The sequence below is a fragment of the Lissotriton vulgaris genome, chromosome 7 (genome assembly GCF_964263255.1).
Source record: "Lissotriton vulgaris chromosome 7, aLisVul1.2, whole genome shotgun sequence".
Taxonomy (NCBI): Eukaryota; Metazoa; Chordata; class Amphibia; order Caudata; family Salamandridae; genus Lissotriton; species Lissotriton vulgaris.
In genome coordinates, this window is record NC_141695.1 from 1,739,277,896 (window position 1) to 1,739,422,074 (window position 144,179).

Below are 144,179 nucleotides of genomic sequence, written 5' to 3' on the forward strand. Positions count from 1 at the left end.
GCCCTTGGGCGACTGCTGTCAGTTTTCCAATGGCCTACCTGTTTGCAGGTATGGCAATACGGTTTCTTTTGGGTATTGGAAGGATTCTGGGACCCACCCCCTTCTGAGGATTTTTGGGGCCCTGTGGTTTGATCTGTAGATTTATTCCCACCCTTCTCTTGAGGCTTGGTTGATTCCTTCTTTTGGTCACCACCTTGGTTCTTAGGCCTAATCATGGTTCTGACCCATTTGTCTGCCCTCTTACCCAATTCTTGTGGAGAGGTCAGATCAGAGTCTAACAGGTGCTGGTGTAATAACTGGCTCTGACAATTATTTAAGATTTGCTCTCTCCCAATTAGATTATACAATCCTGTGTAATCAGTAACTTTACTTCCCAGTAACCAGCCTTCAAAAGCCTTAGTGGCACAATCAACAAAGTCAGCCCAATCCTGAGACTGAATTTTCTGGGTGTCTCTGAACAGCAACCTGTACTGCTCAGTTGTTAAGCCAAACCCATCAATCAGTGTATTCTTCAGGACTTGGTAATTGTAGCATCCTCAGCTCTAGTAGTGAGAAGCTTATCTCTACCTTTACCTTCAAAGGAGAGCCACAATATAGCTGCCCACTTACTCTGGGGGATGCACTGTACAGTGCAGGCCCTCTCCAGAGCAGTCATCCATTTGTGGATGTCATCCCCTACCTTATAGGGGGGCACTATTTTACTCAGGTGTCTAGTATCAAAACTCCTGTCTTTATCTCTAGGGATAATGCTGCCACCAGTGAGGTCTGCCCCACTCAATTTCTGCTCTCTGGCAAAGGTAAGTCTTTCTTTAGCAAGGGCAAGTTCTTCCCTCTCAATCCTCAGATTGACTTCTCTCATCTTAGCTTCATGCTCTCTTCTCTGAGGGGATGTCATCCCTCTCTGAGAAGATGCCTGAGAGATATGGGTGTGAATAGGGTTACAACCCTGTTTCAGTTTCCTGGAGGTACACAATTGTCTCATCTCCTGGAAGCTGAGGGCTGCATATCTTGAAATGACCTGTGGAGGGTCAATATCACCAAGGGGAGCCACTGTGTTCTCTCCTGTGATAGACATGCTTTCTGGTGAGGTGTAAGTGGCGCACTTACCTACACTATGGGTTTACCTACTGATCCCTTGCTAAGAGTTGTAGTCAGGGTGTGCTACTCCCTTTCTACTACAACAGCTGGTTCAGTAGAACTCAGAGTATTTCTAAGCTTGTTATATGTACCTATGGTACTTTATGTGAACTTTCAAATGAGATCTCAAGATTATACTTGGTAAAAACACCAGCAAGCTCAAATCCCAACCGCTGCACACCAATGTGAGAAGTTGGCCTGATATATGATGCTCACTAGTTCCAGTGATCACCTTGTATCAGTCCAAACAACCCTTATGGTGATTGGTTGTAAAGTCAACCTTATAGACCAGCTATCCTAATGGTAGCATGGACAAAGCAGTCTTAGGCTAAACTCTTTTGGCATGTGAAGCCAGCTGTTTTACCACATATAACCCCTTGAGTACCAAGTGAAAGGACACCACACAGGTTGTTATGAAAATAAACAATATATTTATTAACTAACATGCACCTCTGAACTCTTTATGAGATCACAGGGCTAAGCACATGACAATCTCTTAGGAAAAATATGTTTAAGTTGCACAAATTACAATGGTGCCCTAGGGGCACAACAAACCATATACTAAGTAAGTGGAGTGTGAAAGTCGATAGAAGGAATGGAGCTGTCCAGAGGCTGTAGGATCGCTGGGACCACGCTACACTAACTTGAGGTAAGTAATAGGAGGCCCACGGAACGCGTGTGCAGAGTGTGAAGTCACACACGAGATGCGTAACAACGTCTATGGACAGTTCAGTTTAAGAAAAAGGTGAGTACGGACGTTCCTGACTAGGTAGGACTAAAACGACAATGGAACTGGACACTAGGAGAGTCAAGCTACCCTGGAGCACCGAAATGCTCTTGTTACCTCACCCACGGGCTGCGGGTGCATAGGTGTCAAAGTGTGTTGGGTTTCCACGTCGAAGTCTATGGAGCCTTGAAGAAAGATGCTGCAGGCGACCAGGAGGAAGATGTCTGGTGCAATCCAAGGGTGGATCGGAGGTGTTGAAGACCTGAAAGCAGAGGGGACAATGTTCAAAGCCACTAGCCAGTGACTGGAGTGGCACCAGGAGTGGAACCAGATGTCATCGTCGCGATCAGGTGAAGAGCGGACCCTTATCTCTGTAGCCACGTGGACCAGGAGGTGTCTTCAACGACCAGGATGGAGGCACGAGCTGTTCCACGCAGGCTCTCGCTGTCGGCGGTGTTGGATCCGGATTTGGAATCAACAGGCCTTGGCAAAAGCAACCCACGCGGTCAGTGGAAACGGCGTCTGGAGTGGACCAGTAGGGTCCGGGGTGCTCCTCTTGTGGAAGGGAGCAAGGGCCAGTCTGGAGCAACCAGACCAGCAGTGAAGATTTCAAGGTTCGTTGCCTAGGAGGCCACAAGCCAGCCGGCAAGTGACCAGACAACGCGTCGAGCAGCAAGTAAGCAGAAGGGCCCCACGCAGATCTCGTGAAGGCTGGAGGGCTGATCTTCGGTGCAGGAGCTGCTCAGGGCTGGGGCTTCTCAATTCCCAAAGCACTTCATCGAGGTTACCTCAGAAGTTGTGCTGGAAGCGAAGTGCAGTTTCTTTCAAGATGGCCGGTCCCACGTGTCTCGTCGCACCCACGGATCTCAGCTGTGCTGCAGATGTAGGTAGAGGTCGGAGAGGTCTGGGAATCCGGGTCTCGTTGGGCTCTGAAGTCTGGATCCTCGAGGGAAGACGACAAAGTGAAGCCGCCGGACGCTTGATGGTGCCTGCAGTTGCAGGGTGGACACTCCTTGCCCACAAGGGAGATTCTTCAGTCTTCTGTGGAGCAGAACGTCGAAGTCCAGAGTTTCTTCTTGTAAAGTTGTTCAGGATAATCTAATCTGGAATGGGACCAGCTCCTACCTTTATCCGGCTAAAGGGGGCTGTTCTACGACTAGGTCCCTCCTCTGGGTGGGACCAGGAAGGGGGGTGGTTACACCCCCTATCCTTTGTCCGGTCTTGCGCCAGGGCTGGGGCTGGAGAGCCCCAGGAACTGGTTTAGACCGGTGTATGCACAGGGACACCTTGTGTGCCCCAGGCATGTCTCATTCCTTTCAGCCCTGTCCTACCCAATACACAAAATCCTGTCTGGGGTGGTGCTAGCACCTCCCAAGGCAGGAAACCCTTTGTCCAAGCCTCCCTCGCTGGAAGAACTCCCAGCAGCAGGAGGTCAGACTTGTGTCTGTGGTGGCAGCATCCATTTTGTGATGCTGAGGCTCGAGTTAACTTTAACCGGGGTTCACAGTTACATACATTTTGTGTCCCTCTAGAAGGGTGGCATGCTACCCCTGTCACCAGAATTGGCGAGGGGGTAGTATTCCAATTCGTATGACACCTTACTCGACATGTTTTGATAATGCTATACCAAAGTTAGCAATAACCGCGAGGATTATAATGCACTTAAGAGTATATGGTATAGCGCTATCATGGAAACAGCTAAAGGACTTGGTTCCGAAAGCTGCAGACAGGCTCAGCTCATGCTAGAGCACCATCTCACATAATTCCAAGCACTCTGCCTTCAGGATTGATAAGCCCCTGGTAGGCCCTGAGTGCACCTATGCCCTGGGTACCTAAGGTACACTGTACAGGGGCTGATAAGGTGACTCAGTATCCAATTAGATATGTACCTAAGGTACATGGAGTCCATTTTACAGAGAGAGCAGGAAGCCTGGGGTCCTGAATAGCAGGATCCCAGGCCAACTAGGTCGAAAACCAGCAAAAACACCAGGCAAAAAGTTGGGGGCAACCATAGTCAGATATCCACCTTCCTACACTGTTGTCAACCAGTGCTCTGTCTAGAGACATCACCATGTTTCGCTTTTTCGTATACTTAATAAAGACGGACTTATACTGCCTACCTGTGTCCATATTTCATAGGGCCTCATTACGATGGGACTTGGAAAGCCTTCGACCGCCACATTACAATGCAGGCGGTCGAAAGTAAAACCGGCTGGGTATTCCGGTTAGATTCCGACTGGCTCAAGGAGCCCGTTGGCCAGACGAGGTCTTACCGGAATCCCTAAAAACGGCATTTCCACCATCTGGATTATGGTATTGGTTTCCAACAGGGTTTCCATGTCTGGCTTTCAGACATGGAAAGCCTGTCGGAAAGTGACTGTGGGGGGCTCTGTCACTGCCCCCTTCTCCCTGAGGCCTCCGGTTGGGGGCCGAGGGGGCACCTATGGTAGCCGTCCTGTTAATCCCTGCACCATGCAGGTGCCTGCCGCATTATGCAGGGATTAACAGAAACTTAAATTTCTCTAAGGGAGCTTGCGCTACGGCTGGTTTACAGCCGCAGAACAAGCTCCCATAAAGAAATGGGAGTATGTGACTGCACCATGTGCGGTCCCATTGTAATAGCAGTGTCGAGACCGCCAACCAGAGATCGTCGGTCCTGACACCCCAATGGTGTCCGTCCGCCCGACATCGCAATAAGGCCCATAGTGATCACAGTGCCTAATTTGTAAAAGAATGACTGCCGGTGCCCTATCTTTGCCTAGAATCTCACGGCTGCGGCTATTAATTGTCGAGATGCTGAATATCAATCCTGCATAGGCTTGACTCCACATTGCGCCCTGCTTTCTCGATTTGTGACGTTTTTTCCATCTTTTTCCTTTCCACTCTGGGCATCTTTCCCTCTCTTTCTCTCGCCCAAAAATGAGTGCTGTTGGGCCCTACCAGCAACCACCAGCTCAAATTAAGCACTGCAGGTTACCCATTGATTTCTGGGGCATTCGTCTAATTAGTTCTATGGAAGCAAAACCAAACGACAGCACCCAGGGTGCGTAAGGCTGTCACGCAAAAGGCCAACACTGCAAACAGGACCCATAATGACCTGGAGGTAGGTGGTCACCATGGACAAGGGTCTTCAATACTGAGGTCACCCTGGCTTTCCGCAAGGTTCCGCCTCAGCGGGTAGTGTCTGGGGTCGCACCCTTGGTGCCCTGGGCAGCGGAAACCTATTGTTAAGTCTAGTATTTGCTACCTGAACCACTTGAGCTACAATGCCCACCGCAGCAGAAGCTACTCAGTGGCAGAGACTGTGCAAGTCATGTGCCAGAAGAACTCTTCCCCCACCACACACACCTCGCTTTAGCCCTGCTTCGCCCTGTGTGCTGGGGCGGCCTGGAGGGATGGGTGTGCGCGGCCTCAGATGCCCCAGTCTAGCCATGGGATTATTAGGGAGTCGTGGAAGCCTGGCAGAACTGAGGGTGGAGGCGCAGTGGATGTATACGTGCCCAGTGTCGCCGGCCTGAATCTTGTCAAACAGAAACTTCTTTTCATCCAGATTATGGCAAATGGTGGAATTCAACTTGGCGGGAAATACTTTGAATGCTTTATTTGGGAGAACTAATTTTCAAAATCACACAAGTTGCTTCATCCAGGCCTTAATTGAATAAGAAGTCGTTATTTCGAGAATTAAATGACCAGAGGACTTACCAGTTGAATATTGTTGGGAATTGCTGTGAGAATCAGAGACATTGGATCTAGGAACTGAATAGAGGCCACCGAACCACTGATTGACTTTAGTTTTTGTGAGCCCTGATGATGGTGGAGTGGTGTGGCTCACTGGTTAGAGGCGGCAGACTGGGAAGCAGAGGACGGCCCGGGACCAGGGTTCAATTCCTGACGCGGCAGGGTCCTGGGCCAGGGTCAGCGGACCGATAATTCTCACCTCGGTGCCTACTCTAACCAGGGATCACACTCGGCAAATCTGGGCATTAGCTTGCCTCATCTCCACAACGGCCCCCCACATACGCCGGGGATGCCTGGTTTCACCTTGGAGATACCCAGTATGGACCATCTCACAGGGATAGCCAGGACGGGTTCCCCAGCGGTCTACAGCGCGGAGATACCCCATGTGGATTCATGCGCTTTACAAGACATCATTACATTACATTACATGTCCATTATGGACAAAACGCCGTTGGCTGTTTAAAGTCATCAACAAAAAATTTCTGATTTGGATGATATTGGGTTATTCAATCTATATTCAATTGGACATTTGTGCTATTGTAACAAATCCTTTGTTGCTGATATCGGATGAATTTGCTATAATAAAACTTTGGAATACAGCATTGAACTTAAGACCCCTTTTATGAAGACGACGCTTCTTCCATCAATCTCTATATGTTTGGATCATTTGGGGCCTGAACGGTAGACCCCGGGAGAAGAGCGAACGGACTACTAACAGCTTTGTTACTAGTATATTGATTTTCACCCTGTGCTTGTAGAGCCACCCTTACCGTTTCATATATTAGAGACACACACCACATGGTCTGTGCAGAGTGCAGAAGATCCCAGCTGGCCAGCCCCTCCAGCCTCCCCGAGGAGCCCCCTGGCAGTCACCCCCTCCCCAGCCGCATCTGTTAAGGAACATCTGTGCTCTCTAGTCCCACACACCAGGGTTGAGTTCACCCCAGAGCCGCTGGCACCATCCATCCAGCGGGGAAAGAGTTAAACCTCCTCCCAGCCCCACCTGTGCTCAGACACCACCTAGAGCTGGGCACACCCTCCCTGGGCCAGAGGGAGGGCGGCACGGGCGCAGAGTGACTCCAGACAGCGCCAGGGGGACCTCGAAGCAGAGGCAGCCGGGCACTCAGGGCAGAGAGAAGCGGACCCCGCAGGGCTTCACCCACCGCCCCTCCCAGGAGCCACCATGAGAGGATCTGCCCTGGCACTGCTGTGGGCGCTCTCCGCTGGCACGCTGGCCCTTCGGGACATCGAGACGACACCCGGTGAGTGCTCCTCAAAAGAGTGACGTCAAAGAGGAGAGAGCCCACTCTGGGACCAGGGGCTCGGGGGGAGGGGGTGAAGGCCGGTAGGGCAGCTAGGCAGGGGCTGCCCCTCACACGACCCTTCAGAGGCAGGGGCCAGAGGTGGTCACTTGCACGTGTCCAGCTGCGAGTGCGGCCGATCTCAGGTGCGAGGCCGGCTCAATTCATGGCATCACTTCTTCCTTTGAGCCCACGCCTCAACTCTACTCTAACTGCCAATGACCTCTCTCCTGATATGACATGTAGTGCCTAGTGCTGCCTCGGTAGAGATCTCTACACACAGATCTGCCCGTGCACCTCACTCTTCTCCAAAGCAGCGCTCCACCCCTGACACTCACTGGCCTCTTCCAATGCACCGTGTTTCCTACCTGCAGCACTCACGTGTGAGATGTACACACTGCTCTGCCGAACAATCCCCCTAGGACCACCCCTCCCGCTCCGAGGACAACCCCGAGCCGCTCCAAAGCGCCTCCGCCTGTAGCGCTTCGGTTATCCAAGAGCCCAGCACAGCTCTGCTAATGCGCCCCTTCCTGCCCCGCCAGTCCAGGACTGGACCACACAAAAACACCGGCCTCCAAGCACCTCAATATTAACCGACAGACACCCCTCGCCCCAAAGAAATTCAGGTATAGGGCACTGCTATAAAGACCCCCACCAGTGCACATCTACCTATGCACACAGCACCCGCTGCTTGTCAGTACAGGGACACACCTGACTCCACCAGGGCACCTCAACCTAAGCACACAGCACCTGATGCTAGTGCAGGGACACACCTGGCTCCACCAGTGCACATCTACCTATGCACACAGCACCCGCTGCTTGTCAGTACAGGGACACACCAGGCTCCACCAGGGCACCTCACCCTAAGCACACAGAACTTGCTGCTAGTACAGGGACACACCAGGCTCCACCAGGGCACCTCAACCTAAGCACACAGAACCTGCTGCTAGTACAGGGACACACCAGGCTCCACCAGGGCACCTCAACCTAAGCACACAAAACCTGCTGCTAGTGCAGGGACACGCCTGGCTCCATAGGTGCAACTCAACCCTTGCATACAGCACCTGCTGCTAGTATAGCGACACACCTGCCAACACAGGTGCACCTCAACCTATGCACACAGAACCTGCTGCTAGGGCAGGGGCACACCTGGCTCCACCAGGGCATCGCAACCCAAGCACACAAAACCTGCTGCTAGTGCAGGGACACACCTGGCTCCACAGGTGCAACTCAACCCTTGCATACAGCACCTGCTGCTAGTATAGCGACACACCTGCCAACACAGGTGCACCTCAACCTATGCACACAGCACCTGCTGCTAGGGCAGGGGCACACCTGGCTCCACCAGGGCATCGCAACCCAAGCACACAAAACCTGCTGCTAGTGCAGGGACACACCTGGCTCCACAGGTGCACCTCAACCTATGCACACAGCACCTGCTGCTAGTACAGCGACACACCTGGCTCCACAGGTGCACCTCAACCTAAGCACACAGCACCTGCTGCTAGTACAGGGACACACCTGGCTCCACCAGGGCTCCTCAACCTAAGCACACAGCACCTGCTGCTTGTGCAGGGACACACCTGGCTCCACCAGGGCACCTCAACTTAAGCACACAGCTCCTGCTGCTAGTACAGGGACATACCTGGCTTCACCAGGGCACTCAACCTAAGCACACATCACATGCTGCTAGTACAGGGACACATCTGGCTCCACCAGTGCACCTCAACCTAAGCACAAAGCACCTACTGCTAGTAAAGGGACACACCTGGCTCGACCAGGGCACCTCAACCTAAGCACACAGCACCTGCTGCTAGTATAGGGACACACCTGTCTCCACAGGTGCACCTCAACCTATGCACACAGCACCTGCTGCTAGTACAGGGACACACCTGGCGCCACAGGTGCACCTCGACCTAAGCACACAGCACCTGCTGCTAGTACAGGGGCACACCTGGCTCCACCGGTGCACCTCGACCTAAGCACACAGCACCTGCTGCTAGTACAGGGACACGCCTGGCTCCACCAGTGCACCTCAACCTAAGCACAAAGCACCTACTGCTAGTAAAGGGACACACCTGGCTCCACCAGGGCACCTCAACCTAAGCGCACAGCACCTGCTGCTAGGGCAGGGACACACCTGGCTCCACCAGTGCACCTAAGCCTAAGCACACAGCACCTGCTGCTAGTACAGGGGCACACCTGGCTCCACCAGTGCACCTCATCCTAAGCACACAGCACCTGCTGCTAGTGCAGGGGCACACCTGGCTCCACCGGTGCACCTCAAGCTAAGCACACAGCACCTGCTGCTAGTGCAGGGACACACCTGGCTTCACCAGGGTACCTCAACCTAAGCACACAGCACCTGCTGCTTGTGTAGGGACACACCTGGCTCCACCAGGGCCCCTCAACCTACGCACACAGCACCCGCTGCTAGTCAGTGCAGGGGCACACCTGGCTCCACAGGTGCACCTTAACCTAAGCACACAGCACCTGCTGCTAATACAGGGGCACACCTGGCTCCACCAGTGCACCTCAACCTAAGCACACAGCACCTGCTGCTAGTGTAGGGACACACCTGGCTCCACCAGGGCACCTCAACCTAAGCACACAGAACCGGCTGCTAGTACAGGGACACACCTGGCTTCACCGGTGCACCTCAACCTCAGCGCACAGAACCTGCTGCTAGTACAGGGACACACCTGGCTCCACCAGGGCACCTCAACCTAAGCACACAGCACCTGCTGCTAGTGCAGGGACACACCTGGCCCCACCGGTGCACCTCAACCTAAGCACACAGCACCTGCTGCTAATGCAGGGACACATCTGGCTCCACCGGTGCACCGTAACCTAAGCACACAGCTCCTGCTGCTAGTACGGGCACACCTGGCTCAATCGCTGCACCTCAATCTAATCACACGGCGCTTGCTGCTAGTACAGGGCCACACCAGGCGCCACCTGTGCACCTCAACCTAAGCACACAGAACCTGCTGCTAGTACAGGGGCACACGAGGCTCCACCGGTGCACCTCAACCTAAGCACACAGCACCTGCTGCTAGTACAGGGGCACACCTGGCTCCACCGGTGCACCTCAACCTCAGTACACAGCTCCTGCTGCTAGTCGGTACAGGGGCACATCAGGCTCCACCATTGGTCCTCAATCCAGCCCTGCAGCCCCGCTGCAACTTCAGTTTGGGGACCGCCAAATGGCTCCCCGAAACATCTCCCCATTCACCTGCAGCACCCCCTTTGCTCCTGTACGTGTATACTCCGCCACCCAACGCCTGGCAGTGCCCCTCGTGCCAGCTTTAAACGCCTCCATTGTGCCCGGACAAGTTCACAAGACGCTGTTCTAGGTGCAGAAATGAAGCACTTTGATGTGAATGCGCGGAGCTCCCTTCCTCTGGGAGAAGCCTTTGTTCTCCTCTATCCTCCTCTTTGAGGCTTTGTGCGGCTGTGGGTGTGGACTGCGGGCACGGCCCGCCTTGGTCGTCTGAAGCATTTTACAGAAATCCAGGCCAGCCGCTGAAAGGAGCGAGGCTTGGTCCGGGCCCCTGAGTCAATGCTGCCTGCAACAAGGCCAGCCGACGAAAGGACCGGGCCCCTGGGGAGCCGGCCTGCCCGGAGGCGCTGTGGGGCCCTCAACCAGCAAGCAAGGGGACGGGACAATGGAAGAGACAGACGTTACTGATGAAACAAGAGACCGCTCAGGGTGGCTAATGGAGGTCGGAGACTAGTTTTAGGTCATTATTTGTTCTTCGCTCGGTGATCACACTCTGAAAGGACAGCAATTATAAACAAGAATGCCAGTGCGTAGCCAGTGCGTCATGGGCCTTGTGCGAGGAACGCACTGCCCCCTGGCCGCTCCTCGAATTATGAAATACAGCAACGATCAGGGTTCCATGGGGCCCTCGGGCCTCTGTGCCCGGTGCCACTGCACCGAAGGCAGCCACGCACCCAGGGTGACTTCTGACCTTGCAAATACGGCTTGGTGCCAGAGCAATTACAGCCACGATGGGGGTTAGAAGACGGCGAAGGCGATAGATGCAGAAATAGATAGAACAATGAAGGAAATAGCACCTTTTAATGATAGTTTTACAGTTTTACAGTTGTGGCCAAAGGACGTTGCAGTGCATCAGAGAACACCACAGGGGTCCTATTCCACAAGACTGCGTTTTAAATATCGATTCACAGCAGTAGTGTAGTCAGAATATCAACGACCACAATATTATAGATTTAAGAAGATACAGGTCAGATGAGCAGGTGTGAAAGCTCCCGAGGTGTGAGCACTCGGATGAAGAGACGGGTCTTCAGTTTATTGGAATGATTATAGATTGGATTTATTACGCAGATGTGGAGGGAGAGCTTTCCAAGGGGTGGAGGCTCGTAGGTGCAGAAACCTCCCCCGAGACCACTTCAATCATTGAGGAAGCAGAGACAGACCGCAGGCGTCTGGTCCATAGAGACAGTCTGGGACTGAGCCTGACACTGATATGTGCACCAAGAATAGGATTCTGAGTAGGTCTTGGTGTAGTAGGAGCCAGTGCAGTGTTCTAAGCGCTACAGCCGGGAGGCGGACAACAACACTGCCTGCTCCTTGTAGCATGATTAACCTTCTGGTTGTAAACCCCATAGACGGTATTATAGTATTTCATATGTGATGTGGCTTCTGCTTTCACCAGGGCAATCCGGGGTTAGGATTGAAGAAAAGGTACCTTGGGGGTGCAGAGTTGGGCATGGGAGGTGCCTGGTCTTGTGGGGTCAGACTCTCTTAGAAGGCCAGAGGATGGTGCATGGACCGGCTGGGCACGCTACAGTGCCACGTAAAGCCTTCGGCAGTGACAGATGCACCAGTAGGACCTGTACTCACCTTCACCGCCCGTACCGTAGGAAGAGAGGGTAGGTGCAAGTATTCAAAGGAGCAGTAATTACATACAGTGTCACAGCAGAGCCCACCAATCACAGCCCAGTTAATGCAGCACATTAGTGTAGGTCTGTTGGTGCACAAGCTGGGGTTCTTAGAGAAGGGAGCCAACAAATTATTGTCCTCAGCCGTCATATCAATCGAGGCCTCCAATGGATCCCCAAATAGTATAGAGCCCGCGAAGGGAAGCTCCATCACAGTAGCCTTCTGAGCAACACCGCCTTTCAAAGCTAAAGCCACAACTGCCACTGAGCAGCCACAGAGGTCCCAGCCGCCGCCGTACTAAGGGAATCATAGGACAAATCCGCCAGGTAACTTCAACTGCAGTCCCAACACGGAAACAGATTCTGAGGGATCCACATCCAGCAAGAACTGCACACAAATACCCTGACAGTCATACAGAAGCGACTAAACCCGAAAGCTGGGGCAAGTCGCAGACCGAACTGAAAGACCAGAGGCATCAAAAGCCCACTTCAAGACCCCTTCAACCCGCATGACCACAGGATAAGAAGAAATCACATCCACGGACAAACCCAGGCTCTGAGATGGCACACCAACCAACAGGGATCCACCATCACCACAGCCGGGATACCAAAGCAAACCACTCTAAAGGATTGTCCACCGCCAGAAACCAGGTAAAGGCATGTTTGACAAAATCCTTCCACTCCCCCCCTAGCACATTACTCACAGAGTTTAGGAATAGCCTACAAGCCCCATCAACTGGCGATTGCCGAAAAAGCCTACTGACTTACCACCCACCAAGACCCTAAGGAACCCTAAATAGTCCAGAACACGTAAAAGAACACTGTGAAAGCCTGCCCCCTGGTCTCATCTGAAACCAAGTCCAGATCTATGTCAGCAGAGGCATCCTGAACATGCACTAGGAAAGGAGCAGTGGAAGACCCAGCAACCACCACCTCCTACAAACAGTGGAGCCCACTCACGCCCAAACCACTCTACTTCACGATGTGAACAGAACAGAGAAACCAGCGCCCAACATACTACCCCAGACTAAGCAATGCAAAATCCATAAGGGCCAATCAGGGAATGCTAAACCCCAATAGGACAGTAGGCCAGCCCACCTTAGACACAAACACAAAAGAAACAACTAAAAAGGCCCCAACCGGAAGGAACCCGAAGGAGCCCAGAAGCCCCAGCCACAGGAACCAGCCCATGCAGATCATGGCCATATAACATTTATAATAATTGTAGCTCAGAAACCACAACAATTGAAACACCAGGTTTTGAACACATAGCCTTTGGAGCAAGAGTCAGAGACCATAACCACAAGGCCACAGTGACACATTGTCCAGGAAGTACACATCAGAGAAAACTGACTCACATGACCGGGAAACCCCCCACCAGTGCGCCACCCCTTGTATTGACAAACTGAAACGCTTATTTGAAAGTACAGTCAGCCCTCACTACGATCGGGCACACACTGCTCCAAACAAACGCGATGCCCTTTAAAAGGGACAGGGAGCGATTTGTGGCAGGTAAAAGAGGCATGGGGTGAAACCAAGGCTATATATTGCATTGGTATACAGTGCCCATTCTTTCCAAAACACCGGCCCCGGGCTAGTGTGATGAGGCGCAGACAACCACCTATCAATGCAGAAACAGCATGAAAAAAAACAAAAATGGAAATACGGGCTCGAAACGAGACGAGCACTGAGCCCCGCAAACACACCTCTGACGAGGAGCCAAACCGCCACGCCTCTGGCGCGCAGAGAAGCCTCCCTTCCCTGGGAGTTCCCACTAGAGCAGGGAACGAACCCGGAAGAGGCAAAGCCGCAGCAGGGAGTCGCCCCCATACACTAGGCAGTCCGGACCCCCCAACCCCACGGTCCTGCTAAAGCAGGGACTCAAACGTACATGTAATGACAGGTACCTTAGGGGATTAATACGGCCGCCAAGCAGGCCGTTTCACACTTACCCGGATGAAGGCACAGATCAGGCACCCTTCACGACAAAGTTGCCAGGAAGTCATTACGCAGTAAAACAGGGTGTGGATTGGTATTTCACATGGTTATATCCCTCCGGGTGTGGGTCAGGCCTGGAGGGAAGGGATGGGTTTTTGGTTGCTTGGGAGTTTCTGGTGGGAGGAGCTATGCTCATGTATTTAGGACTTGGACAGGGAGGGCTGACGAGGAGTAATGAATATTACCGGTAAGTAACCGGACATTTTAGTTCTGAATTCTGCTGGCTCTGCAGATGAGGGGCTCACTAATCAAGACATCTATTGAGTAGAGAATTTAAGCCGAATAGAGAAGTACGATGACAGATAGATATGCTCCTACGATACTTATAGGATGTGTTTTCAAGTACCTAATGATCTTGGTTGTTTTACATCCTCTTTCATGTTCTACCTATGTGTGGTTTACACAGATAGCATGTCTGGGTGCATATGGTGTGAGCTGGGTTATCCTACCACTGTGTCTTCATTCAGCACCCTCTGAAGGTCTACCGGCTTGCTCTGGAAATGCACTCTAATAAGACTGGTGATTCTGATGAAATCTACCTTTTATTTTACAGACACGACACAGATATTTCATAGCAAGGACGGAGGACAGACATTGGGTGAGTTTGTCACAGATATCTTTGCTGAATTGCAGCCTTGGAATCATGGATTAATTGTCTTGTCGGACAATAGGACGATGCCAGAAGGGCTAGCGCTTGAAAGGCGTGCACGGGAAACTTGGGTGGGCATTGTAAGAACAATTGTTACTTACCTGTAAACAGGTGGTTCTCCAGTATTGGTGTCTTTAATAGATTCACATGCTAGAATATTCCCCGTCATCGGAGTGGGAGTCCCACGGTAAATAAAATAGCAATAAATACTAAATATATATATATAAAATATATATACATATATATATAATCAGGAGAAAAAACCTGAAATACATATTAGAGAAGGCATAAACTGCCTAACCAAAATTCTACATAGGAATGAATGGGGAAGGAAAAGGCCATATGCAGCCTATCATTGTCATTATGTTGGTCCAAACTGCAGCCAATCAGGAGACAGCAGCCCTCTAGAACCTTCTCCTCAGAGCTCAGCACCTCAGATTTTTGTAGCACAAGAGTGACCAAAAGAGTCTATGAGGAGAAGAGAGCCTCTGAGGGGAGGAGGGAGGGTCGCATGTGAATCTATGAAAGACACCAATACTGGAGAACCACCTGTTTACAGGTAAGTAACAATTGTTCTTCTCCAGTATTGGGGTGTCTTTCATAGATTCACATGCATGAATATAGAATAGATAGCCGTCAGTACCAAGGAAAAAGTTTTCATAAACACAATGCATAATAAAGACTGAAATGTATGTGTATCGAGCACATAAATATATATATATATATATATATATATATATATATATATATATATATATATATATATATATTTACGTAGATCGTCACTTGTCAAACAGAAAGCATCTGTTAGTTCCCAGAAATGACGAGGAGTCGACCCAAAGAGTGCTGGTGCAAGCGGTGTTTATTCAAATAGAGCCAGCGCTGCCGCCATGACGCGTTTCGCCTTCGAGAAGGCTTGATCACATGACAAACTGCTCGTCACAGAACACGGCTTTTTAAGTGACAGTGCATCTTAATTCATCAAAGGACATAGAAAAAATACTACTCTAAGGTTAAACAGCGTCATTTACATGCACACGGTAAAATACCCAATAATACCTGTGAACTGTTTAAAACAAAGTTTCCTCAGAACATGTAATTACATTTCGAGGGTCCTAATATTTTGTTTAAAATACTTTTGTTCTGTCATGGAATAGTATTAATGATACTAGACAACAATTGATACATGACAAATAATTATGTCTATGTAATGGAAAGTATCAAAAAAGGCCATAGTAAATTGATATTAAATTACCATGTTATGTTTTGTAAACAGTTCAATATTTATCAGCACTAGACTGTCACGCTCAAAATAGAATATTGTTAAATATAAAGTGCTAAGTCCTTTATGTCCTATTTGAAGACAATATAAATTGTTCTAAATAGAGCCCAAGTGGGCCTGCCACATTGCACGCTGAATCATATTTAGTGCAAATAAAGTGATAATAAAATATTTACAATATAAAGTGCTAGTGGAAAAACAGCCAATTCTTAGTGAATCAATTTTTTTACACAAACAGTTTTTTTCTCAAGTTGTTAAAAAACGATAATCAAATTGAGCACCACATTTCACAGAAATATTTTCGAAATTCATCTATTTTAGTGAAATCAAAGCTATGTATAGCTATCCGGACAGGTTTACAGGGGCATAACAAGAAAACCTTTCAAATGCAGGTGTAAAGATCTTCCCTGTCATTCAACCCATTGGGATTCTTAGTATTGAGCTCCAGTATGTACCTGGTCTCAAGAAGACGGAGTTTGGCCTCACGGTCTCCTCCTCTTCTTGAGACTTCTACAGCATCAATTAAAAAATACCGGAGCTGATCAGGTATGCCTTGATGTTTCTCCTGAAAATGCCTGGCAACCGGATAGTTTTGGTCGTGGCCCGTGATCGCACGTATGTGTTGGAGTATCTGTTTGTGGGCAGGCAGTTTTGTACTACCTACATATTGTAATCCACACGGACACTCCAACACATAAATGACAAATTCAGATTTACAAGTAAGCCACTTGGAGATGGCTGTAGGATGTTCACGAAAAGGGCTTTTAAAATGAGTCCTGCTGCTGCCGAAACGACAGGCTTTACATTGTGGGCAGGTCTTAAAGCCCTTTTTGAGTGCCCCCCAAGTGGTGGAGGTCATAGGCTCTAGGGTACTACTGACTAATGCCTTTGCCATAGACGGAGACCTACGGAAAGTGAGTTCTGGTTTGCTCTTGAGTTTGTGTCCAATTACTGGATCACTTTGAACCAGATTCCAGTTCTTATACAATATTTTCCTTAAGGCTCCATGTTGGCGGTTGAAAGTTAAAATAACTCGTGGGCAAGTAATTGCATGTCCACCTCCTAAAAGGTCATCTGTCATTGTCTTTCTCACCCTGGGAACCAAGGCCTCCTGTCTACTTACTGAATTTGATCGCTGGATGGCTTTAATTAGACTAGTATTTGAATAGCCCCTATCAAGGAAACGCAACCTGCAGGCTTCCTGTGCAGCCGCACACTCAACATCTGTGCTACAAATCCTCTTGATTCGGAGCATTTCCCCGAAGGGGATGCTCCGAATCAGATGTGCAGGGTGCTGGCTATTAGAGTGTAATATTGTGTTACCAGCACTTGGTTTCCTGTATAGTCTAGTGCCAAGGGTGTTATTGGCTACAAATACTTCTACATCCAGAAAACAAATGGAGACAGAACTTATACTAGAAGTGAAACTGAGATTGACAGAATTTACATTGATCAAATCAACAAAAGCCCTGGCACTTTCAACATCCCCCCTCCAAATCAAGAAAATATCATCAATGTAACGCAAATATAAAACAATGTTGTTGGAAAAGATATTACGGTGCTGGCCGACTAGGACCTGTTCCTCCCATAGCCCAACGTGTAAACACGCGTAGCTAGGTGAGAAACAGGCCCCCATCGCCACACCCCTTACTTGATGATAAATTGCGCCATTGAAGATGAAAAAGTTTTGTTCAAGGCACATTTTGGTCATGTCCACCAGCATTTTATTGTGTGCCACTGAATGAGGAGGGCATCTGTTTAGGTAGTATTCCGGGGCTTTCAATCCGTCATGATGTTTTATAGAAGTATAAAGAGAAGAAACATCCAAAGTCATTAAAATCATATCTTCTTCCCAAGCAAAACGCTCAATCTTGCTGAGAAAATCAAAAGAGTCTTTGACATATGAGTTTAGAGCCTTGACATGTCCTTGAAGGAAAAAGTCAATGTACTTGGAAACATGTTCCAAGGAACTGTCAATTGCCGAAATAATGGGTCGGCCCAGGGGTTGTTCAGAGTCCTTATGAATCTTAGGGAGTAAATAAAACGAGGGAATGACTGGATGGTCTTTCTTCAGATATCTGAACTCCTCATGTGAAAGGAGTCCTGCGCTTCGCCAGACTTGTAAGTTAGTTTGTTGTTCCACCCATGTAGATTTGACAGTTTGAATGTTACTTCTTCGGTAACATGCGGTGTCATTTAACTGTAATTCTGCCTCCCTGATGTACATATCCTTCGGCCACAGGACCACGTTACCGCCTTTATCGGCCTGTTTCACGATTATATATATCTCAAACAGTCAATAAGCATATGGAAACTAATAGGAGGAGGGTAGAACAGAGGCTCACCTTATTGAAAAAGATTACGAAGCACAGCTTGTCCTACTGCGGTATCCCCTTCATTCATGGCACCCAGACAGTAGCGTTTCGTGAACGTGTGCCTGCTGGACCATGTGGCTGCTCTGCAGATCTGATGCAGCGGGACACCAGCAAAGAGTGCAGTAGAGGACGCCATGGATCTGGTGGAATGGGGACTTACTGCAGACTGCAAAGGTTTGCCTGCTTTTTGATGGCAGAAGGCAATAGCCGAAGACACCCAGCGGGCTATTGTAGGTTTGGTGACTGGTCGTCCCTTGTGAAAACGGCCATAGACGACGAAGAGTTGGTCAGATTTGCGGAACTGGGCCGTTCTGCTGATGTAGAACTTCAAGCACCGCTTAATGTCTAAGGATTGCAAGCGTTGTTCCGCGGGAGACTGCGGATTAGCAAAGAAAGACTTCAGAATAACGGGCTCATTGATGTGGAAATCTGAAGGTACTTTTGGAAGAAAGGTTGGGTTTGTGCGTAGCAGTACACAATCCGGCTGAAACTAAAGAAATGGTGGTTTGATCGTGAATGCATGAATGTCACTCTGCCGGCAGGGGGTGTACGATTCTGTCTAGGGGTGACTGGGGAATGGGGGGGGAGTTGTTGGGGGGCAAAAAAGCAGATACTACATTGGGCTGACGACCATAAACCACTCTGTAACACTCATGACGATCTCCTGTTGGTGCTCATTGCTGCGCCGCCCGGCCTCCGGGATGTGGGCTGAAGGGCCGTGTACAACCTTGAGAATTTATAACGCCTTATATTCAGGTGATGAGGATGGTCGTATTGTATCGATAATTTTGTTGATAATTCTGCAATAAAAACAAATAAAAAAAATAATAAAAAAATGCATGAATGTCACTCACTCGACGCGAAGACGTCAATGCAAGAAGAAGTGCAACCTTCCAGGTGATGTACTTGAGGTCAGCTCTATGTATTGGCTCAAATGGTGCATTCATTAACTGTGTTAAAACAATGTTGAGGCACCACGCAGGAGGAGGGCGCCGAACTAGTGGAAATTTACGAAAGAGTCCTTTGAAAAATTGGTGTATTATCCTAGAGGAACATAGGGAGGTGGAGCCATCGTGGCGGAAGCGTGAAATTGCCGCCAGAAAAACTCTTAAAGTAGCATGAGACAATCCTGACTGAGCTAAATGAAAGAAGAAAGGGAGGAGCTGAGCGGGCGTTGCATGCAAAGGATGCACACCGGCAGCCGCACACCAATGGCAGAAACGTTTCCATTTCAACTTGTAAGTCTTTATAGTTGAAGGAGCCCTGGCTTGAGCAAGGATCTCTCGACATTCTTGAGGAATGGTTAGATGTGCAAATTCACAGTGTTCAGGTTCCAGGCTGATAAGCTCAGAGAAGAGGGGTCCGGATGATAGATGAGACCCCTGTCCATGAAAAGAAGATCCATCCGAGGATGAAGAAGGATGGGCTTGCATTGGGACAGAAGGAGCAACTCCGAGAAACATGCTTGTCGTGGCCACCTGGGAGCAATGAGAAGGACGTGGCAGGGTTCTCTCCGTATCTTCCAAAGCACTCGCGGCACCAGAGGGATTGGAGGAAAGGCGTATGCAAACAGATTCGACCAGTTCATCAAAAGGGCATTGCCCTGAGACCCTTTGTGGGGATGCCAACTTGCGTAAGCTGGGCATTTGCGGTTCTCTGGCGTTGCAAAGAGATCCAGCGCCGGGCGACCCCCATCGACGAAAGATCATGTCGAGTGTCGGTTGATGTAGTTCCCACTTGTGGTTTGATGATCGGGATCTGCTCAGGGAATCTGCGAGGAGGTTGGACAACCCCGGGAGATGAACAGCGGTGATCGTGATTTGGTGATTAAGTGACCAGTCTCAAATTGCCTGTGCCAGGCGAGAGAGCACCGGAGATTTCGTTCCGCCCTGCTTGTTTATGTAGTGCATGCAGGTTGTGTTGTCTGTTTGTATGAGGACAGACTCTCCTTGCAGCACGGGTTGAAATGACTTCAGCGCTAGGAAAATAGCCATGAGCTCCAATTTGTTGATGTGCCAGGCTTTCTGATGCAGAGTCCATTTTCCTTTTATAGACAGGTCCTGGAGGTGTGCCCCCCATCCCTCCAGGGACGCGTCCGTGGTTATTGTAAGATCTGGGGTGTTTGATAGGAACTACATCCCCGCTGCAAGATGCAATGGCTGTGTCCACCATTTGAGCGCTGCTCTCATGCGAGTCGTGACACAAATCAGATTGTTGAAGGATCCGGTGACCTGACGCCACTGTTCGTCTAATTCCTCTTGAATAGGACGTGTCCGTAGTCTGCAATGTGGGATGAGAGCGATGCACGACTAAGCCATTCCCAGAAAGGACTTCAACAGTCGAACTGAAATGTACTGTTTTGACAGTAGAAGAAACACTAGACGAAGAATCCTCTGTTGACGTTCCAGGGAGACGAACGCCTTTGCCAGCCTGGTGTCTAGTGTGGCCCCTAGGAAATCCTTGCAAGTTGCAGGTTGCAATTGGGACTTTTCCAGGTTGATGGACAGACCTAAGGAACGAAACACCCTCTGACAAATGGAGGTATGGTGCAACAGTTGTGAGCGGGACTGCGACTTTAGGAGGCAATCGTCGAGATATGGGAATATCTCGACACCTTGGAGGCGAAGAAAGGCCATGACCGGAGCCAATATCTTGGTAAAGACTCGAGGGGCGGAACGGAGGCCAAATGGCAGGACCTTGAACTGGAAATGCTGTTGCCCCACTTTGAATCGTAGAAACTTCCGATGACCTGGGAGTATTGGGACATGGAAGTAGGCGCCTCGGAGGTCGATAGTCGCCATGAAATCTCCGACTGAGACAAACGCAAGATTTCTGTAAGCGTCAACATGCGGAAGGATTGATTCTTGAGATATTGATTGAGCGCTCTCAAGTCCAAAATGGGTCTCTATTCCCCGTTCTTTTTGACAATTAGGAAAAAACGGGAATAGAACCCCTTCCCTTTCTGAGACGTTGGTACCACTTCTACCGCACCCTTCTGAATCAGAAGGCAAACCTGATGAAAGAGTTCTTTGAGGTGCGGAGGTGGAGGCCTGGAAGGTGGCGACGGAGGAGGTATTTCAATGAATTCCAATGCATGGCCTTTGTCTACAATGTTGAGCACCCAACGGTCCGTGGTGATGGAGGACCATTGAGAACCAAACAGAGAGATTCGACCTCCAATTTGCAGAGTTAAAGGCAAGTCATTGACGTTTGTTGGAAGTTCCCCTGTAAGTGGACTTTACTCTATAGGTTTTGGCAGGCTGTTGACGAAAAGACAGTTGACGATTTCCGGAGAAACGCTAGTTGCTTTGGTTATAGGAGCGATATTGATTGCTTCCTCCTCGAAAATTGGAATTAGTGCCTCGTCCTCGAGCACCCCGAAAGGGCTGTTTCTTAAATTGAAGAGTACCTAAGGCACGTGCAGTGTCCGTGTCCTTCTTTATAGATGTCAACGCTTTGTCAATGTGCGCTCCGAAGAGTGATTCGCCATCATAAGGCATATCAAGAATTCTTGCTTGAACCTCCTGACGGAAAGAGGTTGAGCGCAACCAACTTTGCCGACGTAAGACGGCCGCTCCAGCGAGTTGTCGAAATCCAGTGCAGGCCACATCCACTGCACAATCAATCAATTCCTCGGATGTTCTTTCACCTTCCTGAAGAAGCTGTAGCGCTTCTGCCTTGGAAGCATCCGGAAGTAACGCCACATAGGTGGACATATCTGCCCAAACTTGACGGTCATATCGACCCAAAATGGCCATAGCGTTAGCCACTCGCACAGTAGTGGAAGACATTGATGAAAATTTGCGACCTATAGCATTAAGGCGTCGGCCCTCACGGTCTGGGGGAGCCGTGATAGTAGATGCAGGATTCCGCGATCCTCTCTTAGCTGCCTGCATAACGACAGAATCAGGCTTCGGCTGGCCCGGAAGGCATGCCGGAGATCCCACCGGCGCCTTATATTTCTTCTCTAACCTCGACAATTGTGCCGGTAAAGAGTTTGGGGTCTTCATGAGTTTCACCCCTTCAGCCCAGATGAAATCTATGATTGGAACAGTATGAATCTGTTTAAATGGTTGGTTCTTAAAATCATATAGGAAACAATCTTCCTCTCTTTGGACTCGTGGCAACTTGAAACGTTGTGCTGCTCTGTCCATCAATTGATGGAAGCTTGCAATATCCACCGGAGGAGAATCCCCTGGCGTCACCTGAGATGGGGATGCTGTCTGTGCCCGATAGTCATCCAACTCCGCCATCTGATCATCACCATCCACATCTGTAACTTCACCATCCTCTCGCTAAGGAGGGTTCTCGTCATCATCATCAGGATACAAAGTTGCGTGAACCTGAATTGAAGTGTGTCTCTGACTGATAGAAGGCAGTGAAGGTTCTGGAGGAGCGGTAGACGGCTCCGTAATCGGGGTTAAAACAGATGGGACAGTAGACACTTGAGGTGATGGAGGGAAACGGCGATTATAGTCATCCAACATATTTTGGAGGCTTGAAATCATTGAGAATGGCAACATCGCAGCTGGCATTTGAGTCTGAACCTCATCATGATTTCCATACTGTTCCTCCTCATCATTACTGAAGTCCTGACACTTTATAATTAAATCTGATGGACTTTGAGCCTCTGTAAAAGCTTCATGCTCCTGCCCTTCAGACTCCTGATCTGAGTCCGTAGCGAACAAAGGAGAGGGTGGAAGAGCCATTCCCCTCTCTGGTAAAGTTGCGATGTGGTCCGATTTGCTGGAAGACAGCGGCAACAAGGGTAATGAGGCAAATGAAGACGGTGTCATTGTGACTACATCTTGCGATTTTGACGTCAACAACAATCCTTCCGTCGACGGAGCTTTCGGAGGCATCGCCATCGATGAAGACATCGTCGACGGGTACATCGTCGACAGCAGTGGAGCCGTTGACGTAACCTTCATTGACGTAGATATCGACGGAGCCTTCTGTTTTATCTTCTTCGTCGACGGGGCAGTCGTCGACGGAGCAGTCGCCGACGGGACAACTGTCGACTGGACAGACGATGACTTAACACTCGTCGACGGGACACCCGTCGATGGAACACTCGTCGTCAAAGGCGTCGACGAAATCAACATCTTCAAACCTTTCGTCGACGACGATCGGACTGTCGACGACGGAGGTTTCTTCGTCGACGACGAAATTGGGATGATTGACGATACAGTCTTAGGGCCAGATGTAGGTCGGTCGGTAACGGCTGAAAATCGGTATTTTCGGCCGTTACCGACTGGTATTCAAGAATTGGCATGTAGGGGCACAATTTTACAGAATCAGTAAATTTACCGAATCGGTAACTTTACCGATTCTGTAAAATACCGAATTGGTATTTTTACCGATTCGGTAAATGTCAGATGTAGGTGGGACTCTTCTGAGTCCCAAAGGCCCTACAAAATCAGTATTTTACCACACAATCCTATTGTGTGGTAAAATACCGAATTCAGGTGTGCATGCCCATGTGTGCATGCACACCTAGCCATGTGACAGACAGACATGCCCTTAGGGCATGTCTGTGTGCCACATGGCGCACATGCCTATTTGTGGGGTGCCAGAGGGTGTCAAAGTGACACCCCCTGCACCCTTGCAAAGTTCGGTATTTACTGATTCTGTAAATACAGAATCTGTATTTCCCATTGATTCCTATGGGCTTCAAAGCCCATAGGAATCAATTGGAAATACCGATTCTGTATTTACAGAATCGGTAAATACCGAATGTTACAGATTCGGTATTTCCACATCTGGAAATACCTACATATCCACCCCTTAGATTTACCAATTTTTAATTACCGAATCGGTAAAATTCGGTAATTAAAAATCGGTAAATCTATTCTACCTACATCTAGCCCTTAGAGCTGAGAATTACTCTCATCGACAATGAAGACGTCGACGAAAGGGCTGCGGCCGCCCGTGCATGCGCATTTTTCGTGAGAAATGCGCATGCGCAGGCGGCCGCGCTCGCGCATTTAGTATCCAAGTCGGCGGCACGATTACGAGAGGGAGCCCCGGGGGACCCAGCGTACAAGGTAAGTGGTTTTTAATTCATTTTTAAAAGGTAATTTAAGTATTTAGGGAGGGCGGGAGGGAGGCGGGTGGCACGTAGTGGGGCTACGCGAACCGCGTAGGTGGGCGTAGTTTCTCGCCCACTTCACGTAGCTTCGTGCAGCCCCACTACGCCTACTATGCCCAGGGTTACTTAAAACATATCCATATAGAATAATGGAGGCAGGGACTTAAAATAACAACTCCTATGAAATACCGTTAAATAAAAGTAATTTGACTTTAAAAACAAAGGTTAAAGTTACATTATTGTTGGGTGAAAATTTCAGTGACAACATAATGTTTTGAACAAAAAAAAACCCACTGAATTTCACCAGTTATAGTTAGCTCAAATAGTTAGAACTCTTGCCTTAGGGGAACTATAACTTGCGCCCCCGCCATGCACAGTTTTCTCATTATTAAGTTCATTGCACATGTTGCAGTGATATTATCCATGATGCAATAGATGTCATGAGTGATGTAATATGTTCAGTAAATAGCAATGCATGGTGAGGGCACGCGTTATAGTTACCTTAGGGCACAAGCTATTTAAAGTTTTTTTAACTCGTGCACCTCCACACATAGGGGGGGCATTAGGATGGGGGGCGGACTTTGTCCACCCGCCATCCCGACGTAAAAAGGGACCGCCCGCCTTAAGGGCAGGGGACCAGTGGGAGCCATTAGGTTGCGCCCGCCACACTAGCGGGCGCATCACACATTTTTAACATTGCATTCAGCACCGCCCGCCGCAATGCTAAAAATGCACGTCATGCATTTCAATGCACAACGTTTCAGCCACAGCACGGTGCCTTCCACATTGTACATTGAAATGCAGGGGGGTACTATAGGTACACCCCATGTGCACCCCCACCCCCAGAATCTCTGGGGCCCTGCAACAGGCCCCCGCAAGAGATTCACGCATGGCTTTCTGTGGCGGCCGCCCCCCATCATAATATGGATGGCGGTGTCTAGCAGACACTGCCTCCATATTGGATTCTTTTCCGCCCTGTCGACTTGTCGACCGGGCGGAAAAGCGGCATACGGTCTTTCTGTCCGCCGTGGGCCCCCGCCATAGTAATATGGCGGGGGGAAATGGGTGGCGGTCGGGGTCGGATGTCGGGCGGATCGCCGCCGCGATGTGGGCGGTGGCGATCCGCCCGACATCCTAATGGGGCCCACAGTGTGCTGGACTCGGTAATCACACTATATCACCTATAACTTGCACCATCTCCCTGCACTGCTTATACCTTTTCATATTGTATTACTAATACCATCTAAAAAAATAGCATTTACAAAAACACTAATGACATTGCAAAATAACAATTGCAGTTATAGTTAATGATGTGTGTCTATCGAGTTCAATATACTGTGCATTGAGATGAATGAGTTAAAATAGTTTGAAGGTGTTGCATAAATTATAAATTAAAGTGTAAGTATAAGTTTAGAATGTATAATTTGTGGGTAGTTTAATTTAGTTTGTATCTAATAAATACATAAAATTATAGTAATTTAAAGGTGGAATCAAATTATAGTAATTTAAAGGTGATGCTTACAATATCACTTTAAGGAATACCTATGACTCTAGAATGTGTAATATTTGTGTAATTTAGTTTTGGTTTGTATAGAAAGATTACATAAAGTGTTCCTAACGATAACAAAGTTTTCAACATTGTATTTTTTCATTGAATGTTAACTTTCTTCATTTTAATAAAAATGTGTTTCAAAGCGTACATATTTGAGTTGTTGAGTGGAGTGTCATTAGGTACAGTGTCGTACAGAAGAATGGAGGATAGTTTCATAAACTGTAGTGTCGTAGACTGTTGTCTTCTGGAGGGGAGTACAGTGCAGTGTAGTTCAGTGGCGTGGTGCACAATCAAATATCATAATTTGGAGTTGTGACGTTGAGTGGAGTAAGGTACAGTGCACTGACGTGCAGTGGAACACTGTAGAGTGGAGTGGTGTAGAGTGTAATTGCATAGAGTGGCATAGCGTGGTGTGGTGAAGAGTGGAGTGAGGTAAAGTGTAGAGTTGTGAAGTGGAATAGTGTAGAGAACAATGCAGAGGTGTAGAGTGGTGTGGTGTACAATGGAGTGAAGTAGAGTGGAGTGGCATAGGATGTAATAGCATTGAGTGAAAATGCACTGGAGTTCTGTACAGTGGAATAGCATACAGTGGAGTAGCGTTGAGTGTAGTGGCATACAATAGAGTGGCGTAGATCAGAATAGTGTAATGTGTAGAGTGGAGTGCGGTAGAGTGGAGTGGCATACAGTGGAATAGCATACCATGGAGTGGCTTAGAGTGGAATAGCATGGAGTGGAGAGGCCCTCAGTAGAGTTGCATACAGTGGAATAGGGTAGAGTGGAGTGGGTAAGAGTGGAGTGTCGCATAATAGAGTGGACTTGTCTAGGTGGCCAAGACTGGAGTGGTGGAGAGTGCAGTGGTGTGAAGTGGAACAGCGTAGAGTGGTGTGTTGTGGAGTGGAGTGAGGTAGAGTGAAATGGCAGAGTGGAATGACGTTGAGTTTTGTGGCATAAAGTGGAGTGCCATAGAGCGGATTGGCATACAATGGAGGAGCGTAGAGTGGAGTGGTGTAGAGGAGAATAGCGTTCAATGTAGTGGCAAATAGTGGAGTGGCGCACAGTGGAATAGCATGGAGTACAGTGGCATACCGTGAAGTAGCATACAGTGGAGTGGTGTAAAGAGTAGTGGCGAAGAGTGGCTGGCTGTAGAGTGTATGGGCTCTGTAGAGTGGAATGGGTTGCATGCAGTGGGGTGGAGTCTAGTGGTGTTAACTGTCATAGTGTTGAGTGGAGTGGCATGGAATGGAGTGTCACAGAGTGGAATAGCATAGAGTTTAGAGGATTAGAGCAGAACAAGGTAAAGTGGACTGACATACAGTTGAGTAGTATAGAGTGAACTGGTGGAGAGTGGAATAGCGTTGGTTGTAGTGGTGTACAGTGGAGTGGCGTAGAGTACAGTGACATACAGTGGAATAGCATAAAGTCGAGTGGCATACAGTAGAATAGTGTATAGTGGAGTGGCAATGAGTAGAGTTTTGGTGCTCAGACAGGCAGTGGGAGCCTGGGCATGTTCTTCACCCAGCCTGGGTCGTGAATATGCAAAGTGCACATGGCGGTTTGGCCGGCCCGAGACAGCCAGTCAAACTGTCATGTGAACTTTAGAGAGTGTGAACCACTCTTCCTCCAGCTCCTCTGTCAGAGACCAGCCCCACCCCGCTCCTACTCAGATGAATAGCAATGGAAAATTAAAATGATAATAACAATTAGTTAATATTGTTTCATTTTTTGCTTTCTTGACCTGCTCAGTGTGGCAGCACTCCTCTGCCTTAGCGGAGGAGCGTCCCCGAGACTGTAATGGAATTGAGTAGAGCGGCATCCAATACAAAAGCATAGAGTGGAATTCGGTGGAGTGGAGTGATGTAAACCTGAGTGACATCGAGTGTTATGTTATGTTAAATTAATTTTATAATGCGCACAGCTACCCAACTAGGCGTGGGCGGAAAATCCGTTCCGCTCGCGGATTTTGCGGATTTTCGGGAAATCCGCAATCCGCGAGATTTGCGAATTTCCCGCAAAATCCGCAAATCCGCGAGCAGCGGATTTTGCTCGCACTGCTCGCACTGTTCGCGTGAGTTCGCGCCCCGCGAATAAGTGCAAAATTGCAGAAATACGATCTTAGCAAAACTGAAAGTAACTACTTACCAGGTTCAAAAGTTCAGGCTCATCATTAGTAGCCATTTCCTGGAGTGCTTCCTGAGGGGCCCCTCCAGAGTTCAGTTGCCAGTTGAAACTAGTATGTGACCCTGCTCTGAACCTCAGAATAGTTACACATATGCCACAAAGGTCCTGAATTACAGCTAAGGGAGACAAGCAGGAGCCAGGCTGGAAGTTAAAATCCATTAATCAGCCCCTAATTCATTATTGTCAGTTGGGGCAGGGCAGGTGTTGTAACTAATTTTGCAACAATGAAAGCACTTAGCAAGTGCAAAAGATCACTAATCAGGGCGCACTAAGGAAGCAGGTGCCAGCTAAAAAAATATTCTGTGACACATGAATCAGCCCCAAATTAATTCAGGTCACTTGAGGCAGGGAAGGTGTGCTTTGCTTTGCCGAAAATAATGTACACTGGACAACCAGAGGGTGTGGTTATGAAACAGAGGGTGGCATGGGTGGGCCAGAGGGTGGCATGAGTAGTCAGAGAGTGGCAGTGGTGACAGAGAGTGGCAGTGATGAAGAAGAGTGTCCCAAACAGGCTGGACACGTAGAAACAACAAGTTCGCGAAACTTGCGACCCGACAGGTAAGTTCGCAATTTGCGAAAGTGTACAAAACCCTCGCGAACTGGCAGAAACACGGGCGAACACAAAAAAAAAAAAAATCCGCAAATTCGCGGGAATTCGCGGATTTTGCGGATTGCGAATCCGCAAATCCGCAAAATTCGCGAACGCGAGATCCGCAAAATTCGCTCATGCTTATCCAACAAGGGTTTCCCAGAGCAAGCCTGAAGGAATAGAAAAGAAAAAAAGTAAGAGAATATTGATTAAACAACCAGGTTTTTGGGAGTTTACAGAAATTCATATGTAGCGTTTCTTTGCGAATCGCTATGGGGAGAGAAGTCCACAAGGATGGGCCAAGATAAGAAAAAGAGCGACCACCCATTATTGTAAGTTTGATCCTGGGAACCACAAATATTTCCTGAGTCGTGTAACGCAACAGGCGAGAGTGCTGGTAAGGATGGACTAGATTTTGCAAATATTGAGGAGCAGTGCCCGCCTTGATCTTGAACATATAGGGGCCCATTAGGATGGCGGGCGGATTGCCCCCGCCAGGATGGCAGTAGCCACCGCCGGCCTGGCAGGGGCAATCCGCCCGCCATCCTCACCTAAATGACCCCCCGCCATATTAGGATGGCGGGGAGACCCTGGCGGACGGAAAGACCATCTGCCGCTTTTCCACCCTGGTCGCCTTGCGACCGGGGCGGAAAAGGTCCAATATGGTGGCGGTGTCTAATAGACACCGCCAGCCATATTAACATGGGCTTTTTCAGATGCCTTTCCGTGGCGGCGATGCCGCCACGGAAAGGCATGCTGTCTTCACTTTGGGGGTCCCCTGTGGGCCCCCAGAGGGAAGGAGAGGTGGGGGGTGCACACGTGGGGTACCTGTGGTACCCCCCTGCATTTGCATAAACAAAGCAGCAGGCACCGTGCGGTGCCTGCCGCTTTGTTTATGCAAATGCATACGTGTATTTTTAGCATTGTGTCGAGCGGTGCTGAGAGCACTGCCCGCCACAATGCAAAAAATGCAGGATGCGCCTGCCACAGTGGCAGGCGCATCCTAATACCCCCCACGGGACCCCCACCCTTATGGCAGGCGGTCCCAATAACCGATAGGATGGCGGGCGGACTAAGTCCGCCCGTCAACCTAATGAGCCCGATAGTTCAAGGCTTTGAATTTGGCATGATTTTCAACTCTAAGCCAATGCAGATCTCTCAAGGCACTAGAGGAGGAAGACATTCTTGGGATCTTGCGAAGCAATCTCGCGGCAGAGTTCTGTACCATTTGAAGCCTCCGTAACACATCCCTACTTGCTCCCAAATAAAGTATGTTGCAATAGTCCAGTCTAGATGTTACAAGTGCCTGGACTACGATTTTTTGGGTAGCACTAGGGAGCATTCAGATCATTTTCTTCAACCATTTTAAAATGATGAAGGAGGTGGCTGCAACTTTTACCGCTTAGTGTTTCATTGATAGTTTGTCATCAATGATGACTCCCAGGTTGCGAACTTGGGAGGTGGGCTGAGGTAAAAGGCCCATTGCACTGGGCCAGAGTTGGGGGCCCCAAAGATCTTTCTTTATCCCCAGAATCAGGATCTCGTTTTTTTCGCAATTGAGTTTGAGTAGATTGGTTTGCATCCAAGATGCAATGTTACTCAAAACCGCTTGAAGAATTGAAGTTCCCGGCAGCTTTTCCGTAGAAAGGGAGAAAATGATTTGGGTGTCATCGGCGCATGAAAAGAGAGACAACCCAGCCTCTTCTGCAACCACTGCTAAAGGTTGTACATACACATTAAAAGAAGTGGACTTAGAATAGACCCTTGGGGTACCCCTTAAGGGGAAAAATGGATTTTCGAATGAGCCCTAGATTAAAAAGCTTGAAAAGTCTGCTTGGATAAAAATGAAGAAAGCCAACCAAGTGCTGAACTGGCACTGCCAAGAGACTGCAAAGATTTAATGAGCAGGGTTTGGGACACCGTGTCAAATGTGGCGCTCAAGTCGAGAAATATGAGGGCCACTGTGTCTCCTATATCCAGACGTTGCTGTAGCATTTCGTTTACTCCAAGAAGAGTTGTCTCGGCCGAGAAACCCGCTCTGAAAACTGACTGAAAAAAGTGTCGGAAGTTAGAGGATTCAATAAACTGTGTTAAGATGTACATGTTTTTCCAGGATTTTAGAGAAAATTGGGAGCAGGGAAATTGGCCTAAAACTAGATGACTGGGCAGAAGAGGAAGGACCATGGCATGTTTCCAGTCATGCGGGACCATGGCCTCTTGCAAGGAAGCATTGAGTAACTCCATAACAATCTTCATGGATGGCAAATCAAGCTGCTGTAATACTGGGGCTGAAAGGAGATCACAAGGAGATCCTGATTTAATGCTACCTAAGATTTTTTTTAAAGAAGTAATATTAAGAGGTGCCCACAATTCCAATTTTATGGAAGGTTCAGCCATAGAAGTGAGCTCATTTCTAGTTTTATCAAGTGTCGGGTATATTTGTTCCACTTTATTTATAAAAAAGTTAGCATGAGTGTTGCATTGTAATTCATCTAAAATAGGGGAAGTAGGCTGTGTAGCAGAGCCGGCTAGTTTTTTAACCATTGTAAACAGAGTACGTGAACAGTTCTGTGCATTAGAAATGGTGGAGGAAACATATCCTGCTAGAGCTGATTTACATAGAGCTTGATATTCTTTTAGAGCGTTTTTATATGTCATTTTAGAATCAGATGAATAGTTCTTCCTCCAACGTCTCTCCAGCGCTTTGCATTTGCTTTTTTCAATTTTTAGTTGTTCCGTAAACCAAGGAGCGGGGGGACGGTGATTGTACAATTTTTTTATGGAAAGTGGAAGCCAATGATCAATTGCATTAGAAATCTAATTATGTATAGTTTCCAGAGAAGTGATCGATATTTGATCAATAGTAGGGGCACTATTGGACAAGAATTGATTAAAGGCTTCCATTTCCAATTCACCCCAGTTTCTGGATTGTGATTGAATTCCAGATGCAAGTGTAAACAAATTCACCGGAACTGTACAGTGGAACTTGACAGCAAAGTGGTCTGACCAACATAGGGGAAGAGCAGGAGGACATCGAATTTGAGATAAATTGGGAAAAAATGGGGTCTAGTATGGTGGCCTGCTGTATGCGTTGGGCCATTATTACAAAGCAGTAGATTCATTGCTGCCAAATCCGAGATCAATGTGCTGTTGATTGTACACTCAGTATTATCAAGATGAAGATTTAAATCACCTAGAATGGTAAAATTAGCCATTTTAAGTCGGTAGGGAGCAATAGAATCTGGGCGTGACGAAGCCCAAGGACCAGACGGTCCTGGGGACCGATAAGCTAAAATTCCAGAAAGAGTGAATTGAGAGGTCAAGGCAAGTTTAAATAAAGCTGCTTCACAACCAGCAAGAGTCAGATCTTCTAATTTACATGAATAGGATTTATTAAAAATTAAAGCAATACCTCCTCCTATTCTTAGATCTCTGTCCTTTCTAACTATTGCATAATTAGCTGGTAGAACAGCGGCCACATCTGGTCCTGAGCTTGTGGGTAACCATGTTTCAGTTAAAATATTACATCCGGATGTTCACAGCTTAATAAATCAAAAATGTCTTCCTTATGTTTAGGAAGTGATCGACAATTAACATTCCAAAATGTGAAGACTTTGGGGGTCATTAGGATGGCGGGCGGACTTAGTCTGCCCGCCATCCTATTCGTTATTGGGACCGCCCACCATAAGGGCGGGGGTCCCGTGGGGGGTATTAGGATGCGTTCGCCACTGTGGCGGGCGCATCCTGAATTTTTAGCATTGTGGCGAGCAGTGCTCTCAGCACCGCCCGCCACAATGCTAAAAATGCATTATGCATTTGCATAAACAAAGCGGCAGGCACTGATCAGTGCCTGACGCTTTGTCTATGCAAATGAAGGGGGGTACCACAGGTACCCCCCGTGTGTAACCCTCACCTCTCCTTCACTCTGGGGGCCCACAGGGGGCCCCCAAAGTGAAGACTGCATGCCCGATGCCGCCACGGAAAGGCATCTAAAAAGCCCATGTTAATATGGCTGGCGGTGTCTATTAAACACCGCCACCATATTGGAACTTTTCCGCCGCGGTCGCAAGGCGACCGAGGCAGAAAAGCGGCGGACGGTCTTTCCGTCCGCCACGGTCCCCCCGCCATCCTAATATGGCGGGGGGTCATTTAGGTGAGGATGGCGAGCGGATTGCCCCCGCCAGGCCGGCGGTGGCTACCGCTAGCCTGGCGGGGGCAATCTGCCCGCCATCCTAATGGGCCCCTTTGTTTGGAGAATTACAACCTTGGGGCAGACACTGATCTTGTTGAGAGGGAGAGCTGTCTACGATTACACTATTTAATTCACTGGAGGGTGTAGTGCAAAAGGTAAAATTACAACAATAACAAGTAGTGATCTCATCTAAAGGATAAAGTAGGATGCAATCAGGGTGGTACTTACAGCGAAATTTCAACAATTGGTCAGACGAATATTGAAGTAAATTTTCAGGGCAAACTGAAGTTTGCCCAGAGTTTGTGGCCCCAGGTCCCATGTGGTCTTGGACTGGCGAAGACGGGCTTGCCTTTGCCGCGCCATTGATGCGCCCGATGCGCGCGTCCGACCCATGGCCATTAAGTAAAGGTTGTGGCCGGGCGGCGTGCAACGAGTGGAGCGCTGACCGCAAGCAGCGTTTGGGGAGCTCAAAATGGCCACCTGGGACAAAGCAAGTCCCGATACAAATTAAAAAGGAGTATAACACACTCCGCGCTAAGTAGAGTTAAGTAAAAAACCAGTAGCAGCAAGTAAAATTAAAAATGTTCCCCCCAAGAGAGTTTTTAAAAAATACAAATCCCACAAAACAAGCAGCACAGAACAATGTCACCAAAATGAAACCTCAAAGGAGTTGCACGTCCGACCCGAGCCCATTAAGTAAAGGTTGTGGCCGGGCGGCCTGCAACGAGTGGAGCGCTGACCGCAAGCAGCGCGTGGGGAACCCAAAAGGGCCGCCTGGGACCAAGTGAGTCACGATAAAAATTAACAAGGAGTATAACACACTCTGCGCTAAGTAGAGTTAAGTAAAAAAACAGTAGCAGCAAGTAAAATTAAAAATGTTCCCCCCAAGACAGTTTTTTAAAAATACAAATCCCACAAAACAAGCAGCACAGAACAATATCACCATGGTGAAACCTCAAAGGCGTTGCACGTCCAACCCAAGCCCATTAAGTAAAGGTTGTGACCGGGCGGCGTGCAACGAGTGGAGCGCTGACCGCAAGCAGCGCGTGGGGAACCCAAAATGCCACCTGGGACCAAGTGAGTCACAGTAAAAATTGAAAAGGAGTATAACACACTCCGCGGTAAGTAGAGTAAAGTAAAAAACCATTAGCAGCAAGTAAAATTAAAAATGTTCCCCCAAGACAGTTTTAAAAATACAAATCCCACAAAACAAGCAGCACAGAACAATATCACCAAAATGAAACCACACAGGAGTGTAGTGGCGTACAGTGGAGTACCATACAGTGAGATAGGGTATAGTGGATTGGTGTAGAGGATAGTGCCAACAATGGAATGGCGTAGAGTGAAGTGTAGTAGAGAGGAATAGCGAAGAGTGGAGTAGCATACAATAGAGTGGCATACGTTGCAGTGGCATTCAGTGGAGTACCATACAATGGCGTGGAGTAGAGTGGAGTGGCGTACAGTGGAATAGCATAAAGTGGGGTGGCGTAGAGTGTAGTTGCATACAGTGGAATAGTGTGTAGTGGATTGGCGTGGAGTGGAGTACAGTGTAGTTGCATAGAATGGAGTGGCGGAGAGTAGAGTGGCAAAAACTGGGTTGGGGAGCGGTGGAGTGGCGTAGAGTGGAACGGTGTACAGTGGAATGGTGTAGAGTGGAGTGGTGTAGAGTGTTGTGGCTTACAGTGGAGTGGGGTCGATTGGAGTAGTGTAGAATAGAGTGGTGTGTGGAATACCGTACAGTAGAGTGGTGTAGAATCAAGATTAGGGTGGAGTGAGATATAGTGTAGTGGTGTTCACTGGAGTGGTATGGAGTGAAGTAGAGGAGTAGTAGTAGTAGTAGTAGAGTGGAGTGTTGTACAGTGGAGCGGCATACAGTGGACTAGCGTACACCGGAATGGGGTGGAGTGGTGTAACGTGGAGGTGCATATAGTGGAGTGGCTTAGAGTATAACAGCATAGAGCAGAGTGGCATAGAGTGGAGAGGCATAGAGTGGAATAAGGTACAGAGAAGTTGTGTACAGTGGAATAGAATAGAGTGGAGTGGTGTAGAATGGAGTGGTATAGAGTGGAATAGTGTACAGTGTAGTGTCGTAGAGTAGAGATGCATACAGTGCAATAGCTTAGAGTGGAATAGAGCACAGTGGAGAGTCATACGAATGTCTGACATAATATCGACAGACAGAATATCTACATACAAAAATATCGGCACAAAAATATCGAAATCAAAAATATCGGAGTCATATCTTCATAAAGGTAAGGACAAAAATATCGAAATTAAAAATATCGTTTTTTTAAATGTATTAATAATAATGTAAAAATAATTTTAAAATACATATAATTTTACAAATATTAAATAAAAATATTAAAACATAATAAAAAATTAAAACTAATACGTATACATTTAAAATAAATTAAACACTTCATAATTTAATGTAATTTTATTTTTTTTAATTTCATTTAATTGATTTAATTTAAATTTATTTTATTTTTACCCTGTACGCCTGTACCCCAAAAACCCAAAACTGACCCTGAACCCTAAAAATATCCCTGTACCCCAAAAACCCAAAACTGACCCTGAACCCTAAAAATACCCCTTTACCCAAAAATTGAAAACTGACCCTGAACCCAAAAAATACCCCTTTACCCAAGAACTGAAAACTGACCCTGAACCCAAAAAATACCCCTTTACCCAAGAACTGAAAACTGACCCTGAACCCTAAAAATACCCCTTTACCCAAAAACTGAAAACTGACCCTGAACCCTAAAAATACCCCTTTACCCAAAAACTGAAAACTGACCCTGAACCCTAAAAATACCCCTTTACCCAAGAACTGAAAACTGACCCTGAACCCTAAAAATACTCCTTTACCCAAAATTAATTAATATTATTTAATTACCAATTAATTATTAATAACAATAAAGTAAATATATTAGCACATTAGCTGTAATTAATTTAATTTAATAATTAATATTATTTTTCCCAATTAATTAATTAAGAATAACAAAAAATTATATATAAAAAAATTACTCTAATTAATGTAATTAACTAATTAATATTAATTAATTACCAACTAATAAAAAATTAAAAATATGTACACAATTATATCAATTAATTAACTAATTAAAATTAATTAATTACCAATTAATTATTAATTAAAAATATTTACAAACATATATTAATTAATTAATTAATTATTATTAAATTACTTTCCACCCTATTCCCCTATAAACCCATAACCCGCTAGAGAACATATTTATCAATTAATTAAAATTAATTAAAAATTAATTCTCAATTAATTAATTAATAATTCCTACTATTTAATAATTAATTTAACATAATTAAATTACTTCCCACCCTATTCCCCTATAAACCCACAACCCGCTACAGTACTAAAAGACAATATTTAATTAAATTACATTAAAAATAAATAATAAAACATAATAAATACAATATAATATACACAAAATGTATTTAAAAATTGATATTAGTAACATCGAAATTATTTATTTCGATATTATTGACATCGATATTTAAAACTTCGATATTACTAATATCATACTAATATCGATATTAAGACTGTCGATATTACTTACCTTCTATATTATGTCCCATCGATATTTAAACTTCGATATAATTGTATATCGAAATTTAAAACTCGATATTTTGTCTGTGTACCGAGTCATACAGCAGAGTGGCGCAGAATGGAGTGGTGTGGCGTACAGCAGACTAGCATAGATTATAGTGACATGGAGTGGAGTGCTATAGAGTGGAGCAGCATACATAGAAGTGATGTAGATTGGAATAATATTAAATGTAGTGGCATACAGTGGAGCGTCATACAGTGGAATAGCATAGAGTGGTGTGGCATGGGGTGGAGTGGTGCACAGTGGAATAGCGTATAGTGGAGTGCCATAGACTGAAGTCATGTACACAGAAATAGCATATAGTGGAGTGGCATACACTGGAGAAGTATAAAGTGGTTTGACATACAGTGAAATAGCATATAGTGGATTGGCATAGACTGGAGTGGGGTGCAGTGGAGTGGTGTAAAGTGGGGTGGTGCACAGTGGAGTGGTGTAGACTGTGTGGTGTAAAATGTAGTTGAGTATGGAATAGCGTACAGTAGAGTAGTGTAGCCATAGAGTGGAGTGCGAAATAGTCTAGTGGCGAACAATGGAGTGGTGCAGATGAAGTGGTCTAGAGTGAAATAGCGTAGAGTGGGGTGGTGTGATGTACAGTGGAATAGAGTACATTAGAGTGGGGTAGAGCAGAGTGGAGCAGCATAGAGTTGAATAACATAGAGCAGAGTAGCGAAGAGTAGAGTGGCATAGAGTGGAGTGGCATACAGTCTAGTGATGTATATTGGAGTGAGGTATATTGTTGTGGTGTACAGTGGAATAGCCTAAAGTGGAGTGGCTTGGAGTGGTGTAGAATGGACTGGCATAGAGTGGAATAGCGTAGAATGTAATGTTAGAGTAGAGTTGCGTACAGTGAAATAGCATAGCGTGTAGTAGCGTACAGTAGAGGGTTGTACAGTGGAGTGGCATTGACTGAAATTTTGTAGAATGGAGTGGCATAGAGTGGAGTAGAGTGGTGCAGAATAGCATAAAGTGTAGTGGTATAGATTGGGGTGCCATAGAGTGGAGTGGCACGCAGTGGAATAGCATACAGTGGAGTGCGCAGGATAGAACAATGTTAAGTGTAGTGGCGTAGAGTGGAGTGATGTAGAGTGAAGTGCCACATAGTGGAATAGCACAGAATGGAGTGGCATAGAGTGGAGTGTCGTACAGTGGAATAGCGTAGAGTGTGGTAACATACTGTGGAGTGGCGTACATTGGAGTACCGTAGAGCGGAGTGGCATTGAGTGGAGTGGTGTACAGTTTAATACTGTACTGTGGAGTGTCGCGGAGTGGCGTATAGTGAAGTGACGTACAGTGGAGTGGCATAGAGTCACAGGTTACTACTTGTGTAACGATATATCTATAAGAGACATTAGTTAGTGATAGATTCCTTACCTTAGAATATCCCCAGGCGTCAGACTATATCCGGAAATTTTTGCGTAGCAGTACCCTTGCGCGTCGGTAGGCGTCGTCTGCGGCTCCGCGTCCGTCGTCGGCGTCGTCTTCGGCTCCGCGTCCGTCGTCGGTATCGTGGACACCGTGATGATGTCGTCTGAGTACTTAGACGCCGCCTCCGCGTGCTGACGTCAGTTCTTAAACACAGCTTTTCCGCGCCAAAATCGCTGAGCCATGCTAAAAACCAACGCTGGTGCCATTGAAACTAGGGCCCTGAAAGGGGATGACCTTAACCCTAGATATCGGTTCGCAGAACGGGGAGGATGGCTGGGTCGGTAAGGAATCTATCACTAACTAATGTCTCTTACAGATATATCGTTACACAAGTAGTAACTTGTGCATCGGAAAGAGACACGTTAGTGATAGATTCCTTACCTTAGAATAGATACCCCAGCAATACCAACCCCAGTGGTGGGTCTGCGAACCAATAATCACACCAGAAAGTCCTGGAGGAAGGAACGGCCAAAGAAGCCATCCCTCCGGACTTGGCTGTCCAGGCAGTAGTGTCTTGCGAACGTGTGCAGCGAGGCCCACATAGCTGCCTGACATATGTCCTGCAAGGGGACTCCTCGGCCCAGGGCAGTAGTAGTCGCCGTGGCCCGAGAGGAATGGGCCCTCAGCCCAACAGGAGGTTTCTTTTTAGCCAAGGAGTAGCACGCTTGGATGCACAACACAATCCACCGAGAGATGGTCCGTTTGTGCACTGCCCGTCCTTTCTTAGCGCCCACGTAACCAACAAAGAGTTGGTCATCCACCCGGAACTGGAGTGTGCGATCCAAATAGAATGAAAGCGCAGGTTTTTGGGTCCAGACGATGGAGCCGCTCTTCCTCCTTTGAGGGATGCGGAGGTGGAAAGAAGGTGGGCAAGGTGATAGACTGCCCGATGTGGAAGGCTGTGACTACCTTGGGCAGGAAAGAGGGTTTTGTCCGCAACACAACCTTGTCCGGATGGACAGAAAGGAAAGGAGGTTTAGAGGATAGAGCCTGGAGCTCACTCACTCTCCTGGCAAAGGTGATGGCAACCAGGAAAGCAGTCTTCAGAGTAAGAAGGCGGATAGGACAGTTGTGAAGTGGCTCAAAGGGAGCGCACATCAGAAAAGTAAGAACCAGGTTCAAGTCCCACTGAGGCATCACAAAGGGAACAGGTGGAAACGTGTGTGTGATGCCTTTCAGGAATCGATTTACAAAAGGGGACTTGAACAAAGATGGTTGATCAGGCAGCCTTAGGAAGGCTGAAAGGGCAGAAAGATAGCCCTTGATAGTGCCCAGAGCAGAGCCCTGCTAAGCAAGAGAAAGAAGGAAGAGAAGAACCTCAGAGAGAGGGGCAGAGAGAGGATCCACAGCCTTTGCTGTGCACCATGCCACAAATCTGTTCCACCTGCAGGCGTATACCGACTTTGTGGAGTGACGCCTGGCTGCCAGAATGATGTTACAGACTTCAGGAGGCAAGTCAAATGGCATCAACTGTCGCCACTCAATCTCCAAGCATGGAGGTGGAGACTGGACAGGTTCGGGTGGAGGACGGTCCCCTGCTTCTGCGACAGAAGGTCCTCCTGAAGAGGCAGACGAACCGGGCAACACGCCGTCCGAACGATAATGATCGGGTACGGGAACCGGAGATATACTTGATGGTTCCAAGATTTACAGGCTTATCTTGCCTATTGTTTCCATAATGAGTATATTATACTGTTGAAGACACTAGTGAGGAATAAAATTACGATATCATCTAAAGGTGGATTGCTCTATAGAATTTCCTGATACTCAGCCGTTCTCACATCTACAAGTGATATCATTTTTATGCCCTGAGGAAGTCATTGGGTGATGCCCCTTGACGAAACACGTGTTGGCGTTTGGCTGTTGTAAATTATATCAAGACTGTACTGCTATATCCACAAGTCTTCGTGATCATCTGGATGAAAAATAAAATAAGGACTTTTTTCAAACTTGGATACATAGATATGGACTTTCATTGTTTGAATGGATATTACCTGTAAATTATACAGATACACTTATATATTTTGTGCTCAGGGAACTCTGCAAAACTTGTTATTGTGACAATTACTTTTGTAATTTACTGTCTCTTGACAGCGGTGGGTGGTAGCTGTCTGTGGTTCCCTTGATGCCCCATTCTGAGATAATAAGCTGTAGATTTATTGCTGCATAGGCTATGCGCTGACAATACCTCACTACCTATTCTCTGAAGTGTGCGAATAGATCTAACCAAGGCTCTCCCCACTGCTGAAAGAAGCCTTGCGCCACGTCCGAGTTCAGACGCCATTCGTGATCCATCATGCACCGACGGCTGAGTTCGTCCGCCCTGGCGTTCACGAAACCTGCCAGGTGTTGAACCACCAGGGTCACGCCCTGATGTTCCAGCCACTACCAGAGGCGCAGAGCCTCCTGGCATAGGGTCCACGACCCCACCCCACCCTGTTTGTTGCAGTACCACATGGCGGTGGTGTTGTCCGTGAACACCTGCACTACACTCCCCCGGACAGAGGGGAGGAATGCCTTCAGTGCTAGACGAATCGCCCGCAGCTCCAAAAGGTTGATTTGGAGCCGGGACTCCGCCGGAGACCAGAGGCCTCTGATCTCCGCTTCTCCCATGTGGCCTCACCAGCCCTGAAAGGACGCGTCCGTCACAACTACGTGCTCTGGTTGGGGAAGGGAGAGGGATCTGCCGCTGACCCAATTGCGGTCCGTGAGCCACCACTGCAGCGAGACTTAGGATAAAGGCTGAAAGATAGGAATCAGAGCCTGTATATCCCGAACTCGCTGCTCGGGTGGCTAAACCCGAAACTGCGCTGAGTCGAGAACCGCTCCGATGAAAAGGAGCTTCTGAGAGGGACACAGGTGTGACTTCGGCACATTGATGGAGAACCTCAGCTGGTGCAAGAGGTCTGCCGTCGTCTGGAGGTGGCTGACGACTGTCTGGGGTGAGCCCGCCTTCAACAACCAGTCGTCGAGGTAGGGGAAGACTGAAACCCCTAACCTGCGCAGATGAGTTGCGACCACCGCCATAACTTTCGTGAACACCCAAGGGGCGCTAGTAAGGCCGAAGGGGAGCACGGTAAACTGAAAGTGCTCGTGGCCTACCGTGAACCACAGGTAGCGCCGGTGGGCCGGCAGGACGGGGATGTGGAAATAAGCGTCCTGCAAGTCCAACTCTACCATCCAATCTCCTGGGTCCAGGGCAGCTAAGACCTGAGCCAGAGTCAGCATTTTGAACTTCTCCTTCCGGAGGAAGCCATTGACGTTCCGTAGGTCCAAGATAGGGCGTAAGCCCCCTTTGCCCTTCTTGGGTACCAGAAAGTAGTGGGAGTAGCAACCACACCCTACTTCTGGCCCAGGAACGCGCTCGATGGCCCCCTTGGCCAAGAGGGCCGAAACTTCCTCATGCAGAAGCCGCAAATGATCCCCCGACATGCGGTGGTGTTGCGTGGCATGGCTGGAGGGGTCGTTTCGAAGGGGAGGGAGTAGCCCCTTCGGACGATTTGCAGCACCCACCTGTCCGATGTGACAGTGCAAAATTTCAAAGATTCCCTTGAGTCAAAATTAAGAACAGGTTCACATAAACATACCTCGAAATGCAAGCAGTACAATCATATATAACACCAAAATTGACAGTTTAAAAATCCTTTATTATGAGTACATTGTGAATAAAAACAATATAGTTGGGCTAACTAATCTAGTGCCCTAATCTAAAATGCATAAAACAAAACAAGACAATCAATTATGACCTGCACAATTGAAGTTAAGGACAGAAAAAGTAAAACATGAAAATTGTTAAATACAGGTTGTACATTCGGACTCCATTATGTTTCAATCGATATTTTGCTACTACAGCATCGGTACGTCAATATCGATGTCAGAGTCTTGAATTATACCAGGAATGGCGTCGAATCGTTTCGGTGGGTTCTAATGGTAATAACCACCTTTATCAAGACTTGCTGTTTATTTGTCACCATAAGGGGGTCAGTGAGATCTCCCCTTATTTCCCAGGCAGCTAAGGTTCTAGGTATCAAGATCTGCACCTATTATGATCCATTGGTCTGGTGAAAGTTGTGAAACTCTGTGTGGCTGGTTCTCTTTCCTGTTTAAGTCTGCGAACCGGTATTTACCGCGCTCTTACAAGTTAAAACCAGTAATCCTTCCAGTGGATTTTTCAAAATGTGACTATTATAATTCGAGTACCAGATGACCTGCAGCGGTATCATAAAAGTATCAGCTTCTCCCGTATATCGAATTTAATTGTGGGTTGATGCTGTCTCGCTCACTCACTGTCTGGGTACTTGCAGCTACCTACTATGTCTCTGGTAGCACCGGCGTGTACTGGCGTCACATGGGCCGAAAAGCACGGACTAGGAGGGTTTTGAGGCGGATGCTGCGGGGGAAGGTGTGGACTGGCCTCGCCGTTGTCCCCGACCGCCTCCACTGCGATTTCCACGGCCGCCACCGCGTTGGATGCTAGTCTGCGGTGCGTGGCTGGCAACACGTGTGGGGGCGCCCCTTCCTTGGCCACGAAAGGAGCGAAAGGCACCCGTTTGCTGGCGCGGGGCCGAGAGGCCCAAGGACTTGGCCGTAGCCCTGGAGTCCTTAAAGCGCTCAAGCGCATGGTCTGCCTTGTCGCCAAAAAGGCGACGGCCATCAAACGGCATGTCCATCAGTGTATTTTGGACATCGGCCGAAAAGTTGGCAGACCTCAACCAGGCGTGGCGACGAATCGCCACCGTCCTTGCCATTGCTCTGCCTAGTGAGTCGGTGGTATCCAGCCCACACCGGATAGAATATTTTGCTGCATCCCGGCCTTCCACAAGGGCTTGGCCGAGTTTGGCCCGTACCTCCAACGGACACTCACAGAGTGTGGGTGTAGCGGCCCAAGAGGCATGCGGTGTTGGAAGACCGCGGTCCCAGACTAAGGAATGAGAATACCTTCTTGCCGTACTACTCATACCTCTTGGATTCCCTGTCCGGCGGAGCCAACGGGAATGCGGTCTGGGAATTGGAAGCCTGGATGACCAGACTCTCGGGGGTGGGGTGGGTGGACAGGAAACATGGGTCGCCCGGGGCCGGGCGGTGGCGTCTGGCCACGTTCCTATCTACGGGCGAACCCGTAGCGGGCCTGGACCAAGTGCCCAACGGAAAGTCGGTCAAGGCCTCCTTAAACGCAGCAGAGGCTCGGCCGAGCTTGACTGGGGTTTAAGGACCTCAGTGAGGAGGTTAGTCCTCATGGCCGCGACGGGGAGCTCAAGGCCCAAAGCCTTGGCCACCCTCATCAACACCACACTGTAGGTTGCCCCCTCCTCCGTAGCCCCGGTAGGAGGCGAGACAAAGCCAGAGTCTGGTGATGTGTCCAGACCACTGGCATCCCCAAGTCCACCTGTCCAGTCCTCTTGTGACTGACACTCTCGGGTCAGAGGGTCCTCAGACCCCTCCCAATACTCCTCATCACCCATCCCCTGATAATCAGGGTTGTCAAATGATGGGGCCGGTTCATAGAAGGTAAACTCCCCAAGTAGTGTCGAAAGCGGCCGATGCTGGAACCGGAGCGAGTGAAAGTCATCGGGGACGGCGCCGCCCGAGGACGGCGCCAGAGGGGACACCTGAGGGACCGGCGCCGGTGAGGTCGTTAGGTCAACCGGCGACGACCCGGATCCTGAAGCGGATCCAGTGGGGCCCTGCGGCGCCGGGCCCAATGGCGCCGGCGGCGTCGGGGCCGAAGGCGCCGCGGAGCCCGTCGGGGAAGAGAGGGACCTCATGGCCATGAGGAAACGCTTGGTCTCCCCCGGCGTCACGTTCTGCCCAGGAACCGGAGTGTGGAGCAGGCCGCGACGCCCGCGACTCCGACGGAGCCGCGTGGGCGGCGTCACCAGAACCCCCGGCCGCGTCGGGGGGAGTCAGAAGAGCGATGACGTCTCTTCGACTTCTTGTGATTACCTGACGACGACTTCGACCCGGAGGAGGGATGTCGACTCTCGGAGCTGTGATTGCTCCTACCCCGCGACCTTTCCCTCGACCTCCGGTGGGACCAGGACCTCTCGCGGCACGGGGCCGACTGCCGGAGTTCGAGTCGCTTGCGGGACCGCTCCCGCCTAGCTTTCGAAGTCAGGGCCCGGCAGTCAGGCAGGTCTTGTCGTCGTGGTCGACGCCGAGACAGTGGAGACACCGACGGTGAGGGTCAGTGACCGACATCAGTCGGTCGCAATCCTCACAAGGCTTGAAACCGGGCATCCCTATCGGCACCGTCCGGAGTCTCAAGACTCAAGAAAAGTTATCAAAAGGGATCAAAAAGTCTAGTCAAAAAGTGACTAAAGTTCTGCTTTTTACAGATCTGCGCTTGCTGGCGCGGAAAAAAGAAGAACTGACGTCAGCACGCGGAGGCGGCGTCCAAGTACTCCGACGACATCATCACGGTGCCCACGACGGACGCGGAGCCGCAAACGACGCCTACCGGCGCGCAAGGGTACTGCTACGCAAAAATTTCCGGATCCAGTCTGACGCCTGGGGATATTCTAAGGTAAGTAATCTATCACTAAAGTGTCTCTTTCAGATTGGAGTGGCATAGAGTGGAATGGTGTGGAGTGGAATAGTTTACAGTGGAATTGTGTACACTGGAGTGGCATAGAGTGGAATAGCTCACAGAGTAGAGTCGTAGAATATCGTGGAATAGTGCAGAGGGGAATAGCGCACATGGGAGGGGCGTATAGTGTAGTCGTGTAGACTACGGTGACGTACTGTCAGATTCAGCTCCGCAGGATCCGGTTGTAGTATATAATGGTCCACCTCCCAACGTCACAAACACTCTTCATGTAATATGAGAGGTAAGGGGTATCGATTCCTTACAGTATTCTTATTCAACATGCGGTAGTCTACACATGCTCTCAAATCACCATTCGCTTTTTTGATAAAAAACAAAGGAGAGGCAGCAGGAGATCTGGACGGCCGAATGAACCCAATCTTCACATAGTGATCTATGTAGTCCTTCAGATGTTTAGTTTCTGGAACTGACAATGCATACACACGACATGATGGAATAGTCGCCCCCTCCACTAGATCTATGCGACAATCACACATTCTATGTGGTGGCAATTGCTCTGCCTTACTTTCACTAAACACATCCTTATAACACAGATATTCAGTAGGCAAGGTAACCATTTTATCAGCTGCAGTAGCCACTACCACTGGTAACATCAAAGCTGCAGTATGAGACATCTTATGGGCTTCCAAGTGCTCCCTACATTCCTCCGACAGAAACTGTATTTGTTTGGCCTTCCAATCAATAGCAGGGTTGTGATGGCTTAACCATGGCATTCCCAAATGACCTCATACTGTGGGGCCTCTATAATATTCAACGACAGTTCTTGACTGTCTACCCTCGGGCACTTCAACAGACAGTACCACTAAATCAGTCTGTTCTGTGAGGAGACCAGATTTCAACGGTTTTCCATCTACTGCTAATACCTCTTCATGCGTAGTTCTAGGCACCCGGTCTAAGGATAAGGAGGACACCAAACCACTGTCTATAAAATTGCCCGTGGCCCCCGAATCTATCATGACCTTAACCTGATGGACCTGTAGCTGACTCTCAAGTCTCATGGGAAGGATATATGAGTTTCTGACTCTTGTACGGGCAAAATTGTTAGAGAAGGGATCTTCAAAGGCGGTGTCTCTTCTCTTTCCTGTGGTGTCTCGGATTTTCCCTCGGGTGTACCTATGACAGAGACTGCTAATTTTTTGCTCCGATTCCATACCCCCGAGGACTTAGGTTTGGTGGGGCATTCTTTTACAAAATGCCCCTTCTTCCCGCAGTACATACACAACCTCAAAGCTCGGCGGCTCTCTTTCTCCTCTCTGGATAACGGTGCTCTTACTGCACCGATTTCCATGGGTTTGCTGCCGGTCTCTGATGATGGTAGGGCTCTACGAGGGTTTCCCTCAGAACTGAAAGAGACTTTGTCCCAACGTCTCCTATCGCCCCCTCTGTTTGTTAACCTGCCATCCAATCGTAACGTCAAATTTATCATGTCCGTACAGGTAACGGGTTGAGGGTCAATTTGCGCTATTATATCCTTTAAACCCTCTCTTAGCCCTTGATAGAAAAGAGACATTCTTTTTTCTTCAGGCCAGTCAGTTTCCGCAATCAATCTATTAAAATCAGTTAGATAAGACACTAAATCACGCTTTCCCTGTCTAAGAGTGAGAAGCTCTCGGTCAGCACTGAACGTGGTGGCCCTTTGATCGAACACTCTTTCGAACTCGGCGCGAAACGCCGACCAGTCCGATAGAATAGCGTTGTTCTTCCTTACAAGAGGAACCGCCCAGTTGGCAGCATCGCCTACAAGGTAGGAGATGGCAAACGCCACACGTGAGTGGTTATTGGGAAAGGATGCTGGCTTGCAAGAAAAGTGAAGCATTATTTGAGTAAGGAATACCTGTGTTTTAGCCGGGTCTCCTGAATAGCGCTTGGGGCTGGCCAAAGGGATAGGAGGAGGTACTGTAACCTGTACCTGGGGAGAGGATGCATCAAAAGGGTTCCTATTCAACTTGTCTACCTTCTCCCTTAACGCTGCTGTTTCTGCTTTGGAAGAGGCTAACTCCTGCTGAACCATGACTAATGCCTGGAGAACATCCTCCATGGTAGCCATTATAATGACAACCGAACCGGGCAGAGCTATATTCTTGGGCGTGTAATTCTGTCAGATTTAGCTCCGCAGGATCCGGTTGTAGTATATAAAGGTCCACCTCCCAAGGTCACAAACACTCTTCATGTAATACACAGAGTATTTGAGCCATTAGGCGAGGGGAAAAAAAGACAAGGGAGGGAAAGGGAAGGGACCGCAGGGAAAGGGAGTAACCTGTAACGACAAAGAACATGCACTTAGAACAATTCCATATACATTGGCTACTCTCGAATGGTCTCGCTAAAGAATCATTAGTACCTGCACAATCAAGGAAAACAAACTTCAGTAGAGATCCTCCTCATTCACCACCAGCCTTGACTGAATTGCGTCTAAATGAAACATAAACAATGCACACTGATCATATAGAATAAACATAGGGCCTTTGCATGAATAATAACATCTACCACCATTCCGCCTACCATGACTATAGTGTGAGGATGCCCTGCAATAATGGGTTCTGCGGAGGGAAGTAATATGATGATCACTCCGGTCAATATTCCCTTTTAGTAAATGTCATGAAAGAAAATAAAGGATAAATGAAAACTGTACCCAAGGCCTTCCAGATACGGTAGTGTGTAGAAAGCAAGAACCACAACACTCCGCTCTGTCCTGGAAAAGAAACCTGGTATATATGCGTAGGTACACAATATTGAAATCCATAAGGAGAACCAATGCGCCCCGGAACTTCAGGCACTGACTGTCTTCCACGTGAGATACCAAGTAAATAGTTTTAAGTATAACCACACGGCAACGCGTAGTTGAGACCTCTACTGCGCTCCGCCAGTAATCCTCCTGGAACGAGTCGGTTCCATAAACAATAACTCTGGAAGATGGACTCTCTTCCCAATAAAAGTAATAGAAACGGCAACGCGTAGCAGACACTACCACGCTCCGCTTCCGATTTTATACACAAAGACAAGCTTTAATCCAATCGGCAACGCGGCTGACGGCAACGCGCTCAGTGAAAACTTGTCCAAAGGCACAAGTTCCCACTCCTACCTTGGAAAAGGAACGAACGATAACGGCTTCTCCAAACTCTGCAAACCTGCAGAAAATCAGATGAACGAGAAAAAGGTGCTCCTCTGCCAGCCGGCAAGGAACAAGGACAAAACGAATTACACGCAACAGGATGCGTGTCAGCAGTACTGATATCACCTCCCCTTTGCCGAGGAGTCTGGGAGTTGTAGTTTTCCCGGCCAAGTCACTCCTGCTCCGTGCCTATTTTGGGCTGATTTGTAAGGCAATGCAGGCGCATGACCAGGATCCTGACACGTACAGTGTAGTATCATTTAGTGGAGTGGTGTAGAGTGGAGTGGCATAGAGTGAACTAGGGTAGAGTAGAGTGGTGTACAGTGGATTAGAGTGGAGTAGTGTATAGTGGATTCTCGTACAGTGGAGTGGCATCTAGTGGCGTGATATAGAATGGAGTGGCGTAGAGTGTAATTGCATAGAGGGAAGTGGCATAGAGTGGAGTGGCATAGAGTGAAGAGTGTGGTAATTGAAACAGGTGTAGTGTGAACGTGAGTGAACAGATGTGTATGTAATGTGGCAGGAATATAAACAATGAGGTGTAAGAGCTAAATTTTGGTAGAAGGTGTAAATAGTATAAGTAGTGTTAAAGGTATAAATTTTAAAACACTTAAAAACATTGTAATTGTAATTATATAGGATTTACTACCCCTGACGAGGCATTGAAACACTTTTATGCAAGTAGCACTCCGGAACCCATGGTGGATTAGTATAGGGAAATATAAGTTGTTAATTGGAGCGGTGGACATGTGAGTCTGTTAATTGGATTAAATAGGATAAAGGATGGATAGAGGATGGAAGAATATAGAAAGGGTTATTTGGAAGATCATAGTAGTAAAATTACGTTTGGGATGAGTTAGATAATGAAGTGAAGGATATATTGAACAAGTAGAGGCTGAAACATAGAGTAGTGAATTGGAGAGAATTTATGTTTTTTTTATCTACAGTGGGAATGAAATTAAAAATATATATATATATACATAACTATATTAAAAGGTAATTATGTATATAGAAAATAATAAAATGATATACAATTGTATTCAATAAAATTCCATATCTATATGCGTGGAGAAATAATTAGAAACTCAGGCTTTCAATTGCTGCTGTACATAAAGCAAATTCATTTATTTTTTGTGCCTTTTTATTTTTTTAGATATACTTATATTTATTTATTTGATATTTCCCCCAATATTTTAATAGTGAAGCTTTTATAGATACAACTGTTATGATCATAATTTCACATTGTGATAAATAAAATAAAACAGATAACCATAGTACATAATCCAATGACGTATAAGTAGGCTATGCAACGACCTACAAACATGTTAAGCATAAAAAATATATTTCTTATCCATAAGTAATATTTACCTTTTATAAGAGTGTCTATGTATTTTTAAACCATAAGTAGCATATACATTTGTAAAAACAAAGAAATGAACAAATTTAAAGTAAAGTAAAGTAACTGAGCTTATAGCGCCTGGTTTCACTAGCCAGTGTGTCCCCGCGCTGTACCGCTGAGGAACCCATCCTGGCCTGTTCCTGTGAGGCGCCCACTCCTGGGCACCCCAAGGTGAAGCCAGGCATCCATAGCGATTAGTGTATATTACATATACATTCATATTTTGAATATGTTGGTGATGTAGGAAAGAGTCAATCTAGTAACTATGTTGTCTGCTTGGTGTCTCTCTGTGCCCCATTCAAAGTTGCCCCGTTCTCTACCCAGGCAAGGCTAATTGCTATAATCAGTATAGATATTTTGGCACTTATAGTAAATATGGTCTATTTCCTTTTTTTTTTTTAGTTTGAAAGCTTTATTAAAGAATAAAAATGGTAAACAATAATAGACATCAGCAGAGAGAAAATTCAAAATATCAATTCAGATACAAGTCAGTACTAATGTCTAAACAGGGAAATAAAGCATTTTATGAGATTTTCAGATTCTAAGGGAGGGGAAAGGGAAGGCTACAACTTAATAATGTCATACAGGAAAAAACGGCACTACAAAAAGAAAGTAATTAACCATACAATACAATACTATGTAAAAAGGTATTATATTACAAAAATTGCAAAAAGGAACATTAAAGAAACTATAGGTCAAAGTCAAAAAAGCTTTATTTCAATAAAACAATTATCATAAAAGCAGCTCAGTGGATCAGGAATTACAGTTAAAAAACAGTAATAGGTTAAAAAGGTTTTTGTCTATGTACAAAATATTTAAAAGAAAACAGTAATTTCAGAAAAATGTTTGTACAATCTTAAACTAGCCAATTAATTGATTGAATTTTTACAGATCATGCAAAAATGGCAGTTCATTCAATTGAGGGATTTTATAAAAATAAAATTAAACAGTTGGTTTTAGCTTTTTGGCTCGAATAGCCCAAGCCCATGATAAAAATTTGGCTAGGGCACAAGCATAGGGTACGCTACTATCAGATATGAGTATCCTAATTGCCACATCATGCCTCCTGGTCCCCAACTGACGGCATAGGTTTTTGAGCCAGACCCTCCTTGGAGTTGCGTACTCGCTGCACTCGAACATAAAATGTGCCAATGAATCTGGCTTGGCTAGACAAACTGGGCATAGCTCAGGCATTTCCTTACGGGATTTCCATCTTGTGGTAAAAGAATTAAGTGGAAGAGTTCCCACTCTGAACCTGAAGTACAAGGCCCTATCAAAGGGTTTTCCAATTGCATCGAGGTACAATTCCTGTCTAGGGCAATCTTTATACATCAGAAAATCCTCTGTAAGCCTGCCCAAGGTGATACTAGAATTTCTTTGTGAACAAATCCAGTCCCAGTAAAGCTTTTTGAGGACTTGCTTCGGGGGTGAAGTTCTATTCAACCATGATTCAAATTGTCCCAACTTAATTAGTAAGCTCTTCATGTCTTTGAGCCATTTGATTTTATGCCAACTTGGCGATGACATGATTTCTTCAAGGCCTCTGGCATATCCACTTAATTCTTCCACCCGCCAGATGCGTGCCCATAGTAATAATGGGCGAAATTTTGCAATATCGCCAATCTGGGGGCAGCCTAGGTCCAACATTAAAGGTAGTGTAGGGGTGCCTTGTGGGAGGGACATAATTGCTCTACAGAATTTGTTTTCAGATCTCTGCAGAGCATCAATGGTGGAAGAGCCCCAAAGTTCGGCCCCATAGAGGGCAGAGCTAACACCTTTAGCTGAATAAATCTCAAGGACTGTGGCTATAGGCCTTGTTGAACTGGATCGTTGCTCTTTCAAAAGGGCCCCTGTAATCCTTTTGTGACTCAACAGCATTTTGTCTAGGTGTGGCGTCCAGTCCATTTTATCCGATAGGCGTATCCCAAGATAGTCAAAGACCTTTACCCTTTCCAGGAGCTCAGCATTTAGGGTGGGAGAACGCACATGTTGCTTCGGTGGATTCAGCACAAGGTACTTCGTTTTGCTTGTATTTATTACCAGACCTCGTTTGGTGCAAAAGGATTGGAAGTTGTCCAACAGTCTCTGGAGTCCCATTGGGGATTTGGAAATTAAAAGTGTATCATCCGCGAAGAGGAGGGTCGGTATGCGTTCACCAGCCAGGAATGGCTCGTCAGAAGGATGTTTAAGGAGATGCTCAACCACCCCATTGATGTAAAGAGAGAAAAGGGTGGGAGCCAGAACACATCCCTGGCGGACACCTCTCTCAACCGGAATACTACCCGTTTTCTCCCCTCCAGGGCCCCACCTGACTTGGGCAAAACTATCTTGGTGCAACCTAACTAGTAGGGACAGCAAGTAATGGGGCAGCCCCATGTCAGCGAGCACTTTCCATAGTGATTCCCTAGGAACAAGGTCAAAGGCAGTCTTTAAATCGATAAACGCGAGATAAAGACTGCCCTTGCCTATAACCACCACCTTCCAGTATACCATCATGAGCCGGAACGCTTGCTCAATCGTCCCAGTACCCACTCTGAAACCTGCCTGGAAGTCAGAAAGAATTTTGTTTTCTTCTACCCAATTTAGAATTCTAACTAACAGGACTTTGCCGACAACTTTTTGGCTAATGTCTAACAAGCTGATCGGCCTGTAGTTGGATGGATCATCCCTCAAACCTTTCTTGTAGATAGGGACCACCTCGGCCCCTTTCCACGATGAGGGAATAGGGGCACCTTTACAAATGGCAACAAGGAGGGAATGAATCAATTTACCCCATTTAGCACTATCAGACTTTAAGAGGTCGCCAGGAATGCCATCGGGACCAGCCGCTTTTTGTGGAATAATAGTGCTTATTGCGTATTCCACTTCCTTGATCGTAAAATCAAAGTCAGTGTGGCAAATTACATGATTTGGGGTGAACGAAGGTAGAGCCACCCCTCCCTCGTCCAAAACATCATGACAGGTATACAGTTTGGAAAAATGGTCCACCCACGCCTGGCTTGGGATATTGCAAGTTAGCAGATCGCTATCTGGTCTATTGCGAGCTCTTATGGTATCCCAAAACCATTTTGAGTCTTTTTTCGAGCTGGCTTCTTTGAGGGTTGACCAGTAGGCGTCTTCCCACTCCCTTTTCGCTAGCCCCAGGACTCTTTTGTGTTCCCTCCTAGCCGTTTGTATTGATAGTTGGGACTTTCCTTTGACTGCCTCAATTAGGCGTGTTTTGGCTTTTCTACATGATGCAGAGTACCAGTCATGTCTCCCTTTGGTTTTGGTTTGAGGCATGGTTTTCCCTACAGTCCCTTTTACCCAAAAGACATCGCCTATTGTTTTTACGGCTGCTTCATAGATAGGTGTTACCCTATCTGCTGCCATAAGTAGGTCTATGGAACTGATTTCTTCTTGTGAGCCTTTAAGCACTTCTTCAATAGTGGAGAGTTTATCAACATTACTCGAGATTTTATTCCACTTAAGGCGTCTTCCACAAGAGGAGACAGTAACCTCCTGTGGACAGTTTGGTGGTGCTAGCGGTACTCCAGGGGACCAAGGATTCATTAGGGTTAAAGATTGTGAGTTATGGTCACTCTCTATGGTCGGGATAACAACCATATCAATGACCGAACTCCAAAGCCCCCGGTCCAACAGAATATAGTCAATCCTCGAGGAATGACCAACTCTGTTGAATGTTGGGGCGCCCATCTGATCGGAAGATGTGCGGCCATTAGCTGCTCTTAGTCCGAACTCTAAAGTCAGTGCATTAAGCTGTATTGCACTGCGAGTCCAGCGCTTAATGGGAGGGATAGAAAGCATGGGAATACCCCACCTACTGTCCTCCTCTCCTAGATCAGGTATTCCTTCTAGGGGAAGTGGCTCGTATGTGCAGTTAAAATCTCCTGCTATTATGATGTGGTCAGGTTCTCTATGTTCCCCAAGTTGGGCCTCAAGCTCAGATATTATGGGTGAAATACACCCATTTTTGGAACCTCTAGCATAGACATCGTAGAGATCTACTGATAGTCCCCCACGATGGCCAGATAGAGAAATGCCAAGGATATCAGGGTTACCTGTCCGCTTAATGGTTATTCGGCAATTGAGCGAGATGCTTACCCAAATAATAAGCCCCCCTGATGGACGCCCCTTCCTTTTCATTGGTTTTTCAGCTGGTGCAAAGATGGTAACAAACCCCACTCGATACAGTGGCTCGGTACTCCAGGTCTCCTGAAATACACAGATCTTGTGGGCTTCAATCAGGACGTTCCACACTGGCAGACCTAATTTCCTAGTAATCCCGCAAGGTTCCAGCTAAGAATTTTTATCTCACCATGTGTTAAATTACCTCCAGTGATGGTAGTAGTTCTGGGGTTAGGTAGATCTACACAATCCCGAGTTGGAGCATGGGATAGTGGTATAGCAGGTGCCACTGTTGGAGATTCAGGACAAATAAGGAGAGGGATGGCTAAGGGAACATCCTCCAAATCCCTATTGGTATCAAAGTTTGGAGCTGGAGCTTCCATGAGGTTGAGTCAATCTACCTCATCTAGCACACAAAATCTATTTGGATGAGCAAACTGTGAAAACACGGGATCGAAGGGAGGGGGCACATTTTGCCATGGCTGTTGCCATTGATGGTTAACAGATTGTGAGGGCTGAGGGGGTTGCTGCCACTGCTGGGCAGGATGATAAAGGGGTGGTAGATGTTGGAAAGGTTGTTGCCACTGAGGGGTGGTATGCTGTGGAAATAGTGGTGGGAAATGTAGAGGTTGCTGCCATTGTTTGGTAGTATGTTGCGGGGGATACGCAAACCCTCTGTTATTTGAAAAAGTAGGCCGATGAGAATTTGGTCTTGAGGGCATGGGAAGAAAGTAGGACAAGGGGAGTGGATTGATTTGGGTAGCAGGTCCACTATTGGGTGTGTTACATATATAGCTTGCTGCCCCTATATCCCTAAAGTTAACTGTAATTACATCACCTGCTATAGTCTTCGTGTTCCTGCCCACCCAATCCCCTCTACGCACAGTGAGAATTTCACCACTCATATGGCTAGGTAGAGGTTTGTGTAACTGGAGCCACTGGGCACATTTATTTCTTAGCTCTACAAAAGTTTCTTTGACTCCCTCCTTCAGTGGTGGAACAGCTGTCAGCACGACCACGAAAGGAGAGACTTCCGGTGGCAGGCTGATTGTCTTGAAGCGTGCCTGTTTTGACTTAGGACCTTCGCGCTTGTTTGAGGAGGAAGGTGCTGTTGGGTTGATGGGCTTCCCATTTGGATCTTTGTCTTGTGGATTGGCAGCTTTATTTCGTCCAGCAGATGTTTGCAATGCCGGAGTAGAACCCACCACCTTAGGGGTAGATAAGGGTAGGGGTAGAGCAGAGTTGTTCCCTGTTTGGGTCAGGTGTAGTGTAGCTGGATCCTTAGTAGCTAGTGGTGTATTAGCCTTGTTAGAAGGGTCTTTAGGGAACTTGGTGCAAGGTATAGTCTTGGGGAGTGCTTCTTTAATCCCTTGCGGCTGAGTGGGTCCAGTCCCACTCGTCTTATTAGCCCATTTCGAGTTTATTAGCGACGTAAGTCTATCAAGTTTGGAAATTAAAGGCTTGATTTGCGCTGCTATTGTAGCTTCAAGGTCCAGTTTTAGATCTATTACCATATTTTCAACCCAACAGGGTATGCCTGATACAGAATGCGGGGTGGGCGATATCAGGTTGTGATTCCTGGCTTTAGCTTTAGGTTTTTCCTTGGACTTGGTCTTAGGCGCAACCTTTGTAGGAATAGTACCCCTTCTCCCTGAGTCGATCAATGCAGGAGCTGTTCCAATGTCAAGTTGCCTATCTGCACTCAGTTCTGGCTTGTCGGATGGCTGACAGGCTTCTAAATCTGGAGTAGCCTCAAGATCAACATAGGACAGATCGGAGTCAGATTGAGTCACTGATAAGTCGACAGCGTTCCGGACTGTAAACGTACCGGCAGTGGTTAGAGGTAGGGGTAGGGAACAATTGTTCAAGGCTTGCTGGGAGGGAGAATTTGCAGTTGCGAGGGAGCCCAGGGACGAGCGCTTAGCGTTCATGAGATCCAAGGAAACCCTTTTTTCCAGTAAAATGATACTTTTGTCGATAGTTTCATTTACCCGTGAGATAAAATGATCTATAGGTCCAGTCACTTGTGCAACGGCCATAGCCTTTTTAGTGCAGCTTCTGGTTCTATTGCGCATGGTTGACATCTGCGCAGCGGGGCCGGATGCAGCAAAGTTGTCCTCATAAACCAGTAAGTATTAAATCTAGTAGGCGGCCACTATGTGCTTAAAAAAAGGATGGAAATCGCAATGCTGCCTACCTTGCCGGTGGGTTGGAGGCGAAGATGCAGGGGTTCAGGGCCAGGGCCGTCCTCTGCCGTCCTTGAACGGCCTTAAACGGCCCGCTCTTTGCCCGGTCTTCGCCCCGGTCGCTCCCGCGCGCTCCCGCGCAGCGGGTGTCCCACCCTGTGGAAATAGGGGAGGGCAGGGGACGGTGCCGGCAGGGAGAGCGCCACAGGTGATGCACGCAGGGACTCCTGGTCACTGGAGTCCCTGCTAGGCAGCTCGCAGCCCTGCCGGTATCCGAGGCTCGATGGCGACTTCAGAGGCAGACTCCCCCTCACCTCTCACTCCGAGGGAGTCGCGCCACGCAGCGGGACCCGCGCAGCGGGTCCGGCAAGTCGCTAGAAGGCAGCAGCAAGTTGCTAGAAGGCAGCAGCAATACGAGGTTTCCCAAAAACGCTGGTCAGTCAGTAAAGGTATCCCACAAGGCAAGGGAACCACAGAGTCTTTAACCTGTTGCACAGGGGCGGTGCCGGCAGGGAGAGCGCCACAGGTGATGCACGCAGGGACTCCTGGTCACTGGAGTCCCTGCTAGGCAGCTCGCAGCCCTGCCGGTATCCGAGGCTCGATGGCGACTTCAGAGGCAGACTCCCCCTCACCTCTCACTCCGAGGGAGTCGCGCCACGCAGCGGGACCCGCGCAGCGGGTCCGGCAAGTCGCTAGAAGGCAGCAGCAAGTTGCTAGAAGGCAGCAGCAATACGAGGTTTCCCAAAAACGCTGGTCAGTCAGTAAAGGTATCCCTAACTATAGGAGAGAGTAAAAATACTTCAAGGCGGTTTAAAATTTTCTGAGGTGGTGTGACTGGGCAAATTACGAGTTAAATGATCCAGGTAAGTGGTGAGGGGCAACCAATAAAGGTCTACATTACGGCTTGGTGTGAAAGAAGAAGCAAAGGCAACATCAAGCCTATGGAAATGACATAAAGAGTTCCACCAATGTCGTGTAGAGATATTTGAAAGGGTTTTTCAATCAAAAGAAATGTGTTGGAAAGCAAGGGCTAACATAAGATCAAAAAGACCATGTGAGTGTGGAGGAAGAGTCAAAGAGTCAGAGAGACTACCCAGAAAGAGGAGGGGAAGTGAGAAAGGAATAAAAAGTGTGAAAATATGAGAAATATAGGACCAAACTGTTTTCCAAAAGGAAGACACAGCAGGATAGAGAAAAAATAGGTGGAAGAGGTCAGCATCCAAAAAACCACAGGTCCAACATTTGGAGTCCGAGGTAGAGGAAAAATGAGAGAGAGGGAGAGAGAGGGGAAAGATAAAGCCTGTGATAAAGAAAGAATAAAGATTGAGTAAGAGAAGCTGAACGAGAAATTGTAAGGATCTAGCCCATATAGTCCCATAAAGTGATAGGCCAAATGCAATCTAAATCCTTTTCCCAAGAAAGTTCTACTTTAGTTTTGCTACGTTCAGGATTGGGAGAAGAGTAGAATTTATAGATTAAAGATGCTTTAGGAAGGGTAGAGAGAATACTAAGAAGAGAAGAATGTGGAGATGATGAGTCCGAAGAGGGAAGAGAATAGTAACGATCTAGAATAATCTCCATAAGGAGAGTGAATTTACGCATAAATGAACGAGGACAATGAAACAGATCCTGAAATTGTGGAAAGGATCTGGGGGCAACACCATCAAAAAGATCATTAACCCAAATTATGTCCCTCGATCTCCAAGAACTCCAATAAATGGGTCTATTATGAAAAAGTATAAGGGAATTATACCAGATAGGGGAGTGTAAAAAGGCTTCCCGGGTATTAGCATGCGCACCTAGTAGAGGTTTTAAAATAGAGGAAATATGTCTAAACAGAGGAAGAGATGTATACGGGTTCTTAGAGGAAAAATCCAACACCTTCTTGAATGAAAAAGAAAGCAACAAGTTCCGCTCGATATCAAGCCAGAGAGGAGAAAAGTTGTTTGAAGCAACTACTGATTTCCATATTGGCTTACTTAACTATAGTGATCACTTACCACAAGAAGTGACACTAGAAGCCTTTTCAATACCAATACCGGCACGTGCTATCGGTTATTAACAAGTTTTTACAGCTAACGATAGGCGTTTAAAGTGCAGAACAGATGATCCCGTGGGCCTTCTGCTCTACGCCAAGCAAGTAATTGGCGAAACCCAAAATGAAACAAAGGACCTAATAGCTAGCTGGAAGTCATTCACAGAAACTTTGCGCAGGAAAATGGGAAAAACACAGAGGAGAAACCGGCCTGAAGGCGAGAGCAATACCGTTATTCACATGCGGTACTTTAATTACGCTTCGACAAATAATGCCCACCTAAAAAATCTAAAAACTCTTATCGGCCAGACCTTACGAAGGGTAAGGAAAGATCCCGATGCCAATGATGAACTGAGGCTGTTAAAGCGCGAACGCAGGAGGTTGGCATGGCGACTTAGGAGGGAATCAGAAGAGGCCCTCTGTGCCAAACTCTTACATGACTCCAAATCAAACAACAGCACGCAATTCTGGAGAAAGATTAATAATTTGTCCAAGGCGCAGAATCAAGGCATTAATTCATTTGTCCAAGAAGACGACTGGATAACCTTTCTTAGTACGCACTTTAGGGGCACCGATGCCAATATCCAAGGTACCTCCACACACATAAAATGCACCGAGGACTGTTTAAAACTAAGACGTGACCTCCACGAGCTCCAACAGTCAGATCAGACTATTGAAATCAAGTGTGCTCAGATTTGCAACCGAATTTCAAAGGGAAGGCGCGAGGGGGCCCCGGGCCCAAACGGGATTCCACCCCTACTGTTCAAGCAAGATCCCTTTTTTGGGCAGCTGCCCTTAAACCAATGTTTGTTAAGATTCTGCAGACCTCTTTAATTCCATCATCGTGGAGGGGAGCCATCATTTCACCTATCCTCAAAAAGGGAGACCAAAGAGATCCAAAAAATTATTGGTTAGTGGCTCTGCTCGATAACGAGGCAAAATATTTTGCGGGTCTCCTCCTGGAGGAACTGTTATCCTGGGCAGCTGATGTCTCAGCAATCCCATACAACCAAACAGGCTTCTGCAAAGGAATGGGAACTTCTTCTAACATCTTAGCACTATCTTTACTAATTGATGCAGCCCAAGAAGCGAACCAACCACTCTATCTGTGCTATATTGATTACAGTTCGGCTTTCGATCATGTCGACAGGAACCTTCTGTGGGAAAAGTTACACAAGCTGAACATCCCTTCGCTGCTTTTAAAACAGTTAATTCTCCTTCACAGCGACACATGGGTGCAAGTCAGGCTGGGCACCGGTGACCACCTTACAAGAAAGATTCCAACTTATACAGGTGTAAAACAGGGCTGCGTACTTGCCCCAACACTCTCTAATTTATTTATGGGAGACCTATCCAAATTGATGAATGACTGTAATTCACACGCTCCAAAGCTAGGGGGCTCACAGATTTCCAATCTACTCTATGCAGATGATCTGTTACTCATCAGCCGGACCCCGGTTGGCCTTCAGCGGCTGTTGGATATAACTTCAAGATACTCTGCTGCTAATAGACTTACCAACAACCGTGAAAAAGCAAAAGTTATGTGTATCAATCTTTCCAAAAAGAAAGCAACACGTAACTGGCTCCTGTCATCTAGCAAGCTAGAAACGGTCAGCGAATATCGATATTTGGGGGTCTTGATAGACCATAAGGGCAACTTTACATCGCAATGCGAAGCTATTAAAAGGAGAGGAATATCTGCGGCAGCGACACATAGAAACTTAAAAAATACTGTTTCTGGTCCAAGCTTACTTGCCCTAATAAAGGTAATACAGGCAAAGTTAATCCCAGCCATCACTTATGGCAGTGAAGCTATGCGAGGGAGGGACGCTCCCTTATTAGATAGAACTGTGGCAAAAGCACTTCGTATGATCTTTGGCCTTCCAAGGTATTCATCGCCGGCTCAAATGAGACTAGAGTTCGGGTTGCAAAAAGAAGAGCTGGCACGCAAGGGAACCATACATAAAAACCTGGCATAAACTAAGTAGGGGTGAACCGAATACCTTAAATGCTCTCCTGTGGAAGGAACTTCAAACCAAAGTAACATGTCCAGCAAGGAGGTATTTGGGGGGAGCCATTGAGGACCTTGGTGTACAGCAACTCTGAGCACTCTCAGTATCCACAGCAGTCTTTAAAAAGGTGGTCAATAAGACAGTTCGGAAGGAATCAGTGCTGCAGGACAAAGCCGCCCTAATAGAGCGGGATCATGGCTGGTTTACAGTTCAATCCTACACGGCGCCTTTGCCTCAAACCTATCTGCAGATAGGCTTTACCAAAAAAATAAAAGAGACATTTCTTAAATTTCGCCTGGGGCGACTGCCTTCAGCGGCCCACTTGCATCCATGGTTACGGCCACCGTCACCAACAAAATGCCGACTTTGTGGGGAAGGAAAGGAAAACATAGTCCACTTGATTAACACCTGTACCGAGCTCACTCAAGAACGACGAGCCTTCCTGCGACCGCTTTTTAACTTCCACAGGATACGGACCTGTAGACAAGATGTTCTGGCCTGCTTTAAAGGGGACAACATCCAACTGTGCTGTTGAATGGTAAAATTTCTCGAAACAGCTGAGGCCCGCTTCAAAACCCTGAAGGAACCAACCAAAACGAGCACTACCTTATACGGTCCAAAGGATGAGCTCAACGGTACCCCAGAAGACCAACCCCTACAGTGACATTTTTGACTTTCACACTAGACCGTTTGGATAAGAAGATAAGCCCCTTCCAAACTGCGCTGTTGATATTGTATCCAGTATTCTCGTTTACTTGTTTTATGTAAAGAATTTTTGTTTTTAATATGTTTAAATCAGACATACATTTTATAAATTGAAGCTTTTCTTTCGTTAACATTGTAAAGGTTTTAAATAACCATGTACAATAAAGTATTACTTACTTACTTACTCAAGCCAGAGAGGAGAAAAGGGGGAAGGATCGGATAAAAGCCATCGAGAAGCCTGTCGGAGGGAAAATGATTTATGATAAAGACGGAAATCAGGAATGTTAACTCCTCCATACCATTTGTGACTGCGAAGGAAAGTAAGAGATATTCTAGCTTTTTTGTTCTTCCAGAGAAATTTGGATATAGAAAATATGGTCTATTTTCTAAAAGTAATTTTAGAGAACTTTGTAACAAATGTTACATTGTATAATTCCCATTGGCCCTGGAGTACTTAAAAGAACATTGATATTTCTATGATCTATTATCAAATGTTACTCTATTTTTCTAACGTGGTGTTGGATCATTTTTGTGTGGTGTTTTCACTATATTACTGTTTAAAGTTTTGCACAAACACTTTGCACATTGCCTCAAATTGAAGCCTAATTGCTCTGTGCCATGGTACCAGAGAGTGGAGCACATTTTAATTGAGGTTTGGCTTGTGCCTCACCCTGACATGGACAGTGGTTGTTGCTTGACCAAGGCTCACAACCTAGTCAACCAACAACATAGTTTCTCATACAGGCAGGCAGTGAAAATCTGACAAAGAGTTATATATAATGCAGTGAAAATAAAACCAATCATAGCATCCAACTGCCACTAAGCAAATACGATTTGAAGTGTTTCTTTTCCATTTACAATTTCCAGCTAAATTGAAAGTGATTGTCAATGGAAATCAGGGGTCTTCTGAACCCTGACTACAGAAATCAATATAAGAAAAAGAAAGTAGGCAGAACAGTGTAAACACAACTTCCAGGTGCCTTTTGCATAAGTATCACTCAGGAATGGTCTGTGGATGGAGAAAAGCCAAAGAAATAGAAGATGGTAACAACTGAAATGACAGTGAACAGTTAAGCTTAAATAGGATTGGAATTACACATCAGAAAAAGTCCTACTATAGACGTGCTTAAGAACAAGAGCTGAAGGTGACCTTGGTTTTAAAGGCATCACTGACAGAATATCGACGACAAGAATATTGATGACAAAAATATCGGACCCGAAATATGGATGTCCAGAATATCGAAGTCCTATCTACAGAAAGTTAAGTACAAAAATATTCCTAAAAATATCGTTAACAAATATGGGGCTGATTCCGATCTCGGCCGGAAAGGCACCGAATCGGGTTCGGCATTAGCGGATCCGATTCGGAGACTGAATTTCCGTCTGAGTCGTACACAGGTGCCGATGTCGAAGTACGATTTAACAAGCGCGAAATCTCCGTCCGAATCGTTTCCGTACGACTCGGTCACAAGCAAACCACGGCGCGCAATGGAGACATTTCACGACCGAGCTAGTATGATGCACGATTCGGACAGCCAGATCGAGTCAGAGCGTTCTGGCTTGCAATAGCTCCCTGAGTTGGACTGCGGGGGTCTGCGTCAGACCCCCTGTTACCCGCAGCCTTACGACTAGGACACAGGGGGAAACCCATGTGTCTCCCCAACACAGGCATGTACGGTGCAGATGGCAGCGACGCGTACCTACTGTAGGGGGCGCACTTGTCCGCGACGTACCCATTTAGTCAATTGGAGCCCATGTACGCGTGGTACGACCAGCTCCCACTGACTTCTATGGGAGTCCCACCGAACCAAGTCCGACATCATACAGCCGCATCGTACTCGCTCGCTCGGACTGCAGGAGTCCGGATAGGTCAGAAAACACCCAGGATCCGACTCGGTCGGAGTTCTTTCCGACCCAGATCGGAATCGGCCCCTACATCGTTGTTAAAAATATCGTGTTCTTTAATGTTTAAAAATTAATGTAAAATAAAGTACATAATACATTTAATTAAAATAAACATAGTTAAAAATAATTTAAAAAGTTAAAAATATAAATAATACATATACTGTAAAAATAAATTAAACATATATGTATAAAATATAAAATATATACTTAATAACACTTATAAATATTTATTTTAATAACTTATAAATTGTTAAAAAAACAAATACATATATATACATACACCAATAATATAAATAAAAATATATATAACAAATTTTAAAAATACTATATTTGTAATCTTTTTAAAATACATTATACACTACATTAACTTAAACTGTAGAGAAAATATTGGATAGTGGAGGGGATAAAATGACTATTCCTACTCCAGAGAGTGCAACAGTAGTGAGGGTGTTGGATAGCGTAGAGATAAAAAATACTATTCCCACTCCAGTGAGTGCAACAGTAGGGAAAGTGTTTGATAGCGTAGGGGTAAAAATTACTATTCCCACTCCAGCGAGTGCAACAGTAAGGAAATTGTTGGATAGCGTAGGGGTCAAAATTAAAATTCCCACTCCAGAGAGTGCAACAGTAGGGAACGTGTTGGATAGCGTAGGGGTAAAAATAACTATTTTCACTACAAAGAGTGCAACAGTAGAAAAAGTGTTATATAGCGTAAGGGTAAAAATTACTATTGCCACTCCAGAGAGTGCAACAGGGGAAAGTGGTGGATAGCATAGGGGTAAAAATTACTATTCCCACTCCAGAGAGTCCAACAGTAGGGAAAGTGTTGGATAGCGAAAGGGTTAAATTTGCTATTCCAACTCCAGAGAGTGCAACAGTAGGGAAAGTGTTGGATAGCAGAGGGTTAAAATGAACATACTTATCATTTAAATAAATTACTATTGCCAGTCCAGAGAGTGCAACAGTAGGGAAAGTGGTGGATAGTGTAGGGGTGCAACAGTAGGGAAAGTGTTGGATAGCGTAGGGGTCAAAATTACAATTACCGCTCCAGAGAGTGCAACAGTAGGGAACGTGTTGGATAGCGTAGGGGTATAAATTACTATTTCCACTCCAGAGAGTGCAATAGTAGAGAAAGTGTTGTATAGCATAAGGGTAAAAATTACTATTCCCACTCCAGAAAGTCCAACAGTAGGGAAAGTGTTAGATAGCGAAGGAGTTAAATTTGCTATTCCAACTCCAGAGAGTGCAACAGTAGGGAAAGTGTTGGATAGCAGAGGGTTAAAATGAACATACTTATCATTTAAATAAATTACTATTGCCAGTCCAGAGAGTGCAACAGTAGGGAAAGTGGTGGATAGTGTAGGGGTGCAACAGTAGGGAAAGTGTTGGATAGCGTAGGGGTCAAAATTACAATTACCGCTCCAGAGAGTGCAACAGTAGGGAACGTGTTGGATAGCGTAGGGGTATAAATTACTATTTCCACTCCAGAGAGTGCAATAGTAGAGAAAGTGTTGTATAGCATAAGGGTAAAAATTACTATTCCCACTCCAGAAAGTCCAACAGTAGGGAAAGTGTTAGATAGCGAAGGAGTTAAATTTGCTATTCCAACTCCAGAGAGTGCAACAGTAGGGAAAGTGTTGGATAGCAGAGGGTTAAAATGAACATACTTATCAATTAAATAATTATTTAAATTAAATGTTCCCTAAATTTATTAATAATAAATTCTTTATAAATAATAACAAATAAAAATTAGTTATATTGAAATTATTTCTCACTGTATTCCCCTATAAACCCACAACGTGCTCCTAAAAAAATTACACAATTAATATATTTATCAATTAATCAAATAATAAAATTAATGAAAATTAATAATTTATTAACAATAATTTAATTATCAATACCAATAAATAAAAATTAATAATTCCTTTACTACAATTAAATTACTTCCCACCCTATTCCCCTTTAAACCCACAACCTGCTCCTAAAAAAATAACACAATTAATATAATTATCAATTAATCAATTAATAAAAATGTATTACCAATTATTAACTAATTAACAATACATTAATTATCAATGCCAATAAATAAATACAAAAATTACTTTAGCAAAATGTTATTACTTCCCACCCTATTCCCCCATAAACCCACAACCGGCTCCTAAAAAAAGTAACACAATCAATATAATTATCAATTAAGCAATTAATAACAATGAACTACTGAATAATAATAATTACCAATAAAGTAAATAATACATATAATTAAAATAAACATAGTTAAAAATAATTAAAATTTTTTAAAATTATAACTAATACATATAGTGTAAAAATAAATTAAACATATATTTGTATAAAATATATACTTACTTAACACTTTGTAAATAATTATTTTAATAACTCATAAATTGTTAAACAGCATATTAAAAATTATAAATACATATACATACACATACACCAATAATATAAATACAGATATAAAAAATATATATAACACATTTATAAAATACAATATTTGTAATCTTTTTCAAATACATTATACATTACATTAACTAAAACAGTAGAGAAAATATTGGATAGTGGAGGGGATAAAATTACTATTCCTTCTCCAGAGAGTGCAAAAGTAGTGAAAGTGTTGGATAGCGTAGAGATAAAAATTACTATTCCCACTCCAGAGAGTGCAACAGAAGGGAGAGTGTTGGATAGCCTAGGGGTAAAAATTACTATTGCCACTCCAGAGAGTGCAACAGTAGGGAAAGTGTTGGATAGCGTAGGAGTAAAAATTACTATTCCCACTCCAGAGAGTGCAACAGTAGGGAAAGTGTTGGATAGCGTAGGAGTAAAAATTACTATTGCCACTCCAGAGAGTGCAACAGTAGGGAGAGTGTTGGATAGCCTAGGGCTAAACATTACTATTCCCACTCCAGAAAGTGCAACAGTAGGGAAAGTGTTGGATAGCAGAGGGTTAAAATGAACATACTCCATTTAAATAATTATTTCAATTAAAAAAAGAAACATTAATAATACATTCTTTTTTAAATATTAACAAATAAAAATTAATAATTACGTCATTATAATGAAATTATTTCCCACTGTATTCCCTATAAACTCACAACGCACTCCTAAAGAAAATTACACAATTAATATAATTATCAATTAATCAATTAATAAAAATTAATTACCAATTAATAACTAATTAACAATACATTAATTATCAATACCAATAAATAACAAATAATAATTACTTTATCCAAATTAAATTACTTCCCACCCTATTCCCCTATAAACCCACAACCCGCTCCTAAAAGAAATAACACAATATAATTGTCAATTAACCAATTAATAAAAATGAATGACCAATTAATAATTAACAAACAATTATTTATCAAAACCAATAAACATTAATAATTTCTTTATTATAATTACTTCCCACCCTATTCCCCTATAAACCCACAACCCGTTAAAAAAAATGCATATATTTACCAATTAATTATTAATAATTAACAACCAATTAATACCTAATTATTAATAAATTAATTAACACAATTAATAATATAAATTATTAAATACATAAATACAATAAAATATATTAATAATTCCTTATAATTAAATTACTTCCCACCCTATTCTCCTATAAACCCACAACCCGCTACGAAACTAAAACGTAAAATGTACTTACAAAATAATTAATACATATATTAAAATATAAATACAATACTTAAACAAAAATATAGAATACATACATTTAAAATACATACAAAAATAAATAACATAAACATCGATATTATTAGCAACAATATTTTTACAAACGATATGACTGTCTTCGATATTAAACAACTCGATATTTCTTACCTTACTGTCGATATTCTGGTCCACGATATTCTTCCTTTCTATATCTTTGTACCTCGATATTAACCGCTTCCGTGCGTTGGACGGCCCCCGGCCGTCTGACGTCACGGTGGGCGTGTGCGGAGCGACGGCCAGGGGCCGTCCGTAACACGCACATGTCGAATTTTTCAGCACTGCAGGGGAATTCCGGCCGCAGTGAAGCGGTTAACAACTCGATATTACTGTAGGTCGGGAAAAAAAACTCGATATTATGTCTGTTTACCATTTTAAAGATCTTTATTCTTCCTGTTGATCCTTTGTGGGCAAGAGAATGAAGTTCTGACAAACAGGATGGTTTCCAGACAGGGTTCTCTATGGTAGATCCTGGTCATGAAACTACTAGGCTGAGACGTGTATGGTTCAAGTTCAGTCACACAAGGCTCCACATTTGGGCCAAGTATGTGTTTTTGCAATTACTCTGTGTAAATCCTTCTGTGAGGTTTAGGTGCATGTTCACGAAGATGGGAAATGTTCCCTAACACTCCCATAGACTTATAATTCGCAATAGACTCTAACACCAAAGGAAACTATACATGTTTGCATGTACTGTCATTATATGCAGCAATATGTGCCCTGTGTGTCATAATAACATTTTGAGGTTGAATCTCAAGCTAGAAAGGAGCTAGCGAGTTCTGTTTCCTTTGAATATACTTAATTTATTTTTTGCATTTAATTTATATGCATCAGAGTACCTTTATTTATTATTTTCATAAAATAGAGCGCTGACAGGATATACGGTGATTGTGGTGTGTTGTGTTTCACTGTGTGCTCAGTGACGATCTCTCCGCGCCTCCTTCAGTGAGCCTTCCACTGCTCCGCATCATTACCACTGAGAGTGAAGTGATAACAGGGAATACATGGTAATTCAGGGGCATATATACAAGCCCCTATCGCCATCAGAAAATCACCTATAGTGACAATGTGGTTGTGATGGAAGCTGCGCCTTGTGAACAAGTTAGCGTTAAGCCACTTAATGTAGCTTAACGCTGCCTTGTACATAAGGCCCCCTTTCCAGCTATGCTTAGCGTGAAAGGGCCGTGCAGTGGGTGTTGTGGTGGACGTTCTACTACAAGACCCATTCATTTTGATGCTGCCCCCTGAGTACAAGGGTGGCGTACATAGCCGGCAGTGCCAAAATAAAGATCAGGGAAAAACTGGTCTTAAGATTTCTCCTCCTTTTTGCTTTTTCCATGTGTGCTGCATTGTGCAACAAACATGGAAAAAGCAAAATGCCATTGTTTGTTTATGTGTAAGAAGGTGTCCCTTCCTGCACATAAACAAACTTTTTAAAAAATACCCTTTTGTGACTTTTATGTGTGCTGCATGGAGCAGCACGCATGAAAGTGACAGAATGCCATTTCTAGGATTGTTTATGTGCAGGAAGAGACACCTTCCTACCCATAAACAATCCTCCCCTGCGCGCAGACACTATTGCACTTGTGATGGCGCTACGTTGCTAAACGTAGCGCCATCGCAGTGGGAAAAGCAAGGCTGCACCACACTCTTGTAAAAATGGTGCAGCCTTGCGTTTCAGGAGTGGAGGAGAGAGGTGTTAAGCCAGGAAGGCTAACCCATCTCTCCTCCACTCCCCTGTACATATCCCCCTCAGTTTGAGGTCCAGCACTACTGAAAGCCAAGACACAAGTGGCACCATTGGAAGATAGGAACCAGTGATGGCCCTCTGACCACTGGACTCAAGACGCTTCCCACAAATTATATTATTCCAGAAGGTAGAAAGGACAGTGATAATCTGTAAAATCCAGTTCTTCTATGCAATATAAAAGAATTAACTGTTGGCTGTTACATTTTGTATAACTTTCTTTGGCAATAAACCTCTGTACTGTATGTATCAATGAACCTCCCTTGTATAACTGATGGTTGAAATGCCAATTTAGCTAGATAACAGTGTCATGAAATGTGTCACATAATCTGCTTTGATCACGTAATATGATTAAACACGTGCCTTTCCTCGTACTTTGCATTTTTTTTGCTACATAATTTAGTCACACCTGCCACTTCATACCAAGGCCATCATTTCAGTGACTCTGGTTATTGACCCTGATTATATTCTATTTCTTTTTCTTCACGTGTATGGTATAGATGTTATAAAATCAAAGAAGAATTTAACTAAAAATATTGACCTTCATCCTGGCCTTTGGCGCGAGGTAGAGACAGCTGGGTAGGAGCAACACATGCACTAATGGACCATTAAACAACATCTGCAGTCCTGGTTGCACGTTCTCCATGATTCCACACCTGTACTGCATATCATTCTGATGCAATAAATCTTTGATTTCACAGGCGCCGCGGAGCCACTCTACGCCGAGGAGGAGGGGCTGTCATTATGTAAGTGTGTCACAGATATCTCTGGTGAATTGTGAAGCCTCAATCAAGTCACACCAGCAGGAGGCGGAAGAGAGACTGAAAAATGAAATCAGCCATGAAAAAAATTGTTATAACTAGTCCCACACTGCAGGGGGTGGGCCTAGAAAGTTGGGGGCACGGTCCTGGGTCATGATAGCCCACCCTGCTCTAACACAGCCCCCTAGCCTGCAGAGTGCTGGGGAAAGGCCAGAGTGACAGCATGGCCAGTATGGTCATGGAGGGAAGAGTGGCTGGGCAGATAGTAGGTCCAACTCAGGGTCTGGTTGCTTAGAAGAGTATAAGGTCTCTTCCAAGAGTAACCCCGTTGTAGGTAAGAGCAGGCTGTGTGGAACAGGTAAGGAAGCCCTCCACGACACCCAGGGTAGCATTGGATGATTCGGTTACTTACATGTAATCTTCATTACTCCGAATGTTGTGCCTGGAACATGGGGTGCTCCTGGGTGACAGTGACGAGGAAGACGGAGGAGGAAGGAAATTAGCACACGCAGAATGAAGAATAATACAATTGTGGCTACATTATTTCACACTCCCATCGAGCAAGGCACACATATTGGGTGGCAGGTAATTTTCATGATAATACCCCCTAGAACGTTCTCTGTTCATCTCATACCCCATGCACAACATTGTGCAGGGTGTTACGATGAATTTGGAATTGTTTTAAAATACAGAAGAATGTCAGGTGATTAGTGTGGGGAGGAGAGGGTGGCCATATTTGAACAAAGGTGTTGGAGGGCCTTGAAATGTAAAGCAGAGCAGAGTAATTCAGATAGTGCATCTTAGAGAAGAGTGTAACATTTTGTAAAACAACCTGTGAATGAAAATGCAGTGTGAAGTAAGATAAGAGGTTAGGTAGGCCATCAGTATTCATTTCAGACCCGGATCACCTCATTCCTGGGCTGGTGTTATGCTGCAGTTCTGCTTTGTACAGTCAAACCAGGTAACATCTTTTGTTTTTGCTTTCACAGTTTTTCCTGCAGCGAATAACAAGTTGTGGCTACCGGGTAAGTGGATCCACATTTGCAAACACCAGTTCTTGGAACAGGGTTATAAATCCTTTGGTCTTTCTGCAAGGGGAAGGGATTTGGTAAGGTGGTTGTGTTCTGGGATAGAAACAGAGGTTCAACCCTAGCCTTTCCATTGGGTAATCTGTATGATCCTGGCCTAACCCATCATTTCTTCAGTCCTGAGTTCCAGCGATAAAGGTGAGCAGACCACATGGAATGAAGTTGTAGTCGTTAAGTTAAGCATACTTTGAGACTGGAGCAGCCTTTCTTACTGCTCACATCAACATACTCTAACACTAGCTTCAAACAATAAACACCCACATGCACACAGATGCTTGAGATAGTGAAACACAAAACCCACTTCCCCTTTTGCAAAACAACAGGGAGAGCATGGGAAGCAACGCAGAGGTGGGCGGATCGCGAGTCAAAACACGTTTTCTAGGAAGTTGTCAAAACCTTGGAAAGAGCATTGTCGTTAGACACAACCCACAGGACTATCAGTTGGACACAGGGGTTTAAGTGGGATGAAAAAACTGGAGGGGTCTCTAAATGTGGTGTGGTCGATGTAATTAAGGCCGTGGCTTAAAACATTTAAGCTAAAAAAACATGCTTAGGATAGTGTGCCTCTGGACTGGAAATGTGTCTCTTCTGTCATTGTATTCAGATATATAATACAACATGTAACAATACACCTACAACAATCCAGGACTATTGGCTTTGTCAATGGTTGCTAGTTGCATAAGATAAATAAGCAACAACTATGGCTTCCTTGTATATAATATTGAAAATGCTTCAGTCCTGAAAGGATGAGACTGTGGAAGAACTATAACGAGTCTCTTTGAAGTTACATCAAAGGCAGTGAAGTGTGGCACTGCTGCAGAGTTAAGATTTCTTTTTCACCCTGATGTCTTATTACTTACCAGTAATCTTCATTACCCCGATTAGGTTCCTCCCCATCCCAGTCCTTACTACGTGAGGCAGTCCTGCCACCACCCAGCCAATCACAACACCAGTATTTCTATACTACATAAGCCCCGCCCACCTGCCGCCATGCCTGTTATCAACAAGCTTCTGACACAAACACAGCAGGATGGAGGGAAGAGCACTGGGACAGGGAGGACCCTAATCCAGGCCCGGACTGGCCGTTGAGGGGACCGGGCAATCCCCCGGTGGGCCGCATGGTTGGGGGCCGATTTTTGGGCCCCTGGGGGCCGTTTTTGTTACAGGGCCGTTATGCTGCAAAAACGGCCCTGTAACAAAAACGGCCGAAAACCGTCCCTGTCACAGAGCACGGTCGCACCTCTCCCCCTCCCCTCTCCTCCCGGAGGGGGGTAGGGGGCCGGCCGAGCACTTTGCCAGGGCCGGTTCTGGTTCCCAGTCCGGCCCTGCCCTAATCGGGGTAATGAAGATTACCGGTAAGTAATAAGACATTACCCCCTCATGGGTCCTCCCTGTTACAGTCCTTACTACGTGAGGAACTCACAAGCAGAGAACCAATAAAGAAAATACGCAGGACACGAGGGATCCATGCAGAGTACAAAACTTTAATCAATAAAAGATCAATGAACAACAGCGTTCAAGACGCCAACAGAAAAACTGTCAGCAGAGGCATGTAATATTTGTAAGGAAAAGGGGGTGCCCCTGACGGTAGTTCCTAAATCAGGACAAATCAATCGCTTGAAAATAAACAATTTATGAACAAAAGGATTTTCTTGGCGGACCTAACATGCATACACAAAATAACATACATGTACCAATTATTGCAAAAATATATGACTGTTTATTTTTTTGTATTTTATAAACTAGTCATGATAAGAATACTTGAAAAAAGTGGGGGACAATATTACATTCCCAATAACAATTTCCTCTGTACACAATGATACACGGTTGTTTTTTACATAAAAATAGATTTTAGAGGATACTGTAATGTATTGTCCTAGTTTATCTTTAAAGTGCATTAAACATTTTTATGAGTCAAGTGCAAACTGAAACTTATTATTAGAGATAAGAACAACTTGTTTATAAGCATGGCTTTTCTGTATAATAATGTTTATTTTCAAGCAGCAGAGGCATGTAAAACATCAAGCCGATAATTTAGCACAAATATGCCAGGTGGCCGCCCTACAAATCTCCTGGATGGAGACCCCCGCCGCCTCAGCCCAGGAAGCAGACACAGAAAGCGTCGACCGACACTGCACATGAGACGGAGGAAGCAAATCCAAAGACTTGTAAGATTGACAGACAGCCAAACGGACCCACCGACTGATCGTGGAAGTGGAAACGTTCTTCCCTTTAGCCACACCCCCACAGGAGACAAACAGGGCAGGAGAACTCCGGAACCCCAGGGAACGTTGGAGGTAAATTTAGAGAGCCCTGCAAACATCCAAAGAAGGGGGAACAAGGGAATCCCCTCAGCAGGCAAATCAGGAAGAATCACCTCCTGCTGCAAATGAAAACTCGAAGAAACCTTAGGCAGGAAAGCCGGATCAAGCCGCAAAACGACCCGATCAAGGAGGAACTGCAAATAGGGAAACGAAATGAGCAAGGCACCCAACTCACCCAAACTGCAAGCGGGGGTAAAGGCCAACAGGAAAGCCACCTTCGCGGAAAGCCACAACAAATCCGCCTCCATCAAAGGCTTAAAAGGGGGAAACTGCAGATGCAGACCACGCAAAACAGTAGGCAAATTCCAAGAAGGAATGAGAACAGGAGAACCCGGCCGATGAAGCCAAAAGCTCCAAAGAAGCCGACTAACCAAAGGGGCAACACCCTCCAAGGAGGCCCCAGGACCCCGACAAGCCTGAACCGCTGCCCACTGAGCAGACAACGTGGAAGGGGAAAGGCCTTTCAAAAAACTATCACAGAGAAATTTCAACACAGAAGTAGGAACCCCCAGTACAGGATCCACCCCATGAGAAGAACACCAAGAAACAAAAGAACCCCAATGACGAACATAGCACTTAAGGGTCGAAGGGCGGCGAGGCAACTGGATGTCACAAGCCATCACCGATGAACAACCCAAAGACTCCAACGTCAACCGCTCAAGAGCCAAACCGTCAGCTGCAAACGATGAAGACAAGGCAGAGACAGGAGCGTAAACTGAAGAGGAGACGGACATAAAGGAACCCGGACAAACCGACCCTCCGCCAGCCGCAACAGCAGAGGCAACCAAATGCGGCGAGGCCAGAAAGGAGCAATCAACAGGACCGAAACTTTCTCCCCCCAAATCTTCTGCAGTACCCTCGGTAGGAGGGGAATGGGAGGGAATGCATACAGAAGGCCCGAAGGCCAGGGAATCGAAAGAGCATCCACTGTCCAAGCCTGAGGACACAGCACCTCCGAACAAAGCCGGGGTAGGAGAGCATTGTGAGGGGATGCAAAAAGATCGATCCAAGGAGTCCCGAACCAAAGGCAAAGGGACAGGAACAGAGGAAAAGAGAGATGGTACAGAACAGAAGATGGAAGGTCACAGCTCAAAGCATCCGCATGAAAATTCAACCGTCCTGGATTGTACACCGCCCTCAAGGCCAACAGATGAGATTCCGCCCAAGCACAAATCATGGAGGCCAACTTGTTCAGAGATACGCACCTGATCCCCCCCTGACGGTTCAAGTAACAACGAGCCACCTGGTTGTCGGTACGAACCAACAGATTCGCCCGAGAAGAGGAACCTGAAAGAACTGCACCTCCTCCTTGATAACCGCCAACTCCCGCCAGTTCGAGGAACGGGCGCTGTCCCCCTGAGACCCCTGACCCTTGGCTTCCAAGGACACCAAAGTGGCCCCCAACCCCAGAGACTGGCATCCGTTGTCAACTAAAGGGGAGGAGGAAGACAAAACCGCATCCCCTTCTCCATATTGGGAGTGCAAAGCCACTAGTCCAAGTCCTGAATCAGAGCAGGAGAGCGAGGAATCAGAGTCTCGTAATCTGCCCAGGAGGTGACCCACCGCGCCAACAGAAGAGTCACTAAGGGCTTGAGATGGAGTCGAGCCCAAGGAACCACAGCAGTGGTCGCAGCCATCATCCCCTGGACCTGCAACCAAACATGAGCTGGGGCAGAGGGACGACTCAACAGATCCCGCAACAGAGCCTGTAGGGAAAGGATCCGAATAGGAGGGAGATACACCGCCCCCCTGAGAGGTGTCGAACAGACCCCCGATGAACTGAAGTCTCTGAACAGGATCCAGATGAGACTTGGCCAAATTCACCTTGAACCCCAGCTCCTGGAACAAGGACAACGTAGCCTCCACCGCCAGAAGAGCCTGAGGGAAAGAGGAAGCAGAGACCAAACAATCATCAATATAGGGAAAGACAGAGAAACCCTGATGTTGCAAAACCCCCACAGCAGGAGCCAATACCTTGGTAAAAGTCCTTGGAGCAGTGGAGAGGCAGAACAGCAGAACCCGAAACTGGAAATGCATCCCCTGGACCACAAACCTCAGGAACCCCTGACTGGCAGGATGGACCGGAATGTGAAAATAGCTGTCCTTTAAGTCCAGGGAAGACAAAAAATCAAATCTCCCTCCTGGATGAGGGGAATGACTGACTGCAATGTGATCATCCGAAAATGATCCAACCGCACCAATTTGTTTAGGGAACGGAGATTCAATATGGGGCGGAAAGAACCATCGGGCTTTGGAATCAAAAACAGACGGGAATAGAACCCCAGGCCCACTTCCTCCACTGGAACCGGCACCACTGACCCTTTCCGTAACAACATGGCGACGCCGGACAACATGGCAGACCGTCGCACGGGTCTCTTGACAACGGAGTAACCAGAAAACAATCCAGAGGGGGAGGGCCCCAGAAGGGAATCTGGTAACCCCACCTGATGACAGCCAAGCCCCATTGATCGGAGATCAGAGCTGACCAACGGTCCAGAAACAAACGGAGAAGAGCCCCCACAGCGGCATAGTCACTTTTGTCCAGCGACAGAGGCAGGCTGCTGCTACTGCTGTTGCTGCTAAGGCCAGGATTTATAATGGAACGCGGCCCCCAGACCATGGGCCTGACCATGAAAGGGTTGAGAGGACAAAACACCTTAAAACCCCTGCTTCTGGAAAAAAGACCTTTTCTTAGGAGCAGGCTGAAAAGGCTTAAACAACTTCTTCTCCTCTTCAGAGCACTACACCAACGAATTCAAGGCATCCCCAAAGAGACGGGGACCCTCAAAAGGCAGTCTATGGACTAAGGTCTTCTGTGTAGCTTCAAGACGCCAAGGCTTTGTCCACAGAGAACTCCTCCCAGCCACCGCCGCCCAGCAGCAGAGGAGAAAGCCCACAAGGAATCAATCCCCCAGAAACAAAACTAATTCTGTTTGCAGCCTTTTTTTATTAAGAAGTCAAATCGATACTCAAGTCTAAATTCACAAACTGTTACTTGGACATTCCTGTAGATATATACTAATGTTTAATAATTATCAGTACTGTACTCTCATAATTCTGTGTTTTAATTGTATTTGTCATCCTATATTTGCCCTGTAAAGCGCTCTGATACCCTCAAGGGTCTTGTTTGCGCTATACAAAACCGTCAAAATAAATAAAATACAATTAATAAATAAAAGTGACATCCGACAGGAATTGCGCCAAAACCTCCATTTGAGCCAACACAGGAGTAGGGTTCTCTTGATCCTGAAGACAGTAAAACAGCTTCTCGAAATCCTTTCAGCAGTACCTGCGACGCATAGGCCGCATAAGTGCTAGCATGCACCCCAAAGTGAGAAGCGACGTAAGAACGTTTGAGAGCAGATTCCACCTTACGCTCAGACAGGGAAGCCTCCTCCGAAGATAAAGAGGAAGAGGAGGAAGCAATAGATGACAAAAGAGAATTAACCTTCGAATCGCAGGAAACTGGGAATCAAAGTCTGCCAGGCAATACCGCTTCCCCAGGAATCGCGGAATACCCTGCTTATCCACCTCAAGCCACTCTTTCGTGAGGATATCCTTCAGGACTTCATGGAAGGGGAGGTAATCCACCACAGAGGAACTATACTGTGCGTAAAATCCCTCCTTAGTCAGGGATTTAGGGTCAAACCCTAGCACCTCTCGAATATGGACCAGCATGTCAGAAAAAACTTTGCCCTGGACGTACTTTCCCTTAGGGGAATTGTCCATGTCTTCCTCATCACCCTTAGCCCGCTTAGCCGCAGGCTCCAGCAGCACAGACTGGACCGCAGAAATAATTAAGTCCTGCAAATCAGCCCTAGAAATCTGCAAGACGTCGTCCTCCTGCAGATCCTAAACATTATGCTGCTTGGAAACAGCCATAGCCGGTACAGGAGAAGAAGCCCCTTCACTCATGGGGAAAAAACCCAGAAGCAACCAAACAGGAAATCACCACAACAAAGGAAGTGCCAAGCAACCTCCAATAAATACTGCCTTCAATCATCCAATCCCACAAAGGTGAGGCAGGTGAATGAAATAAAAAGAGGGCAGCCCTGAAGTCTCCACCCACAGCCAAAGTTCAAAAGAGAATGGCCGTGGGGGCTGGACGCTGCGATAGTGCAGCAGAACCGGAACGACCCGAGGCCAGGACACCACCAAAACTCCCCGCCCCAGCCCAGCACATGAGCGGGGAGCGTACCTGACCCCAGAACAGGAGCTCGGCCGACCGGAAAACCTGAGCGGCCGCGCCGTGCATTCAAGAAATAAACAGCACAATGCAAAACAAAGAAACACACGGAACTGCCACCAAAGGAAACTAGATCCAGGGACCACAACCGGGAGCACCAGCGTGCCGACTGCCGTCGGAGCATAAAAAAAACAAGCAAGGCGGTAGGTGGGCGGGGCTTAGGTAGTATGGAAATACTGGCATTGTGATTGGCTGGGTGGAGGCAGGACTGCCTCACGTAGTAAGGACTGGGACGGGGAGGACCCATGAGGGGGTGATGGTGAAGGCAAAAATGGAGAGCCCGATCGAGAGCTGTCTCGAAACCTGCTTTTCAGAACTGCCAGTGCTGAGCACCTGCAGGACCCAGCTCACTTAAAACTCCGGTTGTACACAAAGTAATCTTGCTCCAGCCCTTAGCAGGGCTGCCAAGAGTGTAGTTAGTGCTTAATTTGTAACGAATATGAGCAGGAGCTGTAAGTTTTTCTTAGGAGTCAGCTGCTGGTGGTGTTGTATGCTGGGGTCGTCGAATTCTGAGGCTTGATTCCAACTCTTGTCTCTTTTGTCTACCAGCCTACACTTCCTGTTTCTTTACCTTTTTACCTCACGTTTTCATTCCTGCTTTCTCGCATTGACACTTTGCTCATACCTTTATCTTTTTCTCCATTCCTCTTTCTATCTTTAACTTTGGGTCAAAGTCAGATAATGAAAAATGAGCCTTGATCCCCAAAAATGAGTGCCAGTGCACACCACCTGCACCCGCCGGCACAAACGAAACACAGGTGAAGACTCTGGCATCTGATCGTCCGTCCTCAACCCATAGGCCTCCCAACAAAGGTTGTACTTCAGGCGCCGGACCCTTCCCCTCTCTTTGGGTTAGCGCACTAGTTGATGGCTTCAGGGTACAGCGGCTGCGCCTCAGAGCAGAGAATATCGTACCAACACTGAACCCACAATACCAATTGGCGGCAAACATTGGCAGAGCCAATATGTCTGCTTTTGCAAGCTGGTGTGTGTATTTGTTTGTGTTTCATTGAAAGCTTTTGCCACAGATTAAAAAGTAACTATTGTATATAATTTTAATATAACAGTACAGTTTATTCTGATAGATGGGTGGATATGGAACAAGTATAGAAGCCTTTTTAAGTTATAATGCACATCAAGGGAAAATATGATTAGTTTAGGCGTACATTAGGCCTTGAGTTACTGTAATATGAAAACATATTTTAAATATACACGGGTGACTAAAACATAAACAAGGATTGGCAATGCCAATAGGTCTGGCTTATGAATGCACAGTAAAGCCAGACCAAAATATCCATGTGCGTTAATGACTGCCTCCTCCAATCTGTGCTGCTGCCATAGAAAACCCCATAAATTATCTGGTTTTGTAAGACTCTTTAAAAGCATTACAATGGCATGTGCGTGTTCCTGGAAGAACAAATTCAGAACAGCTGGAAAATAAACAAATTGATCATAGCTGTGTGGAGGGCAAGCACAGTTTTGTGGAAGCAGAGAACCTCTGCCCAATCAAAACATATACTCCTGGCACCCAACATGTGGGTGGGGCCAAAGCCTCTCCCCTGGTGATTCTCACATATTTGTCTGGCGACAGCTGCGTTGTCAAGCTTGACTATAAACAGGTGGACAATGAAAAGAAAAAAGCACTGGCAATGTTTAATATTGGTCAACCAGTTCTGGCACTGGAGTGCTCTTCTTTTTAGGGTGATGAGCATGTGATCTATATTTCATCACTTGCACAGCAAGAGAGCCAATGGCTGAAGTGGGTTGATCCGTTGCTCCATGTTCTGGTGGCAGAAGCGTCATGAGAGTGAAAGTCGAATAAACCAATGGATGAAGAGGCGTGACTCAAATCAAATATCTTTTTGCATCGAGTACGACTGGAGAGAGAGAAGAAAAGGACGAGGTTGAAGCTTTATGTACACTACAAAGAAACCCACAGAGGCATGATCGATTGTTTCCGCATCACACCACAACTGACACTGAACGTCACTCATACAGCATTCACGCATCACGCAATGTTACTGCATGCTCCACACACACACACAGACTCAAAAGACAGAACAGCCAAACATGCCTTCATTTGCAAAACGCTGGGAATGGTTGACGTACTTCAACTCCTGAAAACAAGGGACCTATCAAAATCATACCTTTACCATGCAGCTTAAAATATCCAGGTCGGAGAGTGCCAAGAATGAGTGAAGGCGGCACCTAGGCACTAGCTGGGTCTGAGGCTAACATCCTTTGAAGCTCATTCCTGTTCCAATATCACCTTTGGTAAAACAAGGTCAGAATTGCTACTGATCTCTACTCTAATTCGTCCACCAAAAATGATATCTCATAAGTGGATTTGAGGCGCTTTGATTACTTTCGATGTGGTGGAAACAAGCGCCCTGATAGCAGGGCTCAAGGCTTGTGGACTCAAAGACGTTGACAGCCGCACACCATTGGCACCTGGAAAAGGAAGCTGGAAAGGCTTGTATGCTGACTACAGTGTTAAGGAGCCACAAAGATCGCCACAAAATGAAACAACAGTCCAATTCTATAGAGAGATCTTCTCTCGGTTGGATGAGGTGAACCTAGGCAGGAGGTGATCATTTCATTTAACGGAGAGTGAGTCAGAGGAAGAAGTCCAGGAGGCAAGACATGAAGATTGAGAGCGAAGATTTAAGTTGCATTCATAGCTTTCACAATTACTGCACTGGTTAGTCTTGGATCACTTATATTTATCAGGCTGTAGCTTGCTTTCCTCAACTCCAAAATTAGATAGCACTTCAGTTCACTAGGGCTGGGTACCAGTGTAGGTTGAGAAGTGTCTGATCCATGCTAGATTTTCAGACAAATACACTTATAGCAAATCTAAATGGATATCATATGCATTATCTATAGTCATTCTATCTGTGATGGATCCAGCCCTCCGCGATATACATCAGACCCCCATAAACCAAGAAATTGCATTGTTCACTCTGGTCAATAAATTGCCAGGAGGTAGGCCAGTGTCCTGCCACTGCTTAGTGACATAAAGAATGTGTGTTGCGGGCCAACCTAACAGGTTTGCTGAATAGGAAGGCAGGTAGACTTGATTCTGCCTCGTGGGTCATCCACCACCAGACCCTCCCTGTCCCTTTGTCGCACTCTTTCAGGTTCTTTTTTATCACTGCTTTCTTTCTTTGTCTTTGTTTTCTGCCTTTCTCTTGCTTCTTCCTACTCACTTTAGTTTTTTTTTTCACTCTCTCTTGCTTTGGATCAAAGTCTGATCAGGGAAAATAGGTACTGATCCCCAAAAAGGAGTGCTGGTGCATCAACCATCTCAAATTCGGCACTGTGTCCTGCTAAGAAACACTGTTTGGACAAGTCAGGAACATAGACCCGAAAACATGCACTTGCCTCAAGACTCATTTCAAGGGGAAGAAAACCCTCATGAATAGATTCTCCTCTTCTCACAACACAATTAACTACAGCAGGTGATTGTAGAAGCACCATAACAGGACATGGTACTCCCCAAAAAGCAGACTCCATCTTGGTTTCCTTGAAAGACACACAAGTTCATTATTGGCGTTATTTTATGTCTAGTTATGATTGATTTAGGGATATGCAAAGATGCAAAGCATGCCCAGCGAGTTTGACATGCCAATAGCTCTCCGAATTTCATTGCTGCCCCTAGTTCACACTCTCTTCCCCTCAAGTGACTCGCATCTTCTCTCTTCTAGGTTTGCAAGAACCAGAGGCCCATCCTCATGAGTGGAAGGACAAGCGGGGAGAGTGTATAGAGGACGAGCCATGCCCCATTGGCTGTGAGGATGGAATGGCTTGCCTGCACAAGAACTGCAGCAATCATTCTGAATGTGAGGGGGCTTTGAAGTGCTGCAAGACCCTCTGTGGAAAGAGGTGCATGCTTCCTGAGTTCAGTAAGTGTCATTCACTTGTTTGGTCTTGCCGTGCGAGCTGTTCACACTGGATGCAAAAGCAATGGACTATTTCCAATTGCTTTGGCAGGAAGCATCACACACCAAGAGATAATATTCTTTAAGAAATCTCTGATTTCAAATGATTCTCTCAGTCGACTACACATACCACTTTTGGGCAAATCCTCTTTTTAGACCATAGGCTACCAGAGACCATAGGCTACCAGAAAAGTTCATAAAAAGATTAAGCGACGTCCTGATTTCAAACCACAATTCTAGAACACCAAACGCAAGCTCAGGCAAGGCCCTGATTTCAAATCAAGCTCTTAAATCAGTGGCCACCAAGCTTAAAGCAAAGTCCTGATTTCCCAACGATGGTCCTGGAGTGGGACAGACCAAGTTAAGACAAATTCTTGATTTGAAACCATAGTCTGAAAATAGTACACACCAAGCTTAGGCAAACTATGGATTTCAAATTGTAAGGACCAAAATGTTCACACCCACCTCAAGCAAAGGCCTGAGTTCATAACATGCTCAAGGAACAGCACTCACCATCTTTAATAAATGTCGATTTCAAATCATAGTCACAGAATGGTACATAACGAGCTTAGACGATGATCTGAATTCAAACCCTACTGCCAAAAATGTTATACTAGCCTTGGGATAGGCCTAATTTCATGCCATGCTCCTGGAAAATTACAAAAGTACCTTAGGCAAAATCCCGATTTCAAGCCATAGCCTCAACATCCCGGCAACTTGAGACAAATATATGTTTTCAGTGAGGTTAGCTAATAGCCGAAGAGGGCTGAACAATTTCCCCAGGCTGTACGCTGTAGTGAGTTGAAGAAAAATGTGATGGACACCACAAAAGACCAATAGATGAAAAAGGCTCCCTGAAAAGCCCCTACAAGTATCTACAATCATAATTTTAGTCACTGTTGGCTTACACTAGACTTAGAAGGGTCTGTTTTCTAATCACACCACAAAACAAGACACCCCAAGCTAACAGGACGTTTTCATTCAAACCAGGATAAGTTAAAACTCTTGGGCATATTTATAACAAAGTGTTGGAGCGTTGCGTTAGCCTCCTTGGCTTAATGGCATGCTCCCCCACTTCTAAAACGCAGGGCTGCACCGTATTTACAACAGTATGGCACAGACCTGTGTTTCCCCCTGCGCTGGCACTAAGGGTGCCTGCTTTGAGGGGAAGATTGTTTATGTGCAGGAAGGTGTCCCTTCCAGCACATAAACAATCTTTAAATGGCGTTTTGTCACTTCTATGTGTGTTGCTTAATGCAGCACACATAGAAGTTTCAAAATGTAATTTTTTTATTAAAGATTGTTCATGTGCAGGAAGGAAAACCTTCTTGCAGATAAACAATCAATTGACTTTTGCTGTTTCTATGTGGGCTGCACAACGCAGCACACATGGAAACAGAAAAAACGAGAAGAAATAAAGTATTTCTCTTCTTTTCGTCTTTTCGGCGCGGGATTGTGCCTCTTCCCGGCCGGTTGAAGGTTGGTGGGCGGCTGCTATGGCGAAGACATTGAGTAGGGCCCCTCGGGCTGCTTTTTGTGCCAGAGGACCGGAGGCTGCATCGGGCCACGTGGTGTGGCTAGGAGGGCCCTGTGGGTGCTGCCGGATCCCCCCTCAACCCTGGGGTTGTGGCAGTGAACGGGCCCGAGGCCCAGTCGGAGATCACAATTGTTGGGCACCAGTTGCAGGGGAGCACAAGTGCGGGCCCCCCCTTGGGCTGCCGTTTGAGCCCGGGGACCGGCGGCTATATCGGGCCGCGTAGGGGGGCAGTGGGAGCCTGGTGAGTGCGGCCTAGTCCCTCCTTGAACCCCTGGGGGACCTGGACTGGTGGTGGAGGACAGGCCCCGTGGTGGCCCCGGGCCTTGGGGACCCTTGGTCTGGAGTGGCGGAGGGCCTGGCCGGGTGCACGGCCCTTTGGGGGCATCCCGCGGTGGTCCGGCGCTTGGTGGGGAGCCGGGGGAGGTGACACAGCCGCCGGGAGAGGACGCTGGATGGCTGCTGACCTTCACCGCTACGTGCCCCCGGGCATATATGTATGCCGGTGGGCTTAACTTGGTGGAGACTCCTCGCTCCGACGGTGGTGGTGGGGCCTGTGATCGGCGGCCACATCAGGTCGCGCCCCCCCTCCCGGGAGACGCTTGAGGAGACTGTTCTGTGCCTCATTATCGGCCCTGGGTGTGGGGTCGCCGGCGGGGCCTTGTCGCCTTTGTGAGCTGCAAAGTTGGCGGGCAGGTCAGTGGGGGTTCCGCTGACTGGTCGGGGCCCCGCGGTGGTGGTGCCCTCCCTCCTTCTGCTCTACCTTTGCTTCTTCCCTTGGAATCGGGCCGAGTGACGGGGCGGCCTGCAGCGTGCCTGAGCTGGGGTGGACCCGGTCATGTGCCTAGCCCAGCCATATCTGAGCTTGCCGGGGGTCCGTGACAGGCGATCATGACAAGAGATAAGGGCGGCAGTGGTTCCATGAAGCACGGTCCCATTGATAAGTTCACTGGCCCGGGAACGGCGGTTGGAGCGGCCGGGGGTCCCCAGGAGGCTGTGCCTGACAACGCGGGCCTGATGGCGGCAATCACCCAATCCAAGGATGCGTTGGATGCCAAAATTGGTGCGGTGGGCGCGGATGTTATGCTACTACGTCAAGACCTACGGAATGCGGTGTCCCGATCACAGAGGCCGAGACCTGCATCTCAGGAGTGGAGAATTATGTCTCAGTCCTCAAGAAGAAGGTGGCAAGCATGGAAAGCATCCAGAAGGGTCTGGCTCTCCGGGTCGAGGATGCAGAGGGGCTGGCAAGGCGGAACGACCTGCGCTTTGTTGGATTCCTGGAGGGTGCGAGAATGGAAATATGGAGCATTTCCTCACACAATGGCTGGAAAGCTGGCTCCCTCCCGATGCTCTGTCCCGGTGCTTTGTCGTGGAACAGGCCCTCAGGGCACTCACTCAGAAACCGCCGGTGGGGCTCGCCCGCGACCACTGATTGTGAGGTTGCTGAATTACCTTGACTGTGACACTGTGCTGAAGCAGGCCTGCATCAAAGAACCCTTGCTATATGATAACCATCGCATCCTGGTGTTCCCAGACTATACCAGACTTGTGCAGCAGCAACGCCAATCGTTCATGGCGGCGAAGGCCAGATTAAGGGACCTCAAGCTCCCATATGCCTTCCTTTCCCGGCTCGCCTGCTTGTTGTATTTCAATCGCGCACCCACTTCTTTGACTTCCCCGAGGAGATTTTCAAGTAGACTGATGAGACTGTGCAGGTGCGGGTATATACGCCGCCTGGACTCCAATCCGATTCATCCATGAGTGAGGGGCCGTTGAAGAATCCCCGTGGACAGCGCCTGAGGGGGCACAGACAATCACGGTCCCGGAGGCGCTCTGTGTCCTGCGGAGCCTCCTCCTGGGGAAATCCAGCTTCCCAGCACCAGACCTTGGATCCTTGATTCTTGAGCATAGGAAGGCGCCAAGATGCTTATCCCATTGGACTTTGTGACTGATTAAGCTGTACTATGCAGAGGGAGCCCTTAGGGGAGCTGACCCCCACCTGTCTAGTGTGTGTGGGGTGTGGGCCTGGGGGACATGGGCTGCGAGTTGGGGATCCATTGGCGGGTGCGGACTGTACCCCCCGTTGGGGGTATGGTGCCGACCCCGCCGCAACAGGTACTTCAGTGTTTTTGAGGTATTGAGTGGGGGGTTTGTTGTGGGGACGGGGTTTGGTTGGGGGTTTGGGTTGTGTTTTTACACCGGACACACCACTATATGCACGCATGCTGCCGGGTCCTCCTGTCCATGATACACCATGCTTGATACCCAATGGCTAGTGGGACTGTAGACATTCGGTTGCCCGCGGGCACTCTCCGTGTAGTGAGTTGTAACGTGCGTGGGGTTTTAGATAAAATTAAGCGAAGGGCTGTCCTGCGCGGTACACAGTCAAAATATCGAGTAGGAAATATCGACCTACCATAATATCGAGTCTGAAATATCGAAGGTGCATAATATCGAAGGCAAGAATATCGTAGGACAGAATATCGACCCAAGGTAAGTAATATCGAAATACTTAATATCGATGTAAGTAATATCGAAGTAAGTAATATCGATAGCATATATATCGATGTTACTAATTTCGATGACACTAATATCGATATTTGTATTATTGCATAGTTTTTTATTATGTATGTGTTATATGTTTAATTTAAGTATTTAAAATAATTACTATTATATGTGTATAAATTTTATATAATAATAAATAAATGTATAAGTAAATTTTATGTTTTTGTACCGGAGCGGGTTTTGGGTTTATAGGGGAATAGGGTGGGAAGTAATTTAATTATGGTAAATTGATTAGTAATTAGTAGGATTTATTAATAAATTATAATTAATTGGTAATTATGTGAAAATAATAGGAAAATAATTTTAATTAATTTATTAATTGATATATATGTTCTGTAGCGGGTTGTGGGTTTATAGGGGAATAGGGTGGGAAGTAATTTAATTATGGTAAGTTGATTAATAATTAGTAGGATTAATTAATTAATTATAATTAATTGCTAATTAATATTGATTAATTGGGAAAAAATTAATTGATTGATATATATTTTCTGTAGCGGGATGTGGGTTTATAGGGGAATGGGGTGGGGAGTAATTTAATAATAATTAATTAATTCATATATGTTTTTAAAAATTTATATTTAATTTATTGGGAAATAATTATTATTAATTAGTTAATTAATTATTATAATTTTGTACATATTTAAAATTATTAATTAATTGGTAATTAAATTATATTAATTAGTTACATTAATTAGAATAATTTATTTATATATATAATTTTTAGTTACTGTTAATTAATTAATTGGGGAAAAATAATATTAATTATTAAATTATATTAATTACAGCTAATGTGCTAATATATTTACTTTATTTGTTATTGTTAATTAATAATTAATTGCTAATTAAATAATATTAATTAAGTTTGGGTAAAGGAGTATTTTTAGGGTTCAGGGTCAGTTTTGGGTTTTTGGGTAAAGGGGTATTTTTAGTGTTCAGGGTCAGTTTTGAGTTTTTGGGTAAAGGGGTTTTTTTAGGGTTCAGGGTCAGTTTTCAGTTCTTGGGTAAAGGGGTATTTTTTGGGTTCAGGGTCAGTTTTCAGTTCTTGGGTAAAGGGGTATTTTTTGGGTTCAGGGTCAGTTTTCAGTTTTTGGGTAAAGGGGTATTTTTAGTGTTCAGGGTCAGTTTTCAGTTTTTGGGTAAAGGGGTATTTTTAGTGTTCAGGGTCAGTTTTCAGTTCTTGGGTAAAGGGGTATTTTTAGTGTTCAGGGTCAGTTTTCAGTTCTTGGGCAAAGGGGTATTTTTAGGGTTCAGGGTCAGTTTTCAGTTTTTGGGTAAAGGGGTATTTTTAGGGTTTAGGGTCAGTTTTCAGTTTTTGGGTAAAGGGTTATTTTTAGGGTTCAGGGTCAGTTTTCAGTTTTTGGGTAAAGGGGTATTTTTAGGGTTCAGGGTCAGTTTTCAGTTCTTGGGTAAAGGGGTATTTATTGGGTTCAGGGTCAGTTGTCAGTTTTTGGGTAAAGGGGTATTTTTTGGGTTCAGGGTCAGTTTTCAGTTTTTGGGTAAAGGGGTATTTTTAGGGTTCAGGGTCAGTTTCAGTTCTTGGGTAAAGGGGTGTTTTTTGAGTTCAGGGTCAGTTTTCCCTACTGTTGCACTCTCTGGAGTAGGAATAGAAATTTTTACCCTTACGCTATCCAACGTTTTATTTAATTAATTGTTAAAATATCAAATGTTTATTTTATTTTTTATATTACTTACATTTTATTTATGTTATTGTTTTATGTTTGTAAATGTGTTAGTAAATTAGAATATATTTCATTAATTTATAAATTCGTAAAATAATTATTAATACTTATTGTTCAGTGCATATATATTACATATTTACTGTATATATTTAATTAATGTATTCTTAATATATATGTATTATTTATTACTTTTAAACATTATTAGATACTTTTAAATATGTTTATTTTATTTATTAGTCTTATAGACTTAATTTTACATTTATATATTAAAAAAAAACGATATTTTTAACATCGGTATTTTTTACATCGATATTATTTTTTCGATATTTTTGTACTTACCATGTTGTAGATAGGATGTCGATATTTTTGCCCTCGATATTGTTGACTCGATATTCTTGTAGGTCGATATTTCTGTGGTCGAAATTCTGTCAGTGATTCGTCCTGCGCCAGGCCAAGAGAGCCGGAGCGGACATCCTCCTTTTGCAGGAGGCCCATTTGATGGGTTCCAAGGTTCTTTGCCTGCAGCGCTATGGCTCCCAGCAGGTCTTTCACGCTGGGTTTATGCAAGGTTCTAGAGGGATGGCGGTTTTAATTCACTGTAGGGTCCCGTATGTGCATGTGCAGCAATGGTTGGATCCACAGGGGCGATACGTATTTTTTCGGGGCATGATTGGGGAGGACCCTATCGTGTTGGGATGTATGTATGACCCTCCCCCTTTACAGTGGTCCTTAGTTGAACGGCTGCTCTCCATGTGGGCAGATATGCCGGACGTGGCCTCAGTAGTGGGTGGAGATTGGAATGATGTAATGGATATGGGTAGAGACAGAAGTAGGACGGGAGGGGGCTTGGGCGGCACGAATCCCACAAAATTGCACTCATTGGTTACTGGCCTGGATTGGGTGGACACCTGACGACACACGCATGGAGACAAGAGGGAGTTTACCTACCTCTCAGCAGTAAATAAATCATTCTAGAGGATAGACTATGTTTTTGTCCCCCGGGCGACGGTGAGAAGTGTGGTGTCTGCTGGGATCCTCCCCAGGGGGCTGTCGGACCACTCTCCGGTGTTTGTGGAGTTGCAGCTGGGCAGGGGGCAGCAGCCCTTTTGCTGGCGCCTAGCGGTATGGCACTTGCAGAATCCCGACTACGAGAGGCACATGCGGGAGGCGATTGCGGACTATTTTGTCGCAAATGGGTTTCTAGCGCAGTAACACTCTGGGAGGCGCTGAAGCCCACTCTCCGAGGGGCGGATATAGCATGGTGTTTGGCGGCCCGTAGAAAATGTTGGGACGCGTTGGTCAAGGCGTCCGGACAAATTTATTGCGGATCTCCCGTCCAAAGCGGTGTCCGATGATACGCGCCAATGGCTGGAGCTCCCCCTCTCAGTGGAAGAATTGGGCAAGGCCCCTGGGAGAACTTAATACTGGGAAGGCTCCGGGACCCAATGGGTTCCCCGCTGAGTTCCATCATCCGTACAATTTACAGCTGGTGTCATATTATCGGGCGGCGGTAGAGGAGGCCGGTCAGCTCCCCCCAGGCTGGCGACATGCGGAGGTGGTGGTGTTTCATAAGCCTGGTCGGCCTCCAGAGCAACACGCCTCTTACCGCCCCCTTTTCTCTTCTCAATTTGTAGGCAAAGGTTTTAGCCAAGGCTCTGGCCAACCGCCTCCTGCCGCATATCCCGGCTTTGGTCCACCCAGACCAGGCCGGGTTCATGCCCAAAGGGCGACGCAGCACAAAATATAGCAGGCCCACGTAGCATTGGTAGCGGTCCGACGGGCAGGGGTACCAGCTGCGTTCCTGCTGGCGGACATGGACAGGGCGTTTGATTCCCTGAGCTGGGTCTACCTGTTCGCCCTCCTGTGTAGGCTTAATCTTGGCCCCCGGTTTCTGTCGTATGTGAGACTACTATATATCGAATTGACAGCGTCGGTCCGTGTGGCAGGTGCGGTGTCGTCTGGCTTCCCAATCCATTGAGGCACCAGGCAGGGGGGCCCCCTATCGCCTTATTTATTTGCCCAAGCCATGGAGCCTTTAGCGGCCTGGGTGCGAATTGATGCACAGTTGGAGGGGTTTGAGTGGGCTACTGGTCTTTCAGTTAGGATCGCATTGTACGCGGACAATGTCCTTTTCTTTCTAGCGGCATTGGATAGGTCGGGACGCGGATCCTGGAGATCATGCGAATATTTGGTGAGGCGTCCGGGCTTTACATGAACCCTCGTAAGTCTACACTATGTGTACCGGGGGCTCAGGATGGAGCGGGTGCAAGGGCGTCCGCACTTTAGGTGGCGGTGGGTGACCTCAAATATCTGGGCGTCTTCCTCTCAGAAGTGCTGGTTGTGTCATGGGAGCGGAATGTGGCACCAGTTTGGGAGCGCGTGCGGACGGATATCAAAACCTGGTCCCGCATGCCACTAATGATCTATGGCAGGTCGGCAATATTCAAGATGGTCGCACTCCCCCGCCTGCTGTACCAGTTGCAGAATCACCCGTACCCGATCGCGCCCAGGTGGTTCCGGCTGGTAAATTCAGCACTGGGGCAGTTTCTCTGGGGAGGGGGGAGCGGTGCGTGCCGCATTACGTACGTGCTTTCTCTCCACTTACTGTGGAGGCCTATAGACCTCAGATATTCTTTCATATTATCAGGCCTCGCACCTGTTGGTCCTTAACGAGTGGTGGTATGGGGACAGGGGGGACCCGGCCTATGCTCTGGAACGGTACATGATGGGGCAATCCACTCTCCATACGATACTCTATTCAGCTGCGCTGCATGGTGCATTGCCGGCAGTGACAAAAGTAGTCTTCCAAATTTGGCGGCAATCTCTGAGGCGCATGGGGTGGTGGAATACACTAACAGAAGAACCCCCCTATGGCACAATGGGTGCCTGCCTGACCTGACGGCTCTACGGGGCTTTCGGGATGGGATGCTATAGGCATCTCCCCCCTAGGTGATGTTGTGCGGGATTGCTCCCTCAAATCATTTCGAGATCTGCAAGTGGAATTTAGCATGCCCCAATTGCAGTTCTTCTGATACCTCCAGTTCAGACATGCACTTACCCCCAGTCTGGAGGGCCTTGACTAAATCCCAGAGTTTAGCCCACTGGAATCGAAGGTTTTTATGGGTGACCTGGAGACCAAAAAAGATATCTTGGATATACCAGACTCTGGTCACCCACAGTGCGGCCCAACTGGAGAAATTACGGGGGCGTGTGAAGAGGATGTGGGGGTCTTGGAGGAAGAAGACTGGAGGGAGGCCTTAGCCGCACCTCGGGGGCAGCCATAGCAATGCGTCTCCGCCTCATCCAATTTAAATACCTTCACCGAGTTTATTTTACTCGGGTACGATTGTGGCGGGCGGGACTGATTGCATCCCCGGAATGCCTCCGGTGTGGTGGGACGGAAGGCACATTCCTGGATACAGTCTGGCAATGTTCGTCTCTAGACCATTTTTGGAGAGGGATATTCGCCTGCCTCTCTCGCTTCCACGTACACCACAGTTTGCCCTGCTGCATGTGATGGAAGGGATTGTGAGCAATATCTATAAACAGCATCTGTTACAGTTGCGCCTCACATTGGCGAAACAAGATAGGAAAGATAGGCGGGCCCCCTCGGTGGCCGCCTGGAAAAACGGCCTTGACTTCTGCATGGGGTTGGAGCAGCCAATCTTTGTGGCCCGGGGATGCCCGCGTAAGCATTACAAAATCTGGAACCGGTGGGCTGACTATAGGGGCTTGTGGTTGGAGCCTCTTTTTGAAACAGATGATATCCCAGTGGAATGAGGGTAGGGACGTGGTGGTTGGGCCTGGCGCGGGGGGTGTGTGTGTTTGGGTGGGCGGGTCGCGGTGGTGGGTGCGCAACTCGGGGGTGGGGGGGAAAGGTTGGGGCAAGTGGGATTGATATCCTAAATGATGCTCAATGTCAAATATGCTGGTTGCATTGTTTTCCAAAAAAGTCGATTGCTGCCTTGTAAATGTGTAACGAGATACTGCAGTGGTCTCTGGGGTACAGAGCCATGTGCCTACTGTGCAAATTGACAAATAAAGTTTGTTTTAAAAAAAAAAAAGGTTAATTGTGAATCCAAGTCAAAATGACATGTCAAATTGCTTGTGAATGAGACTGATGGTTTACCACTAGATGTTTGAAGGGCAGAATAGATTTTTTAAAAGAGGTGAATGTAAAATACTTTTTCCTTTCCCTTTAACCACCGATTGTCTGAAACTGCAGCCCAGCTCTTCATTCTGTTTGTAGCTGTATGTCTTTGCACAGCAAAAAAATGTCCATGCTTGTCGTTGGCTCTGTTTGTAAGTAGAGTATTGTAGCGTTGACCATAGCTTGACTAAGTATTTGTGGAATGCTTATTTTCTAGTGTTCTGTTGTGTTTTATGGCTGTGAGCTTGAGGAGTTCATGTCCAGGCAGTTACTTACTGGTTGGAGAGGGAGCATCAGGTCTTGCCATCTCTAAGAATAAAGCATATGTTTGTGCTTATAGCTTGTCTGTGGTGTATGAACATAAATGTTTTGATGAGTTCTGGACTGGTAACGGAAGTGACCAACTTGGTGTGTGGACCCACAAGAACTGGAGTTTGCAGCGTAGCTGTTGAGGGTGCTTTTGGGATCAGCAAGACTGCTTTCAGTGGCCCTACCATATTAACCAAAAGCTTTCCGGGCTGTCGTACGACTGCATGGCAGAAGTTTTACAGTCCATGTGAACCCAGGCCTGAGTGTATTTCTCAGTGGGTCTTTATAATGCCAATGAGCGCATCTTTGGAAGTGTAAACCCTTACCGACCTGGTGACTGGCTGTGTGAAGGACTGTGTGTCTGGAAGCTGTTACTATTTGAGAAATCCCACACCTACCCTGAACTCCCACACCTACCCTGAACCAATGTGTATTAAAAGATTGCATTAGGCTGGATAGGTCTGCTGAGGTACCTTGGTTAACTCAGGTTTCTAGGCAATTATCAAATTTAGGGTGTCCTGATCTCTTTACACATCCAAGAAAGAGGTGGCCCGGAGAGTTGAACGCTATTAAAAATAAATTCCTAGGCAGGAGGGTGTTGGAAAGGGAAATATGGAACTTAAAAAAACAACAATAAGAGGATACATTATATTGAACTCTGGGCCCCTAGAGTAACCTTTCTGGTCTTATGTTTTAACCCACACCATTGCTTGCTTTGAATAAGATTCAGGTTTAATTGTATCCACTGGTGCCTTACGTTTCCAAAGGGATCTAAACTAGGCTCCCTAAAGCCATGCACCTGTGATGATTTTTCAGATCAAGACCTATTACATTTTATGTTTATTTGTGGATTTTATAATGATCTTCGGAGTAGATATACTTGATCACGTTTTAAACACTTCCATTTTGCACAAGTGAGGCCTGCTTTGATATACCTGCAAATACTGTCTTCACCTCTGATATGTTTTGGGGTGGCGAGCTTTTTAGCAAGGGCCTTACGGCGAAGGAAAAAATTTGACTACGCAATACATGTGAGAGCAACCATGGTTTTATGAAGATATATGATAAATATCGAATAGAAATACACTTTAAGAAGGCTTACGAATCTGTAGTAGATTATTTCGTATGGGCAAATCATTATTTGAGGGTTTTAAAGACCAATGTAAGATTCGCTCATATGAGTTTGTAGATTTGTTCTTTATGATGAAATGTATGATTTTTAGGCCTTTTAATCATGGTTTGTGTATGTGCTTTTATGGTCAAAATTTAGCCGAATAAAGTTTGTTTGACTTGACTTTACTATTTGAGAAATCTACAGCCCGCAAACCAATGTGAAAAGCCAAAGCGCTGGGTGACTGAAAGCTTCTGTTTTTATTTAATGAGGAACCAACGTCTCGCAAAACATTGCGAAAGGCGCTGGAGGTGAATTGCAGCTGTGCATGGGATGAGTGATTATAGATTCTTGTCAGAGAAGTTCAGAGGAGCACACAGAGCATGATCCAAGAAACGAAAGGTCGCAGTGCATATGTGAATCTTGTTCCCGAGCAGCACAATCGGGAGACTGGTAGGCACAGATCCTTTACAGCCACATAGCCATTGCCACTGCAAACAAATGATACAAGTAAAAGTAACCCAGACACTCCCATTCTTTTCTTTGTTCTCTAACGATCAGAGGTCAATTGTTGCAAAGCTCCTCTTAGAGAGGAAAAAGGAAATCAAGAAAAGACAACTGAACAATGAAAGAAATTCAAAAAGACTTTGCAGTCTCATTAAATATAGAAGTAAGGGGCTGTGGTTATAATAGGTTAATTGAAGGTGGTTATTTTCCATTGTTTGTAGATTTGTGCTTATTTAACCATCTATTGTTCTACATGTTTAGTCTCCAACATGGAATCATAAGCAATATTACCACACCCATTGTTTTTATCTCATCCAGGAATTCCACCCATTGATTGGGAAGAGTGGATAGATATATTTAGAAATTACCTAGAAGCCCTAGATGGTCAAAACTTTCATTCTTCTCACAGAAAGCTCCATTATTGAGTGCATTGCATTTGAGAAGAAGGGGCAGAATGTATTTAGGTTTTTATCAATTTCTGTCGGGAGTGATGGTCAACAAATAGAAGACACCCATATTAAAATCAAGAAAAGGCTGGAGAGAAGATTTGCCAAAGACAGAAACATAGTTATGCACTCAACCATAAAGACCAGTCGAAACAGTGAAAGAGTTAGTTTCCAGATTGCGGGACTTACCTAACAAACGCAAATTTGGTGCAATGACAGATGAATTAATCCATGATCGATTATTTGAGCAATATTGATGCAAGAAAATGCAAGAGAGACATTGGGCAGCAAAAATCCTTCTCTTAACCACATGGCTGCTGGGCGTTGTCCCCCCCTGTGCTGGAAAATGCCATTTTAGTGGCACCATGACGAGCTCAGCTCGTCATCAGCACACGACACCCGTGGGTGATGACGAGCTCGTCATCAGCATCGAAAGGGTTAAAAATGCCATTATAATAGCAAAGGTCATAAAGCAGCAAGACTTATGCATGAAGGAAATTGAAAAGAACAGTGGGGCTGTCTCTTGCATTGATCAAGATTAAACAGAGGTAGCCGCTACCAGCAAGGGGTTTGCTACAAGAAGCAAGAAGATTCTATCTAATAGGAACACGAGGAGAGAAAATGTGTATCAGGTCTGGTAGCAATTTTCATAATGCAGACTTTAAAAATTTTTGGCAATTGGAGCGGAATGCAGATAACGTGGGCATGAGAGTCACTTTGCACGCATGTGTAAGAATGGTGCTAAACTTAAAGTGGCTGCAGTACAAGTAAATTCGACAGAGGTTGAAGGGGTGGACATAACTCTATGCATAAATTATAATCAAGACAAGGTTGTTAGACGATGTAGACCAAAAGCTGAATTTAAAATCAAAGGGAGATTGGTTCATCTTATGGTGGATTCAGGGTCCCTGTATACTATTGTACCAAAGGACATGTTTTAGAAGAGTGGCAGGCATTTGTTTACTCCTCAAAGATATAAATCCAGGTGGCCATCAGAGGGAGAAAATGTACGTTATTGGGAATATGCCAACTAAAACATAGTTTCAGGACAGATATGAGGAGGAAAAAGTGGATGTTGGTGAGATTGGTCCCCCAATTTTGGGGTGGGAACACCAGTATGACTTACACGTAATGATTAATCCAGAACTCCCAACCAAGTCATGGTGGTGGATGACATAACAGTAAATAAGATAATTGAAGGAGCAAAAAGAGTGTTTTCTAACAAATTGGGAGAATGGAAATATCATGTCCATAAGATTGTGATTAAACCTGGAGCTGTGCCTGTTCAAGTAAGTTGAGGAAAGTGCCTATAATTGCCAGACAGAAAGTAAAGTGCATGTTGGGAATACATGGTCAATGAGGGTATAATTGTACTTACTGAGAATTCTAGTTGAATTTCTCCCATGGTATTCACAGGAAAATCAGAAGGCAGTTTCTGCTTTTGTGTCAACTTGTGCACAGTCAATCAGAACATTGTTGTGGATAATTATCCATCACTGAATTGGTGCTACTGCTCAAGGGTAGCAAGTTGTTTAGCAAAGAGCGCTAACCATCAAATTAGATTACTCAAGGACTCAAAACATCTTACGGCTTTTATAACAATAAAGGGAGTTTACCAGTTTACAAAGTTGCCATTTTGGCTATCTTCAGCCACAAGTGTATTACAGAGGAAAATGGGAGAGGTGTTTAAGAGGATGAAAGGTGTGATCTATTTTCAAGCTGACATCCTAGTTTTTGGACAAAAGGAGGATGGTCATAATATTGCTCTCAAGCTGAGGTGGGTTTGACTCTAAAAAAGAAAAATGTGAATTCTTGATGGAAGAGGTAGAATACACGGGCTATACATTGTCAGCTGCAGGGGCCAGACCTAAACGAGATTTACTTGAAGTGATAAGCATGGCCCTTGCTCCTAAGGATAAAGCCCAACGGAGATCTTTCTTAGGTCTTTTGAGGGAATAAACAGATAATTGTAAAACAATTTAGAGAATGGATGTAAATTTCAGCTTGAAGAGAGCCAGCAAGGTTGTTTTGAAACTTTATACGGCCTTAGCCATTCCAAGTGGCTGGTGGTAAAACTGAAGTGTAAAATCCCCACAAGGAACATAATCAAAGTTCTAGTGAAGATGTTAAATGTTAAATGGTACCCAGTTAACATCAGAAGAGATTAAGCAATTGTTGGATTATTTAACTGAATTGAATTGAATAAGCCTGTAGGCATCCCTGGGCTGATAGTGCAGCACAGAAGCATCAAGATAAGTTTGAATACTTTATTGAAGGGGAATATTCTGGAAAAGCCAGGTTTTAAGCATTTTTCGGAAGGGATGTAGCTGATTTACAGCACGTAAAGACAGTGTGAGGGTGTTTACCAGTTTATATGAGAAGGAACACCCTACAAATCTTTACCTTCTAACTCGAGGTATTTTCGCCAGGTATGCATTTGAGGAGTGAAGGGGTCTTTGAGGGAGATTGAAAGAGAGCAGGGAGCAGGAAGTCCATTGCCCCACAGTTCCTTATGGGGAATGCAGAAGGAGTTTAACTTTATTCTCGCATCCACAGGGAGCAAATGTAGAGAATTCAGAGCTTATCGGGCAGACAGGTTTCTAGGTATATTGAGCAACAACTGTGCAGCAAAGTTTTGAGCTACATGAAGTTTCCTTGTTGTGGCATTTGGAGCTCCCAGATAAAGGGAGTTATCATAATCCAGGTGAGCGAGAATGAGGGTTGGACTATCAGCCTCTTAGCAGTGAAAGGTAGAAAAGGAAGAATCTTACGAAGCATTCCAAGGAAGCCATAAGAAGTGGCCGCAAGCTTCACTGCCTGACGGTTAAATTTAGGAGATTTTTCTAGCCATATACCAAGGATTTTAATGTTGGTTTTAGGGACCTAAATAACTTGGACAATTTAGTTCCAGGCCCAGGTTTAAGTTGTTGCCCAGGAGAATGAGCTCAGTTTTGTCTCCATTGAACTTGAGACAAGAATATTCCATCCACTTGGCCACCTTTTCAAGACATAAGTCTAGAGAAAATTAGGGGAGTATTGGTTTATTATTGTGGACTTATTGTGGCAAATACACTCATGCACATCACTATACAATCCCCAGGCAAATGGTATAGTTGAGAGGGCAAAAGCGAATGGCAAAAGGGGTGATTAAGACGGGATTGGAAAGCAGCAGTGATGTTAAATCGATGGTGAGTGATCTTGCTTGGACATAAAGAATAACAGAGAATATTGCTATTGAGAAAATTCCATTCAGTGTGATGAGAGGGAGAAAGGCTAATACAAAGATGTCACCAGCATGGATGAAAGAGATATGTGTCAAGAAAACATGGAATGTGTTGGGGAGAGTGGTAGAAGTATAGTTGCCAATGATAGGTGGTAGATCTTGTTAAAGTAAGGTCCGGATGCGTTCAAGGTGGTTTGATTAAGGTTTGTGAGCCACAAAGTTTGTATGAGCCATACAAGATGAGAAAGGTGGATGATATGTTTGTTGTTTTGGAAAGTGGTGAGGGTTGGAATTTAAGAAGAGAGGCTTTGGATAAGGAAGTTGATGTATGTATAAACATAGATTGTTCTTATTTATAGCATTGACTGTAGCCCGTTTATGTAAAGCGGGGATTGGCTATGTCCTGAACCACCAAGGTTTGAGGTTTGGGGGGCGAAAATGTATAGATTAGCCAGTTTGGAATATAGTTTATATTCTTTAAAGGGGGCAAGGAAACGGAAATTGGGGCTTATGATTTGGGACCTTTTTTTGGTTCATATGAATAATTGAGGGTATTATTATGCAAATATGTATAGATGTACGACTTGTACCATATGATCTATGGCGTATTTAAATGCTAGTATATCTTATTGGGGTATCCTGAAGATTGATGGATGCCATAATTGCCTGCATGTATCGATGTATGCCTGCATGTATCGATTCGGGATCATCTTGATTATTTAGCTCCCACTGTGTATAGAGGATACTCCTATATTTTAATCTTTTGGCTGTATTAACTCTCTTGGTACATAACTCTTGTATTTAATTTTTGTATTTTGTTTTGATTCACCGAGCTTTATTGTAATAGTAACTTTTCTGAAATGTTATATCATTTGTCTAGAAGTGTGGCAATAAAATACATTTTAAAAAAATTAAAAAAAAGAAAGTTAATAAGGATATTGTTACGTATGAAGAAGTCTGTAGCAGGTTCATGTTGATGAATGATAGAGAAGTGTTGGAAAGGGGTACTGTGCATCATGAGCTCAACATGGGTGGAGGTGATGGCGGTCCCAAAAGAGCTATGGTGGAAAGTGGGCTGGTTGAGTTGAGATGAGAAATTCCCAGAACACAGAGATGTCACAGACTACCTTATTACTTGAAGGAATTTGTAACTTAAGAATTTGTTTATTGAGCTTGAATTTTGGGCTATTTTTGTCACATGCGGGGGGAAGTGTTTTGTGTTCTTGATCAAATTGTTGTGTGCTATTCTGTAAAGGAGGAAGATGTGTTGTAACTTTAAGCATACCTTGCTTAAGTATTTGTGGTTGGAGAGGGAGCATCAGGTCTTGATCATCTCTAAGAATAAAGCATTTGTTTAAGCGTAAACCTTGTCTGCAGTGTTTGATCACAAAACAAAGCAGGTATATTTCCATCATATGAGAGAGGATTACTTGAACTTCTGATTTCTAAATGCAAGATGAACCCAACAGTGGGTCAGGAGGGTGGGTGTTATTCCCAGTCGGAATCTGCCAAATACAGTAATGGAATAAAGTGACTGCCCCTGCTGTGGTATTATATTGGCTAGCAGGGGCCATCACTAAAACAATACCCAGAAACAAAGCAAGCATTCACAAGACTGACAGGCCTTGAGACCAATTACGTAGAGTCATTTGGTGAGGTGGGGGGGACACAGCCACCTCCATCCACATGCATGCATTCTACGCAGATGATTCTGATCTGTGGCATACTAATAAAGAGTTTGAGCTTTCTCCCTCTTAAACCCTTAATCATGGGGATGCAAGTAAATGGAAAAGACATGTTCTTATTTCTATCAATGCATTTCCCTCCCAGGTTTTATCAAAATGGCGATATCCATTGACTCCCATTCTTGTTAAACCTTCTCACTAGGAGTCAGTCGGGCTGGGCCGATTTGGAATACACTGAATTCTCAGAGGCTGCAAATGTCAACTATATGCAAAGTCATATGAACTCTTAAAAAACATTCTATTACCATTCTTATTCAGGGGTTGCAAAATATGAAACCATTATCACATTAAGCAAAATGGGTGCAATCCTGGTTAAAATGGCCTTGGAGGGTTGAAAGATAAGTGGCCTCGACTGTTCTCAGGGAATGTAAATTGAACATAGGTTTGAAAGTATTTTCTGTAATCGATCAATCTGGGACAAATACATAACAAGCATTGACAAAGCGAATAGGCCTGGTCTTGGCCCACTGGAGAAATGATTATTCTTTTTGGTACTGTGGTAAAGAAGATGCGAGGTAGCCAGTAGTATAGGTGAAACAGAATCATGTTTATTCATGTCTCTGGTTACATGTAAGTAGGTATGAAGGAAGCCCCACCGGGAGCAGCATCCCTGCTGCTCAGCCCACACACTTAACTCACACTCTCTCAAGCCATGCACACATCAGAATTCTAATTACATTACTGTTTGTATTGCAATCATATGCCACATAAATAAAAATAAGACAAAATCAGATTTCAGCTTCCGAAAAGTGGTGGCCTTATGTTTCCGATAACATATTGAAATTTAACATTTTATTGCAGGCAGGTGTACATGGAAAATGTATATTAACCCATTTTAATATTAATGCGCACCAAAGGAAAATATGTTTCTTCTTGGTGCAAAGAAATGTACTACTAACTTTGAATTACTAATCTGAAGTCATAGTTAAACTCAGGACAACTATGAAAATGAATAATGGATAAAGAATGGAAATCAAAAAAGCATTGGAAATTCAATGTATTGGGCCACTTGCTCTGGTCCTGAAGTCCACTTCCTTTAGCTGGAATGGCACATGTGATTGTGTAAACTGCTGTCACTCACAGTGCATGACAGCTAAAGGCAGAAGTGGGATGAGCCCTTCCCCATGCTATATGCTGTGGGGGAATCAGAGGGGAAGCATGGAGTGGGGCTGTTGCCAACAACATATGCAGCACTCGGGATAAACAAAGAGATGAATTTATAAAGGAGATTGCCCGTTTTCCTTAAACATACATCATCTATTTTCTATGGACTCCTGTTACATCAACTATGCAAAGAGCACTAGTAGATTACCACAGGTGTCCGGGCAACTTCAAGTTTTCCAACATCTTTGGGGAAGTAATTATTGATCCTCAAACTTAGAACCCAATATTTCTGGACGCCAAGATTTCAGAGGAGCTGTGGGGGCTGCAAGCAGCTGTTGTACCTTGCATCCCTCATGCTTGAGCTGGGGAGCAGAAAAAGCTCCCCCCAAATGAAGTGATCTCTTTCCTCCCAATGGACACCAACCCCTGACCACCCCAACAAACAAGGTATTTGATATACCATTTTACTATCATAGTAATAAGAAGGATCGGGGGCGGGTTGGAGGGATGAGGTGTTGTGCCCACCTGCAGTTCTAGTTCAAAGTGGAGTTTGTCGTAGGCCTAAACAAATATAACATTCATTGCCAAGTTTAAAAAAAACAAAAAACAAGCCAGTGTGCTTTACCATTATTTGTGCTGTTTGTGACTGCTTTTAATTCTACAACAGGACTACTTTTGAGTATAAATGCATATTGTGATATAGCAGAATGCCATCACTCAGAAAGCTGTAAGCCAATGGCCGAAGCAGGTTTGTCATGTGCCTCATGCTGTATGCTGTGGTAGGTGGAGCAAAAATATGAATGACATAACAGACCAATTGATAAAGAAGGCTGGCTAAAAACCCCTATAATATGGTGCACCTATATGTTTAACTAAATTCATATGGCCTGGAAAATTGCTAGACCTAAAGAAATGATGTAGGGACTCAGTTCCAATTCCATAGCTACTACAGGTAGTCTATAAAGGTACTGTACATGAGACCTCCAACATGTTTTTAATGTAATGAAGGCAACACTATAAGTACTAGTGGTGAATTTTTTTGAGACATTTGTATCATAAGGTATTTTTAAGGAGTGAAGGAAATGTAAGGGTAAGCCAATAAATTCCACAATTTAGTTCAGAGGAAAGAGCAGACAGCTTGATTAAAGCTATGAGTCTTAATATCTATATATGTGTCTAATTTAAAATCATTTAGGGAGATAGTTGACATGATCACATCAGATCCGAATCATAGATGTAGAGTAGTCTTCTTAAGAATAAGGTAACTGTATTTTTAAATTCCTTCAAGTTCTTCCCATATTAAGATACAGACAGACAAAAAACCCTCGAGTTTGGCTCTGCACATACTGAAAAAATAAAAAAGAGCCAAATTTGAGACGCACAATCTCACTTGGGATACTCAAATAGGAAACTTCAGCCTGTTCTAGCATTGATTCTTCTGGAACAATTATTATATTAAATACTTTTAAAAACAAAGAGAAGGAAACTGTATTATATTTTGAAAAGAAGACCTTACCCCAATATTGGTATTATATGTTTACTTTTTTAACAATACCACTTGGAGAGACCAGGATAATTTGGAGGGTATGGTAATATTTCGGTAGGTGTATGTTTATGTAATTTTCAAATTTCTGCTTTCAACAGATTAGCTAAAAACACAGAAAGACCTACTAAAGATCAAGATTTAAGTTTTAGTCAAGTTTATCCTAAGACCAATTTCCTTACAGTACTGCAATATAAAATCCAAGGATCTCTGGAATCCAGTATGCATTGTGTGCACTAAGATAGGATCTTCTACATAACTCATGGCTGGTATTTTTTGCTGTCTAACTTTGGAGAGTAGCAATTAACCCTCTCAATTAGGGAAAATATTTAAAAAAAATGGGTGGCAAAATACAACCCTGTTTGAACCCAGAACCAGTTAGTTGGAATAATTGCTAATATGTGCTTCTACCCAGGAAGTTTCACTTAACCTTTCTACAAAATACAATAACATATAATCAATATATAGGGCTTTTATCTTGGACACAAGTGTCTTCCTACCAACCCCATTAAAGACAATATTGAAATCAATTAGACAACAGTAAACAGCATTGTTATTCCAGTGCAAGTTCCTGTTAATGATTGCGTTTAGAGTAGCAATGGAGTCACAGGTACTGTTAAGGGATCTATAGCCCATCTGCATCCAGTTAAGAATCCGTTCTCTTTGGAACCAGTTCTCAATGGCATGCACCAGAAATTTAGAGACTACTTTGCTGTTGATGTCTAACATGGCTGGGAGGCTATTCTTTTTAATTTCATTCATAGGCCCTTTCTTATAAACAAAGATTAATGTCCTTCCTGACTAAGCTGGATTACTTCCATGCTATAGCACATGATCAAATAAAGTCTTCAACTGCCAGGACCTTAATAGGAAGTTGGATATGAGCACTGACAGAGAAGCTGGGAGTCTAGGGGCCTGGGAATTTCTGAGGAATACAATCAATATTTGGATATCTGAGAGTGAGATAATAAAGCTTCAGTCAAGTTACAAAGAACCAGATTCATACTTGGGTTTATGCAAACACCCTAGAGAGCTTTGATCAGGGCATGGACGTCATGTTCAGCTACAGCAAGAACAGGGCTGATGAGTCGCAGAAAAACCAGCCAAAAGCTTTAGTGTCACTTCTTTTACATTTAGCAAATATGGATGCCTTTATGTGTTCCTTATAAGATATTTTTGTGTGCTCAACAGTAGCTTTGTACACCATTCTAGTTGGTATTACAGCATTTTTGTAGAATGACAAATTAGAGGATATATTTAGGGAATGGAAAGCTGAGGTATATTTCAAACTTATGAATAATCACTGATCTAATTAACAAACCAACCATAATCCCAGGCATAAACAATGGTAGCACGGGAGCTGTTTGATCTGACAGAAATCTACCATTTGGGGACCAGAGTTTTAGCTTCACTAGCTCAGTATGAAGCCATTTAATCCTAAAGCTGCTGCTAGATTCAGGATAGATAGGCGATTTGGGATACCCCGTATGTTGTTGCAAAAGGCAAAATCTTAATCATGGTCTTCAGTGCCTGAAACAAATCAAATATACGTAAGACCAATAGGAAGGGGACATATTTTGCAAGCAATTAGTATTGATGAAGATGAGTAATGTGTTACTCTAACCGGAGTAACATATACATTAACTTAAAGAAAGGCACAATCTTACACCTGATTGTAAATCCACAAAGATAACCAGGAAATTGTTGTGACCAGGGGCTAATACAATTCATTGACACCCACTAATTTATTTTACCATCGAAAAAGTCTACCTGTAGGACGTTGATGAGTTATAGGCACACTTCTGACATTAAAGAAAATGAAACGATCAAACAATAAATCAGATGCCAAGTTTCCTGCAGACATGCAAAATCACAAGTCCCAAGACGAGCATAAACCTTATTGTTAGCCACCATCTGCTACATTTCAGGAACACATACTTTATTTGGAGGAAAGCATGAAATGTCATTCTTTATTTCATGATCAATCCTGAATATTGTAGTCAAATCTGTTAGATCCAATTTTCAGTAAACTAAATTGTCATTCATAATTATAGTAATCATTCAGGCCAAATGCCATTTTGCTAGTTGGTGAAAATGCTGGCTCAAAGTTTTCCATTCAACAGTCCACAATTGCTCCATGGCAGATGAAATGCGTGTAATCCGTCCCATGATCTACCTCAGAATTTACTAGCTCACAATATTGAAGAGGTATCCAGTATCATTAGAAGACCTGCTTTATCAGATGACTGTGGGCCTTAGTGGCAAAGATTTTGAGACTTACTCTTGTAATCATGCTTGACATAGTCCTGCATGCCAGGAGTACGTCAAAAGTACTTGTGGAATTTGAGAGTAAGGGAGGAGTGCTACAAGATGAAGTCATAGTACTCACAGCAAACTATTTGTGAATCAGGTCCCATCTTTGTTTTAGTCAAGCCTGTAGTTTCCATTGTCTTAGAAGCAGTGGAGACCAAGCAGGAAACATATAAATGTGTGGGTTGACAACATGTTCGTGGGCATTTTAAGGCTTCATAACTACTACCAGTCTGCAGTTGCTCACTTCTTCCTCTGTGTTTCTCTCTGACAGAGCTACCCTGCAAATCTGATCGCAATTGTCCAGAGAGCACAAGCTGCTGCTTTGATGGTTCATGCGACAGCGACTGTCCGATTCAGCTTACAGCCACCATCATTCAGCAATACCATAGCACTCTGCCACCTGTGGATGGAAGCGGTGACCTTCCAAGTAGTGTGCTTTCCATGACACACAACAAAAAGTACTCCCAAACAACTACAGAAGAGAGCAACCAGCCCCATTCACCGACAGATGAGAGCAGGAACGACCTTACCACCATGGAAAATGGCAACTATCACAAGTAGTACTCCAGGTTGATTATTCGAGGTAATCAATGTAAGCAAAACATAATTAAGTAGAGGTTCAGTGATGTTTCTACATCTCAGCCCCTCTTCTCTTTAACCACTTTGGAAATATAATAGGAAGAGAAAAAATATCTGTACGTAGCTGAAGAAGATTACATCCAGTTACAGAGTCCTGTAAAACCACAATTTATAATATCCTTCAAACCCTTATTAAAGCATGGCCATTGAATTGCAGATCATATCAAGATAATGTAATATGTTGTGCTTTACCAAAACCTCATTCAAGTGACTGTAAAACATTTGGACACCAGTGTCTGCTACTCGAATTTATAGAAGTCTTACCTAAAAGATGCCTTTTTAAAGAAATCAAGAAGCAAGCAAGACATTTGTTCAACAATTACCATTAGGTGACACCATCTTTACCCAAACCATTATTCTTAACCTTTACTCCGATACAGACCCTAACAACAAGCTTGTGTCTAATTTTTAACACAACCCTAACCATTAACCAGCTTTAACAGTAATTCTTACTTTAACCTAAACCATATGTTTATGATCAGAAACAACAACCGTTATCTCTTACCCTGGTGCACTACCAGAACATTTGTTTTTTCACATTGATCTTCAAAAATATTCACTCTGGAATATTAATTACCACTATGCGCAAAAGAAGAGCAAATCTATATTCTGCTGAGTTTACCTACCTTGATCTGTAGAAAACAACAAGAGAGTGAAAAATAGGTTAAGGGAGTGCATCCACTTCCCCAAATTAACTAATAGAAACAACGTGGACAAACCCACAGGTAGGTGTCTTAACTTGTATTGACTCAATATGATGTACCAGAGTACTAATGGATTTGTAAAAAGAACCCTCACCCACCAACCTAGCTGGTGGCATGCTTATTCATTGTGTTCCCAGCTGGACTGCTGAATGCAACCCAGCTGTGCTTCAATGCCTGACTACAGCGGAGCATTTTTATTTTCAGTGAGGTGTGTGCTCAGAAGGTTGTGAGGTTAAAAATGTCTCTAAGAAATGCCCAACCGAAATTTTTTAATTAGTAGGGTCTTAGGACATGATTAAAACTAAGGTAGGGATATAGTGAAGATAAACAAATCAGTCTTCAATATCCCTTATGTGTAGGTCAACATGTTTCAGCCGTTTCTTAGAGGTACGTAGACATGGAGTTAAGACTAAAAATCTATACTTTATTACGAATGATGTAGTAGGAGTCTACAGGCAATATTTTGTAGATCAAAATGTGTGACTACAATGTCCTGACATGTAACATTGACTCTGTACTAACCTATTACCTTATCTCGAACCTGACCTGTATCTAATCTCTAAACCTAACTTTCAACTTGATTTGACTCTTTGTTTTATTATCCTGCTTCACTGAAATGTCTCTCTCCAATTGTGTTTACTCATTAAATGTTTTTTCATGCAATGCTTTCATTGAAGTCTGTTTTCTCTGAAATGTATTGGGATGGAATGGTCATTACTTTGTCACCTAATACATGGCCAGTACATGTTTTGCTTTTTATAGTGTTTTTCTTTACAACAACTTCCCATACAACAGGCAGTTTTGGCAGTTTTAAACAACTGGTAGGATACTTTAGTAATGTAGACACTAGCTGCAATAGTCTGCATTACAACCTTCAGATACCAGATTTTAATTCAGACAAAGATGCCTTAGCTTTTCCACTTTCTGAGGTTTATAAGAAGGGAACCATTGGGCAGAAAAATAGTAAGAACTGATTTTATGTGATGCCATGGACTAGAATGTATAGAGGGAACTCATGCCCAATGAACAGCAGGTACTATTTGTAAGTAGGATGTGTATGTTATTTGAACTATACATATTTGCCTACATGAGCCACTTCTGTGGGGATAAAACAGTTGTGGTATGAATGTATTTTCTTTCCAACTTCCAAAAAAACCAGCCACCATTTGTATAGCATTTTGATGTAAATAGTTAGGGTGATATTCCAGGTATCTGCATTCCAATTATTCGGCTGTGATGAAAAGAGGGAAAGCACGTAGATAAGCTGGCTTTTGATTCTGAGCTAACCGGAGTTTTCAGGGGGCAATTGGCCCTCAGCTGGGAATTAAAGAATGATCACAACTATTTATGCTTTTAGAAAATGTTACCATGCAATGCATCTGCCCCAGGCCAGTGCTGTCAAACGGAACCCCTATTTAGGAGAGGTTTCCAGGGCATTTTTTCTTTCATAGGACCTCCCTGCAAAAGATGACGGAAGCAGGCAAGAAAAATCAACAACGAATTTGTGCACACAAAGAAAATTCCCTGGACATCAGTGTCATTGACTTTTTTAGCACTTCAGGTTTGTGTTTTTTGTAAATACAAGAAATAAACTAACATGTCCCCGCCATATAGCAACAGGCGGCATAATATTTTTGCCAAAAGTGTTTCGGTAAAATAACACCCCCCCCCCCCTCCCGATCCATCATGGACATCTAAATTTGTCAGGGTGTGTCCTACTGGAATCTTGCCACAGCAATGGGCTGGTGAGCAAGCCACCAATTCACAATGATTTATTTCATTTTAAAACCATTGCAACCACCCATAGCTCGCTGCAAATAAATCGAATTTCACACAAGTTGAGAAGATGACACATACATGAATATGTAATCCCCATCCAGTGTGACATGTTCCAAAAATCCCATCTCCAAGGGGGTTTAGGATTTTGAAGATTGTTTGTCAAGATCAGTCTTCCGCTGTACTTTCAGAATCAAAAGACCATTATGTGCATAGATGTTTCACCAAATTCCTTGTTCCTTCATACCAGAAGAAGTAGGATCATGGTTGTGGGTTATGAGCTCCCAGGGTGTGTGCTTAAAAAGTAATAAAAAAGACAGCAGGGCAATCCAGCACATGTTCCAGTGAGGAGCCCTCTGTGTACATGCAGTAAAACATGCCACAGTATATACAGTACAAAATACTTTTAACTTTAAGAAATTAAGGGAACTTCAGTTTATCCTATACCATCCTTCACAAGTAAACAAGTTTGTTATGTATGTTGGCAGATTTTTTAAACAGAGTACAATAGTTGAAAAAGTAAGGCATTTTCTTTGATTCTTTATAGACTCTGGCATGTACTGTATACATTTTTCGATTTAGTTCTTCAAATCTCAGTTTTCCTCCTCGGATCTCAATTTATGAACACAACCTTATATACCAATTTACCTCGTGAGATCCCATTATTCCTTCCCAGATCTCAGTTCTCCTCCATCCATTTCAATTAAACTTTACAGATCTAAAAGTACCTCTTGGCATTTCAGTTATCCTCCTGATATCTCCATGTTTTACTTGAATAATTTGTATCTTTAGATTTCACCAAGTCTCCTCCTTAGTTCTGTGTTACCCTCCCCTGACTCCTAATATTTCACCTCAGAACTAATTACTTCTTTGGATCTTATTGTACCTCTTTAGCTTATAATTATCCAGTTATAGTACCAGAATATCTAAATATCGTCTAACAAAATATTCTGCCCTAAATATTGTTTACAAAAATATCACAACAATACAGCTAATAATAGATGATCTACATACACGCGGTGTAGTGGTATTTTCTAACAATATTTACACAACAATTAATGTCAGATGATATTTTTTACATTCTGACTTAAAGCCCAAGAACAATTGTTACTTACCTGTAAACAGGTGGTTCTCCAGTATTGGTGTCTTTCATAGATTCACATGCTTGAATATTCCCCGTCGTCGGAGTGGGAGTCCCACGGTAAATAAAATAGCAATAAATGCTAAATATATAATAATATACAATAAATATATATGTACATAATAAGGAAAAACCCAAAAAATGCATACAATAACCATCTGGTACCTAACCAAGAGTTTCCACATAGGAATGCATGGGGAAAAAGAAGTTCCAATGCAGCCTATCCTTGTCATTATGTTAGTCCAAACTGCAGCCAATCAGGCGCCAGCAGCCCTCTAGAACCTTCTCCTCAGAGCTCAAGCCCTCAGATTTTCGTAGCACAAGAGTGACCACAGAGTCTATGAGGAGAAGCGAGCCTCTGAGGGGAGGATGGGAGGGTCGCATGTGAATCTATGAAAGACACCAATACTGGAGAACCACCTGTTTACAGGTAAGTAACAATTGTTCTTCTCCAGTATTGGGGTGTCTTTCATAGATTCACATGCTTGAATATAGAATAGTAAGCAGTCCGTATCCGAACACAAAGTTTCCAGGATGCAATGTATACACAAAAGGTTGGAATCAACAGGTGTAAACCCATGTCATAGAAGTTATAAAACTATATGTATACATAGAGAAGACATGCATAAGACTGGAAACCATAGGAGGAGGGTAGAACAGAGGCTCACCTTATTGAAAAAGATTACGGAGCACAGCTTGTCCCACTGCGGTATCCCCTTCGGCCATGGCACCCAGATTGTAGTGCTTCGTGAACGTGTGCCTGCTGGACCATGTGGCAGCTCTGCAAATCTGATGCAATGGAACTCCGGCAAAGAGTGCAGTCGAAGAGGCCACAGACCTGGTAGAGTGGGCTCTCACTGTAGACTGTAAAGGCTTTCCCGCTTTCTGATGGCAGAAAGCAATCGCCGAAGCCACCCAGCGGGCTACTGTAGGTTTGGTGACTGGTCGCCCTTTTTGAAAACGGCCATAGGCCACGAAGAGCTGATCCGATTTTCGGAACTGGGCTGTTCTGCTGATGTAGAACTTTAAACATCTTTTAATGTCCAAAGAGTGCAGGCGTTGTTCCGCAGGTGATTGCGGATTGGCAAAGAAAGACTTCAGTATAACAGGTTCATTAATATGGAAGTCTGACGGCACTTTTGGAAGAAAAGTAGGGTTAGTGCGTAAAAGCACAGAATCCGGTTTGAACTGTAGAAATGGTTGTTTAATCGTGAAAGCATGCATATCACTCACTCGACGTGAGGACGTCAGTGCAAGTAAAAGCGCAACCTTCCAGGTGACATACTTGAGGTCTGCACTATGGATTGGTTCAAACGGAGCAGTCATTAATTGTGACAGGACAATGTTGAGGCGCCACTCTGGAGGAGGACGCCGAACTGGAGGAAAAGTCCGAAGAAGTCCTTTGAAGAATTGACGTATCAATCTGGATGAGCATAAGGAGGCGGAGCCATCATGGCGGAAGCGTGAGATTGCCGCCAGAAAAACTCTTAAAGTAGCATGTGACAAACCCGACTGAGCCAGATGGAGAAAGAAAGGGAGGAGCTCAGCGGGCGTGGCACGCAAAGGATGTACTCCGGCGTCTGCACACCAGTGGCAAAAGCGTTTCCATTTCAACTTATAGGTTTTTATAGTTGATGGAGCCCTGGCCTGAGCGAGGATGTTACGACACTCCTGAGGGATGCTTAGATGTGTAAATTCACAGTGCTCAGGTTCCAGGCTGACAAGCTCAGGGAAGAGGGGTCCGGATGGTAGATTTGACCCCTGTTCATGGAGAGAAGATCCATTCGAGGATGAAGAAGAATGGGTTTGCATTGAGACAGGAGTAGCAGCTCTGAGAACCACGCCTGTCGTGGCCACCTGGGAGCAATCAGAAGGATGTGGCAAGGCTCTCTCCGCATCTTCCAAAGTACGCGAGGCACTAGAGGGATCGGAGGAAAAGCGTAGGCGAAGAGATTCGACCAATCCATCAAAAGGGCATTGCCTTGGGACCCTTTGTGGGGATGCCAGCTTGCGTAAGCGGGGCATTTGCGGTTCTCTGGAGTCGCAAAGAGGTCGATTGCAGGGAATCCCCAACGGTGAAAGACCATATCGAGTGTTGGCTGGTGGAGTTCCCACTCGTGGTTGGATGATCGGGATCTGCTTAGGGAATCCGCCAGGAGGTTGGACAACCCCGGAAGATGTACTGCAGTGATTTGGATTTGATGATTGATGGACCAGTCCCAAATCGCCTCTGCCAGGCGGGATAACACCGGAGACTTCGTTCCGCCCTGCTTGTTTATATAATGCATGCAGGTCGTGTTGTCCGTTTGTATGAGAACTGACTCTCCCTGCAGCACTGGTTGAAATGATTTCAGGGCCAGAAAGATAGCCATCAGCTCCAACTTGTTGATGTGCCAGGTCTTTTGATGGAAAGTCCATTTCCCTTTCACGGACAGGTCTTGGAGGTGAGCTCCCCAGCCCTCCAGGGAGGCATCCGTCGTCAGTGTTAGATCTGGGGTGTTGGACAGAAAAGACGTGCCTGCTGCTAGCTGGTGTGGTTGTGCCCACCATCTGAGCGCCTTCTTCATGGGAATGGTGATGGAGACCTGATCGTTGAAGGAACCGGTGACCTGACGCCACTGCTTGTCCAGAGCCTGTTGGATAGGTCGTGCCCGTAGTCGGCAATGAGGGACAAGAGCGATGCATGACGAAGCCATCCCCAAAAAAGACTTCAACAAGCGGACTGAAACGCACTTCTTTGCGAGAAGTAGCGAAACTAGCCGGAGGATCCTCTGTTGACGTTCCCGGGAGACAAATGCTTTGGCTAGGTTGGTGTCCAACGTTGCTCCTAGGAAATCTTTGCAAGTTGTTGGCTGCAATTGAGATTTCTCCAGATTGATGGACAGACCCAAGGAACGGAATACTGTCTGGCAGATTGCAGTATGGTGTAGAAGTTGTGCGCGGGATTGTGATTTCAGAAGGCAGTCGTCGAGATATGGGAATATCTGTATGCCTTGGAGACGAAGAAAAGCCATGACCGGAGCCAACATTTTTGTAAAGACTCGGGGGGCTGAACGGAGGCCAAATGGAAGGACCCTGAATTGGAAATGAAGGTGCCCCACCTTGAAGAGCAGGAACTTGCGATGAGCCGCTAGAATTGGGACATGGAAGTAGGCGTCCCGGAGATCGATGGTAGTCATGAAATCTCCGACTGAGAGCAAACGCAAGATCTCTGTAAGCGTGAGCATACGGAAGGTCTGGTCCTTGAGATAATGATTGAGTGCTCTCAAGTCCAGTATTGGTCTCCATTCTCCGTTCTTTTTGATGACGAGGAAAAAACGGGAATAAAACCCCTTCCCTCTCTGCGACTTTGGCACAACTTCCACCGCACCCTTTTGAAGGAGAAGGCGAACCTGATGAAATAGTTCTTTGAGGTGCGGAGGTGGTGGTCCGGAAGGTGGCGTTGGAGGAGGTACCTCGACAAATTCCAATGCATGGCCTCTCTTCACAATGTCGAGTGCCCAACGGTCCGTAGTAATGGAGGACCATTGAGAACCAAACAGAGAGATTTGACCTCCAATTCTCCGTTCGACAGAGGAGTCATTGACGTTTGTTGGATTGTCCTCTGAAATTAGACTTCCCTCTGTAAGTTCTGGCAGGCTGCTGACGGGAAGACTGCTGGCGGTTACCGGTGTAACGCTGGTTACCTTGGTTGAAGGACCGGTATTGACTGCTTCCTCCACGAAAAGTGGACGTAGTGCCACGTCCTCGAGCACCCCGAAAGGGCTGCTTCTTAAACTGAAGGGTACCCAAAGCACGTGCAGTGTCCGTGTCCTTTTTAATGGATTGTAGCGCTTCATCAATATGCGCTCCAAATAATGACTCGCCGTCATATGGCATATCTAGGATTCGTGCCTGAACTTCCTGCCGAAACGAAGTCGAGCGTAACCAACCCTGGCGACGCAGAACGGCCGCTCCAGCGAGCTGGCGAAAACCGGTGCAGGCTACATCCACTGCACAATCTATAAGTTCTTCTGCCGTCCTCTCTCCTTCTTGCAGAATTTTCTGTGCTTCTGCCTTGGAAGCATCTGGGAGTAACGCCACGTAGGCGGCCATCTCAGCCCAAGCCTGACGGTCATAACGGCCTAAAATGGCCATTGCGTTAGCTACTCGAACTGTTGTAGAGGACATGGAGGAAAATTTTCGCCCAATAGCATCCAGGCGACGGCCCTCACGGTCCGGAGGAGCAGTGATTGTAGACGCCGGATTCTTTGAACCCCGTTGAGCTGCCTGCGTGACGACAGAGTCGGGCTTAGGTTGACCTGTAAGGCATGCTGGAGATCCTATAGGAGCTTTGTATTTCTTTTCTAACCTTGGCAGCTGTGCTGGTAAAGAGTTTGGCGTCTTCATTATTTTCTCCCCTTCAGACCAGATGAAATCTATAATCGGGACTGTGTGGATCTGTTTCAAGGGCTGGTTTTTGAAATCGTATAGGAAACAATCTTCCTCTCGGTGTGCTCGTGGCAATTTGAATCGCTGTGCTGCCCTATCCATTAACTGGTGGAAGCCCGCGATGTCTACTGGAGGAGAATCCGCTGCAGGCACCTGAGAAGGAGATGGTGTTTGAGCACGATAGTCATCCCACTCCGCCAAATGTTCCTCACCATCCTCATCTACTTCAGAAACTTCACCATCTTCACGCTCTGGAGGATTCTCGTCATCATCATCCTCTGGATAGATGGTAGTGTGAACACGAACTGATGTAGTTCGGTGAACAGTTACAGACGACGCTGGTTGAGGAGGAGCCAGAACCGGGTTAGAAACTGGATTTATTACTGATGGGACCGTTGTAACCTGTGGCGTTGGTGGGAAACGCCGATTGTAGTCTTCCAACATACTTTGGAGGTTTGATATCATGGAGATAGGCAACATCGCAGTTGGAATTTGAGTGTGAGTTGTTTGATGTTGGCCATAAACATCTTCCTCGTCGTTACTGAAGTCTTGGCACTTAATATTTAGATCCGAAAGACTGTGAGCCTGGTCATCAGACTCTTGATCAGAATCAGTCGCAAACAGCGGAGATGGAGGATTAATCATCTCTTGCTCTGTAAGAGTCTCGAACTGTGGTTTGCTGGACTGCAAGGGCAAAAGAGGCATTGTAGCAAAAGAAGAGGCCGGTGTCGAAATAGTGTCCTGCGTACGCGTCGACGGCATGACATCAATTGACTTCTGCGATGGGATCGACTTGGATGCCATCGTCGACGAGGAGACCGTCGACGGAGCAGTCTTCAGCGGTATCGATGGAGTCATCGTCGACGGAACCTTCACTTTCAATGTCTTCGTCGACGGAGTCATCGTCGACAGAGTCATCGTCGACGGAGCGGTCGTCGACGGAGCGGTCGTCAACGGAGCGGTCGTCGACGGAGCGGTCGTCGACGGAGCAGATGGAACAGGTCCCCTCGTCGACGGGATAGCCGTCGACGGTGCGCTCGTCGACAAGAGCGTAGACGGAGTCAAAGCCTTCACACCTCTAGTCGACGACGACCGGGTCGTCGACGAGTGAGCTTTTTTCGTCGTTGAAGATGAAATAGGAATCACAGAAGACACAGTCTTAGAGCTGAGAACCACTCTCATCGACGATGAAGACGTCGACGCTAAAGCCGACGACGATCCAGAGGCCAGCGTCGTAGTGACTGTCGTCGTCGATTTGGAACCAGAGACAGCCATTCTCGTCGACGGAGTAGAAACTCCCGTCGTCGACGGCAAATCCGTTTTCCTCACAGAAAAACTGGACTTTGAAGCAGAAGGAGCCTGAGAGCTTTGTCTCGTGGGCCCAGACGTGGTAGGCAAAGGTGAAGACACCGCAGGGGTCATTGTGAGGGAAACTTTCCTCTTTTTAAGAAATGGTGAAGGCACCTCCTGCACACTACCACGTTTAGAAGCTGCTTTAGAACGGCCTGACCCAAGACTTTCAGCGTCAGAAATTACATTATCTTTGTCTTTAAGCCTCTGAAGCCAGACAAGTAAACGGCCTTCTCTGTCCTTTTGAGTTTTCTCTGAGAATTTTCTACAGAGTTTACAGGTACCCACTTCATGGTCCGGGTAAAGGCAGTAAATACACTTACTGTGTGGGTCATCATGAAATAATCTCAGCTTTCCACATGAGGAACAAGCTCTGAAGAGAGACTTCTTACTTGAAGACATTTTGGAAGAAACTGGAACACTTGAAGAAAGAAACTGAGCAGAGCTCAGGGAGACTCCCTTACACACGACGTGCGGTAGAAAATCTGAGGGCTTGAGCTCTGAGGAGAAGGTTCTAGAGGGCTGCTGGCGCCTGATTGGCTGCAGTTTGGACTAACATAATGACAAGGATAGGCTGCATTGGAACTTCTTTTTCCCCATGCATTCCTATGTGGAAACTCTTGGTTAGGTACCAGATGGTTATTGTATGCATTTTTTGGGTTTTTCCTTATTATGTACATATATATTTATTGTATATTATAATATATTTAGCATTTATTGCTATTTTATTTACCGTGGGACTCCCACTCCGACGACGGGGAATATTCAAGCATGTGAATCTATGAAAGACACCCCAATACTGGAGAATCAATATTCTCTTCAGATATCAAGGGACATTATTGAATCTTAGTTTACCTCTCTAATGCTCACTGTAACTCTTTAGATCTCAATTCTAAATCTCTTTTTTTTGTCCTCATACATGCCACCAGAAGATATCGGCTCTAGATGGCATCTCTCTGAGCCTTTCGCACATACAAACTAGATTCCGCCCCTGGAGTGTGTGTGCGCGTCCTACAGAAATCACCCAGAGGTAGGCTGTCTCCTTGTCCAACTCCCTATTACCTTATTACCACGGAGGACTGGACTACAAACCTCCGGCATAATCATTGGACTTTTAGTTATTTTTCTGACCAATCTTTTAATGCAGACCGGACCTTGATGGCACTCTCTCCACCACACACCCTATCTGACTGGTTGATCGTCATGATGTTCTTTAAGCAGTCAGCAAATCTTGGGGGTCCTTCGACTTCCACTCTCTGCATATTTCTCTCCTAGCGATAACAATCACATAAACCAGAAACTGTGTGGCACAATTATTCATCGAGTACCCCTGTGGGAGACCAAAGAAAATCAATCTGGAGCAACAGGTATTTGATGTTGATAAAACCCCCTCCAAAAAGCCACACACCTGCCTCCAGTAGCTGGTAATTTCGAGGCAATCCATAAACATGTGTGAATCGTCAGCAGCCGGAAAGTTACATCTCGGACAGTGATAGATTTCAGCTGATATCCTGGATAGTTTAAGCAGGAGTCCAATATACCCTGTATGCAGTGAATAGGTGATTTCTTCTGAGGTTGGCTGGTTTGATTATCTTTTGTGACATGGTATATGAGTCAGACCAAACTTTCAGTATCTCCTCTGGGTTCTCGGTTAAAGAATTGCCCCAGAGACTCATTATTTCAGAATCCAGACTATCTTGCCGCCACCAAAGTGTTATACCAGAAGGCGACCTCCCGCTTCCAGCCTCTCCCTCTACCAATGAAATCAAGAATCTGGGTCTCCTCCTCCTTCCCCCAACACTGTCTTCCCCACCTTGATGACAATTGGTAATACTTGAATCTTGTGAGGGACCCCCCAGTTAGATTTGATAAAGATTCCCAATCCAAGAGCCGAGTGTTAACACAGAGGTCCCCCCACTTTTCCAAGCCTGCTTCTTTCAGTGGCTGTGCCAACCGATCTAACAAACAGTCAGGAGTACCCGGGGAATCCCATATTGGGGCTTGTATGTTGTAGTAGAGGATCCCCAGAACCTTCCGAATGTGCTGCCAGATTTTAAGTGCCGCCTGTAAAATCTTCAAGCGAACCTTTTTGTAGAATTTTTGATCCCCAAATTTATAGAGGAAAAATTCAAAACCTTGTGGCTGGTCCGATAACATTGCCTGAAAGAGACGGCCGTGCGAGGAGGAGTCTAGCTTATTGGCCAGAATTCTAAAATTCTTGAGCTGGAAGGCATAGCAATAAAAAAGCAAATCAGGTAGAGCCAAGCCTCCCAACTTCAGCCCCCTTCTTAATTTCCTCCATGCTATCCTGGGAGATTTTGTGGCCCAAATAAATGATCCGATCTTCCCTTGGAGGTTGGCAATATCCTTGGGATTAATAATAGGGGTATGTTGTTAAACAAAAAAGTTATTTTGGGGAGGATGGTAATTTTAACTAAATTCACTCTTCCATAAATATTCAGGGGTAGACCCCCACACCTAGATAATAACTTACTTACTTCCTTCACCACAGTCTGCCAGCTAGTTTTGGAAGTATCTGCTAATTTCTGTGTAAGGTATATACCCAGATATCTAATTTTTTGTTTGGCTCCCTGTACCGGGGCTGCGCTGTTCCTACTCATTATATCTGTTTTCTCTTTGTTAATTTTATATCCTGATACCCTACCAAAGTCTTCAGCTAATTTATATAATCTGGGAATAGCCTCAGCACGATTAGCAGTATAGAGGAGGAGATTATCTGCATATAAAGCTGCTTTTAGTTCTAACTCCCCATTTAAAATGGTGTAATAACGGAATCCAATCTCAGTGAGCATACAAAAGGCTCGATGTATACATCGAACAGGAGAGGGGACAGGGGACAGCCCTGCCTTGTACCTCTGGAGATGTTAAACCAGTCTGTCAGACCACCATGAATCAGGACTTTGGCCCGGGGGCTCCTGTATAGAGATTTAACTCCCTGAATAAAAAGAGAAGGAAACCCAAACATTGTAATAGTCTCCCATAGGAACACCCAATTAACCTGATCAAATGCTTTAGCAGCATCGATCGCTACAATGGTGAGTGGCAGTCCTCTCTCCTCTGCTACATCAATTGCCCCAATCACCTGAAACGTGAGCACATTGAGCTGCCGGACAGGTATAAACCCTCCCTGATCTGGATGGATGATGGTCTTAATAACTTTTGCTAATCTGGTTGCTAGTAGTCTAGAAAATATCTTCAGATCAGAGTTTAAGAGGGAAATTGTTCTATACGATTCTATCTTTTGGGGATCTTTATTTAGTTTTATTATTAGGGCAATAGTAGCCTCCAGCCATGAAGGGGGAATATCACCTCTATTGAAGAGTGTCATAAGCATGGGCAATATTTCCTCCAAGTTATCCGCATACACCTCTGTCTGCAAGCCGTCAGGGCCAGCTGCTTTCCCTCGGCTCATCTTCTTCACTTGCACCCTTATCCCCCCTCTGTGATCTCACTGGCTAACAAGATCTTATCCAATTCACCCAGATGGGGCAAATCCCTCAAGCCTAACCAAGCCTCCACATCCTCAACTCCACGACAGCTATCTTCTTGATAGAACCCCCTCATAAACCCCCTTGCTTCCTCTCTAATCTCTTCTTCCTCCATTAACAGTACTCCCGAGTCCCGCTGGATTAGTGAGTCAATATTATTCCTGCTCCTCTCTGATCTCGACTTCCAGGCCAGGAGAGCACCACACTTCTACCCGTACTCAAAATTCTTCAATCTGCTGACCTCCCAACTGTCCTTAATTGCTTTATCGCTTCTTGGTTTGAATCCTGAATGAAGTTCTAGGAGTTCCTTTTCTAACCTCGGGATGTTATCCCTATCTGCGAGGGCTGCTAACTGTAGTTGTAATTCTTTCTTTTTTATGACTTCAAGGTCATCAGTGTCTCTTTTCTTAATAGATCTCCTCTTATAAGTCATCTGTGAACTCAGTATACCTCTCAAGTAGGTCTTGAAAGATTCCCAAACTAATTGCTCAGTGCCTGTACCTATATTGAAATGGAAAAACTCAGTAATACTTTCTCTGACCTTTGCCTTGATTTCAACTTCCAGCAGGAGTGTTCTATCCAAAGTCCATCTAACCTCTATGGGCCTGATCCTAAGGTTAATTACTAATTCCACCACTGAATGATCGGAAAAACCTGCTGGAATATGGGATACCGACACTATGTCTGGCATTAATGCACGATCTACCAAAAAATAATCAATTCTTGTGTATTTCTTATATTTTTTGCTGTAAAAAGAATATTCTCTTACAGCTCCATATTTAGCTCTCCATACATCCTGTAAATTAAAGTCCTTCATGATGTTCCTAAGAGCTAAGAAAGAGTTCTTTGGGAAACGATACTTCACTCTGGAAGTGCAGTCTAACTGGTTATCAAAAACTAAATTGAAATCTCACCTTAATATTACCGGCACAGTGTGTTGTAATAAAATACCCCCTAATTTCTAAAGAAAACTAGAATTGTCCTCATTAGGAACATAATACACTGCGCACGTATAGGGAGAACTACCTATAGAGAGGACTGCCACCAGCCATCTGCCGGACTGGTCATTGTCCCATTTCTGGACCTTAATCCCCTTATTTGCTCTAACAATAATAGCTACCTCCCTAGAGATTTTCTTTTGCCTAGAACATAGTACCTCCTGAACCCAACCTAGTTTACAAAAGACTTGTTTACATAGTTTAGCCTCTAAATGCGTTTCCTGTAATAAGTAAACATGAGCTTCTGAATTTTTTAAATATTCACAGACCCTAGATTGTTTTCTCCCGCCCCCTATGCCATTAAGATTCCAGGAGAGAAATGTATTTATTACCGATTACCCTACTAACAGCCATAACTAAACTAGACCCAAAAAGTGCCCACCTTCCAGAGCTCTAACCAACAACATGACAATTTTTCAACATATGAGGACATTTTTTCCTTTTCACCTCCCCCTCAGTAACCCCTCCAAAACCCTCCCCCAGGGAACCCTCCCATCTTACCAGTCGTTGAACTCGCCTTTAGGGAGCCCCCCGCACCCTTGGCACTGCAGCTACAAATTTTTTGCGGAACCGTAATGCATTCTTTCTATTTGTTTTTTTTTCCTTTCTTCCCTTCTCCTTTTTTTTCCCTCTTCTCTCAATCACCTTTTTTTAATCTTTGTTTTTACCCCACCTTTACTCTAGTGAAAAAATATTTTTTTTTGTGTTAATTTTTTATATGAATTTTACCTATTTCAATTTACCCTTCGCCAATCCACCTATTTAGGCTTAATTATTTCCTCATCTGGGACAACAGTTCGTCAACTTCCTCAGGATGATTACAATTATACATTTTATTATTCCACATCACCTTTAGAAGGGCTGGAAACTTCATCTGTACCTGCGCACCCAGTGACCTGAGTTCTGGCATTCTGGAGCCTAATTCCCACTGCCTCTGAGCTGTGTCATCTATGTCAGATTGAATTTGATATGGATTGGCCCGGTAGTGAAGAGGGATCATGTAAAGCACCTGCTTAAAATTAATTCCTTAATGCTATAAGTTTGGAAATTAACAAGAATCTTCCTGGGCGCCTTCCGGTCAGGATGTAGCCTAAAGGGGTCTATATGCACCCTCTGAATCTCTGCTTCAAGATCAATATCCGGCCGATCCTTCAAGACCCCATCTCGTAGCAATTTACAAACAAATCCCTTGATGTCTTCTACTTCCTCTCCCTCCGGAATTTTCAAGATTCTGAGGTTGTTCCTACAGGTTTGCATCTCCAACCTTTCCATATCCATCATTAGAGACCGATTTTGTGCTTTTAGGGTATCAATGTCCTTAGAATTTCCCAATGTGGACTCCGATAGCATAGAGACCTAACTCTCAAGAGAACTGGTCCCTTGTAGCTCTATTGGAGGGAAAGAGGCGTCCCTGGGTATAACTGCTGCTGTAGAACTGCCAGCTGTACCCACACACAGCCCTGCTTGTGAATTCTCCGGGTTACCCACATCCTGGATAGTTCCCAGAGGTGTATATCTATTTTCCAAAGTCAGGGTAGATGGGTCAGAAACCTGATCTATTACCCCGCCTCCGTTGCCGTCACCCCCTTCGGGCCCGCCAGGTGTTCCATGATCTTAAAATAGCTCTTAAACGATGGGGTGTTCTTTTGTAACTGCAACTGTTGAGTCACCTTAGTACTTCCAACCTTCTTGGCCCCCCACTTTTTCTTCTTTTTATACGGAGTTAGTGGGGTCAGTCCCCCCCTCGCCACTGTATCCGCAGAGTCCAATACCCCCTTTAACTTCAGATCTTGTTTAGACCTCAACTGATATCTATTTCTGTTTTTTGGCTCCTCCACCGTCTCACTTGGTTTACCCCCGCTGACTGCAAGGAGGACTGCCATTAAACCTGGCTCCCCAGACTCCTCAATTGGATTTATGGTGCCTCCCCCCCCACTCAAGGGATTAACGGGTTTCGCTAGTTGGGCTGCTACTGTTGATGACTCTAACTCCATGCAGCCTCCCCCTTTTGAAACCTCCTTACCGGCGTTTGACGTGCAGAGAAAGGTTGCCGCAGAGAATTGCCCCCAGCAAACCGTACCTCGGAAATGAATGAGCAAGAGTGCAAACCGAGCACGGTTCCAGACTACTCCGGTGTTCTCTGACCGACCGAGCCGCCACGACAACCGCTGCTGCCGCCGATGTGGAGCAATCCTGCCTGCAGCTCGAATCCGAATCCGCATTTGCAGCGTCCTCAATCCCCATGCGCTTCAGGGTCCTAGCGCTCAAGAGCGCTATAGCGTGTTACTCGGCGGCTGCCAAAAGAAAAACGCCGATAACTGGTAATGCCCCAAAAACATGTAAATAAGATAGCCCACAGTCTCTCACCGCATCTCCAAGGTGAGGGCCGCCATCCTACATTCCGCTATTTTGCCTGCTGCCTGTGTAGTGTAGTTCCTAGTTTCCCACTAGGCCCTGCGCATTGGAATAACATAAACAGTAGTATCGACGTAGAAGTGCGGATCTTCCAGGCCTCTACTGACTATGCTAAACTTAATTGGGTTTGTTACCAACTAGCTCAGAGGTCACTGGAAACTTTCTTGACTGAATAGGAAGTGATCAGCTTCCCTGGCACAGACAAGAAGGGATTCAGTTTTCCAACAACCGTGCAACATGACAACTTTGCTCCTCAGATAAGAGTCAATCTCTAGGGTCGTGTAAAACAATAGACAGTTATTTTACTCAGTCAGTGGTTGTGCAGTTTACTTTCACAATATGTAGAGAATAGAGAGACGGGCGTTGTCAATAAAGGGTAACATTTATTGAACAGTCTTTCTTCTCGTACAAGAGAAATGAATTGCCACAATTGCAAGACTTATTATTATAAAAGTACGTACAGTAAGATGAGTATTGCGAAATAATACTGTAAAAGCATTGATATGGTTTCTTAGCCATACAATGGTTTAAAATGAATAAAACATATATACATTCATATATACATTAGGCTAAAATACTCAACTGGTGCTTCTAACTACGCCTACCCCAGTGTACCTGACCTAAGCCTAATACGTGGGAGGGGAGTAAGTAAGTAGCTTTAAGTTAAGTTGGTTTTGCCAAGGTTTGCTTCAAGAATTCTCACTAAGGGTTTAGTCAACACCATACCTCTGAATAGAATGATGGAGGTCTGGTATCTCCTTCAGGGAAACTCGGTATCCCAGTCACCCGCAAGGGTAGACCAGAAACGCTGGAGCTGGATTTCTCGGTAGGAGAAAGACAGCGTCTCTCTTCAGCGCGTCGAGGAGGAGAAGGAGGGGGGACAGCGTCCGCGAGCAGCTTGCATCTGCTGGGCTCTTCGCAGAGGGACGGCTGTTCAGCTCCTAGTTTCACCACACCATCGTTCGCTAGTTGGCAGCGATAGCAGTAGCGATAGCAGCTATGGTGTCATCAGCATGACAGCTTCTTCAGCAGCAGCGAGATAGCTGGCAGTATCAGCTTCACCAACAGCAACTAACAACAGGCAATTGCTTAAGGCAACGTTGGTAATATTTATACCTGAAAGGTGCCATGTTTGACGTAAGTTTGCTGGACATAAGACGTCAATTAAAGATGTCACTAGGAAGTGATCGCTATCAGTTGCTCATTAGAGTTCTATTACTAATCAAAACACAGCAAGCGGGGATTTCCAGGTTTGCTGAGTTTTTATCTTGTTGAAGAACTCTTAGTGTTAATCTAGGAATCTCAGATAGTGACTTCTGCTCTGTCATTGCACTAATTGGTTGCAAAGGAAGTGGCAGAGAAAACTATTCTGGAATGTGGCTCTGTTCGTGTGAGGCCAGAGATGACTTTCTGAATATCGCACTTGAACGGTTATGCCAATATAGGGAATAAATGGATTTATAGCCGAATAGGGGCATAAGGTCACAGTATCGATCAGGATCCTAGATAAGCACGCAACACCCACTCCACGGGTTCATGTCCATCAAATTACTAAAACTAGAGCATTAAGATGCATGTGTAACATTGCCCCAAAATACATAAATGCATTTGAAATAGGCGTATATTGTAATACGTGAAAATTATAGGTACTGTACGTTTTTGAAGCATAGAAATCATTCAAAATTTATAGCATATGAAATCAATGAACGATTATGCAAAAAGAATTACACATGAAATATCTCTGAAACAGAAGAAGGGCGAGATAAATCATCACATATAAATGCATTGCAATAAATGTGCTAGAGGCTGGTGTAAAGTTATTATGTCTCTAGATGTGTTTGGAAATAGAAGTTGAAGCTTCTGTTCTCTAAGAATAGTTTTTACTTTAAGCAAAGAATTGTTCGTGCCAAAAAAGGGTCAATATTAAAAAGTGTTCAATTCAAAAGAATTAATGCTTGAACGGGGAAATAGAGTTCCAACGCTTTTAGCAGTTTTTGTTGTTCAAAACTGAAGGCCGAATTCAGAGTTCATGGGAACGCTGTGTGTCGGAAAGCTTCTTCAAAGTTATTATTTCTGTTCGGGTGAGAACATCATATCAGACAGGCTCTCAAAGAATTGGTCTACAAAATCAGGTGACAGTTCAACCAAATTCGATAGTGCTGTAACTTGGCAGGTGTGAGAATGATTGCTGTCATCATAGTCGGGCTCAGAAATGCTCACAGAAGGTCGTACCTGGGTGATGCTGCTTTTGTCACTCGCTCTACTGTTACCACCTAGTCGTAGCACAGGAGTCTCAACGAATGCCGTCATCAGGATTGGTAGCCGCTGGGGACAACACAATGCGTGAGCCGTTATCGGACTGAGCAAAGTATCGACGTCCATTGGTACTGCTGATGGAAGTGAAAGACAGATGTCCAACACGCACTCATCTCCGCATAGCATACATCGAAGTACCGGTAAGATACAGTTCTGCCATATAGGTCTGAATGAAAGGAACCAGGTCATGTTTAGATCTCTCAGCCTGGCCAATCCAAGGACGTTAGTTATCCTGTCCCGGTAGCGCATTGCTAGGATTGTCTCTTCCATTCCCATGGGAGCTATGTCTGAGCTTTTGGCTTGCCATAACGAAGCAGGACGGTCAAAAATAAAATCCCTGCTACAAGTCCCAAAAATAAGGGTATGCCGCCAAAAACAGAGTGGACAAAATTAGGAACGATTCCCAAAATTGCTTGAAAAGGTGTTAGCAGTCCCGTAAAAATCGTCTTAAATATGCCTGGGATGCCTGTGGCACTAGACATGTTAAGGAGTTGGCTAAGCATTTCTACGAAATGCACGGGGCAATTTGTTGATAAAAGTTCATGAACTTCCGTAGCTGTCCTTGCAACTAGGAGATCATACGTCTCTTTTGATGACGTTATGGGCACTGTTGTCTGTAAAAGCACAGACTTCATTTTGCTTAAAGTATCAATTCGTATAGAATAGAGATTCAGACGAGGCCAGATGGGAGACTCTGTGTCTGCAAGCCCGCTCAGAAACAACGCCTGCGTACAACATTTGACCATGGATGTTACTCTTACTAGATAACTTTTCCCTGGAACAAGGCCACAACATCTGTGATCCGTTCTAAGAATGTAACTCCCGTTTGCAAGTTGCATAAAGAAGGGCTCTATCTGAGTTGCAGGTGTGACTAGCTGGTGGCATGAAAGGTTGTTAGAATTTCCATCACAAGCTCCGTGTAAATTAATACCCTGGCACAAAAGTATACCGCTTAGTGAATGTTTACAATTTTCACCACTAAGAAATATATTTTTGTCGCTGTCACTATAGCATGAATGTGTGTATGGTAATTTCCATTCTGATTTTACATATCCTTTACCCAATCGTTCATACTGGCCAGCAGGTATGTACTCAAGGCACTTTTTAAATTGGAAAGTTGTTATCGGAATTGTGATAATTCCGTGTATTATCCATTCAATGACAGGACTCTCTGACATTGTCAATGGTAATCTCTCAAGTTTTTCGATGCTCAGGATTGTATAGTCTGCTCCTTTCTGTGCCAAACTGATTTGTTTATCAGTAAGGTTAAAAATGGAAAATAATGACGTTGTGTTTATTAAACGCCAAGGCACATAGCCTGAACGAAGATTTTGCAGCGTCCAGCCCAATTGTACAATAGAACGTAATTGAGATTGGCCATGTTGTAACATTAGCAAGTCTCTGTCTATTATGTCAAAGGCAGAGGATACAATATTGTCCAACGAATATATTCTGGAGGACAGAGTCATTAACCCATTGTCCACTACAGAAAGTGATTTTTCCAAATTAATACGATCAATTTCTCGTATTTTTTCAGCTGTTTCAATTTGTGTGACTTTCCAAGCCTCGTTGTACGCAGCATAGATACTGGTCGCTATGAAACGCTTTTGACGCTGTTTGCGTGGTCCAAGAATGAAATCGCGCAAATCAGCACCATCTTTTAGTAAAGACAAGTGTTGCTTAATTTCAGCCAGTGTGGATGATGTTAGCCATTCGAGGCAGAGTTTCCCTACACTGTATGTTGTTACTATCCCTGAATGTTGTCTCTGGGAGTATCTAGGGTCTTGTCTGGTCATTTTTAACCCCTGTGTTTTATTCAGGAATCTATCTTGACAGTTGTTTGTGTCAGTAGGCCAGATTAACCACTTTTTCCAATCAGGATGTGTTCTGTTAAAATGTAAAATATGTGAAACGTCTAACTCAATATCTGTAGTTGTATTTTCAGGTATTGGCTTTGGAATAGACGGTGTGTTAAGGTCTTTGATCTTAGCTAGGCCAAGACAGGATGTTTGGTGAATTGTGTCATTTAAAATCATCATTTGTTCTGGTATCATGCAGGTTCTGAACAGTGCTTCAAGGCCTTGTACCTGCCAATCTTTTGCACCCCAAATGGTTTTCGTTTCAATGTTATTTTTCCAATAATCAAAACCAAATGTCATCATTTTTTCATAAAATGCTTCTGAATATATTAATTTAGTGTTTGTCAGCATTGTTTTCATTCCTGTTTTATCTAACAGTTTGTAATAAAACGTTTCTGCATCACTAGTGTTAAACCCTGAGAAGTATTTGAATTTCTCAAAAAATGCTTTAGAACTGCTTTTAGGTGGTGTAGCACAATGTTCCCATTGATTATACATAAAAACATTTCTAGGCTGTGCAGATTTATGCAAGTAATGATCACCATAATGTGTGTAGCAGAATAATTGCTCATAACTAGATGAACCTTGTAAATAATCATGTTCTGTGAATCTAGCTGACATTACTAAATCAGACATCATGTCATTAATACTGTTAAAGTCCCAATCATCAGAGAATGTACTAGGTTTTACAAAGTCACTTAAGGAAACCTTCAGTTGATGAGGATACTTCAGGATTTTGACCGGACCATAGATCTCATAGTTAGTTTTCTCCCATACTACCCCACCAGGTATTGGAATGGCTGTGACATTTACTGTTGACAGTTCTCTTTTCTTCACGTGGGATGATCTGTGTGGTTTCAGGACTATGTTGATGTTCTGACTTGCTGTGTCCATTCAATTGTAATAAACTTTCCTAAAATTAAAACTAAAATTAGGCATAGTAGGAGTATGAAAACCCCTGAAATAATCCAATGCTCAATCAACGGTGAATCCAGATATAATTCTTTGATTTGTTGAAGGAGTCCTGTTGTATTTTCTTTAGAATACTTTTTTGTTTCTGGCATCACTTCGGGGTCGATTTGATCTTCAGAGAAGTTGTCGAAGTTGATGAAATAACCAGAGGCAGTTCTGTTAATTGTTGGGATTGTTCCTTGAATCTGTCTCTCGGTAGCATTTTCTGATGCCATATTATTGTAGACTGGTGTTTCTTGACGAACTGTTTCAATCTGTGTCTCAAGAGGCACAAGTTCCATGGCATTATTGCATAGTCCTTCTCTGTGCACTGCAGGCTGATCGAATGTGATTAGTCTTTCAGTTTGAACCTCTTGGATTGTTGCAAGTTTGGGTATTCTGTTGTTTCTTGGGAGTCCACTGGGCCTACTGTTCATTATAGGCCACATGCTTGTGGTTTTACCAGGTCGATAGACACGACTCTGTTCTCCTTTTTACCAGCAAGGGGCGGTAGTACAACTGATCTTGTTCCGGTGACTGCCAAGACAGGTACTGCTTTTCTGTAAGAAGGCCCAAATTCCTTCTTCACCGCGATATTTTCTCTGACTAGATCCCCAATCTTTGGAATCCAGACAGGCCTTGCTGGGGCTGTTGCTTGTGGTGCCTCGTCAGTGGTAGATGGCTGTTGCTTTAACTTTATGTTGCTTAAGGATTTTCTTGTTTCATTCAGTTCCTGTAAAACAGCCAAACGATCTTTGATGTCAAAGTCTGTTGTTTTTTCTTGTACCACTGATATCTGACTATCGAGGTCCTGAATGTTCATTCTAATTCCGAACAATAGTTCGTATGGGCTGAAACCTTTTAGAGAATTTCTTGGCAAATTGTTAAGACTGGACTGGACACTTATTAGATGTTTGACCCACCCAGCGCCTGAACCTAATACCTTCGCTGTTATAGATTGCTTTATGTCCCGGTTTTTTCTTTCTACCACACTATTCCCTTCGGGGTGCGACGGACAAGAATACCGCAACCCAATTCCCATGCTGGCCATGGCCTCCTTATAAGCTCGAGAGCTAAAAGCAGAATCCTGGTCAGAATGGAACGTGGTAATTGCGTATGTGCCGATAAAGACTCGCAGATCTCTCTTATAACAGTTCTAGCGTCAGCCGAGCGCTGGAGGCCTCATTTTTTAAGTGTGTTTAGCCTTAAGGATGTACAATGGGACGCGCTTCTCTTCTTTGATTGCGCAGATAGACCGCCTTATGCTGTCTATCAGGGTACCTGAAACTACACTTGCAGTCTTCACAATTTTGAGCAAAACATTGAATATCTATGCTCATTCCTGGCCACCAGTACTCTGATTGTAATACTTTCAGAGAATCCTTAATTGTTTGATGTCTCAGACCCAACCCCATGTGTGCTTCCAGTAAGAGGAAGCCCCTCCTGCTCCTGTTTGGAATTACTCTGTCCCCCACTCCAGGGATTCGAGCAAAAGGAACGGAGTTTGCATCTATTATGTATGCATAATTGAGTGGATAGTTCACGGGCAGTGCTGCACAGTCGCCTTTTACGGTAGTTTTTACTGCCAGCATGGTTTCCCCGTCTATGTATTTTTCTGTACGCTTTTTTGTGGCTACGGAAGCCGGGTTAGTTGTTTCCGCTGTGGCTGTATTAGCCAATGAATTCCCTGCAACGTGAACGCCATCACGTTGAAGACTCTGTGCGTGAATCACGTGAGTCTTTTGTAGTTCTTTGTGTAAAAGAGCTACCTGTTTCCAGAGCAATTTATGCTTTATTGTGGCACCTGTGTCATCTTTGTAATCGTTTTCAATCCACCTCTGCAGCTTATTGTTGTAAGAGTTGAAGCAAAAATGAGAATCGCACACGATAAGTGTCGGGAATTCACGTTCTGCATTTTCGAGCGCCATCTTTAAACATCTGATTTCAGTTCTCTGAACCGAACAGTTTCTTACAGATTCAGTTTTTGTTACTTTCGGTCTAAATATACCGCACAGCCAACGACCTTTAATAATCGCACATGCTGCATCGTAGGATTTGCTCTCTACGTTGAAATGCTGTACAAATCTATCTGTATAGATTATACAGGCATATTGTGGGAGAGGCAGAAGTTCGATTGGCAGAGGATATTCCTCTTCATACTCTAAATCATTCAGTTCTTCGAATTGCGGGGCGAAATAGTATTTCACATCTTCCGCTCCTAGAGAATCTACACACTGTATCCATTTCGGATCCAGTGACACTGTAGGCAGGTTTACTGGGCTGAATAGCGCCTCGAAGGCGGATTCCGCTGTGAGGATATTAATCCTTTTGCCGTGTGCTAGTTCTCGTTCATTTGCTAATGCAATTTGCACTGCTTTCACAGTTCTTTCTGTGTGACTGAATGTTTTTTCTACTTGTTGGTACAAGTGAGATTTAATTGAAATTGGTACCTTTTCTCCCTCATTAGAGGTTAGGTACGTGAATCCGCATCCTCCTGGGATGACTCGGATTACAAGAACGCGTGTGTTGTCACGTGTATCTAATTTAGTTTTAGCTAACATGTCTGTTTGCAATGATCTCAAAATTTCTGTGTGTTTTTGAGTCCAATTGATTTGTTTAAAATCAGGTTTAATTAGTTTGTAAAGAGGTTTAACCCTCTCTGCGTAATTTAGAATGTATGTTCTTCCGAAATTCAGAAAACCTAGTATGGATTGTAAATTCTTCAGCGTTTTTGGAGCTTGGAGTACAGCGCACTTCTCTAAGAAGTTGTCCGCTAGGCTTTTCCCTTCACTTGATAATTCGTACCCTAAGAATAGTACTGTCAGATGGGCAATTCGAGACTTTTTAAAGTTGAATTTGTAACCCTCTGCTGCGAACCCAAGTATAATGGTGTTCACTCTTTTCAAGTGAGTATCCAAGTCGTCGTCTGTGAGATAGATATCATCTACGTAAGATAATGCCTCATCATCATATATTTGTAGTAACTCTGTTACTCTAGCTGAGAATAGTCCTGGGCTGTTCTTGAACCCCTGTGGGAGTCGACAGATTTTTTTCTGCGACCCAAATGCTGAGAAAGCGGTCAAGTATCTGCTTTCTGGTGCAATGTTTTGACAAAAGAAACCATTAGATATGTCTAATGTCGTTTTATATTTTTTCCTAACTATGTTATTCATTAGGGCTGCACTATGCGAGTTTTGTACTGCAAATGTTTTACAACATGCATTAAGGTGTCTGTAGTCCAAAACTAGATGATATGAATTGTCTGGCTTGGAGACAGGAAACAAAGGATTGTTCATTTGAGAGGTGCATGTTTCAATCACCCCCTGGTATTCAAGTTGATCTGACTTGTTTTTTAGCTTCTTGCTTAATGGGATACTGCCGTTGGGCAGTTGGTTCATTTTTTAATTGGATTTTGTGAGGAGGTGAGTCCTCATCCCATCCTACATGATTTTTATATATTGCCGGTGCCTGGGCTACTGCCCATTTCCTTGCATAAGTATATTTTTTGTGAATCGGAATGTGATTCGAGAAGGCAGGCATAATCATTTCTTCGCCACGAGGGCACTCCCTGACAAACTCTGGGGGCCAATCTTTTTCAGCTAACAAAATATCATAGCCTTTTGAGAGTTTATCCCAAAATAGACCCTTTATTTTCCTAGTCTTATCACCCTCTATACGCAATGTTATTTCGTATATTTTATGGGGCTCGCTAAGTCTGGTGTCGGCAGTTTCAACCTGAATGAATTCATTCGTGTCCACTGTCTCCAGATGACTCATCAAGATCTTGCGCGCTATACTGATTTCTGCTGCACTGTCCAACATTGTCAATGCCCACTCCGTGTTTTTCAACTGTGTCCTCAGTATTTTCGGCATGGTTGATTACTCTAATACTGGCTACCTTCTTTTTTGAAAATTGAGATTTTTTACTCTGAGCAGATTCCTTGTCTTTGGACTTGATGTGCTCTCCTGGGTCTGACCGTCCTCTTCTTTCCGATTTCTGCGAAAAAGATCGAGAGGGACGTGTATCAATACTTTGATATCTATCAGGTTTTTTCAGATTATCCCTATTTCTAAGGTTATATCTTTTCTCAGAGGGCTCCCTCTGGGGAGACTGGTGTTCTCGAGTCGGAGTTCTTTCCCTCCGTCGAGGAGACCTTCCTCTGGACTGGAAAACTTTTTCCTTGGGAGTGGATTGTTTATTTACATCCCAGCTCTTTTTAGGAGTGTTTAAATTATTTTTAATAAATAATTTTTCAGGATTTTCGAGCAGTTGGGGCTTTACTGGTTTCCCACCCAAGCTGTCTCTACCTAATTCTTCATAGCATTTTTCTATGATTTTGGCAAGCTCAACTGGCTGATCTTTTATATCTGTTTCCTTCAACTTCTGGCGAATCGCCACAGATGCTGCTTCTCCTTTTATATTGGCTAATAATATAGCCGAGACCTGCTTAAAGTTTTTCAGTAATTTCATACCAAGATTTAAAGCGGGCTCTGGACCGTATTCATTTTGAATCTGTTTTAGCACTTCTGGTATTACAGCCATATGTTTGATGTTTGTGGTGTTTTATATAGCGCTCTGTCACTCCAGGGAGCATCCTGGCGCTTCATTTTCATTGCTGACCGGTAGTATGATGTTTTGACTGTGTTTGGGATGTTTGGGTATAATCAGACCAAAGTTTTACACTTGGATTCTGGGAGTCTGTATATCCAAGTTTTTAAAGATTTTTTGAAAGTCTGTTCTGATGCTATTTGACGGAATATATATAGACGGAACACCGTGTGTTTTTGTGTAAATGGAAGCAAAGACTGTACCCCAAGTGTCACAGTCCTCCACGTGTGGTGCGATTCCCATAGGAAGGCAGATGGTCAAGATTCTGTGTTTCTCAATAGGGGTAGTATCAGGAAATACTGCCTCTATTTGAGTGATTTTCTGTGCTAACCAGAAAGGAATTTGTTCCCGTTTTACAGGTGTTTTATCAAGACATGACTGTATGTTCTGTGGTGTAATTTTATTAGTGTTCCCCTGATGAGGGGTCAGCTGCGGTACATTAACAGCTGGTTGGACTGTTGCAGTCCGCATTACATATTGGACTAATTGCCTATGTATTTTAATTAATGTTTTTAGCTGTACTAACAGCTCTTCTCTAGACATTTTTGCAATGTCAGGATGTGGTGTGTAGCCGGCTAGAACCGGCCACGTTGCTCCTGGTCTACCTAGTGGACCGAGCCTGGTAATATGATCATTATGTTTTAGGGTGCCATTAAACCAGAGCAGGTGCTCTTGGAATTTTAGTGGGATTTCAGTCTCCTCGAAAGGAGCGTACTCTTCCGGAGGTTCCTCTATTTTGTAATAGTGAAACTCTTTTGTTGTAGCGTTTGCCGCTGGAAAGTTTATCCATGAATAGAATACCTCTGTCTGACGATATTCGTGAGCCTCTATCACGAAAATTACTGTACCACCTTGTGGTGTCAGTCCGTTCTCTATAAGTTTTAACGTTATAGACTTTCTTAAGTGGACCGGGATGATAATTGCATCCGGGTCTGTGTGTTCGGGACCCTGCTGAGTCGCATATACTGCGCCCCCAGTGGTTCCGTTTTCTCCTGGCATTGTATAAATGCAAGGTTTGCAGAGTAGGTCTCCAAGGAGACAAAGATTAGGTGCACAATATTTTGGAACACTGTATCCTTCAACGTTGAATAAACCAGAGCTTTACATAGGAATCTCTTCCTACTGAGGTCGGGCGGATTTTAACCTTTCACCCACTCCAGACGTCTATTGGAGTATTTACGGGAGAAAGGGGTCTGTGTGAAATATGCACGACTGAGTTACTCTAACGTCTTGCGTTAGTTTATCGCCTTACCAAACGTTTGGGCGCCATGTAGTGTAGTTCCTAGTTTCCCACTAGGCCCTGCGCATTGGAATAACATAAACAGTAGTATCGACGTAGAAGTGCGGATCTTCCAGGCCTCTACTGACTATGCTAAACTTAATTGGGTTTGTTACCAACTAGCTCAGAGGTCACTGGAAACTTTCTTGACTGAATAGGAAGTGATAAGCTTCCCTGGCACAGACAAGAAGGGATTCAGTTTTCCAACAACCGTGCAACATGACAACTTTGCTCCTCAGATCAAGAGTCAATCTCTAGGATCGTGTGAAACAATAGACAGTTATTTTACTCAGTCAGGTTAGTGCAGATTACTTTCACAATATGTAGAGAATAGAGAGACGGGCGTTTGTCAATAAAGGGTTAACATTTATTGAACAGTCTTTCTTCTCGTACAAGAGAAATGAATTGCCACAATTGCAAGACTTGTTATTATAAAAAGTACGTACAGTAAGATAAGTATTGCGAGATAATACTGTAAAAAAATTGATATGGTTTTTTAGCCATACAATGGTTTAAAAGTAATAAAACATATATACATTCATATATACATTAGGCTAAAATACTCAACTGGTGCTTCTAACTACGCCTACCCCAGTGTACCTGACCTAAGCCTAATATGTGGGAGGGGAGTAAGTAAGTAGCTTTAAGTTAAGTTGGTTTTGCCAAGGTTTGCTTCAAGAATTCTCACTAAGGGTTTAGTCAACACCATACCTCTGAATAGAATGATGGAGGTCTGGTATCTCCTTCAGGGAAACTCGGTATCCCAGTCACCCGCAAGGGTAGACCAGAAACGCTGGAGCTGGATTTCTCGGCAGGAGAAAGACAGCGTCTCTCTTCAGCGCGTCGAGGAGGAGAAGGAGGGGGGACAGCGTCCGCGGGCAGCTTGCATCTGCTGGGCTCTTCGCAGAGGGACGGCTGTTCAGCTCCTAGTTTCACCACACCATCGTTCGCTAGTTGGCAGCGATAGCAGTAGCGATAGCAGCTATGGTGTCATCAGCATGACAGCTTCTTCAGCAGCAGCGAGATAGCTGGCAGTATCAGCTTCACCAACAGCAACTAACAACAGGCAATTGCTTAAGGCAACGTTGGTAATATTTATACCTGAAAGGTGCCATGTTTGACGTAAGTTTGCTGGACATAAGACGTCAATTAAAGATGTCACTAGGAAGTGATCGCTATCAGTTGCTCATTAGAGTTCTATTACTAATCAAAACACAGCAAGCGGGGATTTCCAGGTTTGCTGAGTTTTTATCTTGTTGAAGAACTCGGAGTGTTAATCTAGGAATCTCAGATAGTGACTTCTGCTCTGTCATTGCACTAATTGGTTGCAAAGGAAGTGGCAGAGAAAACTATTCTGGAATGTGGCTCTGTTCGTGTGAGGCCTGAGATGACTTTCTGAATATCGCACTTGAACGGTTATGCCAATATAGGGAATAAATGGATTTATAGCCGAATAGGGGCATAAGGTCACAGTATCGATCAGGATCCTAGATAAGCACGCAACACCTGCAGTGCCGCTGTGCTACGGAGCTCCGCGACTGGCGTTAGCCTGCCGCCACCATGTTCCCTCCCCCTTAAAACCCTGCCAATTCTAAATCTGTTGATTTACTTTTCCTCCTCAGTTCTCTGTTTATCTGTTCAAATCCTGCTTCTCCTCTGTACTGAAATTACTGAGCCTCTGATCCTTTACAGATATTAGTTTAGTTCATCATGACTCAGTTTCACTTGGTCTAGTCAGATCTCAAAATGATTGTCAGTCATTTCACGGTTTGGTTATATTTTTGCGCAGCATCTAGCATTTTGCCATATTTTAACTCCACGTTTCTTGTTTACAGTTTCTATCAGCTGCTGGTATAGGCTTCTCATTCCCGAAATATATATCTGCTGTAAACTACCCGCCTTCTCCTATCTTTGATCCTCCTGTTTGTTCAAGTCTATCGATTCCTGAATAGATCCATTCATACTATATAAATAAATATGATATCCTTGGCCCTGTGCATGTGACTTATTTTAGTTTCTATATTACACTGTGTTTTCTGAACAATGTTTGTGTATATTGTTATGCACATACAAATATTATGTTTTCAATCATTTTGAATCCTTTGTATGCACCACATCCTGTTTAACTAACATGCTTGCCTGCTTTGTGCATGAAATTGACAGCATTATGGACACCCAGGTGTTTGTCTGGCCTGGACAGAGAATCAGTGATCCATGATAGAGTGACCTTCTCTAAGGCCATGCCTTAGAGATGAACAGAGAACCTCAGAGATAAGAGGTACCCTTAAAGAACAGTATTATGAAAATAGTCAGAAGAAGTTATTTGTGTTGGAAATAGTGAACTTAAAAGGCATCCAAAGAAAATATTGCATTGTAGAAATTTTTAGCAAAGGCCAAGGACTTTCATTACATTTTTAAGAAAGCCTATGTTTGTTTATGTTTTTCTTTGTGTAAACACAAAGCTGTAAAACCATCAACCTGGGATCTTGACAGCGGTGTAAAACCAATGAACGCAAAAAGATTATTAGGCAAAAGCACAAGGACTTCATGATAGACTAAGGCTTGCAAACAACAAGAATATCAAAAACAAAAAGACACAAATCAAATTGGGGAAAGGATGTCATCTTACCGCTAGTGCGATCCAGTCGACCTCGAAGCTGGGGAACCGGGTTCTTGGCAACAGCGCTTAACATCCTGTGATTCTGGGCAAATCACTTAATCTCCCCGTGCCTAACAAAAAAAATGAATGTGTCCAGCTGTAACAAAACTGGTGCTCATGTAAAGCACTGTGATACCCGATATATCGGGTCGGTTTGTGCTACAAAAAAACTCTCAAAAATAAAATTAGAAAAATAAGCAATTAAAATATCACCAAAGTAAATACTACAAATACTACATAAAGGCTGTAAACAAGCAATACATCATATGTTATCTGCAGTCTCACAAATTTACTGCTTGATTCCCAACACCAAAATATAATTGGAACCCAAATGGGGCAATGTCACCATCCTCAGAATGATAAGAAACTGATGGAAAGCCATCCAACCAATGGCGAAGCATGAAAAACAGATGAATTCCAGTGGCTGAATGGGGCTGACACAAAGCCTCTCTTGCTGTAATCAATATTGTACTTTTTAGGTCGAGCTGGAGAAAGCAATGCGAAGCATTGCGTCCAGCTCGACAACTAATGTTGCCCGCCTCCTGGGAATCTGAGACAGGAGTCGGGCACGCGCAGCGATTGGTGTCTGAAGACGCGCACGTCCAGGCCGGCGCAGTGCACATCTCCTGCCTCAGATTCCCTGAAGTGCGCAAACACACACATGCACACACGCAGGCAGACACACACACACACGCGTGCGCATGCTCACACACACAGGCACACACACGGCAGGCACACACGCAGGCACACACCCCTCCCCCCTCACCTCACCGGGCTCGCACCATGTGGAACACGCCGGGCTTTTCATGGGAGCCCCGCAGTGCTATCCACTGGTCTTCACCCGGGCCCCCTCCTGGGACCCGGGACTTCAGCTGCCACTTCGCTTTCGCTCCGGGGCTCGGTACTCAAAACGAAAGTTAGAAATGCCGCGCATGCGCAGGCAGCCCCCGCCCTCCCACTCCTCACACACTTTGTCTGCCCAGGCGCCTCGCAGACCACGTAATGGGCTAGTTTTAAGTTAGTTTACTTTCCTTTGGGCGCTCGGGTATTGTAAACTCTTTGCCACTCGCTCCTGTCATCGGTCACTTTCCTTGGTTTTTTTTAACAAACGGGTGCCCTTGAAAATCCCTAATCTAAACACTTCCCACCTCTTCAGCACTCAGAGAGAAGCCCCCCTCCCCCGCACTAATTGATTCTTTTCCTTGAATGCCACTGCTTGTTTATAGAGTTTAATGTCACATTAAAGTAGCCTCGAGGCACTGAAGGGGTGCAGTGGAGCTGAGAAATGAGTAGCAGGTGAGATTTAAGGTGGGGAGACGCAGGGTGAGGGTTGAAGGAGCTTTGTGTGTGTGTGTGGGGGGTATCTAAATGGTAGTGTATGTGACAGGCTGCAGCTGGCACCTTCCGCACTGCGGCGCCTCCTCTCTGGTAAAGAGGTGCTTTCCTAAAAGACTCAGACAGAGATGCAAGGGCAACCAGCCACTGAAGCAGGAAAAACATCCTCTGTGAGATGATAAAATAAGCACCCCAAGAGGGCGATTACAAGTGAGCACGGCGAGCACCTGCTGCATGTGGACATAGTGTAAATAATACCAACTATGAGCAGGAGCACTAGGGTGGGCACCTTGGAGGGGTCAAAGGACCGTCAAATCACACTTCTTGGCGGTTTCTTCTTCATAGCACTACTTCCAGCATAGCACCTTCTTTCATCAGAGCACCCCCTTTCACCAAAGTACCTCCTTTTATCACAGCCCCTCTTTTCACCAGAGCACCTTTCCTTGCCAGAGCATCCCTCTTCTCAGAGGAACCATTCTTCACCAGAGCACCTCTCTTCACACTGTAGCCTTCTTTCACCATAGCTCCTCCTTTCAACAAAGTACCTCATATCACCACAGCTGCTCTTTTCACCAGAGCACCTTCCTTCACCAGAGCACTCTCCTTACCAGAGCATCCCTTTACTCAGAGGAACAATTCTTCACCAGAGCACCTCTCTTCAAACTGCAGCCTTCCTTACCATAGCTCCTCCTTTCACCAAAGTACCTCCTTTCACCAAAGCCCCTCTTTTCACCAGAGCACCTCCTTTCACCAGAGCGCGCTCATTACCAGAGAATCCCTCTTCACAAGGAACCATTCTTCGCCAGAGCACCTCTCTTCACACCGCAGCCGTCTTTCACCATAGCTCCTCCTTTCACCAAAGAACCTCCTTTCACCAAAGCCCCTCTTTTCACCAGAGCACCTTCTTTCACCACACTATCCTTAGCAGAGAATCCCTCATCTCTGAGGAACCATTCTTCACCAGAGCACCTCTCTTTACACTGCATCCTTCTTTCGCCATAGCTCCTCCCGTTACTATCGCATCCCTCCTCACCTAGGCACACGCCTTTACCAGCTCACCACACCTTCATTTACCAGCGCACCTCTCTTTAACGGGTCACCTGTCTTCACCCAAGAGTCTCCTTCTACCTCACCACCTCCCCCAATTTGGGGCTCTCACATTACCAAATCACCTCTGTTCACAATAGGCCTGCCAGTCACCATGGGGTACCCGATAGTGCATCTCTCCTCCACAGAACACCTCTATTCACCAGAGGACTTGTGTACGCCAGAGCACAAATGTTTACATGGGTATCTTGTTTTCCCAAGGTACCTCTTTTAATCATGGTCTCCATCTATGCCGGATCACTGTCATTGTTATTTGTAATATCAATACATCAAACTCATGTAAATACAACACATATTGCATTATAAATGCTATAGTTGTCACATTTGCGAAAGAAAAAACTATTGGCATTGTAAATGACAAGGCTATTAATTTCGCTATTTTCAAAACCAACTCATAAATAAAAAAAAGTGTCATTTACAATACCAATAGCTCAAACTTTCCTAATGCGAGACCTATTGCATTGCAAATGCTTGTTTAAGAATTGATAACCGGAGGTATACAGACAGATAAAGCCAGACCTAAAAGGAAGACAGCTCATAATACCTCCTACAAGAGTGTTTTGTGTGCATTATGAGATGTCAGGTCACTAGTATCTCAAGCCATAGCTACTTTACTGGCCTCAATGTCTGCCATACTACAAAGCAATATATTATTCAGTACCTCACCTTTGTTGTTGTTCAGGACAAAGAAAATGATTCCATAAAATGAGAACAGACTCATCTTTTAGAGAGTTAGGATTGTTTATTGTGTTTAAGAGAACTTAATTCATATCCATGTTATAATGGAATCCTTTTCAGGAGGACGAAACCCTCATTACCCATCTAGAATAGGCACACCTTTACTCACATTTCTCCATACTCCGACCCACATCGCATCACAATAGGGATCAGGAAAAGGTATGTGTAGCTACATTACTGCCACCTTCAGAGCAACAGAGGGCAGGCAGGGACATGCATGTCACCGACCAGTCGAATCAGACAGGCATGTGACCCGGCAAAGCATCTAGCCACCATAAGTGCTCATTATCTTCTTGTAAGGAGGAGTCATAGTAAATGTTGCAGAGATTCATAACCTTGTCCAATTGGTGCTCCTTTTTCCGATCGTACAGACGAGTAACTTCCCCCCCCACAGATGGACACCACACAAGGATGAGGTCAACACTCTTTATATACGATTCTTGAAGCAAGGTTATCAGCGATACAGTGAGGTCAGGACACGAGGGTCCTCTTAATTCTAGTCTCTGAGGGGGAAAGGGTAGCGGGACAGTCTTGGTACCGGTCTGGTACGGGGTGGCAAGATGGGTAGCTCACAATCCTCGAGCTCGGAGTTCTGGAAGGTCGGGCCGCGGCAGCGCCAGCAGGCAAAGGCGATGGTTCACACAAGGAGGGGCCGCGACAGCGCCAGCAGGTCCCGACGAAGGTGGAGGTTGCAGAGGGCCGCGGCAGCGCCAGCAGGCAGGAACGATGGTTCACAAGGATGGGCCGCGGCAGCGCCAGCAGGTCCCGACGAAGATGTAGGTTGCGGAGGGCCTTGGCAGCGCCGGCAGGCAGGAACGATGGTTCACAAGGATGGGCCGCGGCAGCGCCAGCAGGTCCCGACGAAGATGTAGGTTGCAGAGGGCCGCGGCAGCGCCAGCAGGCAGGAACGATGATTCACAAGGCAGGGCTGTGGCAGCGCCAGCAGTCCGTCAAGGATGAGTTCTTCTAGGTGTCTCTCGACTCCAGGATACAACTGCCTTCCTGCTCTGGAGCTGCCCCAGTTATAGGTCTGGCCTCCTTTGATGTCCGGACCCTCCCTCTTGGAGGTCGGGAGGTCCGGGATGAGGGAGTCCAGACACCCAGCAGGGGGGTGGAGCCAGCGCCTGGGGAGGTTGGGGGCGATCGGCACCTGGCGGGGGAGAGCCATCGACACTCCTCTCTCCCATTGACCTGCCAAGTGGTCCGTTCACCTCCTGGGTGGATGGTGGTGTCTCGATGTCGGGGCCTGGCCAGGCCCAGGGTTGGGGTCGAGCTGAGGCCACGCGGCCTCGTGGTGCAGTGTCCAAGATGGCGGCTGGGCCGGGGCAATGCTGCTGATGGTGGCCCTGGCCGGCCGATGTCGTGGTGTTCGGGAGCAGGCGTCCCGTTGGGGACGGGTTGCGGGTTGCTTCTGTGGGTTGCCGGGGTGGTTCTTCTGGTGACACCGGGAGAGCCGGCATCCGAGTCTTCCCATGCGGGGAGGGAGCGGGCCTTTCACGAGGCCTGTCCAACATGCGTCCCCCCCAGCTGAAGGCAGGGAGAGTCACCCATCTTCTTGGGTACTCTCCTCGCCGAGGCGGAAAAAGCGTGACAGGCCGTCCGCGTTGGCGTGGTCTTGGCCAGGGCGATGCTCCACAGTGAAGTCCATCCCCTGCAGGGAGATGGACCATCGCAACAGTTTTGGGTTATCCCCCCGCATCTGCATCAGCCATTGCAGGGGTCTATGGTCTGTTTGTACCCTGAAATGGGTACCGAAGAGGTAGGGCCGGAGTTTCTTGAGGGCCCAGACTACTGCGAAGGCCTCCCGCTCGATGGTGCTCCAGCGCTGCTCTCGGGCCAGCAGGCGTCGGCTGATGAAGGCCACTGGTTGATCGACTCCCTCGGCGTTGAGTTGAGAGAGTACTGCCCCAATGCCATGATCTGAGGCGTCCGTCTGGACGATGAATTCCCGGCTGTAGTCGGGGGCCTGGAGCACGGGGGCGGTGCACATGGCGGCCTTCAACTTCTCGAAGGCCGCTTGACAGTCCGGAGTCCAGTTGACGGTTTGGGGGTTTTTCTTGGAGGTGAGTTCTGTGAGGGGCCCCACAATGCTGCCATAGTCCTTTACAAACCGCCGGTAGTATCCGGTGAGCCCTAGGAAGGCTCGGACCTCGGTTTGGGTGACAGGAGGTTGCCAGGACTGGATGGCAGCGATCTTGAGCTGAAGGGGGGCCACCAGACCGCTCCCCACTTGGTGTCCGAGATAGGTCACGGACCCCTGGCCAATCTGACATTTGCTAGCTTTGATGGTGAGGCCGGCCTGCTGGAGGGCGTGCAGGACTTCTCGGAGGTGGTGAAGGTGGTCTGCCCAGTGACGACTGTACACAGCAATATCGTCCAGGTAGGCGGCGCTGAATTCTTCGAGGCCCGCCAATACCTGGTTCACGAGTCGTTGGAAAGTAGCTGGAGCGTTTTTCATGCCGAATGGCATCACTTTGAAGTGGTAGTGGCCATCCGGGGTAGAGAAGGCGGATCGTTCTTGGGCCCTGGGGGTGAGGCCGATCTGCCAGTAGCCTGCTGTTAGATCGAAGATGCTCAGATAGCGGGCGGCCCCCATGCGGTCAACCAGCTCATCCGCCCGGGGGATGGGGTGAGCGTCGGTTCGGGTAACAGCGTTCAGGCCCCGATAGTCTACACAGAACCGGAGCTCGGGGCGACGCCCGGGGCGGCAGCCTTGGGGACCAGTACGACTGGGCTGGCCCAGGGGCTGTCGGATGGCTCGATCACTCCTAGAGCCAGCATTTTGGAGACTTCGTCCTGGATGCAGGTGCGCACCCGATCTGGCACTCGGTACGCCCTGTGTCGAATAGGTGGACTATCCCCAGTGTCCACGTCGTGAAGGCACCAGGGGGTGACCCCTGGGGTGAGGGAGAACAGATTCGCAAATTGAAGCAGGAGAGCCCGGCAGTCTTGGCGTTGCTCCGGGGACAAGGCCTCGGAGAGTCTGACCCCTTCCACTGAGCCATCGTTTTCACGGGTCCTCAGTAGGTCAGGGAGGGGCTCGGAGTCTTCTTCCGTCCCACTATCTGTTGCCATTAGTAGGCTGAGCTCCGAGCGTACGAAGTGGGGTTTGAGTCTGTTGGCGTGGAGGACTCGGAGTGGGTTCCGGGGGGACTCCATGTCTATTAGGTAGGTGACAGGGCCCTTGCGCTCTATCACCTTGAAGGGTCCTGTCCATTTGTCCTGCAGGGCACAAGGTTCGACTGGAGACATCACCCATACTTGCTGGCCTGGTTCGAACTCGATGGAGGAGGCATGTTGATCGTACCATTTCTTCATGTCCTCCTGACTGGCCTCAAGGTTGGCTTTGGCGAGTTCCCTGAATCGCCGGGTCTGGTTGCGGAGGGTCAGGAGATACTTATATACGTCCGGAGGGGTCTTCTGGGGGGCTATCTCCCATCCTTCCTTGACCAGGCTGAGGGGGCCCCGGACGGGGTGTCCGTACAGGAGCTCGAAGGGGCTGAAGCCGAGGGATTTCTGGGGAACTTCTCGATAGGCGAAGAGGAGGCACGGGAGCAGCACGTCCCATTGGCGACGTAGGGGTTCTTCCAGGCCCATGATCATTCCCTTGAGAGTACGGTTAAACCGCTCGACCAGTCCGTTTCCTTGTGGGTGATAAGGGGTCGTGAACCGGTAGGTGACCCCGCACTGCTGCCAGAGAGACCTCATGTACTTTGAGATAAAGTTTGTGCCCCTGTCGCTGATGACCTCCCGGGGGAAGCCCACTCGAGAGAAGATCCCCATTAGGGCTCGGCCTACCACGGGTGCTGTCACGGTCCGAAGAGGAATGGCCTCGGGGTACCGGGTGGCGTGGTCCACCAGGACTAGGATGAACCGGTGCCCCTGGGCCGTTCGGGGGTCTAGGGGCCCCACAATGTCTATTCCCACCCGCTCGAACGGGGTGGTGACGACGGGAAAGGGTTGCAAGGGTGCTTTGATCTTTCGGCCGCTCTTCCCGCTGGCCTGGCAGGTGGGGCAGGCCCGGCAGTGGTTGGAGACATCATTTCGCATTTTGGGCCAGTAAAAGTGTGTTACCAGGTGGTTGTATGTTTTGTCTTGTCCCAAGTGCCCAGCAAGGGGGACATTGTGCGCTAAGTTCAAAAGGAAGTCCCTGAAGCGGAGGGGCACCACCAGCACCCGACTGGCCCCCAGCCCAGCAATTCTTTGCTCGCTGTAGAGCAGGTCATTGTCCCAATAAATCCAGTGGGCCCCTGCGGTGTCTCCTGCGCTCTGGGCGAGGGCATGCTGCCTGAGTCCCTCGAGGGAGGGACAGGACTTCTGTTCTTGTCGGAATTGTTCCTGGGTGGGACCACCCTCTTGACGCCACTGGGCCAGTTCGGGAAGGTCCTGGAGTTGAACGGGCCCTTCTTCGTTTTGCCCTGGGGGATTGGCACTTAGGGCGTCTCCCTCCGGGACGATCGGGGGAGGAGGTTCTGGCCATTCGGGTTCTTCAGGACTGGAGATGGCGCGGGCGGCCATGGACCGGGTCGTTATGCAGGCCCATTCAGGGAGGCCCAACATCCCCAGGTGCTCTCTTCTTTCAACGGCTGCCCAGGGGGAACTTTCGAGGTCGTTTCCCAGGAGGCAGTCCACTGGGGCGTCATCGCGGACAGTCACCTTCAGCATTCCGGACACTCCTCCCCACTCGAAGGGGACGCAGGCCATCCGACACAGGCTTTCTGAGTTGTCGGCTGATCGGACGGGGCAAAGGACGTTTGGCAAGATCTGCTCCGGGGTTACCAGATGACAGCGGACTGCCGTCACACTGGCCCCGGTGTCGCGTAGGGCTTCAGCCTTGGGCCCATTATGTTTACCCATTGGCTGTATTTTCTCGTATTGGCGGGTAGGGGAGCCCGCGGAATCACGTCTCTTTCCCCTAGGCAGACCAGGGACATGGCGGCTGGTTCCCACTCGGGCTATTCCTGTTCGTATTCTTCATAATCCTCTGGGGCTTGCTCTTCTCCCAGGGCAGCGGCAGCGACCTGGCGGGGTATAGGATTCTGGTTCTTCGGGCAATTAGGGTCGTTGGCATAGTGGCCGGTCCGCTGGCACCGTTGGCAAGTAACGTTGGCTCGGAACCCCGGACGCATCGGGGGGTTTCCCCTGCCGGCCGGGGGCGGGGTGTTGCTGGCGGGAGCCGCCGGGACGGCGTCTCTGCCCCGACCCTGGCCTCCTCCTCGGGGGCGATGGGGACCTTGGTTGGTTCTGTTTGGCTCGCTGGGCCCGCTTCGGGCAACTCGAGTGCTTTCCCATCGGTCAGCTTCGGCGGCGAGTTGCCGAGGTTCAGTCAGTTTACTGTCGAGGAGGTGCTGCCTGAGCTCGACGAAGCAATTGTTGGAGAGGTGCTCCCACACAATGAGGTTAAAGAGTTGTTCGTAGGTGGTTACCTGGCTGCCCTTGATCCACCCCTCGAATGCTCTGCTGAAAAAGTTCACCTACTCCACCCAAGTTGTACCCGGGATCCGTTTGCAGTCGCGGAACCGCTGGCGGTACATCTCGGGCGTGAGTCCGTATCGAGTGAGGAGGGCGGCCTTCATGTGGTCGTAGGACGTCATCTGATGGTCCGGGAGTTGTAGCAGGGCGTCGCGCCCTTCGTTGACGAACCTCCCCCACAACCCGGCTCCCCAGTCACTTCGAGAAATCCGGTGGGAGGTCATGGCTATCTCGTAGGCTTTGAACCATTGCTGGATATCGGCGCTCCGATAATATTCTCTGACGACATCCTTGGGGATGTGGACTTTAGGGTCTGTAGAGCCAGGAGTGTTCGGGCGCTCGGGCACCCCGAGATCTTTATTCTGTTTCCGAAGCTCTATTTCTGCTAGATTGCGCTCATGTTCGTAGGCCAGTTTTTTCTCTTCTAACTCCCTCTGTCTTTGCTTCTCTTCCCGCTCCTCTCGGAGCCGCAAGTGTTCCAATGTTATCTTTTGTTCCGCCAATTTCAGTTCTCCGTCCAACCAAAGTCGTGCCAGCTTTAATTCATGGAGTCTGCTTTTCTCTCGTTCTCGGATCTCCTATGGGGAGAGACCCGATCTCCTTCTTTCTGTCGGAGTGGTGCTCGTTTCTGGCGCCTCGAGGTTTTGGTTTTGGGGTACGGTCGTACCCGTCTCCGCCCAAGATTCTAGGGCCTGTTTGAAGTCTTCTTTCGTGCTCAGTCCTGTGGTAGCAATGCCTAGTTCTTTGCAAAATTGTTTTAGCTCTCTGTGGTTGTACTCTTCTAATTTCTCCATCTGGAATTTTTCTGTGGATCCGCTCTCTTTTGTTGTCATTGTGGTTGAGTCGTGGGGTGAGTTACTCTCTGTACGATTACGCGTTGGTTCGGATCCCACCGCTGCCACCAATGTTAGACGGGGACCCGGAGGGTCGGCCGAGGACAGGGGAGAGGCCTCCGGTGAGGGCCGTCTCCAGCGATCGTACAGACGAGTAACTTCCCCCCCCACAGATGGACACCACACAAGGATGAGGTCAACACTCTTTATATACGATTCTTGAAGCAAGGTTATCAGCGATACAGTGAGGTCAGGACACGAGGGTCCTCTTAATTCTAGTCTCTGAGGGGGAAAGGGTAGCGGGACAGTCTTGGTACCGGTCTGGTACGGGGTGGCAAGATGGGTAGCTCACAATCCTCGAGCTCGGAGTTCTGGAAGGTCGGGCCGCAGCAGTGCCAGCAGGCTAGGATGATAAGTCTCACTTGAGAAGGGCCGCGGCAGCGCCAGCAGGCAAAGGCGATGGTTCACACAAGGAGGGGCCGCGGCAGCGCCAGCAGGTCCCGACGAAGGTGGAGGTTGCAGAGGGCCGCGGCAGCAGGCAGGAACGATGGTTCACAAGGATGGGCCGCGGCAGCGCCAGCAGGTCCCGACGAAGATGTAGGTTGCGGAGGGCCGCGGCAGCGCCGGCAGGCAGGAACGATGGTTCACAAGGATGGGCCGCGGCAGCGCCAGCAGGTCCCGACGAAGATGTAGGTTGCAGAGGGCCGCGGCAGCGCCAGCAGGCAGGAACGATGATTCACAAGGCAGGGCTGTGGCAGCGCCAGCAGTCCGTCAAGGATGAGTTCTTCTAGGTGTCTCTCGACTCCAGGATACAACTGCCTTCCTGCTCTGGAGCTGCCCCAGTTATAGGTCTGGCCTCCTTTGATGTCCGGACCCTCGCTCTTGGAGGTCGGGAGGTCCGGGATGAGGGAGTCCAGACACCCAGCAGGGGGGTGGAGCCAGCGCCCGGGGAGGCTGGGGGCGATTGGCACCTGGCGGGGGAGAGCCATCGACACTCCTCTCTCCCATTGACCTGCCAAGTGGTCCGTTCACCTCCTGGGTGGATGGTGGTGTCTCGATGTCGGGGCCTGGCCAGGCCCAGGGTTGGGGTCGAGCTGAGGCCACGCGGCCTCGTGGTGCAGTGTCCAAGATGGCGGCTGGGCCGGGGCAATGCTGCTGATGGTGGCCCGGGCCGGCCGATGTCGTGGTGTTCGGGAGCAGGCGTCCCGTTGGGGACGGGTTGCGGGTTGCTTCTGTGGGTTGCCGGGGTGGTTCTTCTGGTGACACCGGGAGAGCCGGCGTCCGAGTCTTCCCATGCGGGGAGGGAGCGGGCCTTTCATGAGGCCTGTCCAACACATGTTATAATGGAATCCTTTTCAGGAGGACGAAACCCTCATTAACCATCTAGAATAGGCACACCTTTACTCACATTTTTCCATACTCCGACCCACATCGCATCACAATAGGGATCAGGAAAAGGTATGTGTAGCTACATTACTGCCACCTTCAGAGCAACAGAGGGCAGGCAGGGACATGCATGTCACCGACCAGTCGAATCAGACAGGCATGTGACCCGGCAAAGCATCTAGCCACCATAAGTGCTCATTATCTTCTTGTAAGGAGGAGTCATAGTAAATGTTGCAGAGATTCATAACCTTGTCCAATTGGTGCTCCTTTTCAAACGTTAATATATTGAAAACAATTGAACAAATGTACCCAAGACCAAGCAACAGTTAATTGAGTGAATTAAGAAAAGTTTCACAATCAGGGTACATTTGAAGCAACTCCATTTAGGCATTTTTTATCTCTACTGAGAAGCAAAACATTCCAATGGGAATTAAAATGGGAAATTACACTTTTGAGCCCCCCCCCCACCCTTTTATTTACCTGAGTTTGACAGATCACTATGAAACTTGCCATTAAGGACCAAAAGCAGATATACCTTCTTTTGGAGAGTTTTGTTGTAAACTTTTTCGCAGATTCTTTGGTGCTAATGTTGTTAAGAAAACAACAAATGCCTTACCTACGGAACCCCTGACTCAACAATAACTACACATTGGCCACTGTGATATATTGTGTGTGTGTGTCACAGATTATATCATGAGTGATGTAATAGGTGGGGTAATGACCAGT

The 144,179-nt window shown here is 45.8% G+C and overlaps 1 protein-coding gene across 1 annotated transcript; it reads left to right on the forward strand.

Annotated features, from left to right (window-relative positions):
• Nucleotides 1-6,635: 6,635 nt before the first annotated feature.
• Nucleotides 6,636-103,952, forward strand: LOC147706531 (uncharacterized). Its single transcript, XM_086932998.1, has 6 exons — nt 6,636-6,864; nt 14,363-14,407; nt 68,056-68,100; nt 69,105-69,140; nt 79,481-79,678; nt 102,218-103,952. The coding sequence occupies exons 1-6, from the start codon at nt 6,786-6,788 to the stop codon at nt 102,505-102,507; spliced, it is 693 nt and encodes a 230-aa protein (XP_086789124.1). The 5' UTR covers nt 6,636-6,785; the 3' UTR covers nt 102,508-103,952.
• Nucleotides 103,953-144,179: the final 40,227 nt, after the last annotated feature.

Excerpts from the sequence above, each read along its gene's own strand:
- LOC147706531 (XM_086932998.1), top strand. The coding sequence starts at position 6,786 with ATGAGAGGATCTGCCCTGGCACTGCTGTGGGCGCTCTCCGCTGGCACG. Across the intron at positions 14,408-68,055 it reads GGACGGAGGACAGACATTGG|GCGCCGCGGAGCCACTCTAC; the intron begins GTGAGTTTGTCA and ends TTGATTTCACAG. Across the intron at positions 79,679-102,217 it reads GTGCATGCTTCCTGAGTTCA|AGCTACCCTGCAAATCTGAT; the intron begins GTAAGTGTCATT and ends TCTCTCTGACAG.